Here is a 138,871-nt window from a genome sequence, read left to right as displayed (position 1 = left end):
CCATTTCCAAAGTCTATGATCTTAACTGCTATATTACACTTTTTCATGAATCCCTGAACTTCCCCCACAGGGCTGATTTCCAGCCACAGCTTTTATTCAAAGGGTTTCAAAATAACAGGTTTTCTGCCAAGACAACAGACACTCCCGCTCTCCTCCTCCACCCCATCGCTTTCCATTACATCACTATTCATTAGAAGCAAGTCACTGGGTCCAGCCCACACTCCAGGAGGGAAGTATATAGGGGCATTCATACCAAGAGGTGGGGATCGTTTGGGGCCAGGTTGGAAGTCTGTCTGCCACAGGGAGTAACTTGGCCTGAATCACACAGCAGTGACTGCTGGAAGTTTCAGTTCTTGGGTCTTTCCCTTCCCCATTCTTCTTCCCTGATATTTGTTCACTGATGGAAAGCTCAAGGCTCATACTGCCTGGTCCTTGTGAGTACAAATACCCAAGTGGTCCTACATCATCAAATCTAGGTTCTGAGAGATGTCATGTTATAAAAGTTGCTTAGATGGAAAAATAAACAAAAATTGCCAGGAAGAAGAAAGTAGTCCACTTGGTGCCAAATAAGCTGCATGGATCTTGGGAATAGCCCTCTTGACGTGGTATTGAGGGTCTCATTAAATTTCTTAATTCAGAGGCGCTTGGCTGGCTCAGTCAGGGGAGCATGGGACTCTTGATCTCAGGGTCATGAGTTTGAGCCTCACATTGGGTGTAGGAATTACTTAAATAAATAAATAAACCTTTAAAAATTTCTCAATTCACATATGATAGAGGAAGATCTTCCAAGTGCCCCTGAGGGCAGTAGCAAGCTTCTCAAGACCTTTAAAAAAACTTTCTGGGAAGAATGATAGAGAATCATTTAGGAGCATATATTAATGCAGATTTATAACCTATTTTTATCAGTTAACAGTATTGGGTGAAGATTTTCCTATACCATCAAACGTGCTGCAATATGATTGCTAAAGAGCTTTCCTTGTATGGCTAGATCATATTTTTTAAAGCAAGCTGCTATGATTAAGCGTTAAGATTGTTTATGGTTTTTCAATATAATAAGTAATGATGCAAGGATAATAAATCACTGTGGACATTTCTGATTGTTTAGTTAGGAGAAATTCTAAGAAGTGGAATTTCTGGATCAAAGAGGACATGCATTTTAAAAGCATTCAATACATAATATCTTTCATTAAAATTTTAATAACTACCACTTATGAAACACTTATGATATGCCAGGAAGCAAGCTTAGTGCTTTGCATACATTATCTCATTTAATATCCTCAACAGCCTGAAGAGGAGGATTCTATAACTGTATTTTGCAAATGAGAAAGTTGAAGGTCAGGAAGATAAATGACTTGCCCCAAATAGCAAACTGGCAAGGAATGAAGCCAGTGTTTGAATCAAAGTCTGACTCCAGGGCCCATGTTCTTAATTAGTTTGCTCTCATTAAAGCACAGTTTTGCCATGACTAGCCCAGTCACTCCTCACTTCTCCATCCCATAAAAATCCCTGGACTTCTCCAGATAGACTCCACAGGGATATTGAGGGACTGCTGTCTTCTACCTTTTCGTGTTCACATTTTGTGGGTTGAAAGCAGGGACCTTGCCTTACACATTTCTCCTCTACACTGAGCCAAGCAAAATGACATGCACAGAGTAAGTGCTCAGCAAGTACTTGTTGGTTAGTTTCATAGGAATTATACCATAATTTACTCTGAGAAACAAACTGAGGGTTCTAGAGGAGAGGGGGGTGGGGGGACGGGTTAGCCTGGTGATGGGTATTAAAGAGGGCACGTACTGAATGAAGCACTGGGTGTTATATGTAAACAATGAATCATGGAACATTACATCAAAAACTAATGATGTAATGTATGGTGATTAACATAACATAATAAAATTAAATTAAAAACAACAACAACAAAAAGAAATTATACCATAATTTTATTTTATGTTAGTCACCATAGAGTACATCATTAGTTTTTAATGTAGTGTCCATGATTCATTGTTTGCGTAAATAAAATAAAATTAAAAAAAAAAGAAATTATACAATAGAGGAAAGGAAAGACCTGGGATTTATTTTTCAGAGTTAAGGTTTTTTTTTTAAGATTTTATTTATTTATTTGACAGAGAGAGAGATAGCTAGAGCAGGAACACAAGCAGGGGGAGTGGGAGAGGGAGAAGCAGGCTTCCTGAGGAGCAGGGAGCCCGATGCAGGGCTCGATCCCAGGACCCTGGGATCATGACCTGAGCCGAAGGCAGACGCTCAATGACTGAGCCACTCAGGCAGCCCCAGGGTTAAGGTTTTATGCTATGAGTCAATGCTGATTCTCATCATCTCTGAATTATGGAGGGAAGGCAGGAAGGCAGGAATGGAGGGAGGGAGGGAGGGAGGAAAAATGCAGGAAGCAGGGACTGAGGGAGGGAAGCTCTGATCTCCTCCAGGAGAACTGGCTTTAGGAAGCACAAGTGACTGACAGCCCACCTGCCACGCCTCTGGGTCCCCCATCTTGTTTGCATCAAGGTTGTGTTCCCCCAGGCTGCTTCCAGCAACAACTGAGATCAGCGGGGATCCTAGAGCAGACCCGTCCCTGTGAGATAGAGGACTCTCCTAATAAGCAACCAAGATTTCCCACTGGTCCGGGCCAGCCTTCTTAGAACTGAGCTACAGTCAGAGACTTTCTGCCCAAACCCCCTCCCCTCCCACCTCCTTTCACTAGTGTGAGACCCCCCATCTCCATCTGAAGATCTCCTGCCCCCATTTATCCTTCATGGTGCTTCCCCAGTAAATCTCTTGTACATCTAATTCCCTCTTGGGAAGGTCTAGACTGACAGGGGAGGAAACACTGCACTTTTAGAAGTAAAGATAAGAGTTGGGTGAATTGTGATACAAAATGTGGAGAAACAATGCTGAAAAAGATGAGACCTCTCACACCTGGGAATTCTCACAACAGTTCCCAAACCGGAGACGATAAAAGCAAGAGCTGAGAGTAGACAGCCTAGGAATAAGTTATGAAAGAACCCTCAAGAGTAAAAGCCCCCACTTGCTCCTGTAGGACCCCAATAGAAATGGCAGACACCACCAAAACAAATGATGTAATATATGGTGATTAACATAACAATAAAAAATTAAAAAAAAAAAAAGAAATGGCAGACACCAGCAAGGATGACCACTTATCCTGCTGAGCTGGGAGAAAGGCAGAGCAGGATGCAGAATGCGACAGCTGGGAGTGCATCACCCCAAGCAATAAGCTAAAACTAGAGACAAAGCATTAAATACATCTAAGATTGGGAGATCAGGTTGGAGGGAAGAGATTTAATGGAAGCCCTAGAGAAATCTTCCCTACTTGAGCTATTCATAAAGGCACACTAAAAGGCACCTTGTGCTTTTCTCTTTTGATGTGCAGGTGAGCACATAGTTACAGTGGAGAGATCTTGAGCAGGATGGGATGATATAGAGCAAGCAGAATCCCAAACTCTGTCCCAGCAGGTGGGTAAATCCCTCTTGAGAGTAGGATACTCCAATAACTACAAGGAGTAAACCCTGGCATAGAACCAAAACTCAGAGGAGAGGGGCGCCTGGGTGGCTCAGATGGTTAAGCGTCTGCCTTCGGCTCAGGTCATGATCCCAGGGTCCTGGGATCGAGCCCCACATCAGGCTCCCGGCTCAGTGGGGAGTCTGCTTCTCCTTCTCCCTCTGCCTCTCTCCCTGCTCATGCTCTCTCTCTCTCTCTGTATCTCTGTGTCTCAAATGAATAAATAAAATCTTTAAAAAAAAAACTCAGACGAGCGAACCCAAAAACGCCAAGAAAGTTTACTCCCCATCCCCAGCCTGTCCCTGGACTCAGGACAGTAGCTAGAACACAATACCGAAGCCTCACACTGGAGAGATGGGAAGCCAGAAGGAGCTCAGTAAAGGATAGAATGAGAAAAACCATTGTTTAGCAACCATTCAATAATCACTGAATCTGGCAAGAATCGTCAATGGATGTTAAAACTAGTGACTAAATTTTGAGAAGCAAAGGGATATCTACAGAGCTACAAAGCATCTTCCCATGGATAACTTATTTCTTACAAGGGGGAGAATAGGAACTTGATAGTGGAGAATCCTGGCAGATACCACCTTACTCAAGTAATCAAAGTTAACATCATCACTCAACAAAACAAATCAACATCACATGCCTCCTGATGATACACCACAAAGAACACTCTATCTCTTCAGTAGTATTACTGCCAAAAATGCATAGCATGAATCTAATCGTGAGAAAATATCAGATAAGTTTGATTGAGGGACATTCTGTAATAATATAACTGGCCTGTGATGTTCCAAAATGTCAGCGTCACAAAAGATTAAAAAAAAAAAAAGATCAAGGAATTTTTCTGGATTAAAGAAGATTCAAGACAATTGAATTCAAAGCAGGATCCAGAATTTTCTTTTCCTATAAAAACATTATTGAAACAATTGGTGAAATCTGGGTAAGTTCTAGAGATAGACTTCATGGGTGTGCAACTAAGCCACATCAGACCCTGTCCTCAGGAGGACCCTGCACCTGAGGTTAATGATCTTTGGTCACTGACTTGATATTCTCAGTATTTTACCTTTGGAATTTGTGCTTTGTAGGTGAAGACTGTTAGGAGAGTATAGCATGCTGCTGGGACATGGGGCCTTGGCTCAAAAGCTGTCCCACCTCTTGCTACCTTCCCAGGATGGATTCTTAGCAGCCAACTCTGCCACCTGGCACTCTGGCTCTGCCCAGTGTCCCCCTTTCCACCTTCACCCCCTTGACCCTGCCACCTTATGGCTGGGGTGGCAATTCAGTCACATTAGTGGAGAAGCCCACGATCTGTCATTGCCTTCACCTCCCCTGTGGGGGTCTGGGCATGGGTACAAGGGGGTGAGAGTTAGGTGTGCACACCCCGTGGCACTTCGGGGAAGGCTATGGCAGCCACTGTCTCTGTTTGGGGATGGCAGCACCATGGTGCATCCAGGAGGCCACTCGGTGGGGGCTAACCTCTCACTCACTCCAATCCAGGTACCAAGCACATCCAGCACAGAGACTGCAATCCCTTGGAGACCACCTGTCCATGGGTTAGAGTGGGGGAACTGTAGAAAGAGGAAGCTGATTTCCCCACCCACGGCTAGGGCACAGGGCTGGTCGAACAGCAGGTGGAATGCTCGAGGATACGCTGCCAAGTATCAGGACAGGAACCTTGGGCACCTCTGAGAGTCTTCACTGACCCCACAAGTATCCTCCTGCCTGAGGGAGAGTGAAATTGAATAATAAATAAACAGCTCTATGACAAATCTAGAAAGAGACTCTACAAGAAAGGAAAAAGTGTTATATGTAAGGACTTTTAGTGGCACATTTTCCCCAACTTTTAGAACAGGGGCCCCCACATTGTCATTCAGCACCAGGCTCCATAAATTATGTAGCCGGTCCTAACTGTAGATTAGATAATAATATCATATCAATGTTAATTTCCTGAATTTGATTATTATGGTCCTGTGGTTTTCTAAGAGAATGCCTTTATTTTAGGAAATTGACATATTTAAGATATCTGCAACTTACTCTCACATGCTACAGAAAAACCTACTATGTTTTGGGGGATGTGGAGGGAGAGAAAGAAATGAAAGAAAATGTGGTAGAATGTAACATGTGATGAATATACATAGAGTATGCAGGAAATCTTGGCACTAATCCTGCAACTGTAAGTCTGAAATTACATCAAAAGTAAAAGTTGAGGGGCGCCTGGGTGGCTCAGTCACTGGGCATCTGCCTTCGGCTGGGGTTATTTAAAAAAAAAAAGTAAAAGTTGAAAGAAAAAATAAAATAAAGCCTAAAAAAGGAAAAAAAAAAAAGTCAAGGAGAAATAACCCAACCACATCAGAGCTACCGGGAGCGGGGGATATAGATAATGTCCCATGAAACCACAGGCCAAAGTGACAGAAACAACAAGGCGACTGTGCATGTGAACTACAGGGAATGGGAATTCCCCAAGACAGCTGGAGAACTGTCCTGTGATCATGGATATGCACCTCATTGGCATATTAATATGTCGAGGGATTTGTGCTATTTCAAAGCAGTTTTTAAAAAAGATTTTTATTTATTTATTTGACAGAGAGAGAGAGACAGCGAGAGAGGGAACACAAGCAGGGGGAGTGGGAGAGGGAGAAGCAGGCTTCCCGCGGAGCAGGGAGCCCGATGTGGGGCTCGATCCCAGGACCCTGGGATCACGACCTGAGCCGAAGGCAGACGCTTAACGACTGAGATATCCAGGACCCCCATCAAAGCAGTTTTTTTTAAAAGATTTTATTTATTTGAGAGAGACAGCACAAGCAGGAGGGAGGGGCAGACGGACAGGGAGAAGCAGACTCCCTTCTGAGCGGGGAGCCCGAAGTAGAGCTCCATCCCAGGACCCAGAGATCATGACCTGAGCCGAAGGCAGATGCTTAACCCACTGAGCCGCCCAGGCGCCCCTCAAAGCAGTTCTGAGTTCTACACCAGAGATCATGACTAAGCCAATGGAGAGGCTTCTGTGCTCCAAATCACTCAGCCAACCCAGGCACCTACCCATGAGTCTATGTAGATTGCTACCTGGAGTTTGGCTGACATGGGTCCTGTGGGCACCCAGGCCAGGGGGAGCCCTGCCTACTGACTGGAACACCAGCCTCCCATTCGTGAGCTATTGTTTTCAGACTGACTGCAGCTGCCTTCCATCACCTCTACCCCTAGTGCCAAGATCCGGCCCATAATCCTAAAACTAACCCTATCTAACCCAGAAGAAACCACAGGCTTTAGATTGTTCATCCCATGAAAAATTTCCAGAGGGGTGTTCACAGTGTGAAGGGCACAAGCTCTGGGGACAGAGCAGCCCTGGGGGGGGGTCCCATCTTTGTGTGTAATGAGCTCACCCCAACAGGTCTGGTCTGGCTGGGTTCTGGGGTTGATGTCCCAGCAGTGGGGAGACTTCTGAGTCTAGGACCTCTTGGCTCTGCAGGCAGGACCTACAACTGCTATGCTGCTCACGGCTGAGGGGGTCGCTGCAGCTCCCCCCAAGTACGTTGCACAGCTGAGCAAACCAGATCCTCACCAACAGGCTGCAGCACTGAGTGGAAGGTTAGCGTTCAGTCAGCCGTCATTCTGTTCCTAAGCTTTTCTCACCCTCTTACTTTATTATCAACAGGGGCAGGAGGTGGAGTATTTGTTGTGTTTGCAATATGATTATTTCACGAGTTAGTTTCCCAAAGATGCATCCATGGGCAGGGCAGAAGGGCAGGTAACAGCCACAGGAGCATCGGGGCATCAGTTCGGGATTGGGGGGTAGGGGGAGCTTATGTCAAGAAAGGGGCGCCTGGGTGGCTCAGTCGTTAAGCATCTGCCTTCGGCTCAGGTCATGATCCCAGGGTCCTGGGATCGAGCCTCACATCGCGGGGAGCCCGCTTTTCCCTCTCCCACTCCCCCTGCCTGTGTTCCCTCTCTCGCTGTCTCTCTCTCTGTCAAATAATTAAATAAAATCTTTAAAAAAAAAAGAAGAAGAAGAAGAAGACGCAAGAACAAAAAGACATTTTTTTCCCTGCCCAGTGGCGGTAATGTAACTGCTCTCTCTGTTCCCACATCGTCCCCTAGAGTCTATTCTTAACATAACAACCAGAAGTATCTTTCAAACACAAGTCAGATCACATCTCTGCTCAAACCCCTCTCCTAGCTCCTAAATTCCCTAGAATAAAAGGTAAAGTCCTTGCAGGGACCACAATGTCCTCTATAATCGGTGCCCGCACTACCTCTCTGAGCTCATCTCCCCTCGGGCCCCTGAACGCTCCTTTTTTCCAACCACGTTAGCACCCTGGACAATCCTCAGATACCCAGGGCACACTCTGACCTCAGGTCCTTAGCCCTGGAAGTTTCCTGGGCCTGGACAGCTCTTCCCATAGATTGTCACATGGCTCATGTCCTCCTTCACTCAACTCAGTACTTGAATGATGCCTAATGAATACCCTCTGTGAAGTAACCAACCCTCACCCCTACCCCATCCCTTGGACCCCCTGGTCCTCTTAGCCATCTTTATGTTACCACCTGCCATGGTATACATGTGTGAGCTCATTCATTTATTGACTGTCCCCCCCACTACACACACACACACCCTTGGTACCAAATCCCTACCACCTACAACAGAGGTGCTCAATAAATATTTACTGAATGAGTGAACGCCTCTGCTTATGCTATTCCTCAGGCAGGGTTACCCTCTACTGGTCTGTCTTTAGAACTTCATTTTTTATGTAACTTCCTATTATCCCTCCAAATGCAAACCTGAACTTCCCTGTAAAACAGAGGCTTGTTTCCACGTGGGTGTTACCACACACAGCCCTCTGGACTGGAGACGGGCGTAGAGGCATCAGCAAAGTCGTCTGCTGTTGGAGATGGGAGAGTAAGTGCGGGAAGAAACCATGCCCTGAATTCTGGAGCTGTGGCCGGAGTGAGGGGCTCTCGGAGGTGCCACGAGGATGACACTCCCATCTGGAGCCAGCAATCTACCAGGATTCCTGGCCATGGGAGCCATCCTCGTACAGCCAAAACTAAGCATTGCTGTGGTCTGGCTACACAACATGTAGCCCGTCAAGACCTGGAAATGGGGAGAAGGGACCAATTCAGAGCAGCCCCTTTCTTCCTTCCTCTTCCCACTCCTCCACCAAAGACCCACAGAGTCCCCAACATGCAGCAGCCACTCGGCGATCAAAGTTGATCAAAGAAATGTCCTCAGCCGGGGTCTCCTCCAAACCCACGCATTTTCTCACCTGACCCACTCCATCCCTCAACCTTCCTTTTCCAGCAGATTCTTCCCGTTCATCATGGGGACCCTTGGTAACCTCCACCCCGGGTTCTCCCCACTTCATCTTCCCCAGGACGCCGCTGGGCCAGGGCCCCCTTGAAAAAGTCCCGCCCCTTCTCAGGGTTCTGGTGGAAGACCTGAGGGTCCATCTCCCTCAGACCCCTGCTCAGGGTGGTCCTGGGCCGCCTTCTCATGCAGTAAAACCTCCCCCACCCTGTCTGCTATTCCACTGCTGGCACTTTGTTTCTCGAGTTAAACTGGGAGTAGCAAATTCACCTGCTAGTCCTGATCAGTGGGTAGCCCTGGAGTGTTAGGGAGAGGAACAGCATGAGTGCTAAAGGTTTGCAGAGTGGGTGATGGTGGGGGAATAATGATGTGCATACAAAAGGCATGCCCTGCCTGAGTTAGACGGAGCTCTGCCCAGGGTTGTCGCCGAGGGCAAACCTGGGGAAGATTAGGCGAGAGTGGAGGGGATGGCAGCCACACATTTGGTCCCTAACAGCGCTACCGAGCCCATAGCCAGATGCTTTCACTGCTGCCTGCAACGGCTGGTGGGGGGGGACCCCAAGTGTGGGCAGGGAGAGAAATCAGAAAAGGGAAAACTACACTGCCATCTATCGCCAAGAGGCAGCTTATGCACTGAGCCCCGTCACTTGCATCAGGAAGACTCATTGACCTTGCATCCCCGGGGGGGGGGGGGGGAGGAGCCTTGGGGTCTTGCCTGGCTCATGGCCTGGAGAAGGGACCCACAAGAGGATGAGAAAGATAAGCCAGCCAAACACCAAGCCACCAAGGTTTTCTCTCTCCAGACCATCACCCTCAAGCTGCCCTGATCTCTCACATCCCACGGTGGTTGGAGCAGAGGAGGAGGGAAAAGCTGTTCTGGGGTGCGCGGAGGAACATTGAGAGAAGGGGATAAAGAGAGAGGAACATGTAGGAGGGCCAGAAAAGGAGGCGATGGGGGAACAGAGAGGGATAGAGGGTTAGAGAGAGAACAAGGGGAAGAGAGAGAATGGAGAAAGGGATAATGGGGAAACAGAAGAGGAAGAGAGAGAGCAAGAGAGGAGATGTGAGGACTGAGACCCAGCTAGGTCTCTGAAAGAACACACAAGAAACTGGTAGATTTGGTGTCACCCATAGAAGACAGCTAGGGGCTGGCGGGGGGTGGGGGTGCGGGGCAAGCTTGAAGGACCCTTTCCATTGTTTTGTTTCTTAACCTTTTGAATTTTGGTCCATGTGACTGTATTATTTCTACAAAATAACAGTTTGATTTAAAAACCAACAACTAGGGGCCCCTGACTCTTGGTTTCAGCTCAGGTCATGATCTCGGGGCCATGAGATTGAGGCCGTTGTCGGGATCTGCACTCAGCAGGGAGTCTGCTTGGAAATCTCTCTCTTCCTCTCCCTCTGCCCCTCCCCCACTCACTCTAAATAAATAAAATCTTAAAAAAAAAAAAAACTCAACAACCAGGGGCGCCTGGGTGGCTCAGTTGATTAAGCATCTGCCTCTAGCTCAGGTCATGATCTCGGGGTCCTGGGATGGAGCCCCGTGTCTCCCTCTCCCTCTGCCCCTACCCCCCCAACTCGTGCTCTCCCTCGAATAAATAAATAGAATCTTTAAAAAAACAGAACCAACAACCAATCAAAGGACCCCAGCTTTGCCACTTTCTACCCACGTGGCTGCAAGCAAGTCACCTGGTGGACTCCTGGTCTAGAACTCGGACTGTCGTCAGCCACAGGAAGGGTTGTGGCTCGGGGAGATCTCACAAATCTCCCAGCCCTGGGTCCCGCACCCGGACACACTGCTGGTTTCAAGCCCCCGGCAATGAATGGGATTGACTTTGGAAGCATTCCACCTGTCTCTGAGCCTGTTCTCTCTTCCATCTCCTTCCCAGGGAAAGGGTAACCCCCAACCTCCCGGGAAAAGAACTACTCCTCAAGCCGAGCCCTGAATGTATGTTCATTGTTTCAGAGTTGATCCCGCCCTGGACTTCATGCCCGGATGACTTGGGCGCCCCATCTCAACCCAGAGTCAGGGGAGGCAGGGACGGAACGATTAAGAATGGAGGCCATGCCCCGCACCCAGTGCTGGAAGTGGTCACTTTATTGGCTGGAAAAGGAAGAAGCGAGGCTCAGCTCTGGAGGGAATACAGCAGCCAGAAAGAGGGGAGGGTAGCTGGGCTGGAGCCAGGCAAGGCCGGGCAGAAACTTCCACTCCCCCACTCCTCGGGCTGTGGTGGCTGGAGCTGGAGGAAGAAAATCATATTAATACATGAACGGCAATATCCAAAATACTAGCCAAGAGGACATGGAGCTTAAATTCTGGACCAAAGCTCCCCTGCTCTCCCTTTCCACTACACACCAGCAAAGCCCCACCTTCCTGAGGTCCGGGGGCTCTGCCTGCACATCTCTGCAGGTCCTAGACTCAGCTCCTCTGCTTCAGACCGTCCTGGGACCTACCTGGGTAACCACAGCCCAACCGACCGCTGTGGCCTTCCTGAGGGACCATTGTCACTCGCCTCCCTACGAGTCCCTCTACCACCAGGAGGTTCTGCTGTGCCTCCGTTCCTTAAGGTAAACTGGGATTAGCTGGTCAAGGAGATCTTATTGATCCCATTTTATAAGCATAATGATTGCAGCTCAGGGAGGTTAAAAGCTAGGTAAGTGTCAGAGCTGAAGTCTGAACCTGGGTCTTCCTGGCCACGAAGTCCAGCCATGCTGCTGGCTCTCAGGGAGGCAAGGGATGGCTGGCATCGCTGGAGAGCCCTGGGCCCTCGGGAGACCGTGGTTCCCACTCAGGAACTGAAAGGACCCCTTGAAATGGCAACCACGGGGCCTTGGGCACATCCTCCCCTCTTGGTGGTCTCGGTCTTCCCATCTGTGCAATACTCGGTCCCACCAGTGACCTGTCAGTCCCTGGACTGAGGGCTTATCACGCTAGCCCACGATCAACAGTGAGATTTCAACCAGAGGGCGCTTCCGGGTTCCTGCTCCTCCTGTGTGTCACCCCACTACCGACCTTCGGGCCATCCTCGAGGACGGGCCCGGGGTCATCCCTCTGCCAAGCCTGCTCTCTCCCACCACCGCCCCACCCCTCCCACCCCATGAGGTTTTCCTCCTCTGCTCCCACAGCACTCAGCCCTTCCCTCCCTGGGAGTGTCCCTACTTCAGCCACGGGGCTGCTCTGTGAGGAAGGGCCGTGGTCCCCTTCTGTCCCAGCATCTGACACAGAGACCTTGGCACAGCGCTGGATCTCCCAATGGGTCAACCAAACATGTGCTTTGGGTCTTGTATTTCTTGACTTACTCACACTTACTCTAGGACTTAGTATTGTTTTATTTCTAGTTGCAGGCAGAGGAAGAGAGGCTCCACAATCCTTCCCTTGCAGGGACAGAACCAGCAGAGGAGGCCAAACACAGCCCCAGCCCGCCACGGAGCACGGGCTCAGTACACTTCGAATACACATTTGCTGCCTGCCACGCGTGTCCTGAAAAGCCAGTCTTTGGCCTCCCACTGGCCACGTGCAAAGAGCTTCCCACCTCCCCTCCCCCTCTAGCCTCTGGCCATGGTCCCCTCTCGGGACACAGCTGCTCCTCCAACTGCTGACTTTCTGGGTGCCCGCTAAGGAAACAGAGTGAATCTTCTCTTTCCCTCACAGCCCAATTCACCAGCAAATACGGTCCCATCTACCTTCACGTACGTCCGAAACCCAGCCACTTGGCTCCCTGGTCTGTCGTCTCTCCCGGGCCTCCCACAGGAGCCTCGAAGCTGGTCTCCTGCCTCTGCCACTGCCCCCCAACAGTCTACTCTCCACCCAGCAGCCAGAGCAATCCTTTTCAAATCTAAGCCCGAGCATGTCCATTTCCATGGAGGCAACATCTCCAGGTCAAGACCAAAGTCCTATAATGACCTCTCAGGCCCCTCAGGAGCGGCTCCACTTACCCCCGACCTTCCTCTGTGTTCTCCTTGCTCCCTTCCAGCTTCCTGGCTTTTCCTGAAACACCAGGGACGCTCCTGCTTTTGTACCTGCAGGCCCTCACCTGTAACGCCCCCTCCACCCACCCCCCCCAGATATCCTCACAGCCCCCTCCTTCAAGTTCTGGCAAGTCTGTGCTCAAATGCTGCCTTCTGGGTAGGGCCTTCCCAGAGGGTCCCTGTAACAAACAAAAAAATGGCAACCCTGCTTCCTGCCCACCCTGCCCCACCCCCACCCCAGCACTCCCATCCCCCTTCTGTTTCCTTTTCCACCAGGGCACTTTTCTCCCTTGAACATTCTACAGAATATACTCGCTTATGTCGTTTTCTTTATCGTCCATTAGCACATAAACCCCGTCCGAGAGAAATCTGTGTGTGATTTGCTCACTCATGGATCATCCTCAGTACCCAGAGCAGTGCACCGCACATGACAGATGCTCAACAGAGACTTGTTGAGGGCATGAAAGCAAAGAAACGGACAGATAGTGAGCAGAGGTCTGTTCGCCCAGGCCCTCCTTTTCAACCACCTTCACAGCGAGACATCAGTGCACTTCCCCTCTGCTCTCACCCCCCACCTACCTCAGAGGACAGGAGTGACACAAGACACCTTCCCGCAACCATTGTAGCAGCATTTCAACAGGCCGGGACACTGGCTGTCCACCTGGCACTGGTCCTGGCAGAGGCCGAGCTGGGGGAAGTCAGTGTTCACCTTGGGGCAAGAACCCTGCTTTTCTGGAGAGAAAAAGGAGCAAGGGGAAGCGGGCAGAGAGGATGCCAGGTGAACACTTGTCCACAACATGACCTCCCACCACCCTCCCCCTGTGTCACAAAGTGGACAGCTGCCTGCTGGCCTTGATCTTGGGGCACCTAGGGAAACCGCCCGCAAGCCCCTCCTCCTCCAGCTCCCTCCATCCTTGACTTTGGAATGACTCAACACCACACTGCTGGTAGAAGTAAAACCAAGACTTGAGCCCAGTCTGTGACCGTCCATTTACACACACACACTTCCTGGGTCAAGGATAAGGGAGCTGGGCTCAATTCCCAGGAGCCCCAAGAGCAAGCCCAGCCAAAGGTCAAACACAGGCACAGAACTGGCTGATCAGCTGCACAGGACAGGAGTGGCTGACTTCCTAGCACAGAGAAACACATTCCCTTGAAAAGGGCAGGAGGTCTGGACACTGGGCTTCCCCAGGACAAAAGGGAATCAGGAAGGTCTTACTGACAAAACACTCCACTGTGGATAGAGGATCTACTCTCTACAGAGGTACTTTCTGTGTGTTATTTCATTTAGCCCCCATGGCAGTCCCACAAAGTTTGGGATTATCATTCCCATTTTGATGACGAGAGAGCAGAGGCCCAGAGACGCAAAGCAACTTGCTGAGGATCACACAGCTAGCAGATGGGCAGAACTAAGATTCTAGTTCAGGAAGCCATCTGGCCCCATCCCTCTTCCTGCCTCAGTCTGTACATCTGAGACGACAAAAAAAAAAAAAAAAGCAAAGACTGCACCTAACAGTAGGCATGCCTTCTGTCCCCCGCCACCTTACTCATCTGTCTGTCTGTCTGCCTGCCTGTCTTTCTTAATCCTCACCTCTCCTTCTGATCCTCCTCTCTGTGTTCAATTAGAAGCCTCCAGACCCAGCAGCTGCCCCTGATGGGCCAGTCCTCCCTCTACCTCCCAGCTCCCGGCTCCTAAGTCTGAGGTCTCTATTACAAACCATCCCAGCACCTACTGGCATCTTGGGAGAAATAACGGAGAGGGAAAATCCCTGGGGCTGTATTCTGGCTAAAGACCAGTAATCACAACAGCTTGGTGCCCCAGGTCATATCCCTGCTTCTAGTCCTCAGTTTTTCCCTGTGAAAAATGAGAAGCTTGAATTTCATGTTGTCTAAGGCCACCCCCTGCTCTGATGAGCGTCCCCATAGCCTGGGGGAGAGAGTGAGCTCTACCAAGGACATTTTGTGGACCACCAGCGCTTTCGCATAGTTCTTGCTCTCAATATTTAGAGTGGAAGAGATTGTTTTAAATACAGGAAGAGAGGAGGGGTGTTCAGGGAGGAGTTCTGATTTCCTTCAAACCAGCCTTCCAGAAGGGGCAAAAGTTGAAGCCCTTCACTTTGACTCCCGCGGAACCATGGAATGACGGTGTGACGTTGGGCAAGAGCCTTTCTGTTCTGACACTCACAACCACATCTTTAAGATAGGCTGGGTGCTCTCCTTAATGTGTAAAGTCTCATTTTTTCCCTCTGGACAGAGGAATCTGGGGAGTCTTGCTAGGCCAGGCGCTCCAAGTCCTTCCCCCAGAGCTGGGGGAGGCCCCAGGGGAGGGACTCCGAGAGGGCTGGGCGCCCCAGGTCTTGGGAGCCAGCCGGCTCACCAGCCCCGGGCTTTCCCGGGGCTCCAACCCGCCGGGGAGGAAACTGTGAACCGGGTGCCTTGACCTCCGGGAACACCGTCCCAGCTGGTGCTTGCCCGGAAGCCCGTCACACACCAGGGAATGGAATCCAGCCAGGGGTGGGGGACCTCCTCCCCCCCCCACACACACCCACACCCCTGGCTGAGCTTCAGCGACGCCTTTTGTCTCCCTGGGGCCCCGCGAGGAAGCACGCGGCGAATCTGGTTCCATCCGCCTCGACTCTGCAGGGGTCCCTGGGGTTGGGGGGGTACCCTGTGCCCCGATCCCGGCGCTCTGCCTCCTCCAGCCCACCGCGCCCTTCCCCGCCCCGCCCCGGGCGCCTACCGTTGGGCAGGTGGCAGATGGTGGCGCAGCCGGCCTGGCAGCACTTGAGGTTGTCCGCACATTGGGCGTCGGAGAGGCACTCCTGCGTGCAGTTCAGGTCTGCCTGTAGCTGGGGGCACACGCCTTTCTTCTCCGCTTCTCCGCCTGGGAGGCGCACGGTCAGTGGGGCGCGGAGCCCTAGTCCCGGAGGACGCCCACCTCCTGCTCCCAGGGCCGCAGATCTCAAGCTCCAAGGAAATCTCAGTCTCTGGCCCTGGGCGCCCCCCTTACAGCCTTCAGAGGGCCCCACCTCCAGGCCTGGGGGCCCCGACACCTGGAAGTACGGGGGGGGGTTACCTAACCCTCATCCTCAGAGCCCTCAATCTTTAGGGGACCCCCACAGAGCTGAACATCCAGGAGCTCCCGACGTCTAGGCAGAGGGTACCCCCACCGGCCACTAGGTCTCCACCTTTAGCACAGAGCCTCTGCTCCAAATTTCAGCCTTCAGTGGTCTCCCCCTCCTCCAGCACATTGGACCCCACACCCTAAGCTCCAAGGGTCACCACCTTCAGGAACCAGGGAATCCTCAAATTTTAGTCTTCATGGGTCTCCCCACTTCTGCCCCAAGAATCCCCATTTCTCCAGCTCCCAGAGAGACTACGTGCGCCTTGGCCGGGCCCTGTCCTGGCCCTCCTGGAGCGGCCGGCTGTCCCCGCCCCGCTCACCTGGGACTCGGGGGAGGCCGAACAGCAGCAGGCCGAGGAGGAGGGCGACAGCGAGAGGACCTGGGTGGCAGGCGGGCATGGTGCTGTGCCGGGGCGGGGTGCAGGTGTGAGCCGCCGCCCGGATGCGGGGATTTAACCACGCGCGCGGGGGCGTGGGGTAGGGGTGGGGCCGCGCGGGCGTGGGGGGAGGGGGCTCAGTGGCCACCGCGGACGGGCTGCCACCTCAGGCCATTTCACAATCCCCTGGGATCAGGTGTCACTCTTGGCCCCGGTGGGAACCAGGAACCTGAGCAGTTTCCAGGCCTGGCGCAGCTCGACCAGCTGCAGCCGGACCCTTGTCCACTCCTCCCCTCTCTCCTCCCCCTGGGGCCTGAGCGCAGGGCTGCGGTGGCCAGGGCCGGGCCCAGGACTCCTGGGTCTCCGGGTAATGCCCGGGGAGGGAAGGACGCAGCCCACAGGGAGGCAAATAGAGCCTGCGGATTAAGTGGTTGGCTCTGGGGCAGCCAGATCAGAGCGCAGATCTCCGTTTAAGGATTCATGATGGAGGTCTAGTGTAGTCATACAGAGCACATAGTGGAGGGCTACAGAAAAAACAGTTATTATTGATAAATGAACCCATTTGACGCAAGAAACCGAGGCCCATGAAAGTGAAACACCTAACAATCTCAAGCCGTTTTGGATGTGTGTTTCTCTCTTCCTTTCTTTTTTCTTTTCTTTTTTCTTTCTTTTCTTTTCTTTTCTTTTCTTTTTTCTTTTCTTTTTTTCTTTTCTTTTTTCTTTTCTTTTCTTTTCTTCTTCTTCTTCTTCTTCTTCTTCTTCTTCTTCTTCTTCTTCTTCTTCTTCTTCTCTTCTTCTTCTCTCCTCCTCCTCCTCCTCCTCCTCCTCCTCCTTCTTCTTCTTCTTCTCTTCTTCTTCTCTCCTCCTCCTCCTCCTCCTCCTCCTCCTCCTCCTCCTCCTCCTTCTTCTTCTTCTTCTTTTATTTTCTTCCTCTTTTCCACACCAACACTCTACCAGGGCCGACTGTGTGCCAAGCTCTGCGCTCACTGCCTCATGGAGTCTCACGGATCTTTCCAGCAAACTAGGAATAGAGATACCATCAGTTGTATATGCCAGATGAACCAGACATTCAGAGGTTTAGACCCTTCCCCCAAGGTCCCATGCCAAGCTCTAGAGACAAGGTTTTGAACCCACACCTCCTTCCCCCAAGCCCTTATTTTGTTGGTTTTTTTCCCCCATTCTCTCATAAATATTCACTAGGTGCCTAATGCGTGACACCTATAGAGCAAGACAATTGGGGTAGAGAAAGTAATTAAAGTAATTAAAGCACTGACCGGGGCGCCTGGGTGGCTCAGTCGTTAAGCATCTGCCTTCGGCTCAGGTCATGATCCCAGGGTCCTGGGATTGAGCCCCGCATCGGGCTCCCTGCTCCGCGGGAAGCCTGCTTCTCCCTCTCCCACTCCCCCTGCTTCTGTTCCCTCTCTCGCTGTGTCTCTCTGTCAAATAAATAAATAAAATCTTTAAAAAAATAAAAATAAAAAAACATAAAGCACTGACCACGGGGTAGTGGGGTCTGGTGTGACTCCCATCTTCATTATTTCCTAGCTGAGGAACATTAAATGAATCACTTCTCCTTTCTGAGCTTCTATTCTGCCATCCACAAAGATGATAATAACATACGAATTCGGGGAGAACATGAATGTAATGTTCCTGCCATGGAATAGCTGTGTATTCATTGAGGGCTAGGTCCACATGATTGACATAGGAACTCCAGCCAGACACATAGCAGGTAGTAGATAAACGGCTCTGAGTGCGCTCCACAACTAAGGAGGCTGATAAGGATACACCCAAGCCTTAGAATCCAGGCTGGCAAACGCCAGAATAGAGTTACCCAGGGCATTAGACAAGACCCTTCCCACTCCAACAATCTGAGATTCTGTAAGCCCCAGGAGGTCTTTGCTGCTGGAGGCTAGAGGGCTTCCGAGGCACTGCCCATTGGGATGACTGGTGAGTAGGGCTTTGGTGACATGTGTGTATCAAGCCACTGTCCCCACAGACGACTCCTGGTAAAAGAGGCTAAGAGTACCTCCCCCAGGGGCACCTGGGCGGCTCAGTCGGTTAAGCGGCTGCCTTTGGCTCAGGTCATGATCTTGGGGTCCTGGGATCGAGTTCAGCATTGGGCTCCCTGCTCAGTGGAGAGCCTGCTTCTTCCTCTCCCTCTGCCCCTCCCCCTTGCTCATGCTCTCTCCATCTCTCTCTTTCAAATAAATAAACAAAATCTTTTTTAAATTAAGATTTTACTTATTTATTTGACAGAGAGACACAGCGAGAGAGGGAACACAAGCAGGGGGAGTGGGAGAGGGAGAAGCAGGCTTCCCGCCGAGCAGGGACCCTGATGTGGGGCTCAATCCCAGGACCCTGGGATCATGACCTGAGCCGAAGGCAGACGCTTAACGACTGAGCCACCAGGTGCCCCAAATAAATAAAATCTTAAAAAAAAAAGAATGCCTCCCCCAACTTCCCATGCCCGTCCTGGGGAATAAAGGGGTACTGTGGTTGGGAGGGGCGAGGGCTGTTTACTCTGAGCTCAGAGAACAGTTGACAGCAATGAGGCAGAAGCCAGGTGGGGAACAGCACTGGGCACACTCCTGAAACTCAGTCCAGGGTATGCAGAGGACACTTTGACGAGCAGCCAGTTTTAGCCTTTGGACCCAGTTGGCTACTGGACATTCACAGCCTTGGGCACAGCTTCTGGGACCTACCCAGCTCCCCAGGCAGGGAAACTGCCCAACCACAACCCTCCCCAGGCTTCCTGGGTTCCCCACTGGTTGGCCCTCTCTTCCTGCAGGAATGTGGATTAGTCTGCGGCTAAGGGGATGAGGTGCGGCCCAAGATGGAGAAGTTTCCTCTACCAATGGCCGATGGCATGAAAAGATGTTTCACTTTTGTGATATTAGGCTCTGGGCTAGGAACATTCATATATTTTCCCTTCTCCATAAAAAGTAAAAAGGGCAAAGTCTTTAGAACCAAACACATTCAGGTCTAAGTCAGCGATTGGCTACTTCCTGGTGTTAAATAACAAACGTTAAACCAAGTACATTTTAAAGATCTAACTGGCTTTATTAATTGATTCATGAATCAGGCAGCTTCCTATCTAGCGGGTAGAGGGGAGCTCCAAAGGGCTACAGAAAAGCAAAGGTTTTTAAAGGTAGAGAAGGAGCAGAAGAAAGGAAATTATTAACAAAGACCCTATTGTTTTAAGCAAGGTCACCCTCCCAAGAGGAACAGAAGGGGTCTATCAGTAAATTTCCTAGCACTGATCAGGAAATCCCCATGTTGACTGGTAAAACCTTATGTTTCTAAGGGGTTGAGACTATAGTCAGGTTAGGTATTAAGTCTTGCTTTACTGACTTGGGGCCTGAACCTAAGAGAAGCCATTTTGGGGCCTGTGGTTCTCTTTCTCTCAAGTACTCCCTTTTGACCAGAGTCTCAGCTTAAATGAGAGCTGTGCTCAAAACGTAAGGCATTAGCATCACTCTCAGCTCTGATCTGTAGTGCTCACAAATCCCGTTGACCCCTCCTTGAGTGATGTACACAGGTCATGATGTTTTTGCTTAATTCCTATGATATTCACAGATTATGACTTCAGGTTCACATGCTTTAAATCGGTCATTTTCTTTGTTCCTTTTTTGACGTTTCAGTCTTAGGGAGATCATTTGCATGGTGGTTAGTGGCTATGAACACACATTTAAAGCTTGTGAGAGACTAGAACACAGCAGGAAGATTATTATGATTATTATAAACAGCAAAATTCCCAATATTTGGAGGGCGCTTTGAAGCCGTGGTCCCCAAGACCCCAACCAATCAAAATTAAGTAAGTCAGGGCACCTGGGTGGCTCAGTCGGTTAAGCATCTGCCTTCGGCTCAGGTCATGATCTCAGGGTCCTGGGATGGAGCCCCACATCGGGCTCCCTGCTCAGCAGGGAGCCTGTTTCTCCCTTTCCCTGCTTGTTCTCTCTCTCTCAAATAAATAAATAAAATCTTTTTTTAAAAAATTAAATGAGTCAAAGAAAGACCCCACCGAAGAAATCACTCTTTTAGGCCAAGTGGCTTGCTCAGTGATCTTATGTAATTCAGTTCTGACTTCCCCAGAAGTGTTAATCCAGGGATCACAGGTGGTGTTGGCCACAGCAGACACTTCCTAGTTCAGCTAAAAGATAATCAAGGGCTATTTTATTATCAAGAACAACTTTGGCCAGAGAGTCTAAGGATCTCTGTTGGGCATCTATTGCTTTAACAGCAGATGTTGCAACAATTTCAAGAATTAAGAAGTTCGTGATCACTTACATTTATAAGCCTCACTTAACATTTATCCTTAATTAGGGAGGTAGGAATCTGCCAAAAGGAGTGAGTCCTGAATCATGAAAGCCTCCGGGTAGATCCTTTTTAACTCACGATGTAAATTTCGGGAATGTCTTATTTTGCTTGAGAAAAGTTAAGGGCGCAGTTAGATTGTCCCCTAGCCTGAAATAAAAAGTTATTTTAAATTCTAGACGTTAGCCCCCTTAGGAGTGGCCAGGGAGATACAGATGAGGGTGTTGTCTTCCAGGCCAACGTCAGGGTAAAGGAAAGGAAAGGAAGGAGAGTGTTGTGTTTAAAGTACGAAGTCAAAAGATTTATATGATCTGAAGAGAAACCAGAATAAAGTATGAAGTCGATCAGTCATCTTGGGTGGAAGCAGTCTACCTAGAAGTCAGCTACTGCTCTTCCTCGTCAACTTGACTTGGAGGTCTCCAGCATCTGTACAGGATCAGGTAGTGAGCCTCCTTTAGCTGTGGGTTGCGTACCCAAGGCTCAATACCTTCTAGTTTTGCAGCAGTGTTAGTGATCAGGAACACTCGGTAGGGTCCTTTCCAACGGGGCTCGAGGGCTGTCTTCCTCTGATGATGTTTCTAGAATACCCAGTCACCGGGCTTTAGACTGTGACCAACAGGTTCCTTTGAATTGGGATCTGAGAAGGCTTCTTTTTTTCTTTTTTAAAGATGTTGCACGTTCTTTTTTTTTTAAGATTTTATTTATTTATTTGAGAGAGAGAGAATGAGAGATAGAGAGCACGAGAGGGAAGAGGGTCAGAGGGAGAAGCAGACTCCCCGCTGAGCAGGGAGCCTGATGTGGGACTCGATCCCAGGACTCCAGGATCATGACCTGAGCCGAAGGCAGTTGCTCAACCAACTGAGCCACCCACGCGCCCCTGAGAAGGCTTCTTTAACCTGTTGATGACAGGCTTGAGCATAAGACTTTAGAAGCTTAACAGTAGCTGGGCGTACTAGAACAAGACAAGGGATCAGCGGAAGGTTGTATACTGATGGAATTCCAAGAAGTCTGGAAGATTTTCATGAGGCATTATATGATCTGTCCAGTGAAGTGGGAGCTTCATTCACTGGAGATTATAGAAGATATATCCCAAGTGGGAAACACATTTTTAACATTTTTCTCCCCACATGGTGAGGGCATCAGACTTGGAGCAGGGAAAAGTTTCAACCCATCCAGAAACCATACAAGCAAGAACAAAAACATATTGGTAACCCATACTTGGTGGCTGTTAAAAAATCCAGCGGCAGGTGTTCAAAGTGTCCAGAGGAAGGAGGTCGGAGGCCCCTGGAGAAAAAAACAGTTTTTCCAGGATTATGGACCTGACAAGTCAGACATTGCTGGTAGACTATTTTTTGCTATATTCTAGAAGTCTTTCCACCAATGTCCATTTATAATTTGAGTCATCTTAAATGCCCTATGGTGGGCAAAGGAATGCAAACACCAAAAAATGGGGTTTGTCAGGGTAGCCAGGAAGAACCAAGCAGTTGTCTTGGTTTTCCCATAGCCCTGTTTGTTTAATTTACAGCCATTCTTTATCCACCTTAATTTCTCTGCTTGAGGAGCTGACTGTTGCCATGTTACCAGGACATCAGGATGGCAAGGGTCTGGCAATGAGGGGTCATTACTGTAGAAATAGAATGGACTTTACCCCCATGTGCCATGATCTTACAAATACAACATTGAGAAAGTTTAGTATTACTTCTTATTTGACAATGCTTCCCATGCAATTGGACAGGTCAAATCCGCCTAGTTAGTTTAGCCAATCTTTTGGAATGTTCGAGGTCAAAAAGAGTTAAGCAGACCAAAAGTCTTAAAAAAAAAAAAAGTCCTTTAAACAGAGAGAAAACCAAATTCTAATGTTGCGCCAGCTTACTCTTGATCTTAAAACTTACTCATTCCAAAAGAAATTGTGCAAAAGATACAAATAAACAATTCACTAGTAAGTAAAGTAAAAGAATAAATTTTAAAAACCAAACAAAAAAACCCAGGAAAAACTGCACCTTATTCATTCCGATCTTAGTCAGTCCTGACCACACATAAAATTCCTTCCCAAAGGGGGCGCCTGGGTGGCTCAGTAGTTTAAGTGGCCAGCTCGATTTCTGCTCAGGTCGTGATCTCAGGGTCCTGGGATAGAGCCCTACGTCGGGCTCCGTGCTCAGTGGGGAGTCCGCTTGAGGATTCTCTTTGCATCTCCCCCTGCTTGTGCGAGTTTTCTCTCTAAAATAAATCTTTAAAAAAAATTCCTTCTCCAAGATTTTTTTTTTCATGAAACTTCTACAACTTTCTTTTTCACATTCAAATGTTGTCCTCAGTTTTCCCTCTTTAAATAACCACCCCTGGGGCGCCTGGGTGGCTCAGGTAGTTGCGAGTCTGCCTCTAGATCTCTGCTCAGGTCATGATCAAACGGTCATGAGATAGAGCTCTGCACTGGGTGTGGAGCCTGCTTAAGATTCTCTCTCTCGGGGCGCCTGGGTGGTTCAGTCGTTAAGCGTCTGCCTTCGGCTCAGGTCATGATCCCAGGGTCCTGGGATCGAGCCCCACATCGGGGTCCTTGCTCGGCGGGAAGCCTGCTTCTCCCTTTGCCACTCTCCCTGCTTGTGTTCCTTCTCTCACTGTGTCTCTCTCTGTCAAATAAATAAATAAAATCTTAAAAAAAAAAAAAGATTCTCTCTCTCCCTCTCTGCTCCTCCCTCTCTGCTCCTCCCTCTCTCTCACTCTCTCTCTCTCTCACTTTCTAAATAAATAAGTAACCAACCCCTCACTTTAGGACAAAATTACTTTCTTTTCCCTCAATAAAAATGTATTTCTGTTCCTCATATTTTTTTCTTTTTACCAAAACCACACATCTTACTTTCTTGCATTGTTGTTTCCTTTATTAGAATTTTTAACTCTTAGGAACCTTAATTTCTACTGAAAGCTAATAAGTAAGCAATTGTGACCTGTTACACCATCATTCAAGAGTAGCAAATTGATAAATGTATTTTACAATTTTTAGAAACGTACATTTCACCACAGTATAGTATAGTCTTTTAATAAAACAGGTTTACTAACAGACCCAAATTTATCTCTAGTTTCTCTGTAATAAGGAAGCCAAAATTCAGTACGTTCGGTAATTAATGTTACAGTATTTTATTTTATTTGGAAATGATCTAGATCTTTAATGAATTTAACTTATCACTTAACCTAACTCAGTAATTACTGTTGTAGTATTTTATCTTATTTGCAAATGATCATTAAAGAATGAATTTAACTTATCACTTAACCTAACTCAGCAAAACTTTAAGGTGTTAGGTTACCAAAAAGATTTGGGAGACAATTTAAAGTTTAGCTAAAAATCATTTTATCTTATTTACACCTGTTTAATTTACTTGTTATTAACAATTATGCTTAGATTACCCATAAAAACTTTGTAAGACATCAAAGTCAGTGATTCTCCCAAGCTATTTTTTAAAAAATTTTCTTTTGTAACAGAGATCATATCAACTTATTTAACTGAAGTAAAGCCAGGCAGAATAAAAGTCTTAATTTTAATACTGATAACTCTGAAGACATGTCTATTTTTTTAAGTTTATCTATTTTTAAGATTTTATTTATTCATTTGAGATAGAGAGATACAGAGAGAGAGCGTGAGCAGGGGGAGAGGCAGAGGGAGAGGGAGAAGCAGGCTCCCCGCTGAGCCAGGAGCCTGAGACATGGTGGGGCTCCATCCCAGGATGAAGGCAGACGCTTAACCATCTGAGCCACCCAGGCGCCCTGTAAGTTTATTTATTTTTTTAATAATCTCTACACCCAGTGTGGGGCTCCAACTCAGGACCCGGAGATCAAGCGTCGCAGGCTCCACGGACTGAGTCACCCAGGTGCCCTAACATGTCTATTTTCAGTAAACAATCGAATGTTTTCCCAGATTAGGTGAACTTGAAAAAAACTGGGGGTTAGTTTCTGTCTTTCTGAGAGTTTTAGAAGGCCCAATCCTTGTAAGTGGTTACTTTCAAACCTACTAAATAGGGCTCTTCTACAAATTAATATTAGCAGTACCACCCAGAAGTAGAACAGTATCTCACATTTACGACACACACATAAACACACAGATGTAAAGACCTTAGAGTTACTAAGATTTCGTGAAGAAGATTTTTGAAATTTGTATTTGTCCCTGGAGTTAATCTTAAAGAAGCTATAGAAGATTTTGGGCACAGGAGCCCTTTTAGAAGTTTGTGTTTTAAAAAGGCCTCCCCTGCCCTTTCTTCTCAGTCTCAGCTGATTGTGGGCTGTGTTCACATTTCAGAGGCATGATAAGATGTGTAACTTTAAGGGATGGAGAAAGAATGCAAGTGTTTCTAAGAAGGACGTCGGTTTTCTAAAGCCATTAATTTACACGCCGTTTAACATAAATAGGGAAAGCTTAGGGATTGGTAAAGGAAGAGGAAAACTTTAAACTTGCCTCCAGCGCTGCATTTCCGGTTTTGTTAAGATTTGTAAAATGTGGGAAAATGGCTTTCAATTCCTTAAAGAATTGCTTTGTAACTGCAATGTCCTCACAAGGTTGCTCCACCTCTCCAACTCCCTTATCCTCAACTTGCTTCTTTCCATTGGAGTACGTAGTTGTCATTTTAAGTCTCTCTGGCAGTGTTGAATAACTCCCCTTGGTCCCCAAAGAGGGGGCAAAGAATATTACCTTTCCAAAATCCAAAGTCACTCCCAGTGGGAGCCAAAAGAAAGAACCAACCACCTGCCTGCCCAGGCAGGCAGAAAGCCCAGCCCAGTGATGAGGTTACAATGCAAGAAGAGAGTAGCTATCTCTGGGAGAAAAAGGCTCAATAACCAGTGGGTGGGGATTTGGAAAGGAAAGGACAACGTGAAATTTTGTTTTCCTCTCTCAACCGGGCCCTACAAACAGAGATTCAGAAGAGATGATTCGGGTAAGAATTTTCACCCTTTGCTGGCTCCTGCCGGTTCTCCCAGGATCTACCCCCCCCACCCCCAACAGGCTCCGGTGTTTAGAGCTTCCTCTTGGCTGTTTAAGAGAATAATGTAGCGATTTACCAGAGAATCGCTCAGTTCTGACAACTCTACAGGTAGATATGGGGTGTGGTGTTCGTAAGTCCATTAACTTGGTGGACTTTTGTTTAGGGGGAGTAGTCGTTTCAGAATGGAAAAACCCATTCAGAGAGAGGATTGGTAGAAGGAGCATTCAAAGGAGGACAGAGGGGAGCAGGGAGTTACATCAGTCCTACAGGCTTTTGTCTTAGGTACCTCTTCCATCTTTAATTATTAGCCTTTTGCAATTATCTCTTCATGAAGCTACTTTGGAATTTTGAAAGCTTTTGGAGGCTTCTGCTTGCCAGTTAAAATAGGGTTCCCATTTTAACTTGGGCACCCTTGCTTTCAAGGGCACTTCTTAAATGATCTTACCTAATTGGGACATTCTCCATATTGGCCATTGTATTTCTGGGTTGTAATTCCCCAGAGGGCAGGCAGCAGTTTGGTAGGATCCTGGTCCCAAATGGAGCAAACCCACATTTCTGCCCAGCCGTATCTAGCTGCAAATGTGCTGCAACTCACATATTTGCCAGCTCTATTTGGGGGCCCCAACCGGATGGCTGTCAAGCCAAGTTCCTTAGGACACAAACAAGCTTTGTAAGATTTTGCTGTTTTTGCTGGATGTCTGTACCTTCCAGGGTATGGTTCTTAGACATGAAATAAGCAGGTGTGCTGGAAGGTGGCATGCTTGACTCTAGAATTTAAGGGTCCCATTAGCTAAGCCTTTGGGAGCTGAACTAATACCTAAAAGGGATATGCCGAGGGGTTGGGGTTTGTGTGTGTCTTACAATGTACCTCGTTGCCCAGAAATTTTCTTGAGGTTAGCTGGTAACCTAGTCAATCGAACCCGTTCTGTGATCAACTTATTCTACCACAAACTCTTCTCGAGGTGGTAAGCACTCTAACAACCTTTAAAGGCTCGACCAGTACCCACCAATTTCTTTTTTCCCCTTTTTCCTTTTTCTTTGCTTTTCTTTTCTTTTAGGGCTCTTTGGCTTCTGAGATACCCTTTAACAATAGCCTTTATCTACACAAAACAAGACAAACAAATGTGCACCTTAATGTACCAGCAGTAACCAAGAGGTGTTACTGCGTCTTGGCCTACAAGAAGGCCACTTGCCATTTCTACCAATTTCGCCTGGTCCAGACATTAGCATGTTGGCCCCCCTTTCATATGTTCTACACATCCTCCACTTGCAACTACATATGGGGGCCCCAGTGGACACCCCCCGCCAAGCTTTCAGCCAACAGCCAGCCTCAGATGCCAGGGAGCCACTGTGGACGTCTGTCCCAGTCAAGCCTTCCCAGATGGCAGCCTCGGTCACCATCCTACCTCATAAAGAGCCCAAGCAAGAACCACTCAGCTGATCCAAGTCAACCTACAGGACCATGAAAAATAATAATAAATTGTTTTAAGCTGCTGAGTTTTGGGGTGGTTCATGACACACCAATAGATGACCAGAACAGTGGTAAGCCAGATGAATATGATATCTGTTCTCATGGAGCCTACTCTCTAGTGAAAAAAAAAAACAAGCAAATAAGTTAGTAAATAGAAAATATCGTTGCCGATGTGGATAAATGCTCTAGAGAAAATAAAGCAAGGTTGTGTAATTGTAAGTTGGGGTTGGGGGAACCAAGGATAGGCTTCTCTGAGCAGGTGACATTTGAAGTGATACCTGAGTGATGCGTGAGATCGATCCATACGATCATTTGGGGGCTGAGTGTTGAGGAAGAGAAAGAAAAAACAAAAGGTTAAACTCCTGACATAGTCATCTTTGTGTGGAAGACAGTCCTTTTTCAAAGATCTCGATCTTTTCAGAAGTGGTAGAAGTAAGCAGCTGGGGTACTTTTGGTCTAGACTGATATTCAACAGAGATAAAATGCAGAATATCATATAGTTGTACTTTATAAATGATGGTTAAATGGAACGATTCAGGCCATTTTTATAGTTGTGATGCACAGTATAACTTAAATAAGGACTTTATCAAAGTAGTCCTTTGGTAAAATATGTACAGTTGACTGTCCGTGATGAACAAAAACTGAGTTATTTGTCACTGGGCGGATTTGAACGCTTAGGGATGAAATTCAATGCTCATATCATACCAGCTCACTGTCACCAGTGCTGTTTTCATCCTTGTGGAGTGAGTCACACGCCGGGAACGTGAACATCAGAACCCCTCCCCAGTTTGCCTTACCCTTCACCTGTGCACGGATATTTGTTTACCAATGATTTTTTAAAGTTATGGAATAGGAAAATGAAGCTTTTGTTCATCATTTACTCAGGGATTGTAAAGTCAGGTTTTTCAACAAAATAAAATGCCATTGTTTTAAAAAAAAAAAAAAAAAGCTAAAGCAAGTCCAAAGGCCCTAAGGCGGGAACAAGCCTGATGAATGCCAAGAACAGTAAAAAACCAGCATGGCTGGAGCAGAGTGAAAGTCAAAGTCATAAGAGGCGAAATCCAGAGCTTTGCAGGAACGAGATCGTGCAGGGCCCTGCAATGTGGGATGCCTTCTCAGCACGATGGAAGTCATGGGCTAGTTTCAGCTGGGATGTAGGAGCATGAAATCATCTGAATTATTTTGGAAAATCACTCCACCTGTTCTAAAAGAATGGATTGTAATTGGGCAGCTGTGGAAACAGTGAGGAGACTTTTCTTTGCAGTTGACCGAGCAAAGGATCGATGGTAACAGTCCCTTATATTAGGCAAAAGATCATGAATCACTTGGTGCTGGTTAGTCCATCACATCCAGAAGACAGGGCTAATTTATTAGACTTGTCACCCAAAGGAAGATAAAGTCACAGAGAGGGGCTGCGTCGTTACTAATTCATCATGCAGTTTCTACCTTTTGTACTGGAAGTTTCTACTGGAATACTAACTCTTGGAGCTCTGAGCTGCCATGGATGAGGTCTGACTAGCCTGCGGCTGCCATGTTGTAAGGAACCCCAAGGCACATGGAGAGGCCACAGTGTAGGCACTGTGGGCTACAATCCCAGGTAAACCAGCCTTTTGGTAATCCCAGCCCAGACACATGAGCGAAGAAGCCACTGGATGATTCCAGCCTCAGATGGATCACCTTCAGCTGTTTGAGTTTTCCCCGCTGAGGACTGAGGCTTTATGGAACAGATTCAAACCATTCTCACTGTACCCTGTCCAAAATCCTGACTCATGGAATCCATGGTATCCAAGCATAGTAAAGCGATTGCCATTTTACATTAGTTTTAGGCTGTTTACTCTGCCAATAGGTTACTGGAGCAGGTGAAAAAAAGTTGGCAGGGTTTTTTATAATCCTATTGGCCTTGTGAGTGAACTCTGTAGAATTAGAATAGGCTCTCTGTCAGTTACTGAGGTCAGCCCATGGAAACCATTCTGCAGCAGAAGTTTCATTATTTGCATTATTGAGCCAGCCGTTTCATTATTTGCGAATGGCCCCTTCTCCCCATCCTACAGGTAAGAGCCGGCCATTTGGAGTCCAGAAGATCTGGTTTGAAGCCCAAATCTACCACTTTCTAGCTCTGTGATCTTGGGCAAGTTATTTAACCTCTCTGAGCCTTAGTTCCTTCATTTATAGGGTAAAAATAGTACTTCTAACCTCGTAAGGTCAACATGGATTAAGAGAGAGTTTTTCACAAAGCTGTCAAGACAGTGCCAAAGCATGAGCAATAGCTGTTGTCAAAATGCCTTGTAGAGGCCCTATGGCTCCATGTACCTGGCCCTGCTTTGTCCCAGTGGGCTCCAATGATGTCACCTCCCTTCAGGCTCAGGTAGCTTCAGGTTCTGGACCGAAGATGCTTTGTGCATGCACTCTGTACCAGGTCAAGACGCCTAAAAATTGTTTGCCTTTGCAACGTCCATGATGTGAAGTAGAAAGAGAAGAAGAAGGAAACCCTTCCTCCCTCCCCTCAACATCCTTTCCTGCGGTTTATCTAATCTTATCCTCCATGCATTCCTGGGAGGTGGGCAGGGCAGATTTTATCATTCTCATGGCATAGAGGAAAGAACTAAAGACGAACTGCTGAATCCCAGGTTCAGGCAGCCTGACATGGGTCTTGAGGGGCAGCCTGCATACACAGCCAGTACCCCAGGAATTGGTGTGGAAGGCTCCACACAGTCGTCTCTCCCCCACGAGAAATCTATCAGTAAAGCCCTGTTGATTGTACCTCCTCACTATCTCCTCCCCAGGCCATTCTCAACTCTGCCATCTAGACAATTGTCAGGTCCCCATGTGACAGGCCTTGCCCCTCCTCCCCATCCAGCCACCAGGTTCTAAGATGCCCAGGTCCTTCCTCTGGCCTCCAGATAAAGCCCCAAACTCTTAGCTTGTCTCACAGGCTCTTGGGGTCTGGTCCCTACTTTTACACCCCCGACCGCCTCATCCCATCCTCCCACTCGTTTTGAGTGTCTTCTCTTCCTTAAGCCGTCTCTTGCTTTCCCATCTACTTAGAGCACTCTTCCCCTCCTTCCTCTGAGTAACTCTTGTTCACCCCTTGGGTCTCAGCTGCAAATTCACCTCCCCAGGGCATCCCTCCCATCTACCACCATCCCGCCGCCTCCACCCTTGGCCAGGTCCCTTGCTAAATTTCCCATCACACCTTGCACTTCCTCTTCATGAATGGTCACCACATGCATTGTTAAGCCCTTGTTCAATGTCTCATGGCATTTCCTGCTAGAAGGTGAAGTCTATAAGAGCAGAGATTGTGTCTGTCCTGCGTACAGATACACAATAATATTTTATATTAGGGCGCCTGGGTGGCTCAGATGGTTAAGCCTCTGCCTTCGGCTCAGGTCATGATCCCAGGGTCCTGGGATTGAGTCCCACATCCGGCTCCCTGCTCAGCGGAAAGCCTGCTTCTCCCTCTCCCTCTGCAACTCCCCCTGCTCATGCTCTCTCTCTCTCTCTCTCTCTGTCTCAAATAAATAAATAAATAAATCTAAAATATTTCAAAAAATAATATTTTATATTAATTACGTATATTATTTTATGATTTGTGAGCTTACTTCCTATACAAAAAAAAAAAAAAGTGTTTGAAAAAGCAAACACCAAAAGAGGTGAGTCTTCCTTGTCATAGGGAAGGGGTGTGTGCCGATTCAAGGGGAGGTGACACTTCCCCCTGCTGCCACCAGGGGGCAGGCAGAGTTTTCCTGAAAGGGTGGTTAGATTCCTACTGGGGGAGGAAGCCCTGTCCTTGATCTCAAAGAAAACCGGCCGTATCACCCACATGCTGCGCACACTTTTGAGACACCTGAAAGTCAAATAAAGGGCAAGGAGAGGTGGGCATGGGAATGGACCAGGGTGAGGCCTATCACGAAAGCAAGAAGACTTTAAGTTACTCCTGGGGAAGACTGGGACCCATTTGGAAGAGAAATTGTGACACTCCTTGGGCAGTGGAGGGACTTTCCAGGGACAGACTTCCGGGAGGTGACAGCCACACAAAAAAATGCTCTTTGTTCCTTTCTTTAATGCAGTCGACAGCACATTTTAAAAAAGCAGGCAAGAGCCAGGGAAACTAAAAATCTATGTGCTTTTAGAAAAGTTGCTTTGGTCTTATGGTGTTCAGAGCATTTCAGCAGCATAATCACTGTAGTCCTCAAAACTACTCACACTCAGGAATTTCTTGAGGCATATATCACCTCCCTATTTTACACAGAAAGAAACTGTGGCTCAGAGAGGTAAAGCGACTTGCCCAAGATCACAGAGAAACATCCAGAACTACTTCTCATTACTACCAAATCTGTTTTTTATTACACTGTTCTGAATTAATAATTAAATAATATATTTATTAAGAGTATTACTATTGCTGTTAGCAGAGCTGTCATTCGCTGAGGGGGTCACTCTGCCAGCCACTTGTACATTTTCCAAATGGCATGTCATTTTCATCCTCACCGTAATTCTATGAGATTGCTATGAGAGAAAAGCGGCCCCGGACTTCTGGGAGCCGACCTGGCACTCACAGTGGGCCTTTGGTGTTCTCCTGCTGAACATAAACAATTTCACAGAACATCAGCATCAGACAAGGCCATCCTGTGCTTGTGGTGGATCAAGACAAAAACATGACCCTCGGTGATATTGTCTGAACACAGATAAAACGTGAGTATTGCGCAAGCCGCACAAACAAGCCAGCATCCCCTATCCTGGCCAATCTCAGAGAGTGCTGCCTCTTTACCCATTACAGCTTTAACCCCTACCTGGGGTTCCTTTCTTATTGTTGAAATTAAGATACCCAATCAGAGAATTGCCCCACTTCCTGACAGCTTCCGATCCAGAGCAAAGCCCGCTTCCTTAAACCCGTCCCCAAATCACCCCACTCAAGCCCAAATCCTCTAACATCTTAATGAGATGCACATGGTTCCCCAAGGTGTAGGTTCTCCCTTGCTGCCATGAGTAATAAACCCAACTCGTTCAAGTAGAAATAGGAGTGTTTGGTATTTGGCTGGAGATATTAACAGGTATTTATTGCCTTCATTTGATAAGGGTATAGGTTGGAAAGGCTGAGAAATTTGCCCAAGACTACAAGGCCATGCGTGATAGAACCAGCTGTGTTTATGTTCTCTTCTATTCAACGCTCCCTGCTATTTGAGTACTCTGTGCCCTGTTTCCTCATCTGTAGTGAGGCCATTAGCCTGCTCTCCAAAGGTCCCTCCAGCTCACATCTTCTGGGAGGCAAGAGTGTGAAGGCTTTGTCAAGGTCATCTGCTAGGGCGAGCTGGGAATTCTGGCTGGGAGATCTCCCTCTGGCTGGGGACCCCCTGGATTCTCAACAAGTCATTCCCACAATGCCTTGTAGCTGGGACGATATGATGATGAACTGAAGAGGGGTACATCCTGGGAAATATCTCCATGAACTTGGACTCCTGCCCCTCACCTACCTCTTACCCCTCCTCCCTCCAGCGATCCTCTTTCAGTTGTTCATATTTTCACATTATCTGATTGCCGCTCTCCCGCCCAAGTCAGGAGGGTGGTTCGGGAGCTCTTACCTTATGGACCATCCTCTTGTTCTTGCACTAACCTCTCTCTCCCAACAAATAAGGGAGCATCCTAGCAGCCCCTGCAACAATTGTAGGGAGCTGAAAAAGAGGGATTCTTCCCACTTTGAGTCCCGAGATTCTGAAAGCTGATGGAGGGGACTTAGCAAAATGTTGCACAAGAACCTAAAAGACACTTTATGGGAAACGGGAGTACTTCTTTGATGGCCATCTCCCAGTCTCTGTATAATTGTCTTAGGACGAAGACAGCAGACTTGGTCAGTGAGTTTCTTGGGAGTAGACTCAGGACCAGTGTGGAAGGGCAGGCAGGGCAGGGATGTGTGAGACACTTTTGGGTTCAAAGAGAAACAGAGAGTGTTGTAAAGATGAGTGTCTGAGTCGCTCATTCTTCAGCAAAGGACGGTATAATTTAGTCAATACTAATCCTAGTAAGGGTTTCGATTGCACGAATTACATGCCAGGCTCCCTGGTCTAAGGGCTCAGCAAGTATTAAGTCATTTAGCCTCACAACGACCCCATGTAGGGAGAAAACAGGTACAGAGGGTTAAATAACTTGTTCAAAGCCACATACACAGTGTAGCAGAAGATATGTGCCGTACCCTTACCTCTGGGAGCTGCCACGTTCAGTGTTGCTGGCTAACTTCCAAGGGCCAGTAGCTACACAAAGAAAGCCTGTGCACAGAGCAAGCCAGAAGTCCTCAACCAATGACTAACAGGGGCTTTGTGGGTAAACACCTTTCCCTTTCTTCTTGGGGGAGGTTACTGCAGGAAAGTATTCTCCCCACCTCCCTGAATCCCCATGGAATTAAGCTCCAGTCACAAGCCAAGCTGGTAGTGGCCTTGATAACTCAGTGTTTATTGGCTGCCTTTCCTTCCCTTTCTCATGTACCTCCACCTTACCCAATAAGCCACTTGCCCTCTGCTTCTTAGGAGCCCTGAATTAAGACAGACCCAGATGTTTGACCCCTTGTAGCCTGGCTGAAGAGGCTGGGCTCTTAACTTCTACAATCTTTCTCCTTCCAAAGGACAAAGGCTTTGGGTCAAGCAGATAGGTCCGCATTCTGCCATTTCTCTGCTATTATGGGTTGAATTGTGTCCCCCTCCCCAAAAAGATATGTTGAAGTCCTAACCTCAAGTACCTCAGAATGGGGCCTTATTTGGAAATAGGGTCTTTACAGAGGTCAGCAAGTTCGGATGAGGTCATGAGGGTGGGCCCTAATCCACTATGACTGGTGTCCTTATAAAAAGGGGAAATCAGGACGCAGAGAGAATGCTATGTGAAGACTGGATTTATGCTGCCACAAGCCAAGGAACTTCCAGGAACTAGGAGACAGGCCTGGAACACATCCTTCTCCAGTGCCTTCAGAGGGATCATGACCCTGCAGACATCCTGCTCTCAGGCTTCTGGGTCTCCAGAATGGGTGATAGAATAAGTAGCTGTTGTTTAAGCCACCTGGTTTGTAGTACTTCATTATAGCAGCCTCAGGAAATGAATTTGCCAGCTATGAGACATCCCCAAGCCCCCAGTTCCTCCCCCACAGGATTCTTAGGATGATTGCCTGAAATAATGCATGTTCCATGCTAAGTACTGAGCCACTACATGGAAAGTGCTCACTAGATGGTTGGTTGCTCTTGTTGTAACTGAAATAGCAAGCCCCCTCCCCCTGCCACACAAACAACGGCAGGTAAGGGGTCCTTGGATAAGTGGACAATTGAGCCTCATGCTCCTTCCGTTCTTCAGAGTCCAGGACGGCCTGCCCCCACATCTGACCTGACCCAAAAAAGTAAAGAACAAAAGTTTTCATGTTGAAGTGGCATGAAAGTCACCCAGGTTTTTGTGTAGCTTGGGGTAGCCATTAAGAGGTAGATGACCCGTCATGGGTTTGCTTCCCTTACTGGTTCGGCCTGGTCTGGAGACGGGAGAAGGGGAGATGCCACTGCTCTGCAGAAGAACATAAAGTACCACGACTTGATGGACTGTAGCAGTTAAGGTTCTCAGTCGCCAACAACAGAATCCACTCAGGTTAGTTTAATTGGACAATGAGTTTATTTAAACACAAAGCCAAAGAATTTGAAGTTAGACAGGAAAATGTACAGTATCACTTGAGGGGAGAAACAGCCTTCTTCAGCAAAAGTACTCCTGCCACCATAATGCTTGGAACTGGGTGAAATTCCACCACTGTCGACCCCCAAAGTCCAGTGATAGTGGGGGATGCAGATGAGGACAAATGAGGATGAATTTGGGGAAGAGTCCTGGCTTTGAACCTCTCACGCTATGGTCACTCCACTAGAGAGAAGACATGCTCATGCACTCATTCATTCATTCCACATATACGTACGGACTGTCTCCTATGTGCCAGGAACTGCGCCAAGCACTAGAGATAAAGTGATGGGGAAAAAATTAGGTAGGGGGCACCTGGGTGGTGCAGTCAGTTGAGCAACCAACTCAGTTTTGGCTCGGGTCATGATCTCAAGGTCGTGAGATCCAGCCCCAAGTCGGGCTCTTGCTCTGCTTGGAATCCACTTAAGACTCTCTTTCCCTCTTCCCTTGCATCCCCCCACCCTTTCTCTCTCTTGAATAAATAAACAAATTTTTACAAACAAACAAAGGTGCAAATTCTTGCTCTTGTCATACTTCAAGTCTACTGGGTGAGGTGGAGCTAAACCAAGCAGGCCCATGGGGAGAAAGAAAGAGGCAGGGTTCTGCTGAGGAGGAATAGGGACGAGGAGGCCCTGCATGGGGCGTCCTTGGACTTCAGCAGCTCAGGGCAGCTCAGTTGCTAGGCTCTCTGCAAGGAGAAAGAAATAGGCTGGCTGTCATCACTGAAGCCCCTGACCCGCATAGCTTAGGCATTGATGGGTCCTGGATCATCTCAGAAATGAGCAACCTCGACCTCCCCACGATTGGGATGACTGTCGAGAAGGAAATGAGTTTGCCAAGCCCGGGTGGTGGCTGCTCATGAGCACTGCAGATCGCTCTGTAGGGCGGCTGCCCCAATGTTCCCATCTGAAAAGGGGGGACAGGAGGGCTGGCTCAGATGATCTCGGGGCACCACTAGCAGGGACAGTCTGCCAAGTCCCTGGAGGCTGTGCTCAGTCTGTGGTTTCACAGGACACCGCGGCCACCTCCTCCTCAGGAAGGAGTGAGGGGCATGGGGCCCCTGAGCGCCACCTCTTCTCTAGCCCTGTGCCCCACCCTCCCTGCCCTGCGCCCCACCCCACCTGTCTGTTTCTGGCTCCTTCTCACCACCACAGGTGCAGATGCTGTCCAGCCCATCCAGGAGGCTGTTTGCCTTCCCTCAGCAGCCACCACATGCAAAGGCCTGGAGTGGCTGGCATGGTGCTGAAGAACCACTGGATCTTCAGGGCCCTGCGGCAACCCAGGTAGGGAGGCCCCAGGAAGAAGGTGGGCCACAGGCCTGCCGGGGTGCTGCTCTGGGTCAATGAGGAGGTGTCAGCACAGCTCGGGCAGCACAGTGCACCGCTGAAACAGCCTGCGTGTCTCCAGATAGGGAGTGGTAGGGGGTGGGGAGGATGAAGTGTGCAACCTCCATTCGGTAGCCTGCTTTCTAGGGCGTTATTATTGATTTTGGTAGATGTCGCAATGACATGGTGATCATGTAAAAAGTATATATCCTTAATGAGGTATTTCTGAATTCATTGGCGTGATGCCTGAGATTAGCTTCAAAAAACTCCGTTCAAATTCAAGTAAGCAATATTCTCCATATGTTGATCATTGCTGAAGCTGGAGGATGGGTATGTGGGGATTTATTATACTATTCTCTGTATTTCTATGTGTGTTTGAAAGCTTTCACTATTAAAAAAGAAAAAGTCTTAAAAGAATCATGCTGTAATGAAGAAAAGCATGGAAGAAAGCATGCCAGCATGTTAACTGGCTCCCCCAAGGGGATGGGAGTAATGGGGTACGGGGGGGCGGTGACGTTGTGATTTATAATAAGAAATATATATTTGATCTTCCTCCCTTTCCTGGCGCAAAGCTCCTAAAACACTTGGAATTCCATAAATGATGGAGCCATAAAAGCCTCTTCCGCAACCTTTGTGAGGTGACTTTTGGAAAGCCCCTAGCTAACCAAGAGAGAAGGATTCCCCTGGCAACAATGTGAGGGGAGCCAACAGGGTTCCCCTGATTTAGGGTTGGAAATTTCAGCCCCTTCCCCTGCCTGAGAGGAGGGGAAAGGGGCTAGATATTGATTTAATCACCAATGGCCAATGATTTCATCAATCATGCCATTGTGCTGAGATTTCTATTAAAAAAAAACCCAACAACCAAAAGTACAGGGTTCTGAGAGCTTCAGGTTTGGTGAACACATGAAGGTTTGGGAGAGTGGCATCCTTGGAGAAAGCATGGGAGCTTTGCACCCTTTCCCATTACCTTGCCCAATACATCTCTTCTATCTGGCTGTTCCTGAGTTACATCCTTTTATGATAAACCTGTAAGCTAGTAAGTAAAATGTTTCTCTGAGCCTCTAGCAAATTAATCAAACCCAAAGAGGGGGTCAAGGGAACCTCCAATCTGTAACCAGTTGGTAAGAAGCACAGGTAATAATCTGGACTTGCAATTGGCATCTGAAGTGAGAGGGAAATGTGTGCAGTTTTATAGGACTAAGGCTTTACCTGTGGGATCTGTCACTATTTCCAGGCAGATAGTGTCAAAGTTGAGTTAAATGGTAGGGCACCCCGTCGGTATCCACTGAGAAATGGAGAACTATTTGGTGGTGTTGGAAAAAACAAACACCTACCAGTGAAGGGGTTCAGAACAAGTCTTCCCAAAATGTGCCACTTTGGCATGTGTTCTATTTTAAGCTAAAGGCATCTGAGACCCTGTGGGCTCAAGAGAAATTTTTACACCTCCCTTAACTACCTAGAAGAATCTAAATTGGGGATCTTTTACAGAGTAAGAGTTAGTACCAGAGATAAATGTTATCTGACTGACTCATCTGTATGGCAGGGAAAACATCTAATTACCAAGCATCTGCCATTCTTCATATCGCCCTGTGACTTGCCCTCATCTCCCTTGAAGCCCCAGGTCCCTATCCCATTCCTTAGCCCAGGAGGGCCTACAGACCTCTTGTACCTTTCTGTTTTGAACTGTTCATGCATGTGGGGTTCCTGGAAATACAAAATTAAATTTGATTTTCTCCTGTTAATCTGTCTCATGTCAATTTAATTCTTAGGCCAGCCAGAAGAATCTTGGAAGGACAGAGGAAAATTTTTCCTCCCCAACACTGGAGAGGGAGTCTTAAAATTTTATTTACACATCTTTATGGCCTTCTACTAGGTATAATAAGCACATATGACTTTTGTAATTCAAAAATAAAGAAATATTTAAAATAAATATGCCACAATATTTGCAACAATTAAGTAATATTGTAGAAGAACACTGACATCAGGAAATGGCTGCAGGATCTTGTGGAGTAAGAAAGCACTGCATCCAGTGACATCCTGGCATTGTGAAGAATAGAACATGTGCTTTTTTTTTGCAGCAGATCCCTTCTTTCAAATGAAATCTTACCAAAAGAAATCTGTCTGGTAAGTACCTGGGTGTGGGACCTGGAGTCCCATCCTCAGCCCTCTCACCATCCCTCACCTTCCTACCCCTTCCTACCCCTTCCTACCCCTCCTTACCCCTGTACCCCCAAGGCTCAAGGAGCATCTTATGCAAACTGGACTTCATTTTCTTTAAGCTCTTAGTGATTCCACTTACTGGCTGTGTGATTTTAGGTAAGAAAATTAACCACTATGAGGCCAACAGCAGCCTGGTCAGTGAAGTGAGCACAAACAATAGTCCCAACCTCATAGATTTGTTGAGAGGATCAGAGATGATACCTGTTAAGTAAATGGCAATTAAGTAATATTCAATAAGTGTTAGTTATTTGAGTAGATATCAGATGCACTTGATGAATTCTAATTTAATGCTCCTGGTTGATAGTCAAGCTATAAATAACCTGGGACAAAATTGCCTATGAAAAGCCCTTGAACCTCACTCCAACCCATCGAAGCACAATAGACTCATCCCCAGTGACCCTCCACCCTGGAGACCAACACAGCCAAATTTTCCAATGGTGGGATAATGGTAGGATGCTTCTTTTTTTCAGCATCAGATTAAGAAAATGGCTTCCTTTTAAGGATTGCAGTATATATATATATTTAAAATCCCACACACATATTTTATGCCAGCTAAATTTTAAAATGTATTATCTATCCCGGAATCAGAAAAATAACTATTATGTATTTTAGGTCTGAGTGGTCAAAATGTAAAATATCTTGATGAATATTAAGTCTTAAGTCTCTGAATTATTCAGTGTGTTTATTCAGCCACAGACTTCTAACCCCTTCAATAAACTATCAAGTAAATAGGGGGAAATACCTGTGAAACACAGCCTGAAACCATCACATAGGTGTCCAGAGGCAGAGGAAAAGCTCTCACTTATGAGAAAACATGTGCATCGATCTGGAAGTTGCTTTCTTGCACATAAGGAACCACAATCTTCTATTTAAAAGAAATATTTTTCTTTTTGAGGCTGGAAATCAAATTCTGATAAATGTCTGAACTTGAAATCAAGAATGACTCCTATTTAGGTCTGAATGTAAACTCTTGGGTTTCAGCTGAGCAGGGCCAGAACTGGGGTGAGGCTGGATCAAGCAAGCGCAGGGGCAGATCCTGTGTTTTTTGAAAATGTTAATACTTTCTTCGTAACAGGCTTTTGGCATTAATTTTGATTTTTTAAACTATTGTATTCAAATACAACTTATCAGGATTCTTAAGCTTTTTGGCTCCTCTTAGATTCTGTGTGAGAGGAAAGTGCCTCCCTCATCTCACCTCTGGGATAGCCCTGCTGCTGAAGTGAAGAGTGTCTTCTCTCATGGTGCGTTTCATGAGTTGTATATTCTTCTGAGAGTGACTTGATAGGGACCTAGAGGGAAGGTGGCACCAGGGCCCCCTGGGGGGTGGGGGGATGGTGCCTAACAGGGAAGAAATGAAAGGGAAGGTTGTGGTTCTAGAGGACAGCCTTACCTGCTTGGTGGCTCTGCCTGGCACTGCTACTGTCCCCTCTTCACCTTTTGATGAGTGAATCATTCAATCATGTACATTAAGAGCTCAAAGTAGAATGGTTTTCTGTGATCTTTAGGTTGTAGGATTTGGAAATCTTTCTTTTTCTCAGGCTTTTCTTTATCTTCTACGTTTTCTGTAATGAACACATTACTGCATTTATTATCAGAAAACAGAAAAAGGAAAGACGTTTAATTACTCACTTGAGGACCAGAATCATTCCCAATGAAGCACAATGTTTTATTCAAGAGAACTGGATAGGGGCACCTGGGTGGCTCAGTCATTAAGCGACTGCCTTCGGCTCAGGTCACGATCCCAGGTTCTGGGATAGAGCCCTGCATCAGGCTCCCTGCTCTACCGGAAGCCTGCTTCTCCCTCACCCACTCCCTCTTATTGTGTTCCTTCTCGCGCTGTGTCTCTCTCTGTCAAATAAATAAGATCTTAAAAGAGAGAGAGAGAGAGAGAGAGAGAACTGGATAGACCAAGGGAGCCATGTATGTCCACATTCCATCATTGTTCGCCTGGACTGTTGCAGTACCCTGCCATTGGTCCCTCTGTCTCTGCCCTTGGCCCCCTAAAGGCCACTCTCCACTGCAGTCAGGGGGATCTTGTTATCACTTGAGAACTATTGCATTGCTCCTACATCCAAATGCTTAGCGACTCCCTGTCTCTCTCTCAGAGCCAAAGTCTGAGTTCTTATAAGGTCCTACAAGGCTCTGCAAGACCTGCCCACAGGGCCTCTCTGGCCTCATCACCTTCCACTCTCCCACGCCACCCACTCAGCTCCAGCCACTATGGCCTCCTCCCTGCTCCTGAAACACACCAGGCAAGTTCTTCCTGCCTAGTCTTCTTCCTGCACTGCTCTTCCACCAGCTGGTCACCTGGCACACTCTCATTTTCTCCAAGCTCTGCTCAAACGTCTTTTCACAGAGGGTTTCCTTGACCAGTCTATAGAAATGGCATAGCCTTCTTTATCCCCATCACTCCCTATCAGCAAAACACTAGTCATGACCTGGCATATGACTGTCTTTCTCTATTGTCTGTCTCCCTCCTGCAGGGCAGGGTCTTTGTTGTGTTTGGTTTACAGCTGTGTCCCCACACCAAGAATAATGCCTCGTAGGTACTTGACAAATATTTGTCAAATGAATTCATCTTCCATCTCACGTTCACACGGGTACACAGTCATTGAACAGAATGAATACAATGAGATTCCTGTTAATAAAATGTCTGTTTGATCATGGGGCACCTCTGTATAATTAGGAAGCTAGCTCTAACATTCTGTATCCTGAGAGGTTAACAAAATAATATTGGACATGGGGGCAAGGGGAAGGGCCTTGAGTTATTACTAATATTCTAACAGGCTGGGAGAAGCTCGGCCTTGGCCCTGTGGGCAAACTCAGTGAAGCACTACATTTCTTTTCTCTCTGTCTACTCTTGCCTCAGGCATAGCAGAAGCTGTGTTCAGTTGTTCCAGGCCCTTCTGATGAATTTTAACAATGGAGAAATAAAATCATTATTTGACACCCGACTATTTTTTCCTTGGGGAAAGGAGATAGGTAGTCTTTCAGACAGAGACACCTTAGTGGATAATGGACATCATGGGCCATGAACCGTTACTAAATCTTTATATTCATGAACCTGTGTGACAGGTACCCCCTACATAGGTGAAAAAACTGAACATGAGTGACTTGCCCAAAGTCACACAGCTATTAAATGGTAAGGTCAGGATAAGATACTATTCTACCCCAACCCCTATAACAAAACACCTGACTTCTGTGGGAAATTGTTAAAATGCAGATAACTAGTAGAAATTCAGGTAACAGGACTTCGGGGGGCATTGCCCACACCCAATAATCCCCTGTCCCTGAGCCTCACCACATCCACAAAGCACAGGGATTAGTGAGTCTGGGTTTTTTCCCCTGGCACCAATATGAGCTGTCTCTACCAACATCAACCAATTCTCCAACACCAACTGGGTGTCGTACCAAGTCCATTCACTTCTGACACAAAATCTTCAGAGATAGTACAGACCCCACAGGTTAAGGGCTCAGTCCCACAAGACTGCCCCCTCTTTGGGTGCCAGTCACAAGTCCCTGGGGCCACTCATACTTCTGACCAGTCGGCTGTAAATTCAGGGATTCCTTGAGCACCACTGCCCCCGGTTCAGTAATTCACTAGAATGATTCAAAGAACTCAGGAAAGCACTTTACTTACATTACCAGTTGATTATAAAGGATAAAACTCGGGAAGAGTCAAATGGAGCAGATGTATACAGCAAGGTGGGGGGTGGGAGAACTCAGAGGATTACCCTCACAGCACCTCCATGTATCACCAACCCAGAAGCTCTCTGCACCCTGATGTGTAGGAGTTTTTGTTGAGGTTTCATTACACAGGCATAGTTGATTAAATCTTTGGCCATTGGTGATTGAATTCTCTCAGTACCCTCCTCCTCCTCCCCAGAGGTTGAGTGGGGGTAGAGGCTGAAAGTGCCAACCGTCTTAATAACCTGAGCAGTTTTTCTGGCCACTAGCCCCTCCGGAAACCATCCAGGGGCTCCTGCCTGTGGTCATTCATTAGCATCCAAAAGACAGTACATCCCAAGGGGTTCTAGAGTCTTGGCTGGGAGTGAGACAAAGATCTAATAGTTTTCTTTTTCATTACACTACAGTGAGGTTCAGGGAAGAGGCAGAAACCAGGAATAGGGAGTCTCAGAGACGGGACCCAGGTTCTGATAGAGTTGTCAATGAGCATTAGGCAGGATAATGTTTTAAACGCTGAAAACGTACTGACTTACTTTTTAGAGTCATGAAAAGTCCCTGCAATTAAAACTTCCTACCTTCCCTGAAGAAATGCAGAGTGGTTTGGCTCCCCTTTCACGGAATTGCCGTCCTTTCCAGGCCCCAGCCTACAGAGGACAGGTGAGCAGGACTTACTTGAGGAAGAGGTACTGGTTTCATCCCCTGGGGTGCTGGCTACCACGGTGCTCAGGAGGAGGAGAAGTACTGCAGAGAGGCAGAAGGGGCTCATCTTCAAAGCCTTCAGAAGGGCTCCTATGGAAACCTAGGGTCTAACTGAGCTTTTCACATTCCAGCAGAGGAGTGGGGACAGCAGATGGGGAGGGAGAGGAATAAGGAAGGGGAGGAGCTGGGGTCTGTCCTGTTCACTGCATAACTTCCCCACCTCCCCAGGCTTCTGCTTGCAGGGGCCAAAATGCTCAGTAATAGCCTTCTCAAACTTTATCACACCCGTGAATCACCTGGGGATCTTGTTGAAATGCAGATTCCTTTCAGCAGGTCTGGGGCGAGGCTGAGAAGGAGAAGCTGCGTTTCCTACAGGCTCCCTGCTACAGGGTGTCCCCAGCTCCAGTTTCTCCCCTCTGAAATGGTCCTCAGAACCATACTGTGAGTAGCAAGCCTGGAGGAGACCTCATCAGGGTGAGAGTAAGGGGAGCAGGCAGAGAGAAAAGCTGTCTCTCCCACACATCTTGGAAAAGTGACAGAGGAGACAAGATCATGAAGAGGTGTGTCTCACAGAACCCCAAATTCCCTCCCATTAATCTACCTCCCTGCCTCAACCTCCACCTCCACCTAGCTTCTTTGGAACAGTCACAGTGTTTACCATGTGACCAGTACAAATCACTTGACTTCTTTGCAAAAACAAATGAGTCCACTTGACCCCATCTCCCACAGAGGGTTAAGCAATTGATCAGATTTCAATGCCCTGGCACCATACCATGCTATGTGCATGAGGTAATGAGGCTCCATGTTACAAAGTTGCCCCCACCCAGATACTACAGAGAGACCCTCTAATCTGATTGTGGTTGGATCATCAGGACCCGCTAACAAGTTGCAAATACCCTTGGGAAAGGAAACACCTTATTTCCTATCTCATGCTGGAAGCAAACGGAACTGGAAGTACAGAGCACTAGCAAGGTGGTGTTGGGGAGAAATTTTTATTTAACCTTTAAACACTCTTCTGGCTAGTCTAAGAAATTGACATGAGACAGTTTAAACTGAGGGCATGAATAGCATGGAGCACTGGGTGTTACACATAAACAATGAATCATGGAACACTACATCAAAAACTAATGATGTATTGTATGGTGACTAACATAACATAATTTAAAAAAAGAATAAAGTAAATATAATTTTAAATAGCAAAAAAAAAAGAGGAGAAAATCAAATTATTTCTGTACATATGGGAGTACCACAGACATGACAGTTTCAAAGACAGAAAGGTAACATGAGGTCTGTAGGCGCTCCTGGGCTAAGGAATGGTGGGTGTCATGCCAAAGTGGCACATTTTGGAGAATCTTGTCCTGAATCACTTCAACTACATGTTTCACGGGCAGGAGGACCTGAGTTTGGCAAATTACTTAAAGTTTCTGGGCCTTGGTGCCCTCATCTGTAAAATGGTGTTGTTTATAAAATCAACCCCCATTTCTAAGGGTTGTTCTGAGGGTATTTGAGATTAATGAAAGTAGATGCTCAGCTCTGTGCCCTTGGGTAGTAAATGCTCAAAAATTCAAGGTTCTGATTATGATCATCATTATCACACCCCACTCCCAGTTGGAAAGTTTGGATCTGATCTCAGGCCTGAGTTGAAATAAATTTCTTGGCCCAGGATGGAGCCACTCCTGCCCAAGGCCCCATTTCAGCAAAACAAAACTTAAACTTTCATGTTTTCTGCAAATGCTCTGCTTGACCAGAAACACAGTATAGCCAGTCAGCAATCCCCAGAGGCCAACCCAGCTATGGGGCTCTATACTTATTTCCTTGCTCCTCACTCATTTTCTTTCTTTTCCTTGTTCCTCATTCTTTATCCTGTAAAAGCTTCCTGCCTTCTGCCCCACTTTGCAGTTCTCTGGATCCTTAGGGATGGAGACTGCCTAGTTCATGAAGTGTTAAATAAAATGATTTTGTATCACCAAATTGTCTTTAATCATTTTTATTAGTTTTGGGTATGAGGAAGTGATCCAAAGCTGGCTGCGAACAGCCTGTGGTACAACAAGACACCCACTGAACACTCTGGGCTCACTGTTCCTCTCATGGTTGCTGAGGACCATGGGTATGTCACTCTCAGATTTGAGCTCTGCTCCCTTGTATGCAGCCCTCTGGTCCAAACAGTATACACATATGCACATGTGGATATTGTTCCCAGAAAGGTGCGGGATCCTGGAAAGGTTACAGGACAGTTATATTGACAGTCCACAATGGGTAGCAGCCATTAGGGAATTCACAAAGCCTTGAGGTAAGTCCACAGCATAAACTACTGGAGGACTTGGGTTAATATATTAAGATAAGAAATTCTGACTGCTTTGACCAATGGCACATCAAATTCTAAGTAGGCACAAGTCATTAAAAGCCATTAGGGCATCTTCCACTTTAAAGAAACCTTCTTGTGCAAGGAATAACGGATCAGTTGCAGATGGGAATCTCTGAAGCCAAAGCTGCAAAATTGGTAGGCATGGGTCAAGCACCTTAAAGCTGTCAGAGCGCTCAGCACCTAAATCCAAGATTCCTGTGCTCGGCTAAGTTGGTCATATGCCCATGTGACTGACCACAATAAAAACCCTAGGCACTTGGTCTTCGGCGAGCTTCCCTGGTGGGCAACACTTCAAAAATGTTGCACTGGGGGAATGAACACATCCTGTATAACTGGACTGGGGGAGGGAAGCTTGTGCCTGGTTTCCTCCATTCTTCACACCCTATGCTTTTCTCCTTTGTTGATTTTAATCTGTATCCATTTGCTGTAAACTTAAGTATAACAACTTCTGAGTGCCATGAGTCCTTTTCATGAGTTGAACCTGAGCATGGTCTTGGGGACTCCAAACACAAGGAGTTTGCATTGTTATCTCCAAATAGAAACTATAGTCTAGAGAAGTTAAAGGGATTGGCAGAAGTAGCACAGAATGTGAGTGGAAAAGCTGATGTTTAAATTTGTCTGTCTCCAGTGGCTGTACTTTTAACAAGTACTAGAGGACAAGTGAAGATAATCTGACATAATTTATGCCTCTTAAGTAGAAAACTCACCAATTGGGACAGAAAATTTGTTCAAAGCATAATATAAGAAAATTCCCCCCCCCCAAAAAAATCTGTGTGGGTCAGTCTGTTGAGCGGCCAACTTAATTTTGGCACAGGTCCTGATCTCAGGGTTGTGTGATCGAGCCTCGCATCAGGTTCCATGCTCAGCATGGAGTCTACTTGTCTCTCTCCCTCTGCTCCTCCCCCCAACCTCATGCACTTCCTCTCTCTTTCTCTCTCTCTCTCAAATAAATAAAATCTTTTTAAAAATCTGTAGATTTTTAGCACTCCATATCCCATTAAAAATATATATATATGCAGGGACGCCTGGGTGGCTCAGTGGGTTAAGTGGCTGTCTTCGGCTCAGGTCATGATCCCGGAGTCCTGGGATCAAGTCCCGCATCAGGCTCCTTGCTCGGTGGGGAGTCTGCTTCTCCCTCTGCCTGCCTCTCCCCCTGCTTATGCTTGCCTTCTCTCTCTTTCTCTCTGACAAATAAATAAATAAAATCTTAAAAAAAAAAAAGATGTAGAATGATACCAAAATAACCTTGTTAAGTTACTGGATCTCCAAGAGAAGCAAAGAAGTCTTTAGGCATTCAGGTAGGAAAAAAGTAACCCCTAAGGGAGAAAAACTTTCAGGCTACTTCTTAGCAATACTCCATGGCAGAATTCAGTGGAGCCAGGTCTGCCCAGGTCCCAAGTTCTGGGAAAAGAAAATATGACCCAGGATCTTTTACCCTATCAAATTGTCTTTCAAGTATTAAGGCAATATGCAAAAATTCTCAGAAAATAATACCTGCAAACTCTAATAGTTACTAATAATTACTTTATGTGGTGGAAGTTCACTGTCCAATATGGTAGTCACTAGCCACGTATGGCTGCTGAGCATGTAACATATGGCTAGTATGAATCATGATGTGCCACAAATGTGAAATACACACCAGATTTCAAAAGCTTAGTACAAAGAAAAGTAAAATATTGCATTAACATTTTTATTACATGTTCATCATATGTTGAAATGGCAATATTTTGGATATATTGAGTTAAATTAACTATTATTAAAACTAGTCTTGGGGTGCCTGGGTGGTTCAGTTGGTTGAGTGTCTGACTTTTGATTTCGGCTCAGGTTGTGACCTCAGGGTCGTGAGATCAAGCCCCACGTTGGGTTCTGTGCTCAGCAGGGAGTCTGCTTGAAATTCTCTCTCTCTCTCTCCTTCTACCCCTCCCCCAACACACACACTCTCTCTCTCTCTCTTTTTTTTAAAAGATTTTATTTATTTGACAGAGAGAGCACAAGCAGAGGGAGAGAGAGGGAGAAGCAGGCTCCCTGCTGAGCAAGGAGCCCGATGTGGGACTCGATCCCAGGACCCTGGGATCATGACCCGGGCCGAAGGCAGCCGCTTAACAGACTGAGCCACCCAGGTGTCCCTCTCTCTCTCTCTCTCTCTCTCTCTTTAAAATAAATAAATCTTTTTAAAAAAACTAGTCTTACCTTTTTTACTTTTTTAAATGCAGATACTAGAAAATTACACTGTAACATATTTCATTATATCTCTGTTGCACAGAACTATAGACTTTGGGGAGGGATTTCCTTCTTTTTACTATTCAATATAGCTTGATCTTTTAAAAATAAGTATGATAATTTATATAAAACAATAAACTCATTGTTCCTAAATTAAATAAATAAAGCAATGAACAAAGAGCTATGTTTTCTCTCCTGCAATGTTGAGACAACTAGCTGGGAGGATCTGGATGGGTACCAGTAATAACAGAATGGAAAACAGCTAAGCTGGTTTCTTAGGGACCGTGTTGTCCAGCCCACTTATTATACAGATAGGGAAACTGAGGCCCCAAAAAGTCACTTAACAGTCCAAGGTCACAAGAACTCAAGTCTACAGTAGATAAGGCTGGGGACTGGCATTCCAGATGCTGCGGAAACACTGACTTAGGGCACTTGCCCAGGAGCCTCCAAGAAGCCCTCTAACGCAAGCGGCCGTGCCTCCAGGTAGACATCCACTTCCTCTGGGCCCACACTCCTTGCCCAGGGTGCTTCCTTTTCCAGGTAATGAAAAGCCAGATACTTCCCTCAACTCAGAGGAATAGGGCCCTTCTGCTTCAGCTGCAGGTATCACTTTAGCCTCCAGCCCCAGCCTAGAACACGCGGCTACTGGCACCATGAAGTTCAGCCCGTTCCTTGTCCTCTGTGTCCTCCTCTGCCTGGTGGGCATCGCCAGCTCAGGTGAGCAGAGAGTTTAAAAAAGAGAATCCCTGACACCCACAGCCTGTGTTTGGGGAAGGGGGAGGTATAGGGTCGGGGGCTGGCTCCACAGGGCCACCTGGTCACTTCCACCTCAGGAAGACACCAGGGCTTAGGCTCGGAAAGAGACTCATCTCTCTGGGGCCAGACCTCACAGATGTCTATTTGATTGAATTCAATCCGCACCAAATTTAATTTTTATTACAAAGCAATACACGTGTTGGTCTTAAAAAGACAAACGATATGGAAATGTGTGAATTTAAAAAGTGGGTCCCCTATTTTACAGAGCCCAAATCATCTTTCTTCTTTTTTTTTCCCCCCTAAATAATCCTTCTTTCCAGACTCCTACTCCCAGGATTCTTATGAGAGAAAATAAATTTTCACAGTGCTTTGAAAAGATCAGGTTCTGAAACTTGGCTGCACTCTGGAGTCACCTGGGGGCTACCTGGGTCCCACACTCCCAGATTCTGATTTAATTAGCCTTGGGTAAAGCCTGGTCATTGGGATTTCTTTCCAAGTTCCCCGAGAGGATTCTAATGTTCCACCAAGATTGAGAATTGCTGCCCTAATGAAAGACCTTGAGTTCCCTTCCCAGAATGGTTTTTTCCTCATTCTAGTTTAGGGTTCTCCCAGGATATGCAGCATGTCATATCAATTGAGGATTCCCAAAATGGTAGCATGGAGCAGAGATGACCCATGAACTCATTGTCTGAGGGCTGCTATCTTTTGTCAGGGAGTGTACATATCAAAGCAGGGTGTATTGTATCCCATGAAAAGATACATTGGGATCCACAGCCGATTAGTGGGTGAGGGTGTGTGTGTGTGTGTGTGTGTGTGTGTGTGTGTACACATGTTGGATAAATCACTGATGTGATAACCAGAGCCAAATGTGAAAGGATTTAAAATAATAGGTGATTCAGTAAAATACATCCATTTCTTTATTTTTCATTACTCATGGATACTGAAGATTATTTAGTGTAAATCTTTTTCCTAGTTATAAAAAATGATACTTGTTCATTGCCATTTAAATGACACTAAAAATAATTAGAATATAAAAGTCACTTGAAATTCCACCACTCAGGAAAATTACTACAAATACAGTGGTGAACAACCTTCTAGTCATCACTACATGGGTTTATAGGTATATTTTACATCAACGGGACCATTCTAGATCTTGTCTTTTGAAATTTGATTTTGTTCCACAAAATTATGAACCCCTCTCCATGTTGATGCATATAGATCAGCACTATGCTTATCAATGACTGCATATAACCTATCAATCCCCACTGTTGGTGAGCATTGATATTTTTTCCAAATTATGTGTTTTTTTGCGATTATAAACAAAGCTACCTCAAATACCTTGAGTCAAGTTATGAGAAGCTGTAGCATGTAGAGCCTGGGATTTGAAATTGTAAGTGGGTTTAAACCCCAGGCTTCAACTGACAGGTTTTATGATTCTGGGAAGATGACCAAACCTCTCTGAACCTGTTTCTTCATTTGTGGGGGAGGGACAGTAATATCTACTCCATAAGGTCATTTAAATCATGCAAAAAATGGCAAGCACCTAAGTAGGGTGCTTGGTGTAGAAGATGTGCTTCTAATAAAAAAAAAAATTATCAGTTCTTTAAAAGGACCCCTAAGTGACAATACCTGTCCTTCCTCACACCTACAGCCCATCTCAAGCAAGAGGTTCCCTGGGAGCTGTCCCAAGCCCTGCCTGCCGTGTGTCAGCTCCCTCCAGCGAGGGGCCCCTGCAGAGGCGTCTTCTCCCGGTACTTCTACAACGACACGTCCAGTGAGTGTGAGCACTTTGCCTACGGTGGCTGTCAGGGCAATGCCAACAATTTCGAGACCACGGAGATCTGTTTGAGGATCTGCAAGCACCCTGGTGAGTCCTCTTATAGAAACAGGAGAAGCAACGCTGGCGATCGGGTGGTGGTGGTCGTGGGAAGGGAGACAGCATGGTGGAGGATGATGGTGGGGTCATGCCATGGTAATATTACTATGAGAGGCGATGGGGATGGGAATAATCAGATGCGCCACCAAGAGGTGCCAGTGTGTTTGGTAATGGGGGTGCTGGGGTGGAGGCAGCGAGGCTGTGGTTGACGGCAGTTTCGATGGTGAAGATGAAAGCAGTATTGGTGAGTAGTGAGGCTTTTCTGTAAGTGGTGGTGCTGGCCAAGGGGAAGTTACCAGTGTAACCTTCACGGGGGGCGATGGTGTTGACAGAAGTGAGGAAGGTGTTGGTGGCAGTGATCAAGGTGGGGGAGAGGTGAGGAGGCCTCCGGTATGGGGGCTGTTGAAGGGGGTGGGTAAGGAGTCTAGCTGATGGCTCTGGCCCGAGGCCACCTATATGCCAGCCAGGAAGGAAACTGTCATCTCTGTTACAGAGACAAGGTAAAGAGCAGCTGAAGACCATGCCTGCATCCTCCTGGCCTTGACTGAAACCTGGCTGGGCCTCCTTTCCTGCGCTCAGTCCCTGCTTGGAACCCATCCTGTAGCCCTGCAGGCCCGGGTCAATAAAACATTCAAAGTCGGGGTGGCCTGAAGCCTTCTTATGAGGGCCCTGGGCCCGTCCTCATGAATTGCTCACAGCCACCTCAGCTCTCAAAGGTGATCAAATCCGCCTCACCCCCACCCCTACCCCCTCAGGCCCTCATTGTTCTGTGCCCTCAGAAGAAGGGGGGGTGGGGGTTGCTGAGTGGTGCAGTTGGTTAAGTGTCCAACTCTTGGTTTTGGCTCAGGTCATGACCTCAGGGTCCTGGGATCGAGCCCCACATTGGGCTCTGCGCTCAGCGTGGAGTCAGCTGAGATGAACTCCCTCTCCCTCTCCCTCTGCTCGTTCCCTGCTCACGCGTGTCCTTTCTCACTGAAATAAATTTTAAAAAACGTGTTTAAAAAAAGAAGAAGAAAAAAGTTGAGAACAAAGGACACAAGTTTCCTATCACCTCCTCACGGAAGCCAGACTGAATGCAAATTTGGGGATCTTGCACATCCGTCCCCAAATCCCAGCCACCTGCTCTTTGCTGCCTGAGGCTCTGCTGCTAGCCCTACTTCTACCCTTCCTGTCCAGCAAGAGCCATGTCCTAGAGTGTGGAAAGAGCTAGAAACCCGGGGAACCTTGGTCAGCCAGGTGGGAATTTCCCTCCATGCAGACGGATCTTGGAAAAATGAGGATTTTATATATTCTTTCGATTGTGGTACAATATATACTACATAAAATGCACCCTTTTACCCATTTCTAAGTGTACGGTGGAGTGGCCTTAAGTATACTCACATTGTGGTACAAGAATCGTGACCATCCAGCCCCAGAACATTTTCATCTTCCTAAACTGAGACTTTGTGCCCGTTAGAACTAACTCCCTGTTCCCCTTCCCCAGTCCCGGGTCACCGCCATTCTACCTTCTGCATCTAGGAATTGACTGCTCCAGGTTCCTCATATGAGAGGAACCATACAGTATTTGTCCTTTTGTGCCTGGCTTATTCCATTTGGCCTAATATTTTCAAGGTTCATCCCTGTTGCAGCCTCTGTCAGGATTTCTTTCTTTTTTAAGACTAAATAATATTCTGTTGTTACATAATTTTTGGCATGCTGGATGGCATCTGCCCTGACCATCGCTGCCACCTCCCCCATAAGCCTCTCCTGCTGTCCTACGCGTATTCCGGCCACTCCCCCTTCCTTGAAAGAGAAACTGCTGCCCAGGACCAAACAGCAAGACTAGAACCCAGAACCTGGAATTCTCAGACTAGACCCCTGTCCTTGGTGGCATCATTCGTGTCCTTCGTGTACCTGTCCCAAATACATATCTATTTGAGAGAAAGGGCATGTTTTCCCCTTAGTTAAAAACATGAAAGAGAATAGGAAATTATCTGAGAATTTGAGCTTTGGAAGATTAATCGAGGACAGCCTTTGACTGGTATTTGAAGTAGTGCCTATGCTCCGAAACTTAGACATATTTAAAAATATGGTAAAAATAATTTTAAAGTAAAAAAAATGTAAATACACATGCAACTAAAAAACTTAATCAGTTGCTCAGATCAAGTCATGAGATGGGACAGTAACTGAGCACCGTTGTGCAAGTGATAATTAACCATCCTTTTCTCTCCCTTCCCTGGATTTTCTGGATCACAGCACTTATTCCAAAGTGTTTTAAGTGTGTTTATTTATCTCTGCCTCTGCGCTGTGAGCAGGGCAGGGACAATGTGGAATGTATGTTTTGTAAACGACTTATCATATAGTAAGGAGTTACCAGCAAGCATTGAATGAATCAATAATTTGTGACTTAATTCTTGAATGCGTGGATTAGTAGAATCCAACCCACACCCAATCCAATAGTCTGTCCCAGGGCTCTTCCAGCAGAACGTATCCCAAACTCAATCCATTTCTCCCCCTCTGCTGCGATCACCCCAGTCTGCCCTTCCTGATACTCTCTCACCTCCTCACTGGCCTCCCAGTGTCCATTCTTACCTCCTACAGTCTGTTCACACAGCAGCCAGAGTGTTCTCTTAAACATCAAATTCTCTACTATCATGTGCTAGTTTTCCTGTCGGACGGTAGGTTCAGGGGTCCTTACTGCACCAAAATACATGCATATGTATGTAAATAATACACAAAAAGGACCACGCATGGACCAATGGTGAGAGTATCATGAAGCAAGAACTATCAACTGAATGTGCATCAGAAGGCCAAAAAAAGTACATAAGCAGATAAACAAATGCAAATCCGATTCCATTACTCCTCAGCTTCCCATCACATGTGGAATAAAACCTCGCCTCCAGGGCCCTCTTCCTCCTGGCCCCTGCCAACCTGTCCAAACTCATCCCGTCACCCCCTATCCCCAGCTCTAGCTGCTGCAACTTTCTTGTTTTGCAAACACACTAAGTAAGCTCTTGCTACAGGATGTTTGCACTTGTTCTTCCATTGGATTTCGTGTTATTTTCTCCTTCATTTTGCTTGGGTTCCTGATCATTCATCACCTTGTTAGAGGTCTTGACCATCCATTTCATGTTCCCACTGCTTTCCTTTTCTCCAAGGACATAGTGCTACCTGGGCTTACACTATATACTTTGTCTCCCTGGCTAAACTGTTAAGCACCACAAGGCAAGCATTTGCTTTCTTATTCACTAGTGCCTAGAGCAGTACTGGGCACAGGGCAGATACCCGACACGCATTTGCTGAATGAGTAGACAGATGGATAATAGAAGTGCCAGACAGACAGATCAGAGGTTGGGTGAGTAAATGAATGAGTGAATGAGCATACAGCCTCAGTGTGGAAGTGAGAATGGTCAGAAAAGGCTTCACGGAAAGAGCTCTAGGTCCGGGACAGAGTCGGAGCATGAGCTGAGGCAGGGAAGCCGGAAAATGCAAGGCTGGTTGACTTTGCCTCCCTCTCCCGATTCCCAGCACCCCTAGCTCAGGGCAGGGGCGCCACTTCTCAATGTGAGAACAACACGCCTGTCCCACTGCGGGTCCAGAAAGCTGAGGCCCCCCAGCCACCTCTCCAGATCCTGGTCACTGGGGGTTGGGAGGTCGGGATCTGGGTGCCCCACTGCTCCTCCCTGAGCCCTCTAAATGCACCAGGACAGCCATTGCCAAGCCTGCCTGAACCCCAAGCCAGCTGTCTCTCAGCCTTCTTCAGAGAGGATTGGCCGTGCCGTGTCTCTGAGGTATCCTAATAGGCACGCAGAGTGATGGTGAATAACAGTAATAGTTGGTCATGAGGAACTGTGCCTGGTGTTGAAGGAAGACCTGGAAGGAGACTAGTTCTTCAGGGCAATTCTGCTTCTGCAAATCTCCTTCCATCTACTCACTCACTCACTCACTGCTTTTCCCAGGGGAGCCCTCAGAGAACAGAAGTTCCCCTCTCTCCCCCCAGTGCTATGCCCAGGGCAGCTCCACCAGACAGCCCGAGCCATTCGAGGGGAAAGCAGACCTCACAGTGCCCTGGGGCCCTGACTAACCTGGCCTTCAGCACCTCTGGCCCTTCCCCCCAGATGCCACTGCTCTGGGGCAACCCTCTTGGAGAAGGCCATCGCCAGGCTTACACTTGAGGACCCCCGACTGAGCATAACCGGAAATGCCCAGGCCCTGAGTGCACGGACAAGGTTAGATGGTCCTGGTGCTGGCATAGCAAGAATTTCAAGGCTCAGAATCCAGATGTTTGGGTGACCTGGCTTGCTTAGCAGTCAAATTACTGTGTGATATTCATACACTCATGAACTCATTTTCACTCAGCAATTACTGGAATGCAAACCACATGCCAGGCTCTGTTCCAGGCACTGAAGCCACAAAAGGCAAAAGTCCTCGTCCTTATGGAGCTTAATAATTAATAAACAAGATAAGTAAGACAGGTTGCACGTTGATGGTGGTGAGAGTCACAGAGGAAAAGACAAGGGCAAAGGAGGGAGCTCGTAGCTGGGGGCAGCAATTTAAACAGGTGTGACCAGGAAGACCTCATCCATAGATAGCACAATAGTGGGGGTGGAAAAAGGAGCTGGCTTCTGGATTTACTTTGAAGGTAGAGCAGAGTCATTAACAGAGCATGCATGACATGTGAGCAAAGCATCAAGGATGGCTCCAGGGTTTTTGGCCTGGGCGACCGGGAAGATGGGCCGACCACGGCTGCGTGTGTTGGGGGTAGTGGGAGAGAGTATGGGGATGCTTGGTTTTGGAGATATTAAATCTAAGGTGCCTTTAGATGTCCAAGTGCAGCCGGCAGGTAGGCAGTTGGGTGAATCAATCTGGAATTCTGGGACGAGCACGAGAGACATGGTGTTGTCAGTGCATGGATTACGTATGACGTGGCAGCGGAGATGGTTCCGAGTGCTGACTGGGCTGGGGGTATAAAGCACAGCCGGGCCACAACTCCATTCTCTCCCCTTCTTGGCAGGCATCCCGCTCCATGCAGGCCGCCAGAACCACGAGCTTTGGATATCCACCTACCTGCCCACATGCTCATCACATCTACACCCTGTTTATTCACTGCTTGGAAGAAAAACTCAAGTGAAGGCATCTTGACCATGTTGCTTTTGCCTGCAGTCTAGATGAGCTCATCACCTCCTTCCTACACACACCACACTCGTACGTTCTGGGAGCTCTTGGAAAACCCTCAGAGGTGACCTAACAACCCCATCTATGTTGGCTGTACAAATATCACCAGTACTATTGTGCTTAAGACTCTGCACGCATACTTGTAGGGTTTCTTGGTGCCCCTCGCCCTTCCCATCCCTACCCTTGAGCCCCAGATCCCAGGCCAGAATAGCCTACACCCAGTCATACATACATACTGATGGAGCACTTTCATGTCCTGAGCTGGATCAGGTCCAGATGGAAGACAGCCCCTGTGCCTCCAGGGAGCTTATAGTTTAATGGAAGTTAAAGAAAAAGAACAACCAGGGTGAAAGGAACCTGTAAAGGTTAAGTCCAGGGAGCTCTGGGAACAGCGGGAAGGGGCACCTACAGCAGCCTGGTGTATCAGGGAAGACTTCCTGGAGGAAGTAACTCTCTGGCTTGTTTGGTTTTTTTTTAAGAGTGAACCAGGCAGTAGATAGAGGACAGTGTGTGGTTGGGGGAACAGGGCATTCTAAGCCACACTGCTATGATGGGAGAGCTGGGGAAGGGATGAGCAGACTGCAAATACTTACACAGTTAATGCCAAGTGTGCCAGAGGCAGGGACAGAAGATGGGGGTGGGGAGGGGCATCTGCCTAAGGACCTGGTACAGAAATCCAGGGTCATATAAGCAGAAAGGGAGGTGGACAGGGGCAGGCCTCGATCCAATGGACCTGGCTTCAAAGCCTGTGTAAGAGGTCTAAGGACCACCCTTAACAAAAGCTCATGAAGAGCCTGACAGAAATTCCAAGGCTGGGCTACACTCAGACGGACTGAATTCACAGGGTCTGGACTCCAGGAATCTGCATTATTTTCACAAGCATCTCAGGTGATTCCAATGCACCACACAGTTAGAAAACCAACACATGGAGCTCTTCCCCCTCTCCAGCTCTACCCCTGGTGATAGGGGACTGGTTCTCAGGGCTCCTGAAAGGTAGAGGATGGTTCATAGTCATGGTCACGGATACACTTCTATAAATACTCCTGGCCAAACCCAGGGAGTTCTGGGAATCACCAATGAGGGGGAAGCAAGAGAGAAGAGGGAATTCTTAGCAGGAGACAGAGGAGCTTTGTTTGTCGGGGTTTTGGGAGGCAGTGTAGGAAGTCTTATGCAGGTGCCCAGGAAACAGGCCCCAGCCCCCTCTTCCTGGGCCTCACGAACAGGAGGCAAAGAACCAAGGAAGCCACTTTTTATGCCACAACCAGAAAGTTCCAGCTACCATGCGGTGATGCAAGCTCCTCAGCATATCTAGGTCAGCCCTGTCCTAGAACTTTCTGCAGTGATGGAAACGTTTGTCTGCACTGTCCAGGACAGCAGCCACGAACCACTTTTGGTTACTGAGCACTCGAAACATGGCCAGGACAGCAGAGGAAATGAATTTTTAATTTAAATGAATTGAAATTCAAATGCCACATCTGGCTCATGGCTCCTGAACTGGAGAGCGCATCTAAGCCCTGGCCTTGTCCAGGGGCAATTTGGTTTAAAAGCCAACTCTGAAGAGAGCGAGTGGCAGAAAGAGCCCTTGGAGTCACCACCAGCCCTCCCCAGAGAGAAATAGCAGCCCCGCTGTGGAGGCAAATCTCAGAGCGGGGGGACACCACGGGCACGCCGGATAAGGTTGGCCAGCCGCTTGGCCAGGCCGCCCGTGCTGGGCTCCTCAATGTGGAAGGTTCGGGTGAGGAGATTGTAGAAGGAGCCATAGCACACGGCGACCACTGTGCACGTGAGGCAGATGACATTGTAGGGCATGCTGAAGTCCGGCGTGGGCAGGTTCACCAGCAGCGGCTCCGTGTAGAGGCGCACGAAATAGCTAGAGCTGTCCGACACTGGGTACCTGGGGGTCAGGAAGGAGAGGTGAGCGAGGCAGGCCTGGGATGCTCCTCCCCATCCCACCGCGTCCCGCTCCTGGCTGCACCGGGCCAAGAGGCGGCGGCAAGGGTGTGCAAAGCCTTCTTAGCCTCAAAACCTTTTTGACAGAAGACATCGCAGGTCAACACAGAAACATGAGAGATGACACGTAAACCTGATCAAAGGAGGGCCGCTTTGTGCTGACGGTGAGGGACGGGGCCCTGCCTTCGCTCAGCAGTATCTTCCTTAGCCTCTGGTCTCTGCCTTGACGCTGTCTCCTCAGAGAAGCCCTCCTGGATAACCCCGATTACTCCCCAGCACCCCCGACCCTATTACTCTAGACCAGAATTTCCCCTCCTGCCTCTTAACATGAGCAGGACAGGGGCAAGGCTGTTGTATGTCCTCTTGTACACCCAGTGCTCTCTGAAGGACCTGGAACTTGGTAAGCACTCAATGAAATATTCGTGAAGAGAAACACGGACTACATGCAGGCTCTAAGTACAGCTCTTCTCGCCATTTCTTCTTCTAGAAGCACTTCAGAATCATTTCATAGTCAGGACAAACATTACAGACCACTAGGATTTTTACTGGGATTGAGTTAATTCAGCACATTGCTTTGGAAGGGGCGACACCCCACCCTGACCTGGCCCGCATGAACCTGATCACCCGTGTGGCTGCCCACCCCGAAGCCGGCGGCTGAGGTCACACTTACAGGGACTTGAAGAGGGGGCTCTCCTCCCAGTCCACGGGCTTGGCTGCCACCACGCTAGGCACGAGGGCACTGAGGACAGATGGGCTGTGGAGAGGCAGACAGGCATTTGGTGTGTGTGGCTCCCCCACCGGGGTGAGTGGCACGGCGGGTGGGCAGGAGGCTAGGGGCAGAATGTGAGGGGAGCCCACCTGACGTAGAAGCCGTGGTTGGGGTCTGGGGTGTACTCGGTCCACTTGAGCAGTGCCCGCTCAAACTGAATGGAGACCTTGGTGGCCGAGTTGGCTGGCAGCTGGATCAGCATCTCCAGGAGGTGCGGCTGCAGCCGGTCCTGCGCAGGCTGGTAGTGGACGTAACCTGGGGACAGGCAAGGGTCACCCACCCCTCTCTGCTGCAGTTGGACTACCTGCACCCTCGCCCCCACCTCTCAAGGCCTTAGGCTCTGGAGTGCAGGAGCCAGGCAGGCTCAGGGAGGGGAGCAGCGTCTTGGAAAAGGGAAAAGGTGTTTCCAGGGCAGCTGTCCCAGGGCAAGTTCAATCTAGTTAATCCTCACATCACTGAAACTGGGGTGCCCAGCATCAGGCGCCTCATGTGATTCAACAGGAAGTTCACAGAACCACCTGGAGGTTTCCTGGCCAAAATGTGGAACCTGAATCTAATCAAGTTTCTCTATCTAACCACCAACACACAAGAACTGCAGGGGAGGGAGGGGCACGTTAACCACAGGCCCAAGGACAGATTCAGGGTGTAGAACATTCCATACAACAAATGACTGAGTTTCTCCAGCAAATAGATTAAAAAAAAAAAAAAAGAGTGGGAACTGTTATAGATTAAGAGACTTAAGAGCAAACACCCCAATGCAAGATGTTAATAATGGGGAACCTGGGTGGCAGGAGAGGTAGTAGTACATGGAACTTTGTGCTTTCTGCTCAGTTTTTCTCTAAACCTAAAACCACCGTAAGGAAATGAGGTTTATTAACTAACGAGAGAGAGAGAAACTTGAGAGCTTATCAAGCAAATGCGATGTGAGCACCCTGTTTAGATTCTAACTCAAATAAACCAACTATCCAGTGTTTTTTTCAGACCACTGGGGCAAACAGGCATGATAAGGACAGCTGGTATTTTTGGGACGCCCTCTCCCTGGTAGACATGTAGGCTGAAGCACTGGAAGGTGGACCCGACGTCTAGGATCAGTTTTAAGAAACTCCAGCAGAAAACTAAAATCGAGAAATGACATAAGGGCAGAGATGAAACACGAGTTTCATCTCCCGGGGGGAGCCGGGCCCGTGGGAGTGTGTCATGCTCGCTCACGTAGGTGTGTGCTTGACACTTTCCAGAGCAAAAGGTTAAAAAACAAAACAGAAAAGCCTACAAAATACAGGGGTAGTGTGTTTGAAGAAGAGATTCTGAAGGGGACGCAAACAGTGGTGCTGAAGGTAAGTAGAACAGCCCAGGTCTGAAAGTGCAGGTAACGACAGGGGTGGTCACAGACGACAAGTCTGGGTGTCTGGAATGTGCCAGAACCTCCTCCTGAGAAGTCTTCTGTGTTAGGTTTCCCTCCACTCCAAACCACACGGGCTTTAGTGCTATGCCTGCCACCTGACAGGAAGCATGCAGAAAATATTAACTCTTCTTCAGAAAAAGCGTGGCAAGTAAAAGTAAATTAAAACAACGCCTCTTTACCCCTCCCAAGGAGGCAAAAACCATCTCCTCCAGCTTTATCTTTTTTGTTTCCAATACCGTTTTCCCTGCTGCTAACCCATTCTCCACTGCAAGCCTAGGACTCTGCACAAAAGGCCATGCCTGGGGCACCAAGGAAGAAGGAGCAAAGAAGTAAAAAAGATCAGAAAATCGCTGCCCTTGTAAAGTCCTCTTAAGAATCCCCAGTCTTGTGTGTTTGAATTATCTCTGCTTTATGAATTACTTCCAGGTCTGGCACGGTGAGGCTACCCTTGCCACGTTTCAAAGTCTTCCAAACTCTTTGTGCCTGGGTAGTTTCTCCGAGGTACTTGAGGAATTACTCCCCCGAGAAAGGAGGGTCTGGAGGACCTGGAGGGAGAGCAAAGACGGGGTGGGGGTGGGGGAGGGGCAGGGCTCAGCTCTCACTCGGTTTGTTCTCCTTGCCCTTGGAGGTGATGGTGAGGGTGTGCACGTAGAGCCTCAGGTACCAGGGCACAGTGTCCAGCAGCAGCACAGGGAAGGCCCGGTACGGGTGGGTGTTGTACAGCAGCGTGCTCAGCTCTCCGTTCTGCAGCCCGTAGCCACTCACATATCGCTGGGCGTGCAGGAAGGGTGCCGGAGGGGCCTCTGCGAAGATGGGTCCATGGTTAAGAGCTCCCAAAGGAAAGGGTCACTCCTCACCCCCACTTCCCTGGGCACGTCCAGAGTCTCACAGCCAGGGAGCGACGGGGAAGACCTTGGCCTTCAAAACTGGGAAGCTTGCATCCCAGAATCATCCCTGTCTTCCCGGGCCCACAGCATGATAGAATTATCCTTACTTCTAAGTACTCACATGTGCCGAGCCCTGTGTCCCTCCAACCCAAACCAGGCGCCCTCATGGTAGTTGGCACTTGGCCTCGGTAACACTGAATACAATCACAATTAATTAACTGTTTCAGGTCTGCCTCAATCGAGAGACATTACATCTCTCGAATGCAAGGTATCTTCAGTCTTCAAAAAATATTTGCTAATAATTAAATGAATGCATGAACAAACTCTGTGTCTTCCATCAATTATCTCATCCAATCTGCTGGGTAATTATGTCCCCATTTTCTAGATGAGGTAGTAAGGTTAGGAACCTGCCCAAGGTCACAGAGCTTAGAAGACGTGGAGTTAGAATCAAGACATTGACTCAGGACCTAGGTCTAACCGCACACCTCATATCCCATAGTATGAGTCTTCCCCGAGAGAGAAAGCTCTGTAGCCCAGTGCCCTGGTGGCCCATCCGCACCCACCATTCTCAGGAGGGCTCTTCCACTTGAGCTGGAGGTTGAGGTTACGGGAGTTGTTGATCACGGCCGTGTCAAGCAAGTCATAGACGGCATAGGTCTTCCGGGTACCGAGGGTGACGTCCTGGTATGTGGTGGTTGGGGGCGGGTTCACCTCCAACGTCTCATTGTCCTAGGGGCACAAAGGCAGGGCTGAGAAGTGAACAGAGGCGCAGGCTGGCCTTGGGTGGAGGGTGACGATTGCGACTGGAGATCCGGGTACCTGGTTGTAGCTGGTGATGTCCACATAGACTCGGCTCTCTGAAGCCAGGGGACAGGGCTCTGTAAGAGTTCGGGAGAACATCCGGAAGAGGGACCAGTCTGAGGAGCAGAGAGGAGGTTGAGCGGGGGTGAGGACTAGGCCTGGTCTTCAGAGACAGGGCGGGACCAGTGATGGTAGGTAGCCAGCGAGTTGCCAAGGCAGCCTACCTTTCTTCCCCTGTGCTGTGACGAAGGCATCGTATACCACGGAAAGGGTCTGCCTCAGCTCCCAAGAGATGCTGGTACAGCGCGCGTTCTACCGCGAGGGCCAGACAGCAGCAGTCAGGAAGCATCAGTCCCCACCCCCACACACCGCCGCAGGGACGCCTACCTGGGCTCGATCCCTCGTCTGCCATGGACCTTCCCACCCACCCATTTGCTCCCGTTCACTACTGAGCACGCGATCCTGTGCCTGCGGCCCGTCACCGACACCCGCAGGAACTAAGACTACTGTGACTCTCACTTGACAGAGGAGGAAATCAGGCTCGGGGAAATGAAACGACTTGCTCAAGGTCATGCCAGCTGAGTGACTGAGCTGGCAGTCACACGCATAGCTAGTGTTCTTCACAATGCTCCATGACACAGATTTACTGAACACCTGCCAGGCAACCACTCCATTCCCTTGGTGTGTGGCCAATGCCCCAAATAATCAGCATCCCAGCTAACACTTACTATCAGCACAGACCGCAAAACACACCAGGCTACGTGCTTTATCTGCATGTTCCCTCAGAGGCCCCGGATGGCACCTGCCCCCGCTCTCCATGACTTACTCTGCACACAGGACGGATATGCACTGCCTGGGAGTGGTAGCTGGTGTGGAATAAGCGATCGGCCTTCAGCAGCACAGACAGGCCTGCCTGGAGGAAGCAGGAAGAGATGAAAGGTCAGTGCCCTTCACTGTGGGACACCTGCACAGGGGGCCTGGCGGTCAGGCAGGGAAAGGGCAGGCGCCGACGCCATTCTCTGGGGCTCCTGCGCACATTCGGAGCACTCTGGCCTCACCTTGGAGCTACAGGGCAAGAGCTTCTTCCATGGGGTGAGGTTCTCCGTGCAGACGACCTCTCGTGGCAACACAGCGTAGCGCAGGAAAGAATGATCGGTGCCTGAGGGAGACATGAGTCTGTCCGGGGTGGGCCCTGGGGCCCCACTCTTCAAAGATGGGGTGACCCCCTCCTGCTCGCCATGCAACTCTCCAGGACCACCACCCTAGAGGTCCCGGCGGGGGGTGGGACCCTCCTCTCCTTGGGAGAAGGCAATGCAGAGACAGCATGGTCTCAGGAAGCCTTCCTCGGGGCCCTGCACACCCAGGGGATTTAGGATCCAGCCCAGCTGAAGGAGCAGGAAGCTGAAGAGAAAGGAGGCAAAAAAGTTTGGGCAAGAGGAAGAAGGACAGGGCCACAGGGCTATCTCACCATTGGCCAGCCCCAGGGGTTTGAAGGAGGCAGTGGGAGTGACCGTGTTGGTAGAGTCGATGAAGTTCAGAGAGGCGCAGAAGATCCCCGAGAGGACATTACTGAGCTCCTTCCAAGATTTATCCACGCTGGATGGAGACACAAACCCACTCACTGGCGCGGGGCTCCCTCCCTCCAAGCCTGCACTTGGCTGCCAAACCGACAGACTGGCTAGCTGATGGAGCTGCCGTGGTACCACTGCCCTGCTTAGCTGCCTCCTGGGTCTCGCCCTACCCACCCCTTCCTCCTCACTCTCTTCTGGACATCCCGGCATCCCCACAGGTCTCTGCTCAGGCAATTCCTCCTCCTCCTGGCAATGCCCTACTCACCCCTCTCCGCCCACCTTCAAAGAGGCTCCCTCCTCCAGAAAGCCTTTCCTGCCCTCAACCACAGCCTCCTCCAATGCTGCCATGGTTCTGACTCTCTGAGCCTCTCATGAAGTCCCTCCTGGGACAAGGATGTGGAGCGGCAGCCTCTTGTTCTAAGCCTCTCTTCTCCTCAACTAGGCTGTGGGCAACGAACCTGGAGACAGGGAACACGCCTGGGTCACCTATGTACACCCACAACACCGTGTAAAGTGCCCCACAATTTCAGAGGCTGAGATCAGCCCGCTGATCCACTGAGGTGTGCCCAGCTGGGCAAAAGGACATACTTCCCTGAGAACACCCTGGGCATGAAAGTAAGTCCTGCCTCCACCCTCAGAGTAGGAAGTCCTACATCCATAACGGCTCACTGAACAAGGAAAAACAACCATTCTAGGACCCTACAAAAACATCGAATTAAATTAGAAAAATATCACAACAGATTTGCTCTCTATATTAAGAAGAAAAAGCATAAAACCAAAATTCTAAACACCAGCTCCACGTTACAGGCAATTACAAGCTGAGGGGAGACAGTGACAGCAAGGTGTGTGGGGGGAGAAGCAAGGGAGTTAGAGTTCAGGCAAAAAAGAAAGGCTTGGCAAATCTGGAAGTCACTGCTTGAACCTCATCTGATATCATCTTAGTGTTGTCCTGGGGTTCTTCGATAATCCTCTGTTCAGAGCTTTTCAATTGCTACAATCGTTGAGCCTCATGTAAAGATTGCAAAGTTAAAGCCTGAAAGCTCTACCCAAGCCATAATCATGTTTCATGTAGTGTGCACAACACTGACCCACACAGCATTTCTTACACTTTGAAATTACTTACTGGTATTTAAATTTGCCAATTTTCACACTAAAATCCAGATTTCTGGCATCTCTTGAAAATGAGAGTATCTGATGACAGTAGGCCTCTATTCCCACAGGGCCACAGTCCCCTGAGGGTGAGTGGCAGCTCTCCTCTAAAGCTCTCTAGCCTGCCATAGTCCCCACCACTCCCTTATTAATCCCCCCTTTTAAAATCATAGTGGGATTAAGAGGAAATTGTGGTACAACAGCAGTACCTAAACTGGTCCATCTCCCAAACAAAAGCTATTCCTCTAATGCTGAGATCTGGGATCCTGTAGGTCAATTCTAGCCCACGGATGTCTTGTTTGGCCTTCATGGTATCATCACTATCACTATCATTATTATTATTATGTGAGTGAACGTCTTTTAAAAGGTCATCCAGTTTGCCACAGACTTACTCTACATCCAAGTAAGCTTCAAATTCTTTACCTGTCTCTGTGGATACGTGTGTGTGCTACCTCAGGTCTGGAAGTATCAGGGGAAGTGAAAAACACCAAAGTAAGGAATGCCACTCAGTGGCAATATCATTTATTACTTCCGATGCCACCTTTAACCCCCACGGAATTGCTGTCTGCTGGAACTGCTGCCCCCTAAGAGCAGTGGCACGATGACAACACCGGCCACTGCCACATTCCCTCCATGGCCTGCAACAGGACTCAGGGTGGGCACTCACTCAGTGACGGAGTCTTGGAACCAGACCCAGAGCTCTGCACCTGATGGGGCCTGCAGGAAAGGTGGCCCCCAGTATCGAGTCCTCCAGAAGCCTTGCGTGAATGACAAGTGCAGCTCTCGTAGAGAATACTTGGAGATCAACTGCCCCAGGGCTTTGGGAAATAGCCTATAATGAGACACTGGAAAAGGGGAGCAGGTAAGTGAAGATCCTGGAGGACGGGTTCCCAGCCACCCCAAAGCAGCAACAGACCCCAAGCTCTGGGGCCGGAGAGATCTGAATGCAGGACCAAACTGCCATTCACTAGCGATGTGATCTTGACCAAGTGCCTTTATCTCTCTACATCTCCAACTTCTTCCTCACTATCTCTTACAGAACTTAGCTCTGTGCCTAGCACCCAGGATAAATGGCAACGGCCAACAGCATCATCACCGGTGGTGTCGACAGAGGGCTCTAACTAAAGGATTAGAGTGGCAGCCTGGACCTGCGGAAAGAGCCCCTGGTCTAGGCGTCAGTAGGAGTCACTGCCCCTCCCCGGGCCTTAGTTTCACCACCAGTACAATGGGCTTCTTCCAGTAACTATCCCATCCTTCCCCAAAGAGCTAGTTTGTCGAGCCCCAAGCCCATTGGCCAGAAGCCCTCCAAGGGACCAGGCTCCGCCCCCAGGGCTTGCCTCCACTCCCCCTCCCAGCGGGTGCCACAGCTGTCTTTCTCCACTCTCATCCTCTCACCTTCTTCCCGCTGCAGGTCCGAATCCCAGCGCGTGCGGAACTGGAATGTGGCGGCTACGTCCCCAGAAGGCAACGGGGTGATAACGAGCTCCTCCCGCAGAGTGTCGCGTGGGGGCTCTGCATGGCCCCTGCCCACCGGCCCCAGGAGAAGCAGCACGAGCACAGCAAGCGGCAAGGCCGCCGCCATGCCAGCGGCTGCTTCCGCCTCCCAGCTGTGCCCGCCCCCACGAAAGCTGGCCTCCAATAGGAAGAGCGTATGAGAAATGATTTCCCGTGCCATCCCGGAACCCGGGGAGAGGTTACCAGAGAGACGGCGGGGCTGGGTCCTTCAAGGCGGGTTGGTTGGAGGGAGCGCGGGAGGGTACGAAGGGCGGTGGACGTCTGGCACAACGGGGGGCTGGATTAAGGACCTCCGCCTCCCCACCTTGGGGTATTCGTGTCCATTAGAATGTGCTTAATAATACCGAGCGCTGCCACTGCGGCTGTGCCTATGTAATTGCTGAGGACTGAAAAAGGCTTTTGCGAGGTCACATGACAGGGCTCGTGCGTGCGTCTTCCTCAGCTTCTGGTGTCTCCATTTGCTCAGTCCTAAGCCTGGTGCGGAGCTTTCCTGTAAAACCCCCAAATAACTGGCCCCTTTATTATGAAAAATGTCAAACATCAGCAAAGTTGAAAGTTGAATGAACACCTGTTACCTCATCACTTAGACTCCTCCATTAACATTTTACTATACTTGCTTTACCACATTTTGGTCTGTAAGTCCCTCAGTTCCTCTTATGTTTTGATACATGTCAAGGTACGTTGCAGACACTTCTCCCCTAAATATTTCAGCATGCATGTCATTAAATGAAGCTTAATTTTGTTTACATTTTGGTGTAAAAGAAACGCACAACTCTGAAGTGCACATTCACTGAGTCTGACAAAAGCATATACCTGTGTAACCCAAACTTCTATGAAGATCAAGAACATTCCAAAAACCCCAGGAAGTTGGTTAATGCCCCTTGCCAGCCAATCCCTGCCCCCTCCTACTTTTTTTTTTTTTTTTAGATTTTATTTATTTTTTAACAGAGACAGCGAGAGAGGGAACCCAAGCAAGGAGAGTGGGAGAGGGAGAAGCAGGCTTCCCGCCGAGCAGGGAGCCCGATTGTGGGACTCGATCCCAGGACCCTGAGATCATGACCTGAGCCGAAGGCAGACGTATAACGACTGAGCCACCCAGGCGCCCCTGCCCCCTCCTACTTTCCAGAGGCAACCACTATTATGATTTTTCTCCACAATATAATCTGTTCTAGAGATTCATGTAAGTGAAACCATCGTATAGTATGTATATTTTCTTGTGTAAGAGTTCTTTCACAGGAGGAATGTTTCTGAGAATCATCCATGTTCTCGCATGTATTAGCAGTTTCTTTTTATTGCTGTGTGGTTTCACATTGTATGAATATACCTTAGTTTATCCATTCTCCTGGTGATGAACACCTGAACTCTTTCAGGTCTTTAGCTGTTATGAAGTAGGTTACTGTATAAGTTATTTTGTAGACATATGTTTATTTCCTTTGGGTAAATATTTAGGAGTGGTCAAAGGTCATAGGTAATGTTTAACTTTTTAAGTAACTGCCAGATCTTTTTCCAAAATGTATCATTTTATACTTGCACCAACAATATATGAGAGTTCTGGTTGATCCACATCCTGCTCAACATTTGTTTTTAATTTGGGAGGACTTTTTAGCTTTAGCCATATGGTTTATGTAGTGGTATCTTATTGTGGTTTTATTTTGCATTTCCCTGGTACCTGATGATATTGAGCATCTTTTCATATGCTTATTGGCCATACAAATATTTTCTCTTGTGAGGAGTCTGTTAAAATCATTTTGTACCCCCTCCCAATTTTTATATTGGCTTGTTTGCCTTTTTATTATTGAGTTGTAGGAGTTCTGATGTTAAATTCCTGCTTGGGTTTTTCCAGCTACCCTATGAGGAGCACATTCATGAAGGATTTTGCTCCTAGTCTCGGTAAAACTCACAACCATACTTCTACGAAGAGCCAAATTTGGGGTCTGCCAAGATATACCCCAACCAACCAAAGAGGAAGTGTCAAAAAGATGTCTTTCTGTCATTATGCCCTCATTCTACTTCCATCTAGTGTTCTTCTCCCACTAGACATGGAATAAAGGCCACGAGTTTAGATGTCAGACAAATCCCCACACCAGCTTTTAATCCACAGGAGCATGAGCAACCTGAGGGTCACTTTTCTTCCTCTGTAAAATGGATAAACCTACTTTCAGGGTTGTTGTTAAGGATTAGAAATTATTTTTATGTAGGATCTAGAATGTATTAACTGCTTAATAATATTGACCATCGACTCAATTCTTGATGTGGGGTCTATGATCTCCATTTTACAGATGAGAAAACAGGTACAGAAACTGAAATAGTGCCTAAGATCGCAGTGAGTCATGAAGCCAGGCCTAGAGTTCACACCATCAACCTCAAAAAAAAAAAAAAAAAAAAAAAGAGCTACCATCATTATGATTATTTTATATTTCTATGTTTTGTCTCCTTTTGAAATTGCCTGTCCCCATCATTGAAGACCCAGCCACCTCCAGGAGACTTACCTTCTCCCTCTCTAGTGTGCTACGGTCTTCTGTTTGCTCCTGCTCCAGCCTGTGTTCTCTTTCCATTATCTGTGGCCACATCTGCTCCTGGAAGAGCTCCTGGTCACCTTAGTATTCCTGTTGCCTCAGCAAGGAGGCTAGCACATACTAGGTGCTCAGCAATGGCTGAACAAGTAAGTCACAGCACAGTTGATACTGTCCCCACACTGCCATGCTCTTCAGTGTCAGGTTCTGTGCATTCTTTAGGGACTGCTACAGTGTGCACCTTCCAGGGAATCGTCCCCTGAGTTGTGGTCCCTCCTATTTCCTCCACAGCATAGGATTCTACAGGATGAGTCTGTCTTCTTCCCTCCTCCCCAGAGTCTGTAACAAGTCTGCAAGAGACAGAAGCAGCCACGCCGTGGCTTGGAGACTGAAAGCTGGGCTGCTTGCCTCGGAGCTGGCTCCAAATCATCCTCTCCTCTCCAGGGGCACTGCGTGGCCTCAAGAAACAGTCAGCTGGAGATGCTGGCTCTGAAGGCCCGCCAAGCCCCTGTGGTTTGGCAGAAGAAGAGATCACTGTCCAAGCAGGAAGTAGTCCTGGGGTCTCAGCTGACCCTAGACTTTTCTAGGCAAGGCTGGGGCTCATAGCAGCTTAACTGGGGGCTCCCCAGAGGCTCACACACAACTCTGCCTCTCCAGAAGACTGGCAGGCAAAATGCCCCAAGTCCCACAGATCTTAGCATCACGTGCCTGGAGTACTAAGAGATTTGTTGACATACTGACAGCAACCAAGCTGGTCTAGCTTCCCAACGTTTGCCTCGGAGGGGAGTAGGGTGATCCTGGGAGCTGAGAAGCCCTGTATAGCAGAGCCACGGGCTCATAGGCTGCAGCCCAGGTGAAGGTTCAGCCACAGTCAGACAGGTAGTTGAGATTCGCTACTCCAAAGGCAAGGAGAGGGCACAAGGACAGAGCCATGTCCTTTGTGTGCAGCAAAGTCATAAGCAACCCAGAAAAACTGCAAAATTTCACATGAGACTGAGCCCCGGCCCAGTTTAGTAGATGATCTCAACTTGGACACAGAGGCTTTTAGACAAAAGGAGCACAAAACTCCCACAAGTTTCTCACCAGCGCTAGGAAAAGCACTTAAGAGCTGTCACTTACAATGGCCTCCTGCAGGGGTGGAAGCAGGCTGGGACTATGGGAAGACAGCAGGCCTGTCACTCACTCAGCCCGGGTGGCACAAAGAACTTTGGGATTTAGGCTGAAGGCCATTGATCCCATGGTGGTGTTTGATGTACAAAGGGAGGTGGAATGGTTTCTTTTTTCTGATGTGAGAAATGACTTGATGCCCCTTAAGGTTGGGTCCTAGAACCCTCCTTTCTCCTTCCACTCCCCCTCCCTCCCCGGGAAGGCACACTCACTCACTTACCACCTACACACTGGTAGCTCCATCAATTTATTTTCCCAGCCTAATCCTCTCTAAATCCAACACACGTGGGTCCGAGTGCCTACCCAACATGTCCTCCTGCAGGTCTCGAAAGCACCTCGAGCTCACCATGGCCAAAACCAAATTTGTGACCTTCTTCCCAAACCTGGTTCTCCCCCGCATTCCACATCATCCTGTTGTGCAAGGGAGAAACAATGGTGGCACCCTTGACCCCTTCCTCTCACTTACCTGTCAAATCTTTTGGAAACTGTCTCCTAAATCTCTCCTCACTCCTTCCACCTTTCTACATCCTGCCCACCACCTCCACGCTAGTCCACTACCCCGCTATGTAGCATGGCTCCTGGTTCCCAGGCAGCCATACTGGTGCTCTCCAGTGGGCAGTCCACAAGGAGCCTCTCCCCTCACGCCCCCGCCCCCCTCACTCCTTACTCCCCTCCTTGACTCCTTCTTATCCTTCAGGGCTCAGGTCAGATGCCACTTCCTCAAGGGAAATGCCCCTGTGACTGCTCTTAACAGGCTATGAACTCCTTCCTTGAACTGGTCATAGTCGCAATTTTGCATTTGGGCCCCCACTAGACTAGACTCCCATAAAAGCAGCACTGTGTCTTTTTCTTCCCCCCACTCTACATTCCTTGTTCAGTGTCTTACACATGTTAAACACTGACATTTAATAAATATTTATTGAATGAATGTCATTTATTTTTTATACCCTGCCTCAACCCAGTCAAGCTGATCACTACCATTATCTCTTGCATATGGAGTATTGTGTTAGGGGTCTGTCCTGAGCCTTTCCCCTCCAGTATATTCCCCACACTGTGGCCAGAATTACCTTTTTAACAAGCAAATGCAACCACTTGTAATCCTCCCTTACTCCCCATAAAATTCAGATTCATTAACATGGCCCCTAACACGTCAACTGCTAGTTACCGATCCAAAGACTATTTCTTCTTGTTCCTTAGAAACAGCCTGGTTTTTATCAAGACAGCAGTGTGCTCTACTAAAGGACCACCCCAGCCTCTCTAGGAGCCACGGTGCTTCTGAGAGGTTTGAAAGGTAGCACGGAAATCAGAGGCACGGGTAATTCAGTGACTTGAAAAGGTCACTGTCTTTCCAGAGGCCAGAATTTTCTTTCTTCCAGATAATGTTGTGTCCCTATGTCTATAAAATACATTAAGTGAAACCTTTCTTGGGTTAGCCCTCTCTGGTCAGTGAGATGCAAGTGGACACGACTGGTTAGAACTTCCAAGGATGCTTCCTGAAGTAGAAACGGAGAGCAGGCTGTGCTTTGCCCGTCCCCAGTTTCTTCTCCCACTTTCTGCCAGTTTCAAGGGCATGATGGGCGGGGCTTCAGCGGCAATCTCAGACAGGAGCTATCAATGGGAATTCGAGCCACGTGGCTGGGATGGCTGAGCAAAAAGAGCCAAAAAGGACCCAGGCGCCCAGTAACTTTGGAGCAGCCACATGGTCCTGCACTTCGGATGTCTTTTATATGAGGAAATAAATTTGTATCTTAAGTCTCTGACCTTTTACTAGCAGCCAAATTGAAACTTGATACAGGCTTCCAAGTATTTCATGACTAACCTTTGTCAGTCTTGCCTCTCTCACCTTCCTCTCGTCCCCAAATCCAACAGTTTAGCCCAGCTGAATGTTCCTCAGTTCCTCAGAGCTATTTCTCTCCATTTACAGTCTTCCCAAGCTGCTCTTGCTGCTTGAATTACAGCCCCCACTTGGCAAACTCCTACTCAGCCTCTGGATCTCAGCTTAAAAAAATCAGCTCTTTGGTGGCCACACGAGCTATTTTCTGATACCAGAGTTGTTCCTCATCAAGCTACTGATTACACTGTGAACCGTGGTGTTTATTTGGTTTTCTCCTCCAGAGACAGTCAAGTACCAAAGGCAGGGATGCAGCCTGTCTTGTTCAGAACTATACTCCAAATGCCCGGCACACGTATTCAAGAACTATTTCTGAAGAGATGGAGCACATGAGAGATGGGGGGATGGTGTTGGTTAGATATAGTGGGTCTGAGATCTCTGCAACGTGACACACGAAGGGGAGTGGTTGGTAGATTATTATTTATTATTTATACCGTGCCCTGTTCCCGAACAGGATGTAGGGGAGCAGGGTGGCTGGAGTACCACTGCACGGGGAGTGCTACGGAGTTCACGTCCACTTAGAGACACTGGTCCAGGAGACTCTATCAGAAGACTGCAGGAGAGTCTGGGGGAGGGAGGGGTGGCTAAGAAAAGCAGTAGCATCTTGTCCTGCCTCATCTTCCATCTCCTTGCCTATAAGCCCTACCTTGGGAGGAAGCCAAAAACTGGTGGGAGGGTTGTAGCAGGAAAGGTTAGCAGTAAAGCAGGAGGGTTATTTCCCAGAGAGGTACGCCATCCCACTGTCCTTGCCTCCCCCTGGTGCCTACTGCAAGTAAAGAGTCTGGTCTTCTCTGAAGGGCTCTGGCTGGGCCTAGGGTCTCCTGTGGAGAAGAGCCAGCTCAGTCAGTCTGTAGATGGAGGCCCACTGCTAGCTGCAAGCTCCAGGCTCTGCCCCTCCATCAGCCCCATCCTCTTCCGCATCAGACTGTGCCAAGGGCGTGTCTGCCCCGCCGTCACTGGGATTTGGGCTGTGCAGGTTGGTGGAGTCGTCAGAAGATGAGGAGGACGTGCGGGACGCAGTCCTGTCTGGCGTGGGCATTGGCAGGCTCAACTCCTCCGGGTGGTCATCCAGCCCTGCCCAGAAAAGAAGAGTTGGTCAGGGCCACAAACAGGGCTTCTGGGGACTCTTGGAGATGGTCCAGCCAGGAGAGGCTGAAGCCCAGAGAAGGGCAGGGGCGTGACCAGTCACTGAGCCAGTCTACAAAGAGCCAGGTCTCCTGACTGCCAGTTCCTTCCACTTCACTACACCATGTCTGGGCCCTAGACTCAGGTCAATCAATTCAAGAGTTCAAGCTCTACCTACGTCACTTACTGGCTCCCGAGCGGCTCTGGGCAAGTCATTTTCCCCCTCAAGGACTGAATCTTCTCTAAAAATGGGATAGGCACCTACATTCCAGAAGGGTTTTGAGGATAAAATCAATCGAGGAATGATTATAAAATGTCTGGCATGCAGTAGACCATCAATAAACAGCGGCAGCTTTAAATAAGAGACTATTTTATAAGCTAAACATACGGGCTTTGGAACGAGACAGCCATGGTTTGAACCCAGCTTTCCACTTTCTGGCTGTGTGACAACTTCTGAGTCTAATTTCCTCCTTTATAAAATCAGGATACTACTGCCTGCCCTAATAGGACATTGTAAGGATTGAGTTAATTGAGCACAGTTATTAGCAACCTTAAAAAAAAAAAAAAGTGCTCAGTAAATATTCGTATGAAAAGGACTAAAATGGCTTATCTAATATAAAAATTTATATTTTATATGATTTTAATTACATGAATTAATCACGTTAATTTCACAAACACAAAATTAACAAAGGGTAAGGGGGGCTGGGGCATTCCCAGAATTTTAGGTTGGAGATCTGTCACCCAGTTCCCCTCGGGGTCAACTTCCCTAAAACCAGAACAGACAGCTGTTTCACTCGTAGAAACACCCATTTCCAGCCCCTACATGTATACTTCTCCAGCCCTGCCTTGCAGCCTCACTTCAGAGCCTGCCACCCGGTTCTGGCTAACTGGTGCCCAAGTCCCCCAAGCCAAGGGCCATACCAGATGTCTGGGAGGCTGGTGGAGAGTCCTCACAAGGCAAGAACACATCTGCTCCATCCTGGTCTCCAAGGTCAATAAGTTCTACCTGCTCCAGTGCATCCACATTCACTTCCATGGATGAAATACTCCCTATGGGGGCTGCAGATCAAGAAGAGGGCAAGTCAGGAGGACGCAGGCCAGAGCCCCCAGAGCCCCTAGGATGGTCAAAGATATGTGTCAGTTCTAGAGACAGAAGTTTTGAGGGCCAAAAAAACAAGGGGAAGAGGCTCCCATGATTCAGGACCTACGAGACCTAACCCCCCCCACCCCATTCCAGTCCCTCGCCCCAGGACTCAGAGCTTACGTCTCTGCGACTCGAGATGCAGGTGGGACAGGGGGAAGACAAACTCCGTCTCAGGCTGCAAAATTTCCTCAAAGAATTTCTGCCGCTCCCGAAGGCGGAGCTGCTGGCGCTCCAGGGCTGCCCGAGGATTTGGGTCCATGTCGGCTCCTGGGAGGTGGAAGGGCAAGTAGAGCTATGAAGTTGAGAGGGAACACAACGGGGGCCTGGGCTTGGGGAGCCCCTCTGCAGCCAGCATCCTGGCGTTGCAGCCTGGACACCACCGGACTTGGCCACCTCCTTCCCTTCCTTGAAACAAAGTCCGTTACTACAAACTTCAAGTCTCAGAGAGAGGCAGGGCTGAGCCTGGCTCCACAAAGGGGACGCTGGTTCCAGGCACGGCAAAAGAAGCGCCTCTGTATTCAGGGAACAGGGCCAATAGCCAAGTCTCAGTATCATGCCCTGGTGAGAGGAGTTGGAGGGATTGGTCCAGCCCAAAAGAAGGAGGCACTTCTAACGGACCCAGGCACCCCTCGGAAGGCCATGGAAGACGGTGGGATGGGGATCTCAGGGTGCTCAAGTGCTGCAACTCTGGTTCATGCCCAGCCTTCAAAACCCAAAGACTAAAGCACCCCCTCTCCCCCACACACCCCATCACCACCATCCCCTCCAAACTCTGCTCTGAAGTCACAGACCTGACTTCCAGACTTGGCTCTGCCCCTCAGGAAATCATCTTTCCAGCCTCAGTCTTCCCATCCGAAAATGACTTAATAGTCCTACCTGCCTCAAACACAACGCAGGGGCTGCTGGTGCAGGTGCTCTGTAAAATGTAAAGCCCAGATACTGTGCTATTTAGAGGCCTCCCCATCTCTTTCTTCTCCGTGCTCCCCAGGTCTTTATTTAAGCACCTCTCCTCTGACACATCTCAGTCTTATATCCCCACCAGTCAGTGAGTAGCAACTGGAAGGGCGGGTCCTGGGTCCAACGCAGACCAGGCCCCCGCGGTCCCCAGTGCTGAGAGCTTTCCAGAACACGAGAGCTCTGGGCCAGCCCAGGCCCTATACTTCCACTCGCATTCACTCCATCTCCTTCAGGCAGAGCGCTCAGAGCCCATCACCGGAGGCAAGGGAGTATCTGGCTTGAGGACCAGCTCGTCATCCTCTGTAGCCTGCCTCCCTCGCTTCATCTGGACGCTGTGTCGGAGACCCCGGCCACCTCCACAGGCGCTGCTGCGGGCCGCGAGGGGCTCAAACCCAAGTGGGCCAGCCAGGGCCAAAGACAGTGTGCGGAGACCCGGTGGCCGCCGGCTGGCAGCCGGGGAGGGAGGCGCTGACGCCGATTCCTGGGAAAGGCTCTCCGAGCTGCCGCCCAGGTCACAGCGCTAAAAATACCCGGGGCCCCTGGGGCCATCTGCTCCAGCGGCCGGGCGGGGGAGGGAGAGAACGAGGGTGGGGGCGCCCACGGGCCGGGGGTGCCAGGACGCCCCTCTCGCCCTCCCCCTAACCATCTCCCGAGACCTGAGGGGCTTTCCCCAGGGGGCAGCGGAGCCGGGGCCGGGGAGAGGAAGGGAGTTGTTTACGCGACGAAAGGTGCTGGGGAAAAGACGAGGTCTGGAGAGCCTGGAGAGCCCGGGGAGCCCCAGAAATGCAGAGCGCCCTGCCGGTCTCCGCCCCACCCGCCCTGGAGTCCGCCGGAGCGAGAAAATTCCCTAAAAAGGGCCGGGGCGCGCCCGCGGGTGGGGGGAGGAGGCGGCCGAGGGCCCCAGGGCGTCCGGCTAGTGCAGCGGGCCCCCAGCCCTGGCCCGCCCGCCGCCTCTGCGCCCCCGCCGCTGAGCCCCTACCTGCAGCGCCCCGCGCCCCCGCTGCCTCGGTCGCTCGGCTCCGGCGAGACGGCGGCGGGGGCGTGGGAGCGAGCCGCGCCGGCCGGGGTGGGGCTGCGCCGCCGAGGCTCCCGCGGGACGGCCGGGCCCTGGGAGCCGGGAACGAGGAAGCGGCGGGCGGCGGAAGTGGGGGAGGGGCGGCGGCGGGCACCCGCGCTCGCCTCTCTCCCGGCGGCCTTGGGGAGCCCCCTCGGGCGCGGCCGCTCGCACTTCCAGGCCAGGGGAAAAGTTCCCGGCGCGCATCCCTGCCCCGCAGCTGGCCGCGCTCGTCCGCACTCCGCCCGCTGCCGGGGCGCTCGGCTCCGCACGCTCAGATCCACTTGCTGCGCCGCCCTCGGCAGCGCATCCCCGCCGCGGGGACACGCGCGGGTTGTCGACCCACGCGCACTTGCTGCTGGCGACTCCCGGGCAGCCCCGCCGCAACGCACCCGCACCCTGGGCGAGAAGGCGCAGCGGGGAAGGGGTCCTGGTGGAGCGGGGAGGGCACTGACCCGGTGCCGCGCATCAGGGCAGGTGCGCCGCGGCGGAGGGCCCCCCTGACCCTAGGACTCACCCGGCAGCCCCGGGGTTCTGTCTCCGGGATCGCACCGAGCCGCCGCCCAGGCTTCCAGCGCACTGGGCGGGGTGGGCGCCGGGACGGGGCGGGTCAGGGCTGCAGGGGTGGGCCGCTCCGCCGCGCCCCGAGACGCCGGCGTGGAGCCAAGTCCTCCAGGGCGCGAACAGGGGCGCTGCGAATTCAGCCTTGCGGGGGTGGAGGGGCAAGGCACAAACTGTGGGGCCGACGGAGGAAACGCTTGCCCCCTCTCCGTGCCTCCTGCTCAAACCAGTGCGGTAAGTGTCCAAGCTGGCAGCGCCTGGACTGAGATTCTGTGCCCATTCTTTTCCTCCGCCCTCCCACCCATCCCCTTGTGCTCACAGCTCCAGAAGCCGCGGGAACAGGACCGGGTCGGGGGTGTCTGTCGGGAATACTTCTTCCGTGGGGTCATTCGTTCATTCACTCAACATCCGCGAGCAAGCCAGGAACTGGGAGTCATCCTTGGCACCTCCCTGTCCTGTGCTAAATACACCTCCATTCCCTGTCGATTCTCTTCCCTAAATAACTTTTCAATCCACCATTCCTCTCCGTTTCCACCACTCTCTCCCCCTTGGCTCCTCCAGTAGCCTTCTATCTGGTTTTCCTGTACTCACTCTGGCCCTGCTACACTGCATCCCCCCCCCCCATAATACACAGCAGTCAGCCACCATTTCAAAACCCAAGTCTGCGTTCAAAAACGCCACCCCCTGCTTAAATCCCTCCATTGTTAGAATAAAATCTAGGTGCTGATATCTCAGCCGAGTCTTGAAGAAATAAGTTCAACAAGCAGAGAAGAGGGGGGATGGGCATGTGCAAAGGGATGGAGTCATGACATATTCAGGTTTCCCTGTCAGGGGACCAGCCCTCTACAGATACCCAAACCGCTGCTTCATCTATTGTTAGTGGGATCTTAAAACAACCCTGTGAGAGAAATACAGCAAGTAGCATTCCCACTATTTTACAAGCAAGGAAACTAGTTTGTGGGAGGCAAGTGGTAGGCAAGTGGTTAAGAGCACAGGCGTGGTAGTCCAACCCTCCTGGGTTGCAAACCTAGCTCTGCATCTAGCCAGCTGTGTAAACACTTAATTTCTCTGTTCCTTGATTTCCTTGCTTATTAGGTAGGAATAATTAATCCCTACCACTTATGAGATAATCCATATAAAATGCTTAGTACAGGATGTGGGCACTTCGGAGATGCTCAATAAACATTAGGTGTTTTGATTGTAATGGGTTCTGAGAAAGGGAGGAAAGTGCTTTCTTCTGTGAATTTCTGAAATTATAGGAAGTACACCCTAATAGTTAATACTTCTACAGAGCTTATTATATATCCGTTGCTGTTATAAGTGCTTTGCATATATTAACTCTTTTAATCCTTTTAACAATCTTGTGAGGTAAATGCTATTATTATTTCCATTTTACAGATCCAGAAACTGAGAGACAGAGAGGTGAAGGGACTTGTCCAAGGCCATACAGCAAATAAGTGATGAAATTCAAATCCACAGAGGCTGCTTCCAGGGACTGTGCTTGTAACCTCTGCTCCCAGCCTATTCCCCTTCTGTCCTGTTGCATTTTCTATCTTCCAAGAAATGTTTTAGTCAGTTTGATTCTTAGTCCTCAATACTGGATGAAGGAGATACTTGGTCCCACTTCCTAGCACATAGGAATGAGACCCACTCGGGAGTACAGCGGGTGAGAGCTCAGCTCCCAAAACCATTTCTCCCCGTTCCAGGCTTATCCCCAGGAACAGAACTCCATGGGTTCTTTCGACCTGTCCCCAAGATGGTGAGAGATCTGGAACCTCCATCCCTTCTCTTTGCCAGACAGTTGCCACATGAAGAGGTAGAGAGGGAAAAGCATCCAAGCTAGAGATAATTCAGGGGGCTAAGCTGGAAGGGTGTCAGGCAAGAGAAAGACCCAGGCAGCGGCCCCAGGAGCAGATGGCAAAAGGAGGTGGAAGGAGCCCTGGAAAAGTAGATGGCTGAGACTTCTGGCTTCCATCCAGGATGCAGAAAGCTGGGAAGAGCATCGTTACCACACTAATCACAATTTTTAAAAATTGTTAGTCTATAGAATTACAACTTTTGTCAAACTCAGAGAGCTGAGGTTGCAGAGCAACCAATTAACCTGAATTCCAAAGAAGGACAGGAGCCTCCAAGAAGAAATGGGATGGAGGCACTGGCACACTTGTGAGGAGGGAGGAAGACAGGCCTCCGGCGGGCATGTCAGAACAGTTCATTTCCGTATGTAGATCCGGGTTTCTCTCTCGTATCACATTCTCTCTGCCTCCAGAAAGAGTTACATAAAGAAGTAAAGATCTCTGGAATGGACAGAATAAAGGTAAATGGAAGAGACATTTTTCTGTTTTTAATCACCTTACAAGACAACTGACTCTCTAAAGCAAGAGAGTGGCAATACACTACTCTTTCGCTTTCGAAGTCATGGGGATGTAAAGTGCAGCATAGGGAATGTAGTCAGTAACTTTGTGTGTGACAGTTGGTAAGTACATTTATCATGGTGAGCATTTTGTAATGTATATAATTGTCAAATAACTATGTTGTACACCTGAAACTAATATAAAATCGTATGTCACTACATTTCAATTTTAAAAAGTAGCAATACGTTGTGGATAGATAGCATATATTAAAGTAAAACGTGTAACAATAACAATAGTCAGACTGATGGGATAAGTAATTGGAAATATACTCTTGAAGGATCCTCTGCTATATAAGAAGTGGTATAACATTATTTAAAGATTGACTTTGATTAATTGAAGATATATATTGTAAATGCAAGGGCAACCACTAAAAAATTTTTTGAAAGAAGTTTAACAAGCCAATATGAAGATAAAGTGGGATTATAAAAATATTGGGAGGCATTCTCCCTGGGCTTTTTTGTGTTCAACGTGTCTTGTTGACTATGTCAAGATTGCAAGGATCTGACTTCTCTGTCACCTGGGCCCTCGCCCAAGATTGTCGATTGTTAATAGAGCTGGAGAGATCAGATCATGTCTTTCTCAAATCAAGGCAGGTTTGCTTACTGCTTGTTATAAAAGTTCTGGGCCTGGCTCCTTAGCCACAGTGTATATGCTGTGCATCTGGGACCACCATATCGGTTCTTGGCCTTGGGGCAAAGGGAACCAACAAACACACAACTATGCTGCTGTTCATGTTGTTTGGTGTGCTGTGAGTAACCAACTGTTTTGATCAAATGCAGTAAGTCTTATTGTCTATTTTTGGTACCCAATAGATTGATGTTTTTCCCTGAAAAAAATGTAATTAATCCAAAGTAAGGAAAAAAAAGAGAAAAAATGAGAAAAAAAGATGTAAAATATAAAACAAATAGCAAGATACAAGATTATACTCCAACTGTCAATGAAAGACAACAAATTAAAAAACAGACTAGTAGAGTAGGAAGTAAAGCAAAAGGCAATAATGTACTGTCTACAAGAAACCCAATTTAACCATAAAAAATATATGCGTTAAAAGTAAATGAATGGAGGGCACCTGGCTGGCTCAGTAAGCGTCTGACTTCGGCTCAGGTCATGGTCCCACGGCCCTGGGATCAAGTCCCGCATTGGGCTCCCTGTTCAGGGGGAAGCCTGCTTCTCCCTCTCCCACTCCCCTTTTTTGTGTTCCCTCTCTCGCTGTGTCTCTCTGTCTCTGTCAAATAAATAAATAAAAATCTTAGAAAAAAAAAGTAAATGAATGGAATGAGATAACACCATATAAACAGTAATCAAAGCAAATTAGAGTGGCAATATTAATACCAGACAAATGTAAACTTCAAAAAGACTATTACCAGTGATAAAGAGAGATATTCATAATAATAAAAGGTTCAATTCACCAAGAAGACTCCACTATTATAAATGTGAATACATCTAATAACAGAGTTTCAAAAATAGATGAAGTAAAAACCAATAGACCTAAAATAGAAAGAGAAAAGTCTATATTTCAGTTAGAGAATTCAATACTGCTCTCTTAGTAATCAATAAAACAAGTAGAAAGGACAAAGCAGGGAGGATATAGAAAACCTGAACACTAGCAACTGACTTGTTCTGACTGATATTTTTGTAACACTTTACCCACCAACAGCAGAGTAAACATTCTTTTCAACTGCACATAAAACTGCACCAAGATACACCATAGTCTGGGCCACAGAACAAACCTCAACAAATTTAAAAGAATTTAAATCATACAAAATGTTGATATGACTATACGAGAATTGAAATATAACTAATAAAGATATCTGGGAAACACCCCCAATACTTGGAAATAAAACACAACACTTCACGATAACCCATAAGTCAAAAACGAAGTCCACAAGGAAATTAGAAAAATATCCCGAATTGAATTTGAAATGCAGCAGCCAGCCACCAAAATACCCTCCGGTGCTCAGGGCCATTCGTTAGTCATACCTTTCTATAGACCTCTGCTACACTGGATCAAGGTTACTCTATGTAAGAAATGATGATGGATCCTGCCCCAAATTAGAATTAAAAAAACAAAAGACCACAGCTTCCATCTTGGGTGTAGGTCCTCTATTGCTTGGATCACTCAGGGGGAAGCCAGCTACTATGTTGTCAACAGCCATGCAGAGAGGCTCACGTGGCAAGCAACAGAAGATTCCAGCCAACAGCCAGGAAGAGCAGAGGCCTGCCAGCAACCACATCAGTGAGCAGGGAAACAGATCCACCAGCCCTGGGAGCGCCTTGGAAGGACCGCAGTCGTGGCCAGCAGCTTGCCTGTGACCTCCTGAGACACAGAGGCAGGACCATTTGAGCTAGAGCATTCCTGGATTCCTGCTACCCAAAGCCTTTGAGATACTGAATACTTATATCAAACTGTTAAGTTTGTATTGCCATGCGGCAATAGATAACCGTGTAGAGACTCTGGTACTGGGGCAGAATGCTGCCATGTCAGCTCCCAAGCATGGCAGTGGCATTAGAACTGGCAACAAACAGAGAAGAGTGTAGTCAAAGTGCCTTGGAAAAGCTGCTGATAGAAGCCTCAGGCCTTTGATAAGACAACAGCCAGGGCAGACTGGTAAGTGCTACTGGAAACTGGGGGAGGGGGAAGCTCGTTAAGTCAGGACACAGAGGTTAGCAGCCCCATCGCCTGCAGTAAAGAGAACAGGGATACGCCTAATGAACTGGGTGATCTAGCTAATTTCCAAGCAAGGTGGTGAAGGTGCCACCTGGTCTCTTCTCACTGCCGACAGTAAAAGGCCAGCAGGGAGAGAGGAACTAAAGCAGCAGTTCCCAAGTGACAGCGAGGCTGCCTCCGGGGGGGGGGGGGGGGAGCATATGGCAATGTCTGGAGACGTTTTTGGTTGTCAAAACTGGAGAGGTTGCTATTGGCATCTAGTTCACAGAGGCCAGGGATGCTGTTAAATATCCTCTAGTGCACAAGACAGACCCCTCTCACCACTGCCCCCCAGAAAAAGAATCATTCTGCCCAGAGTGTCAGTAGTGCTGAGGTGGAGAAACCCTGAGCTAAAAGGAAGTGCTGTTAAATTTGAAGGAGCCAGGACTTCACGGTAGGAAATTCTCAGCCTCTCCAAATGGCAAATGAAAGTAACATTAAGAAGTGGTTTCCTAGCAAACCTCAAAGCCAGGGCATTGAAAACATCCAAAACTACATGGTCTAAAAATGAAACAGAAGGGCACCTGGGTGGCTCAGTCGTTAAGTGTCTGCCTTCGGCTCAGGTCATGATCCCGGGGTCCTAGGATTGGGCCCCACATCGGGCTCCCTGCTCAGCGGGGGAGTCTGTTTCTCCCTCTCCCTCTGCCCCTCCCTCCACTTGTGTTTTCTCTCTCACTCTCCCTCTCAAATAAATAAATACAATCTTAAAAAAAAAAAAAACTGAGAATATGGCTACAAAATCTTGAGTTTATATCTCAGGAAGAGGCAATGCCTCAGAGTACTATTCAGTCAGATAAAAGATCTCTAAAGAAATTATAGTTGTGCCTCACAGATCCTCTGAATCAAACAATAGGGATTCTAGAAAGCTTAGGGGTGTTGTGTTGTCCCTTAGCCATTTCAGCAGAAGCCTAATGCAGAGAAGGGCTTATCTCAAAGAAATTGTGGGCATGGCTTTTGTCTAATAGAGTGCCCTAAATAAGATTCAGAGTGACCTTCAAGTTCTTAAAAGCATAATATATCCAGAAACATCTCCAGCTTGGATGTATAGGGATAAAGAGAGTATAAAATAAAAACAGGATTTTTGGTTCTGAACAAAATGGAGTAGATGCATTCCTCTCTATCCCTCCCACTAAGTACAGCTTAAAATGCTAGACATTATACCTCAAACAAACATAAGGCAGACCAACCAGGAACCCTAGTAGGTTTTCTTTTTGCTAGGGTCTGGAGAAACCTGCAACCTGGAAATAGGCACAAATAAAAATTGTTCCCATGAAAAGCCTGTTTTCTCTTGTTAAAGGACTGAGAAAGGGGCACCCTAGCAAGACAGAAATCTGCTGACATTAAATGTCCCACTCCAGCAATACTAGAGGAAAAACCACTCCCAGCCTCCACTAGCAAAGACAGAGGGGAAAGCCAGACTTCAATGTTTGTCTTTTAACAAAGGTAACAGGACACCTCCCCCACTTCACCTCCAGCTGGTGTCAGAGGAGACCCAGTGGGAGCCTGGGCTTCATCACTGCCCAGCAATAACAAATACCCCTCCCCAAGAATCCCTCCCCATTTCCATGGTGTCAGAGGAGGCCATGTGGGGATCCACACTGTCAGCCCCATCCAGCAATAATGAGGCACCACTCCCTTCCCCCAGTGTAAAGGAGGCCAAGTGTAGAGCCTAGATGTCTACCTCTGCCAGCAGTCATGAGATAACCCTCCCCTTGCCCTACTGGTTGGTATGAGTGGGGTCATGTACCTAGCCTCAATTTTCACTCTCACCTGGTGGTAAAGAGTTGGTGCCCCCTGTCTCACTGGCCCAGGTCATCTGAGGCCTACTAAAACAGAAGATTTAAATGAGATCCAGAGTCTCAACATAATTTCCAAAATGTCCACGTTATAACTGAAAATAATTCATCATACCTAGAACCAGGAAAATCTCCAGAAGGAATTAACACCTTGATTTTTGGACTCTTGGCCTCCAGTACTGTGTGAAGATAAACTTCTATAGTTTTAAGCCATCAAGCCAGTTGTTACAGCAGGCAGGTCTAGGAAATTAATACAGAAACCAAAATTCAAACAACAACAATAACAATAACAACAACAAAAACAAAAACCTTACTGGAGAGGCTCAATAGAACAATGGAGATAACGTATGAAAGGATCGGTGAATTTGAAGAGAGAACAGTAGAAATAATCCAATCTGAAAAAGAGAAAATTATAGTAATAAAGAAACAAAGAAAGTACAGAGCCTCAGGAACCTGTGAGACAATAACAAAAGATTTTAACATTTGTGTCACTGGAGTCCCAGATGGAGAGGAAAAGGAAGTGAAGCTGAAAAAACATTCAAGAAAATAATGGCTGAAATTTTCCCAAATTCGACAAAGACCTGAACCTACAGGTTCAAGAAGCTGACTGAATCTCCAACATAAATCCAAATAAATCCATGATAACACTTTTGAAAAATTAAGTCAAAGAAAGAATCTTGAAGGCATTTAGAGAAATGATATCTTACCAATAGGAGAACAACAGTTCAGTTGCAGCAGGTTCTCAATGATCCATGGAGGCCAGAACAAAAGTGGCACAACATTTTTAAGTAGTGAAGGAAAACACACAACATTTTTAAGTAGTGAAGGAAAACAAAGTCAATCCAGAGTGCTTGACAAAGACTCTCTCCTTGACCAAACTCTACCCGGGCTCCTCTGAGCCGACCAGGCCTTAACCTTGGTCTATAAAGACTTGAACAAACACTAACATAGTTTCTAACAGCTCAAGGCTGAATCCCTAGGATGACCCCAGACCCCTTAAAGTGTCTGCCTAAGAAAACTCAAGGCTGCCAAATGAATTCACTGTTCCAGCCAACCCCTGAAGACAGGGTCCCTGTCTCCCAACAGCAAGATACACATCTGCTATGGGAGGGTAGGAGCTAGCAAACCTAGATGGGTTTCACATGGACCAATATCCCCTTTCTGCTTTCTGTAAATTTTTACTTCCTTAACTCTACACAGTACCCCCCTCACTCCCTCCTTGTTCTCAAATTCCTTTAAGATGCTGAGTCATCTCTGTACAAATCAAAGTTGAGTTCAGTTCACACTGGATTCTTTTTCCTATTACAACAGTATACTACTGATCAAAATCTGTCCTTTCTACTTTAAATAATTTGTTTATCTCTGACATGCTGTACCCAGCAAGAAGACTTTTTAGGAATGAGAAATCAAGACGTTCTCAAATGAAAGAAATACTGAAAGAATTTGTTGTCTGAAGACCTACCCTAAAAGAATGACCAAAGAGGGCACCTGGCTGGCTCAATCTGTGGAATGTGTAACTCTTGATCTCAGGGTTGTGAATTTGAGCCCCACATTGGGTGTAGAGATTACTTTAAAAAAATAAAATCTTAAAAAAAGAAAGAAAACACCATAGATTAAATAAAAAACAGAATCCTAAAGAATGTTCAATTCATACAGGAAGGGTGGAAAAATGGAACAGAGGAATGAAAAACAGAGGAAACAAACAATAAAATGGCAAACAGAAACACTAAGATACAAATAATTACATGAACAGGAAATGGCCTAAATATATCATTAAAAAGTGAGATACCTGCAAAATAGAATATGAAAAAATGACCCAAATATAAGCTGTCAACAAGAAATTCACTTCAGGTATAATGACATAGGTAAGTTGAAAGTAAAAGGATTGAAAAAGATATGCCATACAAACATTAATCAAAAGACAGCAGGATCTGCCATCTTAATATCAGATAAAAGAAAATCAGGGAAAAGAGGTTACATTACATAATGACAGCAGGGGCAAACCATGAGGAAGACAAAGCAATCCTAAATGTATAGGAGTCAAACTGATAGAACCGAAAGGAGAAACAGACAAATCCACTGTCAGAGCTGGAGACTTCAATACATCTCTAAAATACGGATAGAGGGGCACCTGGGTGGCTCAGTCAGTTAAGAGTCTGCCTTCGGTTCAGGTCATGATCCCAGGGTCCTAGGATAGAGCCCCGCATCGGGCTCCCTGCTCAGCAGAGAGCCTGCTTCTCCCTCTCCCTCTGCTGCTCCCCCTGCTTGTGCTCTCTCTCTGTCAAATAAACAAATAAAACCTTAAAAAAATAAAATAAAATACTGGTAGAAATACTAAGCAGAAAAGCAGCAGAATATGTACTTAACAAAAGAACTTAACAAAACCATCATCCAGAAGGATGTAATTGACATTTAGAGAACACCCAACAACAAGAGCAAGACACACATTCTTTTCAAGTGCCCATGAAGCATTCACCCCAACAGACAATATCCTAAGTCCAAAGACAACCTCAAGAGACTTAAAGCAATCAAAATTATACAGTGTGTGTTCCCTTGACCACAATGGAATCAAACAGATCCAAATCAGTAACAGAGAGGTGACAGGAAATACTCCAAACACATGGAAATTAAACAACATACTCCTAAAAAAATCTGTGGGTCAAAGTGAAGATCTCAACAACATTTTTTAAAATTTAGCTGAATGCAAAGTAGCAAAATATGTGGGGCACAGTTAAGGCCATGCTGAAAGGGAAATTTACAGTACTAAATGTTTACTTTCAAAGGAAGAAAGACCTCCAACTAATAATCTAAGTTCCTGCCTTAAACTAGAATCAGAAGAGCAAAAATCCCAAAGAACTGAAAATAGAAAAACAATAGAGAAAATCAAAGAAACAAAAAGCTGGTTCTTTGGAAAGATCTATAAAATGGACAAACATCTAACAAGATTGACAAAAGAAAAAAAAGAAAGAGAAGTCCTAAACTGTCAATTTCATGAGTGCAACAGAGGATATCCTTATGGGCTCCCAGACATTAAAGAGACAATAAGGGTCTACAAAGAACAACTCTACACACATAAGTTTGCAATTTAGATGAAAAGAACTAAATCCTCAAAAAGTACAAACTGCCAAAACTCACCCAATATGAAATAGATCATAAAAACAGCTCTATAACTATTAAAGAAATTGAATTTGTAGTCAATGCAACACACAGACACACACACCTCCCTCTTGAAAAAGAAATATCCAGCACCAGATAGTTTCACTGGAGAAATCTACCCAACACTTATTAGAAGGATTAATTAGAAGAATTAATACCAATTCTATACGATCTCTTTTAGAAAATGGAATAGGAAGGAACACTTCTCAATGTAATTTTAAGAGGTTAGTATTACCAAACCAAAGACAGTACCAAAACAAAACAAAACACCGCACAATAGACACATTTCATCTAAGTTATCAAATTTGAGGGCATGGAGTTGTTCATGATATTCCTTTATTATCCTTTTGATGTCCCTAGGATCAGTAGTTGTGGCCTCTCTTAAATTTCTGATATTGGTAATTTGTGTCTTCTTTCTTTTTTTCTTGGTTAGGTTGGCTAGAGGTCTGTTGATTTTATTTACTTTTTCAAAGAACAACTTGTGGGGTTCATTGATTTTCTCTGTTGTGTTCCTGTTTTCAATTTCACTGATTTCTGCTCTAATTTTTATTATTTTTCTTTTCCTTGCTTTAGGCTTAAACTGCCCTTCTTTCTCTAGTTTTATAAGGTGAAAGTTTAGATTGATTTCTGATATTTCCTCTTTTCCAATATATGCACTAGTGCTATAAATTTCCCTCTAAGCACTGTTTTTACTGCACCCTACACTTTGGGTAAGTTGTCTTTTCACTTTCATTTAGTTAAAAAAATTTTTTTTAAGATTTTATTTACTTGTTTTTGGAGAGAGAGAGAGAGAGCATGTGAGGATGGGGTGGGGGGTGGGAGAGGCAGAGGGAGAGAGAGAATCTCAAGCAGACTCCCTGCTGACAGTAGAGCCCTACATGGGGCTCAGTCTCATGACCCCAAGATCATGACCTGAGCCAAAATCAAGAGCTTAGCCGACTGAACCACCCAGACACCCCTAGTTCAAAATATATTTAAGTTTCTCTTGAGATTTCTTCTGTGATCCATTGTTATTTAGTAATGTATTGTTTAATCCCCAAATATCTCAGACTTTTCCAGCTATGTGTTATTGGTCTCTAATTTAATTCCATTGTGGTTTGAGAACATACTTTGTATGATTTCTATTCTTTTAACTCTGTTCAGGTGTGTTTTATGGCTCAGAATGTGGTCTATCATGAATGTTCCATTCTTAATTAGAATATATTTAGGCCATTCACATTTAAAGTGATTACTGATATAATTGCCATAACAGCGATCATGTTTATAACTGTTTTCTATTTGTTGTACTTGTTCTTTATTTCTTTTTCTTTCTTCCCCTCTTTTTCTGCTTTCTTTTATTTTGAGCATTTTATGTGATTCTATTTTTCTCTCCTTTCTTAGCCTATCAATTACACTTCTTTTAAAAAAAATTTAGTCATTTCCCTAGAGTCTATAATATATATTTACAACTATTTTAAGTCTACTCTCAAATAACACTATACCAGTTCAAGGGTAGTGCAGGTACTATATAAGGGACCCAGGGCCCTCACAAAAATAGACACAAAAATCTTCAACAAAATATTAGCAAAAATTCAATCCAAAAATATATAAAAAGAATTACACACCAAAATCAAGTGAGATTTGGGGCACCTGAGTGGCTCAGACAGTTAAGCCTCTGCCTTTAGCTCAGGTCATAATCCCAGGGTCCTGGGATCGAGCCCCACGTCCTGGGATCGAGCCCCATGTTGGGTTCCCTGCTCGGCAGGGAGCCTACTTCTCCCTCTCCCTCTGCCTCTCCCCCTGCTCATGCTCTCTCTCTCTCTCATAAAAAAAAAAAAAAAACCCAAGTGGGATTTATTCAGGTATGCAGGCCTAGTTCAACATTCAAATATCAATTAATATAATCTACCATAGTAAATAACTAAAGAAGAAAAAAATCACGTGACCATATCAACTGATGCAGAAAACCATTAGGCAAAATCCAATGTCCATTATTATAAAAACTCTCAACAAACTAGGACTAGAGGGTAACTTTGAACTGGATAAAGAGCATCTACAGAAAACCTACAGCTAACATCATATTTACTGGTGAAAGATAAGATCAAGAACAAGCCAAGGATGACTGTTCTCATCACCTTTATGCAACATGGTAATGGAATTTCTACTCAGCAAAATAAAACCAAAAAAGGAAATTAAAGGCATATAGGTGAGAAAAAATATTTCAAATCACATATATTACAAAGGCCTCAAATCTTAAAATACATAAAGAACTCTCAAAACTCAACAGCAAACAAATAATCCAATTAGAAAATGGGCAAAAGACAGATATTTCACCAAAGAGGATACAGTGGTGGCAAATAACACATTAAAATATGTTAAGCATGAATAGCCATTAGGGAAATGCAAATTAAAACCATGATGAGATAGCACTACATACTTACTAGAATAGTTTTAAAAAAGTAGTGACCATACCAAAAGCAGGTCAGGATACAGAGAAAACAGATCATTAATATGTTGCTGGTGGGAATGTAAAATAATATAGCCACTATGGAAAATAGTTTGTGTCTTCTTAAAAAACTAAGCAGACACCATATGATCTAGCGATTGCACTCTTTGGCATTTATTACTGAGAAATCAAAACTATGTTCATACAAAAACCTATACATGAATGTTCACGGCAGCTTTACTTGTAATAGCTCTAAATTAGCAACAATTCAAATGTTCTTCAGTGAATGAATAGTTAAACAAATTGTGGTACATTCCATACTATGGAATAAAACTCAGCAAAAAAAAGGGGGGGGAACAAATTATTGATACATGCAACAACTGGGTAGATATTGAGGGTATTTTCTGAGTGAAAAAAAGCCAAACTTGTAATGTTACATACTGTAAAATTCCATTTATATAACATTCTTGAAATAACAAAATTGTAGAAATGAAGAGGGGTTGCCAGAGGGTAGGGTGGGAGGAAAGAGGGGTGGGTATGGCTACAAAGAGCAGGAAGAAGCCTTGGGATGATACAACGCTTCTGTATCTAGATTGTGGTGGTGATTACATGAATCAACTAGTGGTTTTGGTGTTATAATGTAGTTGTGTAAGATGTTACCCTTGGGGGAAAATGAGTGAAAGTTCATAGAACCTCCATGCATATATCTTTTTGGGATTTTCTGTTAATCTACAGTGATTTTTTAAGTTTATAAAAGGAACTATTGATACAGCAACAACCTGGATGGATCTCAAGAGCATTATGCTGAGTGAAAAAAGCCCATCTCGAAAGGTCACATACTGTATGATTCTATTCACATAACATTCTTGAAATGACAAAATTATAGAGATGGAAAACAAATTACTGGTTTCTAAAGATTAGGGATGGTATGACAGGGAGGGGGACAGATAGCACAAGGGAGATCTTAGTGGTGATGGAACACATACACACAAGTGAATGCATGTAAAACTGCTAAAATCTGAATTAGGTCTGTGGATTGTACAATATCAATTTCCTGGTTTTCATATTGTATATATTGTAAGGTGCCACCCCTAGAGGAAACTGTACTACTTTTGCAACTCCCTACAGATCTATAATCATTTCAAAATTTACAAAAATAATTGAGAAAAATTAAAAGAGGCCTTTGAACCTCAAAATTTTACTGGCAGGAAGCATGTTGAGAAAATGACTCAACTGCAAATGTGCCCAAAAAAGAAAGGATAACTCAGAACAAAAGTCCAAGGAACAGAGTCAAAATCTTAGTAGGATTTTGTGTAGAAATCAACAAGCTGATTTGAAAATTCATAAGGAAAGACAAATTTTGAAAAGAACAGAAGTGGTGCCTGGCTGGCTCAGTCAGAAGAGCATGCCACTCTTGATCTCGGGGTTATGAGTTTGAGCCCCATGTTGGGTGTAGAGATTACTTAAATAAATAAACTTAAAAAAAAAAAAAGAACAGGAAAGTTAGAGAACCCACTATTTAATTTTGAGTGTTATTATAAAGTGCTATGGTAATCAAGACAGATTATAAGACATACTGTAAAGGAATCCAGATAGTATGATCCTGGCAAAGGATAGATATATAAATCAAAGAAACAGAACAGAATCTAGAAATATATCCATACATATATGGTCAAGTGACTGTTGAGAAAAGTACGAAGGAATTCAAAGGAAAGAGGACAGTCTTTTCAACAAATTGCATAGGAATAACTAGATATCCATACAGAAGAATCTTGATCCTATATACAAAAATTATTGAAAAATAAATATCCAAGGACGCGTAGGTGGCTCAGTCGGTTAAGCATCTGCCTTCAGCTCAGGTCATGATCCCAGGGTCCTGGAATCGAGTTCTGCATTGGGCTCCTTGCTCAGCGGAGAGCCTGCTTCTCCCTCTGCTTGCCGCCCCCCTGCTTGTGCACTCTCTCTCTATCAAATAAATAAAGAAAATATTTTAAAGATTTATTGATTTATTGATTTATTTGACAGAGAGAGACAGTGAGAGAGGGAACACAGGCAGGGGGAGCAGGAGATGGAGAAATAAATAAAATCTTATAAAAAAAATTAATGCAAAATGAGTCATTGACCTAACTTTAAAAACCTGAAAATATAAAATGTTGAGGAGAAAACATAGGAGTAAGCCTTAGTGATTTGGGGCTAAACAAATATTTCTCAGATACGACACCAAAAGCATAATCCGTTAAAAAAAAACCTGATAAATTGGACTTCATCAAAATTAACAATCTGCTCTTCAAAAGGCAGTTAAGAAAACGAAAAGATAAACCAGAGACTGCAGAAAATACTTGTAAAATCATATGTCTGACAAAGGGATCCAGAATTTACAAAGAACTCTCAAATTTAATAGTATGAAAAACAACCCAAGTTTTATTATTTTTTTAAGTAGGCTCCACACCCAGTGTGGAGCCCAACGTGGGGCTCCAACCCACAACTCCAAGATCAACACCCCAGCCGAGATCAAGAGTCAGATGCCCAACTGACTGAACCAGCCAGGCACCTCAAAAACAACTCAATTTTTAAAAATGGGCAAAAGACCTGAACAGACACTTCCCCAGAAGATATAAATAGATGGCAAATTAGCACATGAAAAGATGCTCAAGATTATTAGTCATTAGGGAAATACCAATTAACACTACCCTGAGATACCACTACATACCTACTAGAATGGCTTTTTAAAAAACACAACCTGGGATGCCTGGGTGGCTCAGTGAGTTGAGCAGCTGACTCTTGGTTTCTGCTCAGGTCACGATCTCGCAGTTGAGAGATCAAGCCCTGCATCAGGCTCTGCACTCAGTGCAGAGTCTGCTTCAGATTCTCTCTCTCTTTCCCACTCATGCGTCTCTCTCAAAGTTAATTAATTAATTAATTTAAAAAACACAACCTAACAGTACCAAGTGCTGCCCAGGATGTGTAGCAAATAGACCTGCCCCACACTGCTGGCAGGAATATAAAACAGAATGACTACTTTGGAAAACTGTTTGGCAGTTTCTTACTAAGTTAAACATACCATTGCCATGGTATCCAGGAGTCCCACTCCTAGTATTCACTCAAGTGAAATAAAAACTTATTCCCACAAAAACCTGCACACAAATGCTTTTGGTAATCTTATTCAGAACTGCCAAAACCCAGCCCAGATGTCCTTCAATGATTAGGTAACACACAGTAGCATAGTCATCAGTGAAATACTACTCAGCAACAAAAAGAAACAAACTACCGCTACCCTCTGAGATGTGCTCATCCAGATTCTTTCTGGAATCTGAAAGAACTCCAGATTCAAAAGGCTCTGCACTGCGGGATTCCATTCATATGATGGTCTGGAAAAGGCAAAGCTGTAGGGCCTGAAAAACAAATCAGCTATTGCCAGGGCCGGGAGGGGGAGGGGGTTAACGGCAAAGAGATCGCATGGGGGAACTTGAGGGGATTACAAAACATTCTATATGTTGATTGTGGTGGTTTGCACTTGTCAAAACTCATGGAACTGTTCACTAAAATGGATGAATTTTACTGTATTAAAAGATATCCCAATAAACGTGACTTTAAAGAATCTAAAGCGCAAACTATGAAAGGAAACAAATAAAACAAGAGTGGAACCTCACACCCTATGGATGGCTGCTATGGAGGAAGAAGAAGGAGGAGGGGGAGGAGGAGAAGGAGAAGGAGGAGAAGGGGAAGAGGAAGTAGAAGAAGAAAATATGTGTTGGTGAAGATGTGGAGAAACCGGAACCCTTGTGCCCTGTCGGTAGAAATGCACAATGGTGCAGCCACTATAGAAAACAGCATGACAGTTCGTCAAAAAATTAAAAATAGAATTACCATATCATCCAGCTATTTGTGGGTATATACCCCAAAATAATTTAAAGCAGGGTCTCAAAGAGATCTTTATACACCCGTGTTCCTAGCAGCATTATTCACAATAGCCAAAAAAGGTGGAAGCAATCCAAGTGTCCATGGATAGATGAATAAACAAAATATGGTATAAAATAGAATATTATTCCGCCTTAAAAAAGGAAGAAAATTCTGACACAGGCTATGACATGGATGGCCCTTGAGGACACTATGCTAAGTGAAATAAGTCAGACACAAAAAGACAACTATTGTATGATTCCACTTACACGAGGTACTTAGAGCAGTCACATTTCTAGAGGCAGAGAGCAGAAGGGTGATTGCCAGGGCCTCAGAGGAGGGGGAAATGGGGAGATGATGTTTCATGGGTATTGAGCTTCAGTTTTGCAAGATGAAAAAGAGTTCTGGAGATGGATGGTGGTGATGGTTGCACAACAGTGGGAATGTGTTTAACTCTACTAAGCTGTATACTTAAAAATGGTTAAGTTGGTAAATTTTATGTGTATTTTGCCACAACTAAGGAGAAAAAGACTGGTGGTTTTCCACTCAAGAGACTTGGAGTTGGTCCACAAGGCTATGTGTCATTGAATAAGTCTCTCTCCCCACCAATGGGTTTCCTGTGATGGAAGGACCAAACAAGATGGAACATGGAAAATTGCTGTGGGAGTCTCTGCTGGGGTAGAGTCTGGACATGGAGAACTCCCTGCCCTGTGGGGGTGAAATGCTCAGACAGACACCACTTCCGAGGGAGGGGACCACATGAGGGGGAAAGCGTGGACTAGAGCAGAGTGGCAGGGCCGGCCGGGCCAGGCCCCCGGCACCAAATCTGGCCACCTTGCCTTGGCTGCCAGAGCCCTTTCAGGGGGTCCCCGGACCTTCAGGACAAACTCCAAGCATCCTGGTGGTAAAGCCCTGAACAGTCAGCCACTGGCACTCTTGGCCCCTCTTTTCTACTCTAGCAACATATAACTGTTCATAATTCTTTTCCACACCTATGTTTTCAAAATTCCCTGTTTTGAGAATGCCCTGCCTACCTCACACCCCTTTGCCTGGCCAACTTCTACTCCTTCATTCCTCATTACCGTGTCTACGAAGACTTATCTGACCTCCTCAGGCTGGTCTTCTGTAGTCCAACGGCCCCTGGGATTACCTTTGTCATTGATAATGCTGTTTACTTCACTTTTTCAAAAAATACTTATTGTGACCTACCAGGCTCTAGGGGTTTATCAATGAATAGAACAGACAAAACTCTCTGCCCTTGAAGAGCCCATATTCTAGTGGTACTTCCCCCCCCAGGCCCGTGAACTTCTTGAGAGGAGTCATGCTCTGCCTATAATGTGGCTATCCTGAGTGTGTAGCACACGGTGGGTTCCCAGGCCCTTGGCACCCGGGGGCTGAGTGGCAGTTGTAGATGATCCTGATACAGCCCACCAGAGTCCAGGTGGTAAGGGCTGAAATCATGCCGGCATGAAGAGTGGTGCCTGAGCAGGAAGAGGAGCCAGAAGTAGTGGGTTGGACAGAAGGGAGAGGGAGCGTCCCCCACAGCTTCCCTCTTGAGTCACCTCCAGGTTTCTTCCCTGGGTCAAGCACGTTAACCTCCCCCCTTCACCCTAATAATAAAGGACATTGACATGGATGAAGCTGTTCTGTAGCCTCGGCTTGGTGTGTCACCCCTAAAAGGCAGAGCTAAGCACCCCCTGCACACATACACCTCTTTGCCCTAGAGGTAGTACAGTGGAGAGTTCGGTTCCCACGCTCGGTTGGGTATCAGTCTGGCAGGCTGACTGGGGTGGTGCCAGGAAGCTGTTCTTCACAGGCTCTTCCACTCATTGCTGCGGCCGGCTGGGCAGATCCTTCCAAGCAGCCCTCGTCTGTCCCAACCCTTCACCACCACCCCCTCCCTGCCCCCATCTCCTGCCATGGCCAGTCTGCCCTTCCCTCACCTCCTTCAGGTTCCTGCTCAAATCTCATCTGGTTGGCGAAAGCTGCCCATTCCAGCCTTTTTAATACTATCAAACCTTCTACCTTTGCTCTCCCTTGGCCCTTGGCCCTGTTTACTTTTCTCCCCACACTTATTTCCCTCTGACATGACAGTGGTGTCCTGGAACTGACTCGTAAGGGCTTGCAAAAGCCTATTATGCTTCTACGAACTCTGCTGACTGGTCGTTAAGCATAGCGATCATTAAAAATCAAATTATACAAACTTAAGTTAATGATGTTATAAACAAAGGTGAAAAATGCTCAAACTCATCACTTTCCAATTGTTTGCTACCTTTTGCTACTATCTATGTTCTTGAGAGTCTTCACATCTGGGGAACTGCAGTAGCTGTTAACGGCATGCTACCATGCCTTTCCATTCAACTCTGCCTTCAGTGACATCACACTGGTAGCTTGAAATCAGCCTGGTAGGAGTTTTTGCCCCAGAGGCACAGGTACTTGTAATAAATCAGGTTTTGATTTATTATTTTGTTGACTGTCTACACCAGGGTTTGATCATGGGCCCAATCTAATCCAACTATCTTTGTAAATAAAGTTTTATTGCAACACAGCCATGCCTACTCATTTGCATAGCAACTGTGGCTGCTTTCACACCACAACAGCAGAGCTGAGCACATACAGCCTGCAAAGCCTGACGTATTTACTATCTTGCCCTTTACAGGAGAAATTTGCTGACCCCTGGTCTAGCCTTAAGAGACTAATGGAGATGTTAATAATACAATTAAATGTAAACACATATGTCCCGTCTATAGCTAGTACATCGTAAATAGCACACCACAAAAAAAATTTGAGAAAATATACTTCTGGTATTTGAAAACTCTGATCCAATACAGCAGATAATTTGATATGTCACTGATGAGTGAGTGAAATTCAAGCATTTTTATTCTTTCACTTTTGTACTTTCTTCTTCCTCTTTAGTGTTAAGTGAAAATGTCAACATTTATGTTGGTGCTACATTTGTTCATCCATTGCAACCACAGGTTGGTTATGGATATGAGTTAGGCAAAATCCAAGAAAAACATACTTTAAGAATGAACTGGCTCTTTGGAATTTACAACAAAGAGTACTGTAGAATTTTATTATTTTAGGTTTCTATCAGTACAATTTATAATACACACACACATAGATGAACGTTTTGTTTCAGAGAGCCAAATGTTAAACATTTACAAGCACACACAATGTTTTGTTTTCCCTCCACTAGAATGTAATTCCTTGAAGGTAAGAATTGTCTTTTATTTCAGTGCTTAGAATAACAAACGTAGCAGGTGCACGGTCAACATATGACACGGATGAACAGATGAACATAGTTGGGAATGCCTGGTTTCATGCGTTCACTGTCAGACCTTAAATTTCCAGCTCCACCATTACCCAGCTGTGTGGCCTTGAGTAAATTACTTAACCTCTTTGAACCTTGGCTTCTTTATTTAAAAAGAGGAGATAATTCTCTTACCTCACAGGGAGGTGTTGACAATATATGCCTCTGTCTGGTACCTACTAGGTTTTTCCACAGATGGGGAGTTTCCTCCTCCCCCTCCACCCCTGCCACACACATACTCCTTGGAGACCCAGCCCTGCTGCTGTCACAAATTTCAGTGATGTCACAGCTCCCCTCCCTGGGAGCTCCAGCACAGCCATCCTGATGGCCAGCCTGAGTGCTGGCCGAATTGAGAGGGGCAGGGAGCAGGGGGTGCCTGGTACCAGTCTTGCTCCACCTGTCCTTGAGGTCTCACAGCCCCAGTATGAGTCCATCAGCAAAGAAGAGGCCCAAGAATAGAATGGTTTCCAAGGTTGGACTTGGGAGTGGACACAGAGGGGGCTGGACCACACCCAGAGCAGGGTGGGGGCGGGAGGGAGAGGTGAAGGGTGAAGGGAGGTCAGGAGAGTTGGAATGGTTTCCCCATTTCTGCCCCCAAACCAAGGTAACAAAACTCCCAAAGGGTGGTCAAACCCATGCTCAGCCAAATGGAGAAGCATAGTGGAGGCATCTGGGGGGATTCCTCCTGTGTTAGTGCACTCTCTCCCTCTGTCTCTCAGATACAAGATGAAGAACCACAGGGTAAGATACCACAACCTGTCAAAGTAATCGGGCGGAACCGACTTAAGATGGTGAGATGCCCCATTTTGGTCCTTCCTAGTTGCCAGTCTTGTAGTGACCCAGGAGTCCCCAGGCCCAGCTCTGAATGGAGTTGAGCCAAAGTTGAGGTGGGGTGTGGGAGGCTACCCCAAGAAAGCTGAAGCTTCTGTTTTCCTGGTTTCTCAACCCTGGCAGGTATTAAAAAACTTGTCGCTCTTGAAGCTGCTCAAGAGCTCAAACCCCCGGATCCAAGAACTGCATAGCCTGGCCAAAACGTGTTGGAATTCACTGCTCAGAGTTCCGAAGATCCTTGGGATCTCCACTGGGTGAGCTCGGCACACCCCTGGCCCCCACCACGGACCCAATGACTACCTTTACTAGGAACAGGCACTGTCTATCTATGCTGACAAATTTAGAAAACCTAATTTTCACAAAGGCTCTGTGACAAAGGTATTGATTAGCCCTATTTTACTGGTGGGAAGCCGAGGCTCAAGAGACGCAGTGACTTGTCCCAGCTAACAAAAGTGGTAAGTGGCAGAGCTAGGATTTGAAGCCATTCCTGCGTGATATCAGAGTTGTCGTCCTAACCATGGTCACAGTCATCCAATTATGGGACTAACCACCAACTGGGGCACCACCCAGGCAAGAGGGGCCACTCCTCCTCAAATCCACACAACCCAGAGATTCACCTGCAGACCCGTCATCTTGCTGAGGCTCGGCTTCCTCATAAATCACATCAGAATATTAAGAAAGTTGACATTTATTAGGCATCTGCTAAGTATTTCACAAGCTTTTCCCGTTTAGTTAATTCTTCACAGCATTCCTATTAGGTAGACAGAGTTACCCCAGTTTTACATACGATGAAGCTAAAGCTTTGAGTGGTAAAATGTCTTGCCCCAAATCAGGCAGATGGTAAGAGGCACAAGCAAATTTGAACCCCGGTTTGTCGGCCTTGAAAGCCTGTGCTCGCCAAGCCACTCTGCCACTTCACTGCCTCCTACTTTGTGGGGCTGGTGTGAGGGTCCGGGGCCTGATGCACAGCAGACACTCAGTGGTGGTAATTATCAGCGGTACTGGCATTATGTGGAGCCTGAGTCCTCATGCCGCTCCACACACACTCAGCTAGGACAATGCTGTGCTTTACAGAAGACTCAGTCTATTACACACACCCTTGGGGCAAGTCTCCTTCTAGCACTAGAAGGCTAACGCCCCCTCTCGGAGCTCCTTTCTCTGAGCTGGCCGCCTCGGACGCGCGGGCAATCAGTTAACACTGGGCTGGAAGGGTCAGGCCTCTCTCGTCCCATAGTTTTCCAACCTGTTTAAAGCAGCAGAACCTCTCTTCGAGTATCCTTCCTCAGGCCCCAATTGTGTTGGGCAGAAAGGTATCCTGCCCTCACCCTGCCCCTCCCCAGGGTGGGGAGGGCATTTGAGAGGTCTCCTCAGAAACTTAAGGTTTCTTGGAGCACAGTTTGAAAACACTGGACTAGTTCACCCCATCAACTGAAATCCAGAGAGGCGGAACCCTGGCCAGTGGCCCACACAGACAACATCTAGTCCTAGGTGTCCTAACCACTGGCCACTGCCTCTTGCCTCCCCAGCCAGGAGGACTCCTTCCCCAGGCCATTATCACCTCCCCTGCCTCCAGGCACAAGGCCTCTGGGGGTGAAGTTTCTTTTCCGGGCCTCTGCAGCTTTCCCCCCTGAGCTGGCTGCATAGCAGTGGTCTCAGGGTGGGGCTGGGGGACCAGGGCCCTCATCCCGCTCTGCTAACTGCCTTCCCTCCCTGTGCTAGGAGCAGCAGCGTCTGCGATAGAGTGGAACAAGATAACGAAGAGCTCCAAGAGGCTGGATGCCCCAGGAAGATACCGGAATTAGAGTGCCCAGGGGAGCCCCAGGTGGGGTTGGGGGGGAGGAACAGGGCGCACCAGCCACCGGCGGCAGTGCACCAGAGCGAGGAGCAGGTGGAGCCTGAGCTCCCAAGGACATCGAAGGGTCATGACCTGACCACGTACCCTGGAGCCCAGGGGAGGCAATCACCCACTGGGGATGCCCGCATTGTCTTCCTGAAGACCTACCAGCACAGAACTCCCATGGGGGACAAGAAGCAGATGGAAGCAGCTGACCAGTGGATCTGGTTTGAGGGGTTGCCCACACGAATCCACCTCCCAGGGCCTCGGGTGATGTGCAGATCATCCGCCCTGCGCTGGGTCAAGCGCTGCTGTACCCGCTTCTGCTCTGCATCGCTTGAGCTACCTATGTGCCATCCATACAGAGTATGACAACACCACTGCCCGGCTGGGGTGAGACACAGGCCGAAGCCAGGCTTGGAACTGGGCCTGAGTCAGAGGCTCAGGATCCAGACTCTTGGGGGCTGTGGCTAGCTAGCAGTGCTAGGGGGAGACCCCTCCCTCAGGCCCAGAGAGGGGGAAACCATTGATGGAGTCCACACAGCAGGGTGGTGGGTAGGCTGGGGCCTCTCGAGATCCCAACAGGGGCTCTGGGGAGGGGCACTGGAAGTGGGGGTTCTGAGGTGGGTCATCTCACTGCCTGGAGGCCTCAGGAGGGTCCACAATTGCTATGGCTCAGAATCTCAGTCAGGAGTCTGAGTAAGGGAGTTCAGGGATTTCCAAATGTTGGGGGAAGGGGGAGCAGTCAAGTAGAGCTCTGCCATATCCCATCCCCTCTTAGACCAAATCACCACCCCACGTTTCATTTATTTATGCTTCAAATAAGATTTACTCTGAACAAAAAGTTGCTTAGCAAAAAAGAAAGAAAACAAAATACTCCACCCTTCCATGAGAGAACTGAGGTCCCAAGAGAAGAAGGATGAAGGGCTTGGGGGTCCCGCTGAAAGGGAGGCTTCCCCTTCACAAAACCCGGATGCCCAACCTGCAGGACTTCAGCGGGCCCTGGTCCCTGAGCCCTCTCCCCATGCGGCAGCGCCCCCTGGCGGCCTTCTTAGCTCCTAACACCGAGGTCTCTGCTCTCAGGTGGCGTGACCTTGGACGGGAGCCAGAGGTGTGAGGTGAGGGTGGAGATGGCGCAATCATCTAAGCGGGAGGGATGGGCGGGCAAATTCACGAGTCTACAAATAAAATCTCCCATTGGGAACTGAAGAATAGTACTGCCGGCTCTGCCTGTTTGGGGCTGGAAAGGATGGAGGGAGGAAAGAGGCCCTCGACCGAGGTGGGGAGGGAAAGTGTGCATCACCATTTTAGCTTTCTTCCACCCCATTCCCAGGCCCCTAAGGTCAGTCTAGAACGTGGCACACAGAAACCAGCAAGCTGCACCCCTCCCCACCCCTGCGAGCTGGCCTCCGGAAGAGGACACTTTATGAAGTCATAGAAGGTACTTTCTGGGTGCCAGATGCTTCACAATGGCCCTGCAAGCCAACAAGGTGAGAGACTGTGGCCCCGAGACAGAAGGTGACTTGGCCAGGCTCACGCGTCTAGGAGGTGGCGGGGCCAGAACTCTAATCTAAAACTGCTGGCTGCTTCCCATTCCATTTTCCGAAGAAAGGAAAAAGGCACAAGGGAGCATCCATCCAGCCCGTCATTCACGTGCATTGCGCCCCGTTATTGCAACGTTGGGTGTCAACAAATGGGTGTCACCTTGGCCTCGAAATGTGTCCCGCCTGGGTCGAGGAAAGCACCCAGTCAGGCCCAGTGTCCGCACTTCGACTCGATAGCTCCCGTGCGACACGACACGCCCAACCCCCAATCCCAAATCCCGGTCGACACCATCGAGTTGGGGTCGCCCTCTGTCGGCAGGAGCCATAGCCCTGAACGTGCAGCTGGGGAGAGGAAAACCCAGGGAACCCGGGCCTTCTGGGGATCTTCTCCTGGAGGCAGGCTGCACGGAGTGGCACCCTCAAGAAAGCAGCGCAGCCATCAAGGGGTGCAGAGCCTTCCCGGGAGGAACCCAGGCCGTGGTGGAGATGGCCGGTGCGGGAGGAAGATGGGAGGGGTTCCCCCGAAACGCACCGCATTAGCCCTGGGCAGCGCCGCCAGCCTGAGCCTGCCGGCGCGGGGCTTCTCGGGACTGCCCAGCTCGGCTTGGCTCCTGCGAGCCTACGCGCGTCTCCCCCGCGTCCGCCCACCGCGCCGCTTCCCGCGCCGCCTCCACCTGGCAAGCTCCACTCCAAGCTGTCTTCCCGCTGGGCTTGCACTCCGGCCCAACTCCTGGGTAGTCGCCATTTCGGTTTCCTTGCTGGACATCATCAGTCCCATCAGTCTTCGAAAATCACCCCTACTCGCTCTTTCACCCTCGGCACCCTCCATTCCGTCAACCTTTGCGCGAACATCTGTCTGTGCGCGCTATGCAGGCTATCAGGGCAGCGCGCTCCCAACCAAAACACACCGGCTTGGCGACCCCCTGCACTAGTCTTCCTGGGAGCCCCAAGTGGGGACCTGGAAGGCGTGGGCCTGGGTAAGATTGGCAGCTTCCACTTTGCCACAAAGGGAGACAAGAGTTGGGCCCAAGAACAGCAGTTGGATGGGCCGTGCCTGTGTGCTGAGGCTAGGATCCCTCGTGTCCAGAGCGCCACTGGGGGTAGGGGCAAGGATGCGGGCTACAGTGTGAATGACTCCCAGCAGCGCACTCTTTCCAGCCTTACCACCCCCACCCCCGGACCTGAGCCGGCACTTGGGCCTCAGACAACCTGCCTCCCACGGTCCCACAGCTGGGGCCCTCCCATTACCACCTTCCCTGTGCTTGACTACTACAATCTGAGGCTCCTCTTCTGGGCTCAGTTAGATCCTGCTTTGGGCAGGAGGCTGCAACAGATCTCAGTGATCAGAGGACACCACCCCCAGAAACGGCTCCCTACAAGCTAACTCGGGGGAAAATTAAAATGTTTGATTCAGAGTGACTTTTAAGAAGTCACATGACCTCTCTGAGCCTATTTCATCCGTTTATAAAATAGGGATGCTAGTATCAATTCCACAGGGCTTCAAGCAAATCAGGCTTGGTGTAGGTGAAGCCAGTTTGTGGGGTGTTGGACAAATGTCTGTCCTTTTCCTGCCTCCTCCCTGGCCCTGTGCCACAATAAAGCTCCTTGTGTCTCTCATGAGCACCCACCTAACTGCTCACCTTTAAGGGAATTAGCTACTTGTTAAAAAGCCAATCTTATGTTCACATTCACAACCTTTTGCTATAATGACATCTGGATTCCAGAGACTGTCCCTCTCCTATTCTGGATCACTTACCACAAAACATGACTGGAACGTGAAGAGGATGAGGCTGTTGAGGCAGAGAGGCCTAGCTTCTCATCAGCTCTGTAATGTTAGGAAAAGTTTATTCCTAATCTTCAGTTTCTCTGTCTGCAAAATGGGAAAATAATGGTACCTATCTCATTGGATTAATTAAGAATACACAGAAGTCACTCTGCAATGGATGACACATAGGAGCACAGTACTTGGTAGCTGCACCCTGATCACAGGCAAACCTGTTCCCCAACTAACAGGTGCAAACACTGAGGCTGGGAAGAAAGGTGTCTCCTCTGTAAAAAGAGGAGAGATGCGTCAGTGGCCCAGTAACTTTAACTGCTTAGATTTCTGGATCACTTCCTACACACCAGGAACTGTGCTAAGCTTTACACTAGGTATCTCATTGAATCCTCACAACACAGGGAAGTACTAGCTTATCCTCATTTTACAAACAAGGAAACCAAGGTAAGGGGAAGTCAAGCAGCTTATCTAAGTCCTCACAGCTAGTAACAGCGCCCAGGATTTAACCTTGCACTCCGCTCTCTTAAGTCCTATAGCCTTATGGCCCTGCCCTTTTTTTTTTTTTTTAAGTAGGCACCACACCCAGCATGGAGCCCAGCACAGGGCTTGATCTCATGACCCTGAGATCAAGACCCGGGCTGAGATCCAGAGTCGGATGCTTAACCGACCAAGTCACCCAAGTGCCCCAGGCCCCTACAATTCTGTCTTGCCCATAGCATAGCAGGACAGGGATCCAAACTCTTAGCAAACTCTACCCATTCCTGTCTCAATGCTGTTTTCACCACCACTTGCTACTCTCCTACAGAAAACCTCAAGCAAGGCTTTAATTCCCTCTCCACAGAGGGCCTCTCTTGTGCCCTGAATCTGCCCATACTCTACCTGCCCCTGAAGCTCTGTGTTCCTTGTGCTACAGATACAGGGAGGAGATCCATGTCTGTGCACGGACTGCCCCCTGGGACTGCCAGAGGAAGCTACTCTTATCAGGGAAGTCACTGAGCAGCTGAAAGTGCTTCCAGAAAAGACTGTTTGAATTGTGCACCCCATAGAATTCATGGGGGCCTGGAGCTTCCCACCCCACCCCCTGGTATCTGCTGGCTGCCATCCCGGCCTCCATTTGGCTCTGATCTGGACAGGGCTGCCTAGAACCGGCAGCTAGGGGCACCCTCTGAGCTAGATATCCCTTTCTCCTTTCCCAATTTCTCTTCGGGTCATAACTTTTCTGTGTACCAGTTATGCACTAGTCTCCACTTCTCTCTCCAAATGGAAGTTGAGGTAGTGGAGGGGTAGGGGTGTGGGGGATGAAAGGAGGTGCAGGCTTCAGACCCCCTAGGAAGTCAAGAGATACACCAACTCAGTGTCGGGGTGGAGGTAACTTTCCCTTATCCTTCGGAAATAAAAACATTTCCTACACTCATCCGTTCACTTGGGAATCTGTGGCCATATTTAATAGTCTACCAGTTCTTCTAAGAAAGCTCACAATGTTTACAAAGCACTATATATCCTTTGTATTTAAAGCAATACAGTGGAAGGCAGAGGTGACAGTTTGTAAAATTAAAGAACTTGCACGTCCTTTAACTATTAATGTCTTCAGAATGAGTTTATTGTCAAAGCCAGAGCCCAAATCCTGGGTCTGCTAGTTCCTAACACGTAACCTTGGGCAAATGCCTTAGTTTCCTCATCTGTAAGATATAGATGATATTTCCTACTTCTGAGGGTTGTTGTGAAGATTAAGAAAATAACATGTGAAGCACTTAGCCCACTGCTGGACATCTATTAAGCACAGCTATTTATTACCAAAATGATAAACAGGGGTGCCTGGGTGGCGCAGCCGGCTGGGCATTGGACTCTTGGTTTCAGCTTGGGTTGTGATCTCAGGGTCGTGAGATCGAGCCCCACATCGGGCTCCGCACTCAGTACAGAGTCTGCTTGGGATTTTCTCTCCCTCCCTCCCTCTCTCTCTCTCTCTCCCTCCCTAAAATAAATAAATAAATCTTTAAAAAATACATATTAAAAACAAAATAAATAAAATGACAAACATGTCCCTGCCACTGCCCAGTTCTCTCTGGAACTTGCCTCTAGATAGCGCTTTTATTGTTATTTTAGAAAATCATAATTTTGGGGCAGCTGGGTGGCTCAGCCGGTTAAGCGTCTGCCTTCAGCTCAGGTCAGGATCCTGGGGTCCTGGGATCGAGCCCCACGTCAGGCTCCCTGCTCAGTGGGGAATCTGCTTCTTCCTCTGACTCTCCCCCCGGCTTGTGCTCTCTCTCTCTCAAATAAATAAAAAATTTTTAAAAATCATAATTTCATTAAGGTCACACATTTTTTCACCCCCAACTGTCATCCGGTTCCATCACTGTATATTGTTGGAGAAAAAAAAACATTGGCTTCCCTGACTTCTGGCAATTTCCAAAAACCAAATTACCACTCAAGGGGCAAAGATTTATCATTACAGAAGATATGCAGAACAGGCACAGGTCTCTGAAGGAAACTCCCAAAGATGTGTGCCAACACAGCTGGAGCAACCAGCCCCCAGCTGACCAAGGGAGACAGCAGCCACATGATGTGTGCTCTGGTGATCTTCCCCAAATAACATTAGCCACATGCCTTTGTGGTTTGTGGTGTCGGGGGAAACCCACTAACCCAGGGGAAGTCACCTCAGTTGGTCTTATCTCCTGGACCCTGCAGCCAGGATTCAAGTCCCATTAACAAGCTGCTTCCTTCCAGCTTGGCCACAGCACACCTCTCCCCCATGCCCCCCTCAGCCAGGCACATTCTCTCTCAAACCTTCATCCTGTCAGCTTCACCTCCCTACTCTGCAGGGCTATGAAAAAAAGTTTCGTGGGCAGAGAGCAAAACTCATCTGCGACACCCTAACACTACAAGCTGAAAGCTGCCCACACTCTTGGGCAGATTCCCAAGGACCCAAAGAGGAACACTGATGGTTTCAATACAGAAGTGGGTCTACACCAAGTGCGTTCCACTGAACACATTCAGAAATCACTGGCCAGAAAAAGGAAACTCAATCATGGCAGTTCACCCAAGGCAGAGCAGAGGTGGCTGCAGATGGAGGGGGTAGGACACAGGAATTCCCTGCACTTAGTATTTTAACCAAATGGAAGAACAACCTGCGGTCTAGAAGAGAAGGTGGCCTACTCATTCTCTATAGCTTCCCTGTCTGGCTGTGCAGGGCTCTCACTGGCCCAACCACGGCAGGACAAAGTAAGCACAGGCAGAACCGTGGAAAATACTGTATTTATGTACGTAGGAGGGACAGCTGCAAGCCCCTCACAGAGGACATGCCACCCCAAAGAGAAATCTTAGCAGCAAATTCCTATCTCCCTCAGCACTATCAGCGCAACCCAAGTTGGAAGGCGGGGCTTCCTGTCTCTGGGTACCCATCATACCCTTCCCACCGCAGAATTCCCAGGAAGGCAGGAAAAAGGAACTATTGCCAGAAGTGAGGTCTGGAGGGAGGTGGGGTGCCTAGTCATTCCTAGAGAAGAGACAGTGACTCTGTCACGAGGGGTGGACCAGGAGCGATGCTGGGACTCTTCTCTGGGTCCTAGGGCCTGCTCTGTTGAACGCTGGCAGCAGGTGGGGACCCAGCAGAGAGAACTGGAAAAAAGTCAGTCATGGGTTCATGGGTGTGCACACACAGGCGTGTGGCAGGACACAGGTTGTGCGTTTTCCTCGTGCTTGATGCCTCCATCTGCTTGTCCTCTCCCTGACAGCAGCCTAATACTTTGCACCTCTGTCTCTTTCTGTGGCTACAGATCCAGAAACTGCACGTTTCTCCAAACAGAATAGCTGCAGTTCAGCAACATGGCAAAGGTAACAGCTGTCCCTGGAAGGTAAGACAGATGACTAGAAGAGTGGTTTGCGCCAATCAGATATCCTTGATTTGGTTCTTTTTTAAAATAACAGGCTGGTGACAGGTATGGTGGCTCAAGAATGACATGGTTCCAATTCTGTTATTACCCTGACAGAGGTCCCCTTGCTGACCTCCCAGACAGCAAGGCTTCAGCCGACAGAGGCCATTCTTGCAGTTGTGGTCCTGACTGCTACCTGCCTTCTTGATGGGGCCTCACTATCTCTCCCACACCAACAGAGACTTCACATTTCCAGGGTTCCTCTCAGACCTGGGCTGGACCTCGACTGGAGGGTCTGAGCAGCCCAAGGTGTTGGGGGGTGGGGCCAAGTGCCCAGCCGGGTGTCCAAAGGACCCGATTCTAGACATTGGATTTAGGGGCTGAGTTGAGGGGGATCTCCTTGAGCTCCGTCCGCATGCACAGGTACTCCCCGATGACAGCCATGAGTGCAATGCACACGGCTTGGACCAGCCACCAGGTCAGCGCCGAGGGGAAACGGGAGCTGTAGAACCAGCAGCCCAGGAGGTGAAAGAAATGGACAGTGACAGTGAAATCCAGACACTGCTTCCCTCGCCGGATGAAGTACAGCAAGCCCAGGGCACTGTGGGGAGAGGACAGCAGTGAGTTGTCACTGGGTCGTCCTGGCCTTAGATCATTTGCGGAGTAGAGACAATTAGGATAACAGCATAGTGGTCAGAAGCAAATAAGAGAAGTGTGAAGCAAGGGTTACATTATCAGATGCCTAGAGAGAGCTAGCAGGTAACGCTGGGAGGGAATCAGGCTGGGTAGAAGAAAAACAAAAGTACAAGCTTGATGAGAAATAGTAACTGTCACTCAGGGGAATCCCAGGGACTGGTGGGGATTGCAGCACCCTGAAGCATACATGGGCCATTGAAAGTGGGGACAACAAGCTACTTGTAGCTGGGCAAATCCTCACGCTGGAAGGCTGGCCTGGAATCAAATGATCTTTCCATTTTTCAAGAGAAGCCAGAAATCTGGATTTTTTTTTTAATATATAAAATATCCTGACTTTCAACTAAGTGGAAAAATGTTTTAAACACCACTTGTGGGATGCCAAACAGAACATATCTAGGAGCCAAATTCAGGTCATAGCCCACCCATTTTTAATCCCAGTGTAAGGTCAAGAACAGTAATGTGCAAGGTGTTGTTCTAAGTACTTCCCATGAATGAATTCATTTAACGCTTACAACTATGAGATAGGTAATATTATTTGCCTCATTTTACTGATGAGGAAACCAGGGCCTAGATAGATCAACTTGTCGAAAGTCACTAGACTAGTGGGAAAGCTGAGATTCAAAGCCAAGATCTTAATCACTATGCTAAACTGCCTCTGAAGAGGCAGGCAATGGTCACAAATGGCCTTAAATGTTACCCAGTCAAACCCCTCAGGTGTACCGACCAAGAGCCCAAGGCCTAGAGAGGAGGGAAGTAATTTGGCCAATGGCACAGGTATCAAGAACAGAACCGACTTCTCCTGACGACCGGTCCAATCCCTTCCTCGCCTCGTTCCACAACAGGGAAGTGATCTGAGATGGAAGCTATCCCACAGGCAGCATGCAGAGTGATGTTAAGAGCTTTTCAGCTAAGGCAAAATCGTGATGGAAGGAGCCCTATAATGCAGTCAGTCCCAGAACTGGCCTTTGCCACCCACTTTCATCCACCACTCCCCAGGAACAAGTGCCAGCCTGTCTCATGTCTGGATTTAGGAAGTTAGTTCCAGTGTTGGGACCCCAAAAGCTGGAGAGCAAAACTGGTGATACTCACCAGGTGAGGGCGTTGAGGATGAAGGACATCATGGAGAGCCGGCCTGGTGGGGTGGAAAAGCCCAGGATCTGAGGGGGAATCACAAATGGAAATATGCTGGAAAAGTGACTTGGCTTGGCAGAGCTCCAGGCTCCAGGACCTCCTAAGGAAAAAGCATTCTTCCCAGAGCACAGAAGACCACAGGGCCCTGCGTATGTATGGCAGCCTATTTCCAACAAGGCGCTTTCACAGACATCCACTAGGGTATCTCGTTTGACCCCAAACAGCAGCCGGGAAAAGATTTACAAAGGAGAAACAAAAGTTCAGAGACATTAAGTAACTTGCCCAAAGTGATACAGTAAGTAAACAGCAAGACTACGGACTATTACAGGGTTTGGCAAACTGAGGCCCCACCAATCAGACACCTAGTTTTGTAAATAAGGTCTTATGGAAACCCTACCATACCTATTTGCTTAGGACTATCTCTGGCTACTTTTGTACCACAATGGCGGAGTCGAGTAGTTGTGACCTAAAACCTTTACTATCTTTCCCTTTAAGGAAAGGTCCGCCAACCCCTGGTCTAGAACCCAGGTCTCCAGGTCGTGTGCATGAGATGGCTCTTCAACAAAGCCCAGGATTCCCACAGGCCCTTCCCAGGAGGACAGAAGCTCCTAGGAGACTGGGCACCCAGTGTGTGTGCAACTTCCACCACTCTCGAGACACTACTACTGAATACCAAACATCTGCCCAGCACTGTCAGTTTACAAAGGCCTCTGACTTTCATAATCTCCTGTAACCCTCACAACAACCTCGCAAAGCTATTGTTATTACTGTTACCTCTTTTCAGATAATACCTTGCCCAAGGGCTACACAGAGAATAAGCAGCAGGCGCAAAGATTCCATTCCCAATCTCCTGGCTCGGAGAGCTGGGCTCATTACCATACAACACAGCTGCTTCTCAGATGCAACCATCTCATAGCCCTCCATTACTTGATAAAGCACTTTCATCTTCCTAGGTACCTCTGGGGTCTCTGGGCCTCATAACATTTTTCTAATTATTCTGTCCAGGTTCCAGAAGAGAAAATAGGCTCAGAGAGGTGAAGCAACTTGCCCAAAGTCCCATGGCTAGTATATTTGGACCTAGATTGGACGCTAAACCTTCCTGAATCCAAAGTACAGACTCTTTGTATTGCAGTCCATGAGCTCTGCTACTGGTCTCACGATTTTGCAGACAGGAAAACTGAGGTTTAGAGGGGACAACAGTTGCCCCACATCACACAGGTAGTAAGCGTAATTTTAACTGAGGTCCAATTCCAAACTCTAGGCAGTTTCCATAATACCTCCATGAATGCTCGTTTATCCACCCCCCCTCTCCAATTTGGCACCTGAGAATCTGGGGCCAGGAAAATGAAGTCACTTTTTCAGAGTGTCAGAGAGGAGATGCATCAGGTTGCCTGGAACACAGGCTTATTCTTTATGATATCCAGGTCCTTTCCTTTGTACTAATAATCTGCCTCTGTTGTCAGTGGTTTCATTCTATGGATGGGGCACCTGAGGCTCAGAAAGAAGAGGTACCTTTCCCAGGGTCACAAAGTGAGAAGGTGGTCCAGGCACGTCTAGATCCCGGGCGGGGGGGTCGGACCCACAAAAACACCCCGCGAGGCCGAGGCTCCGCCCGCACCGGCCAGGGTACCCTACCTCGGCGTCGAACATCTGGTCCAGCGAGGGGGTGCTGCGCACCAGCCCGTCCACCAGCGCCAGCCACAGGCCCAGCGAGCCGTAATAGACGGTCTGCATGAGGACGATCTGCGACAGGATCAACAACGGGTCCCACACGTAGCTGCGGAACTGGCCCGCCATGCCGGCCCTTGGGGCCCGGCCGCCACCCGGGGCCTGGGTCAGCGCCGCCGCGCCATGGGTCCGGGGCCGCCCTGGCACCTGCGAGGACACACGCCGGGCCTCAGCCAGCCGGCCGTCACCATGGCAACGCCGCCCTGCCCGGGAGGAGGGACTGAGACAGAGGCGGCGAGCCCATTCCGGGAGTGGGGGTGAGGGCGGGGCGGACAGACCCATTGCCAGAGTGAGGAGAAATCCTGCCCATTCCGGCTGCTCAGGCCCGCCCATCCGCAGGCTCCTTTGGGGTTCACTCACCAGTGACGGACTCGAGGGTCGAAGCGTCCGAGCGCGGCCCAGTCTCACCGGCTGGCCCCCCAAACAGCGATGACAGACAGGACCATGGAGGAGAAGCCCTACCGGCCTAGAGAGGCAAAGGTCCAGCGACGGCGGCGGCCGCGGCAGCGACGGCGTAGGAAGGAAGTGTTTCCGGGGACGGCGGTGGAGGGGGCGGGGCCGAGAGTGCGCAGGCGTAGTGGGTGCACTCTTTGGCCAAGCCACCTAGACCCGCGTACCGGCCGCCGGGAAGCGAAGTGTGCACATGCGCAAGATGAAGAGTGAAGGCGAACGGGAAGTGAGGCACGGAGCGGTAGAGCTTGCGTGCCCTCTACAGGGGAATCTTGAAGAAAAGGGGGGCAACCTGGAGAGTAGGGAGAGGGGTGGGCAAGAACCAGAGAAAGATGTTTAGGAATTACGGAGTCTCTAAATGTAGATTTTGTTGTCTCCTAGTTAAAGTCTGGGATAACTTTTAAGTGAACCAGCCAGCCCTTCCACACAGGGCTTTGCCACTGTTCCCGTTTTTACAGATGATTAAGGGTCGGAGAAGGAAAGCAACGTACTGCCTCAAATACATAGAGTTAGTGACAGTCAGGAGTAGAATTCACGAGCCAACATCGCAGCGCTGATTTCGTGTTACTGGGTGCCAGGAGGGTTTGGACACGTACGAATCCCTGCCCTCTGACCCAACCTAATTATTAGGAGGCAAAGTAGTGGGTGCTTTATAACATGGGTTTCCGTTTATATTTATATATACATATATATTTAAAATAGAAAAAGGACAGGTTCTGAAGTCATACCTGGAAGCCGATTCTGACCCTGCCTGCCACCGTAACTGTTTTGTCTCCGCCTTCTCCTCTGAGTCCACATAGTGTACACAGTCGGTAAATATTTGCTGAATGAGTCAAAACAGAGAAAGAGTAACAGCAAATTGATGAATCACTTTATTCCTGGCCTAGCCGACCCAAACCCCTCAACTTCATTGAGCCTAGATCCCCCTTCTCCAGAATGGAAAGAAGGGAAGTAACTGATTCCAGGGAAAGAACGTGGATTTTAGAGCCAGCTCTACTAGCTGCTCAACTAGCAAGCCACTTCCCTCTTTAAACCCCAGCTTCCCTGATTATGAAATGAGGACTTAGACAAGATTAATGTTTGCCAACATTCAATATACCCTCCACTAATTAGTTCCCCATTAAAAACACCTATCGAAGACACATGTAACTGCCAATCAGAACTTCTGAACAGCATGTGATAATCATATTACCACCTTGAGTTGATAACAATTCCAGACAAAAGTAAGGAAACGTGAGACTTTATCAAGAGTAAGTATGTGGTTTCCCTTATCATTTAGAAATACTGTAAACAGTTCCCTTGGACTCCAGTTTGGAAGTCATTAAGGCCCAAAGATTTCTGAGGTGCTTTCCAGCTTAACCATTCTTTTAGGCGCCTCAATTCGGATCAACAAAAATATATTCAAATCCCTCTGGTCCACTGATTACCCATATGATCTACTGTTTCTGAGAAAACATCTTCTGCTTATCAAATACATATGTGATCTTGTTTCATCCTCACAATCTGAGAAAGTGGATATTATCCATCTTTTTAAAAGAGGAAACCAGGGCACCTGGGTGGCTCAGTCGTTAAGCGTCTGCCTTCGGCTCAGGTCATGATCCCAGGGTCCTGGGATCGAGTCCCACGTCAGGCTCCCTGCTTGGCAGGAAGCCTGCTTCTCCCTCTTCCACTCCCCCTGCTTGTATTCCTGCTCTTGCTATCTCTCTCTCTGTCAAATAAATAAATAAAATCTTTAAAAATAAAGTGAAGAAACGGAGGCTTAGAAACGGAGTGTGACTCTACATAGGTAAGGCAGCTCATAAGAAACTGAGCAGGAATTTGAACCCAAGACACCACACTCCAAAACCCAAATAACCATTCCCGAAGGGGAAAAAAAAGAGAGCGAAATAAGTGGTGGAGTAGGGAGAAGCCCAGGAAAAGTGCTTGAGAGGTTTGACTCAGTTTCCCAAAGCAGCTTGGTCTTCCTTCCAGGTGCCAGAACATTTGGCTCCTCCTGAGTCAGGACCCCACTTGAGTCACAGCTGGGTCTTTTCCACCTGTCATCTCCCACAGACAGAAGGCCCTCCCTACCCATTCTCCCGCAACAGAAAATACAGGTAGCCTGAGGCGTTAGGGCACTGAATAGCTGGGGTCTGATGTCATTCCTGGAGCCTGGAGCTTGCCTCTGGGAAAGCCCCTCAGGCCTGCAGGACAGCCTGTTGCAGTTTCCTTTTACCTGTAGGATTTCAGCTCTTGAATTCCCATCTTTCCAAGCTTGGGAAATGGGGCACCATCCTCTGTCTTAATTTGGGTAAAACAAGGAAACCAAGAGCTGGGGAAAACCACAGTAACTCCCTTAGCCAAACTCCTTGACCCATTTTGAGAATCTGACCACAGGAAGCCTGGAGAAGAAGAATGATCACAAAGCCTGAACTAGGGCCCCAGTGACCTGCCATGTGACCTTGGGGCAAGTCCCTTGCTGGGTCTTAGTATGCCAAAGTATAAAATGAAGGAGGAGAATTGGACTCCAACTTCCAAATGCAGTCCCTGGCCTTGTGCCATCTGAATCAGCTGAGGAACATATTATATTATCAGATTCCCAGGCCTTGTTGCAAACCAAAGTCTGAATCTCCAGAAGCAGAATGCAGAAATCTGGATATTTAAAGAGCTCCCCAAGTGAATCAGAGGTACAGTCAACATTTGGTAATTACAGAACAAGATGATCTGTAATTGACCTCAAACCAAATCCTCCTTCTAACAGAAAATTGCTCTGTGACCTTGCCATGTCCATGGCTCTTTCTAGGCCTCAGGGTTTTTTTTCCATCTGTAATCTGAGGGGGTTGGACTAGAATAGCTGATCTCCAAGGGCCCTTCCCATGCTGTTGGGTTTGTGGTTCCAAACTTATGAATGAAATTTTAAACTTTAGGTCAGAGACTAAATGACAAACAGCCACAGCTGGGACAAACTGTCCTCCGGGTGCAGAGAAGAGGAGTGCCTCTGGTTACTTGGTCACTTACGTCACTTCCACACTGAACTCCCACTGTGGGTTTATAAGGTCAACTCTTGTTTGAATCACTTTCCAGATCTATGCACCCCCATATAAGTCCCTTGGGGGATGTCCTCATACAGGTCTGTGGGCTTTGAGCCCCGCTTATATTTGAATCCTAGCCCTACTACTATCTTGCTGGGTGATCTTGGGGAAGCTACTTCATTTCTGAGTCTCAGTGTCCTTCTCTATAAAAATGGCGATGAGACTAGTACCCATGACATGGGCTGTCCTGAGGATCAAATATGTGCTCACCCTACTACCACCTGATAGGCAGTCAGCATTATGTAAACGTTAGCAATATTAATTATTGTTATTTCTTCCCTTGGAATGCGTGAGCAGTAACACCTGATCTCTCAGATTTATGGGAAAGATCTAAGTGGATGTCAGATAGAGTGAGCCCAGTGCCTGGCACACAGTAGGAGCTCAGTAAATGCAGTACCTTCTTTTCTTAATCCCACCCCACCTGCTGGGTTCTCCAACTCCCTCTCTTTCTCCCTTCCTCCTTTGCTAGGCTGCCCGCTCACGTGAAACCTTTCAGGGAATGTTTGATGAAACACTTCAGGAGAGACACGTGTCTCAGGGACAGGTTATGCAACTCTGCGCTCACACTTTTCGGAAACTCCACGTGGGAGGTTGCATTTGGCTGCCAGTCCTCTGCATGGGTTCTGGCCAGTGATTTCCTCGCTCAGAAGAGAAACTGGAGAGAAAGAACTCATCATTGTCTGTTTTCTCCTTCAGATGAAGAACACCTCGTTACCCAGAGTATTTTTTTTAGAGAGAGAGAGAGAGAGAGAGCAGGAGCAGGGGGTGGGGGAGGGGCAGAGGGAGAGAGAGAATCTTAAGCAGGCTTCATGCCCAGTGCAGAGCCCGATGCGGGGCTCAGTCTCACGACCCTGAGATCATGACCTGAGCCGATATCAAGAGTAAGACACTGAACTGACTGAGCCATCCAGAGTATTTAAGGGCTGTGTGTGCCTTTGAGGAACATTTGCTGAGTTACCCACTGTGTGCCAGACACTTACATGATCTCACTTGATGCGTATTTAATTTCTAAAACAAGCTTGTAAATTGTAGATACAAGTAATAGTCCCACTTAACAGATAAGGAACCCAAGGCTCAGAGAAAGGACACCATTTACCCAAGGCCACACTGCCAGTGAGCAGTAGAGCAGGAACTCCACCCCAGGCCAACCTGACTCCACATGCTACCTCTTCCCAATGCATAGTGGGAAGTGCACTGGACATTACAGTTTACACAGGGCTTTCACCTACATGATCTTCCTATCATCCCAACAGCCCTAGGGAGGTAGATATGTACCTTTCCCCATTTTACAGATGAGGAAACTGCAGCTCAGAGGAAGAAGCTCAATGGTCAGTGCTTTTCTGCAAATTGTCTCTCTGTGGAGAGTAGATGCTGCCAGGGACTCCGCAGGTGTCTGGGCCTCCGGGAATATTGTTTCTCTCTCTCTCTCTTTTTTAAAGATTTTATTTATTCATTTGACAGAGAGAGAGAAACAGCCCACGCAGGGGAAGCTGGAGAGGAAGAAGCAGGCTCCTGAGTGGGGAGCCTGATGCTGGGGCTCCATCCCAGGACCCCAGGATCATGACCTGAGCCACAGGGAGATGCCTAACCGACTGAGCCACCCAGGCGCCCTGGTATTGTTTCTCTTGAATAAAGAACTGTTTTCCAGAGGTTGGTTACCAGATCTAAGACAACCCTGGAGGGAAAAAAGGTGAGATCTCCTGAAAACAGTTGCTCCACTCCCCAGGCTTCCTTCCAGAGAAACTATATTCTCTGCTCCTCCCTAGAAATCATTCCTTGCTCCGACGTGAAGAATTCAGGGCTTTATTTAAAAAAAAGAAAAGATATTTTCTTCACCTCCCTTTTCATGAATCAATAAATCAATCATTTGATACATACTCACTGAGCATTTACTATGTGCCAGGAACTGAATAAAGTAAATAAAAAGACAAACTCCAACTTCATAGATTGTATATTTTCCCAGAGGAGATGGACAATAAATATAAAACCTACCATCCAGTCGTGAGAAGAGCTGTGAACATGGGGATAAGAGGGTGAGAAAAATGGAAGAAGGAGGCTGAGAGGCATTACTTCAGAAATGGCAGTCAACAGAGACCTCCCTGGAGAGGGGGCAGGGGAGCAGAGATGTGACGGAAGTGAAGGATGAAGCCAACTGGTATCTGGAAAGACCATTCCAGAGAGAGGGCACGCAAACGCAAAGCCCCGAGGCAGGAATGGGATTGGCATGTTCTTGGAATAGCAAGGCCAGTGTGGCACGGACAGGGAGAAGCAGAGGCCATGGCCATCTGCCCTTGCCCAAGAATTTCCAGCCTACAGTTCATCATCACCTTACCACCCCCTGGGAGCTGTGTGGGGTGGGCAGGTGGGGGGAAGGCAGGAGGGATGAGAGGAAGAAAGTAGATTCATCCATTGGCTCATCCAACAAGTATATATTGAGTACTTACTATGTAGCAGGCCCCATGCTCAAAAACAGACTTAGTCCCTCCCCTTGGGGAGCCTCTACACAACAAAGCCAGAAAACAGAATCGGAATGGTAGAAATATAAGTTGTAGTGAATGCTGGGAAGGAAGCGATGTCAAAGAAGTTGGGCAGGAAGACAATTAGGCCTCAGGGGAAGGTCTCTCTGTGGAAGTGGTAAAAGTACTAGACCGTAAAGATGAGTAGAGTTAGCCTGGGCAGGGATGTGCCAGGGGAAGGAGACAGTGTTTGTCACAGCCCCATCATCACAGGAGGATTCTCATTTGTTGGAGGAGGAAACAGACCCATGGTGTGGGTGGATTGCCCATGTCCTAAGTCAAATGGCTGAGGAGGCTTCAACTGACATTCTTTACCTCACTGCCCCATTTCTGCTGCACCAACAGGTTTTGCTGTTTGCAAAGAGCAGATTCTGATTTCTGAGGCATCTAGAAAAATAGTTGCACTATCTCCACCTTGACCAGATGTCGGATGGAGGCTGGGGGAAAGGACCTCAGGGGGGCAGGGAAAGTTGGGAGGAACGGGAAACTCAGCTGGATGTTGGTAAAGTGGGCTTCAAAGGGTCCTGCTCTATTCCCTGCACTCCAGCCCCAGGGCTGTGGCATGTGTGTCCCATGGTGCTATGCCTCCCACAGGCAAGCGCTCAGATGATGGTCTCTGCCAAGGACGCAGAGGAAAGGGTGTGTGGAAGTAGCTCAGGGCTAGAAACCACCCAGGTTTACATGAAGCTTTGTAACCTGGACAACTCACTTCACCTCTCTGAGCTTTATTTCCTCAACTATAAACTGGTTGTAGTAACACCAGCCCTGGCTACCCTCTGGGACAGTTTGAGGTATGTAAATCCCTTTGAAGAACTGTCTAGTACTCTGTGAATGGTTGGGATTTTTATTATCTCTGCTTTTCTCTAGCCGTCAGAGTAGGGGACTGCAGGGGAAGCTCAAGTTAAGTATGCAGGAGGTTCTCAGGGACAAATCTCTCAATCTCTTTTCCAGCATCTTCCTCTCTGCTCCTGGGGATGGAACACTTCAAAATGTTTTTGTGGGGACAATGAGATACCACCTCACACCAGTCAGAATGGCTAAAATTAACAAGTCAGGAAACGACAGATGTTGGCAAGGATCCCGAGAAAGGGGAACCCTCCTACACTCTTGGTGGGAATGCAAGCAGGTGCAGCCACTCTGGAAAACAGTATGGAGGTTCCTCAGAAAGTTGAAAATAGAGCTACCCTATGACCCAGCAACTGCAACTACTGGGTATTTACCCCAAAGATACAAAGGTAGTGATCCAAAGGGGCACATGCACCCCAATGTTTATTTATTTTTTTAAATAATTTGGCAGTTTCTTTTTTTTTTTTTAAGATTTTATTTATTTATTTGAGAAGGAGAGAATGAGAGACAGAGAGCACAAGAGGGAAGAGGGTCAGAGGGAGAAGCAGACTCCCTGCCGAGCAGGGAGCCCGATGCGGGACTCAATCCCGGGACTCCAGGATCATGACCTGAGCCGACCTGAGCCGAAGGCAGTCGCTTAACCAACTGAGCCACCCAGGCGCCCACACCCCAATGTTTATAGCAGCAATGTCCACATAGCCAAACTATGGAAAGAGCCCAGACGTCCATCAATAGATGAATGGATAAAGAAGATGTGGTATATATATACAGTGGAATATTACACAGCCATCAGAAAACAAAATCTTGCCATTTGCAACAACATGGATGGAACTGGAGGGTATTATGCTAAGCGAAATAAGTCAGTCAGAGAAAGACAATTATCATATGATCTCACTGATATGTGGAATTTAAGAAACAAGGCATAGGATCATAGGGGAAGGGAGAAAAGAATGAAACAAGACAAAACCAGAGAGGGATACAAACCATAAGAGACTCTTAATCTTAGGAAACAAACTGGGGGTTGCTGGAGGGGAAGGGGGGTCTGGGGAATGGGACAAGTGCATGACAAGCATTGGGGAGGGTGTGTTGTAATGAGCACTGTGTATTATATAAGACTGATGAATCACAGACTTGTACCCCTGACACATATAATACATTATATGTTAATTAATTGAATTTAAATTTAAAAAATAAATTTAAAAAATGTTTTTGTGGGGAGAACAGGAATCAGAGCTATCAACTCAGTGGGACAACATAGTGAGACTGAATCAGAGAAACCTGATTTAAATCCTGTATTAGTCAGCTGTTGCTGCATAACAAAAGCCCCCCCCATAGATGGCAGTGGCAAACAGCAATGGCATGTATTTCTCAATCATGGGTTTGCAGGTCAGCTGGGGCAGCTTTGTTACAGCTTTGTTGTCATTTCTCCTCTCTGAGCCTGTTCTCCCATCTGTAAAACAGAGGTAACACTACCAACTTCATGGGGTCAGAGTGAGGATGATGTTCAACACTCCCTTCTAACTAAAGATACCCTCTGTTCAGGAGGTGATGTTCACCCTCTAGGCCGACTAGTAATCCAAGAAGCAGTTTGACCTAAAAATCCTCACTCTGGGAGACAATGAAGGCCACTGGCTGTGCCAATCTGACTGACTGCCCCCCCAAACTCAAACTAGAAAGACAGCGAGTAAGTCCGTCAAAGAGAGAGGGGCACACATCCAGGAAGAAGAGATACCCTCAAATAAAGACCATGCAGGCTTTACAAGCTAGAGGTAAGGTGGCCAGTCCCTGGAATCATCTCAGTTCTTGATGTCTTCCTTTCTGTTTTAGTCTTTAGCCCTCCTGTATCCTTCTACTAATCCCCAAGCCCTTTTGTCTTAAGGAGTCTGGAGTGAGACATGGTTCTTTGCAATTGCAGTAGCTGCACATACAGAGAAGATGCACATAAAGTTGCCAGCACAGAACTTGGCATATAACAGGTCCTTAAGCCACTGGCGGCTACTGTTCCCTAATCAGGGAGCTGCTGGAGAGCAAGGGCAGTGTCTCATTCACCAGGATTTTTCAAAAGATCTCTCATAGAGAAGATGTTCATCAAATGTTTGTTGGATAGATGAGCAAATGGGTGAATACCTGTGTCTGAATCTCTGAGGACAAACATCCAAATGGCATTCATTCATTTATCTATACGACAAACATTTACTGGACACTGACCTGTGCCAGATCTTGGGCAAGATGCTAGGGATCCATCCACACACAAAACAATGTCCCTGCTCTCATGGAGCTTACACCTGGTGGGGAAAGAGATGATAAACAAGGAAAATGATAAAGACACGATGTCAGGTGAGGGAAGTGTTATGATAAAAAAATAAAAAATAAATAATGCAAAGGAAGGAGAAAGTGAATGGAGAGGGTGGGGCTATTTTTAGAATTCTTTACCATCCCTCCGGTGGGTGCTGACTCACCATGCGGGCCTTTGTTTGCCTGTCTTACAATGAGGGTGCTGTTGGGGTGAATGGTCTGGGAGAGCCCTTCCTTGTCCAGTGTTCCCAGGTTCTGTGGTTATGCAAGGCAGTGGCTGGACATTCCATGGCCTCTGGAAACTCCAGGCTGTCATTATCTGGAGCTTGAGAGAGATTTGCATGGAGTGAGGAAGACCAAAGAGGGTTGGCACCATTCTGGGAGAGAGAGCCCCACGTCCACTCTCTCAGCTGTTCTGAAAATAGTGACATGATTACCTGTTATTTACTTTGTGTGAGGAGCTTTTGGCAAGAAAGCTCCCCAACTCAAGACTCTTAGAGGAAGACCTCTGTGATCATAAAAACGGGTATCATTTTTTTGGTGGTGGGTGTTGTGCTAAGCACCACACTCTCAACATGCATGGCTCCCAAGTTACTAAAGAGAAACCGAGGCATGGAGAGGTAAAGTGTCTTGTCTCGGGTCACACAGCGAGGATTATAGCCCAGATCTCTCTGACCCTGAAGCCTGTGCCCTTAATATCCAACAAAAGAAAGAAAGGGATGTTTGCCCAAGGAGAGGGGCAGATGGAGTGACAGGGGTCTCAGGGGAAGGGGAGAGGAGCCCTAGAAGGAAAAGGTGAGAAGGTTTTGAGAAGCCTTCCAGGAGAGGAAGCCCTTGAGCTGAGCCATTGAGAACAGAATTAGTTGCAGTTTCTTGGGTTGGACATCTCTGGATGCTCCAGGTGTATACCCAGCCTTGGTTACCTCTGGCCTAGGATGCCTGAGAAAAGGGAGAGGGGCAGTTTTACCCCAGTTATAGGCCAGATTTCAGCCATCTGCTGCCTGTTGACTCCCCAAATCATTTCTCTTTGCTTGTAAGGAAGCTGTGAGGAGGATCTGTGTGTGGCCCATGCTATCCCCCAGGCTTCCTCCACCTCAGAGGTAGAAAATAAGGAAGCGCCATAATGTAGGGGGCATGGACTTGGTACCCAGCACTTCACCTTATTTTACCCTCCTAATTATCCCAAGAGATAGGTCTTGGCTTTTTGTTTTGTTGTGTTGTGTTTTACTTCAGTCCCATGTAGGGAATTGGGGACTTCAATCCAGTTCACTAAACCTTTGATTACTGCATTTTGTTTTGTGGGAGCCAAAGAAGAACCCATTAAGACGTCTTAAAAGGCCTCAGGGTCTGTTCAAATTGTTTTTAACCTCTTGGGGGTCAGGAAGAGAGAATCTGAAGTTTCCTGCCCCAGGAATTTGCATAGAGACACATACCCTATGGAATTAGTGACCATCCATGTTCCCCCTTGTCTGCAATCCACGAAGCACAGGTTAAAACCCCACAAATCTACAAATAACCACATTCAAACATGTTTCATGCCTTCAGAGAGATTCTCAGAACTCGAAGGGGAAATGAATTCCCCTTGGGATGGTTTTATAGAAGAGCTTCTTCTGTCTAATCTGGCAGTATTCAATCTTTTTTGTTAGTGTGCTTCCCAAATGATTATTGAACAATTATGTACTTCCTGGCACATTTTTAGTTGACAGCTAACCTTTTATCATCAAGAGTTTAAATAGCTGCAAAGGCTATAATTTCTGACATATTATAAATTCATACACTCAAAAATAAACGTTCATGTCATTCTTTTAAACGTATCCAGTTGAATTAAATATCCTAGCAATTTGATACCCACAACCATCCTTTTAAAAAATACATGAACAGAGGGGCCTGGATGGCTTAGTGGGTAGATAGAGCATGTGACTTTTGATTTCTGGGTCATGAGTTTGAGCCCCATGTTGGGTGTAGAGATTACTAAAATCAATCAATCAATCAATCAATATGAAAGGGCTCTTCTCTAATGGAAATTTCACATCATTCTTTTTTCTATTCAAACTCAAATTTCCACCCCATGTTTCACCACATTAAAATTTTACCATATGTATTTTTTTTTCTAATTTTAAGTAGGTTCCATGCCCAACATGGAGGGCTTGAACTCATGACCCTGAGATTAAAAGTCCCATGTTCTACTGACTGAGCCAGCCAGGCTCCCCACCAATAATGTATTTTTTAATGCTTAAATAGCTTATTGATAACGCTATCATATTTCTCTGCCTAAAAATACATATATGTAAATGGAATCATTATTTTACCTTCTATGACCATAAAACTAGCTTTAAAATTTTGAATCATTACAATTATCATAAAAATGCATTTGATCAAAACAGTGTAAATACATTACAATTTTTTGAAGTCCTAAAAGTGTTTTTAACAGTTTTTTGGAGATATAACTGAAATAAAATAAACTCTACATATTTAAAGTGTGCAATCTGACATACGTCTACACTGGTAAAACCAGTTCTACAGATTTTGATAAATAATTATTAAATAAAAAAAAGTAAAACTGGTTAATGTTTCCTCCCCCATTAGTCCACGTGTCTCTGGAGGGCTATTGTTTGTACAAGAATGAGGACAGGCTTTAGCAATAATATTATTCCTACTTTTAATTATTTATAGCTATCAAGCAGGGGTGTACCAGAGTCAGATTGTACTGGTTCAATTTTTAGGAAATTTGTGGGTGGTATAGGCATCCACAGAGGCTAGGCACCTTAGGGAACATGACCATTACTAAAAACTAAATTATGTCAACTTATAATTAAGTATATTAAAAACAAAGGAAATACTTTGTACTCAAGACTCATTACTTCCTAATTATTTCACTATATCTTATTGTTATCTATGCTTATGATATTATTTGTGCCTATTATTTTGCACTCTATGTGGTAGAAATACTGCTGGTCTCTAACCAACTCCATGTTCAATGACATCACACTGGGAACTTGAAATCAGCTAAGGTGGGAGTATTTATACCACAGAAATTGGCAAATGGTACGAATTAGCACTTCCTACTTCCCCCAACCTATTGTTAAACATTTACCAGCACACCACTGGCTGTAAGAAGTTGGTGGGAATAAAAGGAGTTTTGTTATAGCGATGTGTTGACAGGTAACCAAAATCGCATAGTGATCTATCATCAAAAATTATTTTAACGATCTATGTACTGACAACTAGATTAGGCCCTCCTTCAATTGTGTGGAAAGCAAAGATTGCAAAAACCATCCGACTTGCGAAAGGATTTTTTACTCTGACGTGAAATTCACTCATTTTCTCAGTTTATTTCTCAATCCTAGGGGAGTAGCTGGAAAAAATTGCTTACCTTTAAATCCGTGGGGAAAAATATGGTCGGCATTTGAAATTTGCTTTACTGTCAAGGATCTCTGCAGCATGATATTTTCAACCTTTGATAATAATTAAGGGAGGGAAGAGGAGAGATCGCTCCCAACTCTCTACTCCACGAAGTGTATGAATTCACAGTTTGCCAACAGAGGTCAAAATACTCTGGTTATGAAGCCATGCCCCTGCCTTAGAAAAATACATATGGAAATCAATCAAGGCGAGAGAGAAGTCTAGGCGCCTTGGTACTTGACTGATTATCATAGGATGCTTCCATAGGATGCTATCCATAGGATAATTCCAACAGGATCTGTACCTGGGAGCCCCAGAGGATTCCCACCTCCACTCCTTCCCTATTGCTTGGGAGAATGCCGGGGTAAGGCAGACACACAACTTTCTTTTACAAAGGGTGTTAGCAGATCTGAGATAGACTTGCAGACTAGTTCTCAGAGAGATCAAACTTTTTCTGAAGTTCCAAATCCGGACAAAGAGTCCCTTGAAGCAGAAGTCAGCCATCCCAAGACCAAAAAGTCTGCCCATTGGTTGTTTTTGTTCAGTCCGCTGCTAAGAATGGCTTTTACATTTTTAAACGATTGGGGGGAAATTCAAAACAACAAGGATGCTTTCCTTTCGAGCTACGATGCCGGAGTTTGGAGTTTGAGTTAAGTATTGCAAGAGACCGAACGGCCCGCAAAGACGAAAACATTTAGCTCTTTAAAGAAAAAGTTTGCTGACCCCTTAAGGCTATGCATGTTCACGTCCCGTTTGGAATGTGTTCCGTACCCTCCGAGGGGAGCGTTACCGGGTTTGAGGAGCGCGGGTCTAAACTGAAGCCCCTGGGCAAGTCCCTGTCCTCAACTTCCCCGGGTATAAAACGGGGTTAGACGCAGTGATCTCTGGGGGCCTGCCTGGCAGGGCATTAAAGAAATAAAGGGGACAGAGACTCGGGGTAGACCGGGAGCGGGCGGGCAGGCGCGCGCCGGGCGGGTCCCTCGGGGTTTCCAGCCGCGTGGGCGGGCGCAGCTCCCCGAGGCCCAGATTTCGCTGGGGAATTCCGGGCGGGGTGCGGCGGCGGGGCGGGGCGGGGCCGGGGCGGGGCCGGCTACCGCCTATAAGAGGGGGCCGCACACCCGCCCGGGCCATTCGCCTGCGCGCGCTGTGCGGACCGCAGTACCATGGCCTCCGCCCGCATGCTCGCGCTGCTGCTGCTCCTCGTGGGCGCCCCCGCCGCCGCTGCCGAATCGGTAGGAACTGGGGGATCCCAGGAGGCGGCCCGGTGCCTCCTTTGTTCCTGGGGGCCTGGGATAGGGGGGCTCAGGGGGCCGCGTTTCCCCCAACTAGACGCCAAGGCCGGGGAAACTTTGCTGGAAACTTGGCTCTGGAGTCACGGGGAGGCTCCCGGCCGGAGTGGCTCCCCCGCGCGAACGTGCGCTCCAGCCTCTTGCTCTTCCCGCCTACCCTGGCCTCGGCCCCGCCGCGCGCTCCAGGCTCGGACGTGACTAAGCCGGTGTCATCTCTTCTACCCCTACACTCGCGCCCTTCCCTGGTGATCCTGGGGCAGGCTCCGAGTCCTGGATCCCCCTGCTCGCCCTCCGTAAGCACCCACAGCTGCGGCTCTAGAATCCTACAGGGCCTGGGGACGAGGGGGCTGCGTGTACTCGGAAGGGGGAGGGGTTCGGGTGTGCGGGGGGGCCTTGTTTCACACACCGGGGAGCGAAGAACTGAGCCCTGACCTCAGGTCTGGCCCCAGCCCTGTCACTGGCTTGTGACAAAGCAAGGCTCTGCCCCTTCTGAGTGTCAGTTTCCCCATCTGCACAACGGGCTTGGGGGAGCGCCGCAGGAGATGGCCAGTGCTTCTTTAGGGTCCCTACAAAGTTGGGACTCTGATACCTCAAGGGCGGACGGGAGGGATGGTTTGGGCTCAGCACTTCACCAAAGAGTTGAACCTCTGCTTTCTGCGAGAATACTGTTTATTTCTGATGAACTGTGCACGGGAAATCGGAGTACCCACCTTGAATGGGGTAAGGGGGTTTGGGGGAGAGAAGGTCTCAGCCCCGAGAAGCTCTCCTCGCTGCCCGCTGGTCCCTGTCCTAGTTTACAAAGCCCTAGGCCACTAGAAGCTCCATTCATCCCAGCGGCCAGTGGGGGGAGGAGGGTGTCAATTTCATCTGGGAAGTTGGGCGAACGGGAATTGATGGGAGAGGCTATCGGCCCCCCCAAGAACCCCAGCTCTGTGCCCCCTTCATGCCCTTAAGCCCCCCTTTTTAGGGGGAGCAAGTCTGTGGAGTTTAGTCATTGTCGGTTCCTTTATGGGACTTCTTTTTCTCTGGGCTTAGGGAAAAGTCTTGTCTGCCTGGCAGCTTCTGTTGAGGAATGAGACCCTGAGAATAACCTGCCAGCACAATTGCAGGCAAGCAGTGATGATAGCAAACATTTAGCGCTTATGGTGTGCCTTCTGGTGTTCTACTAGCTTTCTACTGGCTGTTCTAATGGCCTATCAGCTAGCTTAATTCTGACAACCCGGCAGTTTACTGTTCATAAATTGGTCCTGAGGCTGAGGAGGGAGGTTAGCTGACTTACCCAAGGTCACACAGCTAATAAGGGTGTGAGTCATTCAAATTTAGGCAGCCAGTCTTCCAAGTTCCTGCTCCTATGATAAGCTGCAGTCTGATGCTTTCTGAGTGGCTGCCCTTGTCCCATCCTCAGGTAACTCAAGAGTTTAGAATCTGTTGAGATTGGGGGCTGGCCAGCCTCAAGAAATTCTGAGGTGGAAGGAAACGGGCCCAGAGTGAGATGATGACTTACCCAAAACCCAAAGTAAGGGCAACCTGACCGAAAGGTTAGTGTCTGAGCCAGGACTCCAACCTACACCTGCGGCTCCCTGGTACAATGCTCTAAACTAGGTGCTGAGAGATGTGTTGAAGTCAAGCAGCTAGGGAGACAGCTGAAGGAATGCCAGGTTGGGTCCTGTTGGCCTGGGCAGTGTGTGGGGGGGAAAAGAAAGGCCCAGGAGGTTGTGAGGTCATTGCGTGGACAGTCACATGGCAGTCCCGGTTCAGGGGCTGCTGAGTCTGCAGGTGCTTCAGGGTGAGCAGCAGACAGCTGTGTCCTGGGGGCCATCGGAAGGATATGGTTTGGGGAAGGGCAGCTGTGTCAGCCCTGCGCATGGTGACCCATCAGCTGGGGAGAAGTAGGCCCTGAGCAGCTGCTTCCGGAGAGAGGTGTCCTGGCGAATGTCACAGACCTTCCACCTCTAATTGGGTCACAGGGCTTCCCCTTTTGCCTCCCCTGTCCCCTTCCTGCCAAGGTTGTGGCCGGAAAAATCAGACCTAGTCATAGCGGAATAGATGTGATGGAGAGGTCTGCCTTCTTTTTGCAGGTGGAGAAAACAGGCCCAGGGAGAAGGGATTTTCTGATTGCAGTTATGATTTGTTGAGTGCTTGCCAAACGCCAGGTCTGGTGCATTTTATCCTCACAAAAATCCCAGCATGTGGGGATTATATTATGCCTACTTTACAGATGAGGGCACTGAGGTCTCCCTCCAGTAGGTGCTATTGAGGCCCTCCCCAAGTTTTAGGTTTAAGCCGAAGGCCTGTGCTCCCCTTGGGTGGTACCCTACCCCCACCCTGAGGGCTTGGTGCCACAAGTTTTGGGAAGGGAACCCAGTCTGAGCAGCCAGCCTCTTCCCTGGCAGGGCTTGCTATCCCAAACCAGTTCTTCCTGTCCAGCTGGGAGCATTCCCCTGAACTGCCTTCCTGCCACTCCTTCTCCAGCCAATTAAAGATAGCCTTGTTTGGGGAGCCGGACCCCCCCCCCAGAGGTGTTGCTCCCCAGGGGCACAGCCTGCTGATGTGGCACCAGGCCCAGTGGGTTCTGGGGAAGTGTATTTTAGCTTAGAGATGTTTCTGGTCTCCTTGAGAATTCTCTCCTTGATTGTACCAAGGTAGCAGTGGGGCAGAAGCCCAGGGGCTCTGGGACCCTTGAGTGGCCAGTGAGAGCTCTTTGGAATTCTTAGAAGCCCAGAGAACCACTAAGGATATTTGGGCCATGGTTTAGAGGGTTCTGTGAGGTTGACATTCCCCCATCTGTAAAATGGGGTTTGAAAGAAATGACCTTGAACGCCCTTTTCAGCCCAAGTAGTCTATTAATAATTAAATACCTACTCTTTGAAAGGGACTGTAGAAACCCTGGACATCTAAGGCATTCCCTCCCTTGAAGAAACTTAGTTTGTGAGATAATTAATACGTATATCCCACCAAATTCTGAGTGGTAAGCCCAGCCCTCCCCATCCCCACCACACATACCACTTCCACCCACACCCGGCCAGGGCGTGGGGATGGGGGCATTTCTGCTCTATTCATCTTCAGTGAAATACTTGTCCCTTAGTTAGTACTCAGGAAATGTTTGTATGAATGAGTGACTTCATGCATGTGACTTCCTTCTAAAAGGCGCATTGAGGTTATTTATCACTGATATGAAGGTCTTCCAGGGATATTGTGAGGTAAGTTTTATTTACATTTTTACAAGAAACTGATGCTCAGAGGAAGATAGTGGCTTGCCAAGGTCAGAACCAGGCCTCTCTGATAATACAAGGAGTCTGGTTTTGAGCATCTTCAGAGAACATTCCATATGAGGAAATTGGCTGGGTTTGAAAGCAGATACCTTGAGTTCTGCTTCTGAACTGCAAGGTGACCTTGAGCAAATGTGCCCTATCTCTGGGTCTCCGTGTCCCCAACTCTATAATAAGCCCACCTTGGACTAAAGCCCTCCAAGGGTCCTTCCTGCCCTGAAAACACACCCGTGGGGGGAGGGGAGCTTTCTTGGCCCCCCTTGGTAAAGATCCTAAACAAGAGGAGAAGCTGGGGGGTGGGGGGTGGAGACATTCAGCTCCCAACATCCCCAGCTCCTGGAAACAGAGGGCTTTTCCAAGGACTTGGAGTGCTAGGCTGTCCTGAATGAGGAGCTGTGGAGAGCCAGGCTGGGCTTCCCGCCCCAGTTCCCTCTTGGGAGGAATTGGCTCCTAGTTGTTCTCAGCCTCCTGGACTGCTGGGTGTGATTTCCAAATTACCATTTAAAATTGGGGGAAGGGGCTGGACAGGGCCTGTGAGTCACTGGAGGAGAGTGGTGGCTGGCCTGAGTCACCCATTTCCTTTCAACCTCTTGGCTAGTGGGATGACTCTAGTGGGGGTGTTGGAATGGGCTCCCGAGTTTACCTCGTCCTCTGAGAGCCTACTAAAGGTAGTGTCTCAGCGCCCCGGTCTTTGAGGGGATGTACAGGAAATGCTAGTCCTAGGCGTCAGACCTTCCCAGTGCCTTGCCTGTGGGTGGGCTTTTTTGACAGGGTGCAAATTCAGCCAGTCTTCAGAATTGGTCTTCAGACCTGTGCAGAGAAGGTAGTGCTTTGTTTCCCTGAAAGCTCTGAGCTCCTAGAGCAAGGCTGGGGCAGCCCAGTTACGATGGCACCCCAGGAGGCTCTGATTTTTCTGATGCCCTCTCCTTGCTTTCTGGAAGTGGATGGAGAGCACTGGAACAGTGGTTTGGGGCCCGGCAGACAACTTGAAGGGGTGTGAAGTCCACCCCTTACTAGCTACGTGACTGTAGCCATGTCACCCAGTCTCCCCGGCCTCTGCTTCTTGGGTGTTGTGGTGAGGCTGCTAGGAGGTGACAGGCTGCAGGTAAATCTCACTGGGAGGCTGCTTTCTTAGTGACAGGGATGCCAGGTGGTTCCTGTACCTTTGAGGATCCCACTCCCAGGGCCCCTGGAACACTCCTTCCCTCCCAACAGCTGCAAGGTGGGAAGGGAGGAGTCCAGGGTGGGGCTGATAGAGTTCAAATCTCCTGTTTGTTTGTTTTAGAAGTGGGCTGTTTGCTAATTATCAGATCGGTTTATATTTAAACAAGAACCAGTTCTCAGCAGCCCCACCCCTCCTGCTGGGATCTGTAGGAACCCCTCGCTGAGCTATTTGCGGCCTGGAGGGCGATGGGGGTTTGCTAAGGGTACGGGACCACCTGGACAAAGCCCAGAACAGGGTCACCCTCCTCAGTTGGAGGGGCAGAGTTTCTAGGCCTACGGAGGCTGAGTGAATTGCAAGGAGTGCTCTGGCCTTGGAGAGGGGGTTCGATGGTGGCCGGGAAGGTACAGTGTCTGAAAAGCGGGTAGATTTTCAGTACATGGGCCTCTAGAGAGGGAGGAGCAGGCCTGTGTCAACAGTTGGGGCCTGATTTAACCCTAGAAGTACTGGAAGCCTGACTCACTGGTGACCTTCAGGCACGTCCCTGCACCTGGCCAGGCCCTTTGGCCCTGTCTGCTAGGTGAGTGGAAGTGGGTACATTTAACAGCCAGAAAAACCTGAGTCACCATCCCAGCTCTGCTGCTCACCCAGGGACATGCAGTTAGTTAATAAGTCACTTCACCAGTATGTCCTCAGTAAAACACCTGTGTCACTCAAGGGTCATAGTCGGTATTTGGCAAAGTTGTAAAGGGCTGGCTTGATCTTGGTTTATTCTTAGTGGCTAGACGAGGGCTCTTCCCCGGGGCCAGATGTTGGCTTCAGGGAGGTGGTATCTGCGTGCACGCCGAAAATGTAAACCGATAGTTACAGTTCTTGGGGTTCAAAACTTTTTTCTCCTTTCCAGAGGGCTCCAGGAGTCCCCAGGAGATCACTCTGTGATTTGAACAGATTTTCCCAGCTTTGGCCTTCTGCAGTTCCCCCCTACCATCCCTCCTACTTTTTACCACCTTGTCTGTGCCCCCAGTTACCACCCCCACCCTCTGGCCAGTCCCTCCTACTCAGCCTGCCTCTCCCCTCCCCCGCCCTAGGCCGGGAGCTCCGCTTGCCCCAGTTTTCTCTGGCACAGAGGCTGGCTAGTCAGGTGACACCTGGGGTAATGGAAAGGGGAGGCAGGGAAAGGCTGGTGTGTGTGGAAACTGTGACTTGGTGGAGCCCGCTGGTCGCGGCCAGGCCTGTGGGACTGGCTATACCACTCGGACCTCAGGCCATGAGGGCAGAGATGACCCGTGGCCGATCACAGGGAGTGGGGACACTCCCAGGGAAAGACCAGCTGGGAGACGTCTGTGGGACAGACTGACCTGGTCTGGAGCAGTGGCTTCCTCACGTGGTGGTGGGGGTTATGGAAGGGGGAGGCTGGGAAGGGGCAGGAAGCCAGCACCCAGGGCTGATCTAATCAGCCGAGACGAGGCTATTGACTTTGCTCTTGAGAACACGGGAGGCTTGTTTACGTCCCGCCTGTAGATCCAGCAGGGACTTCGGATCTGCTGCCTAGATTACAAGCCCCAGCTTCAATGCACTTCTGTCTCTGCAGCCCTTGGGGAGCCAGCCCCGTCCCAGCTGTCTCCAGCGGTAATCGGAGCAGTGCCCAGCTTGGTTACCAGGCCCTGAGACAGACGGAGGCTTGTCTCTTTGAGAACCGTCTTTTACAGGTGGGCAAACTGAGGCCCAGTGGGGAAATCTCCATCACCTGCTGTCAGGGGGATGTCCAGAATGCAGGTCCCCACCCCCACCCCCATTCCTAGCTGGCACCCCAGCATCCTGGAGCCCTTGCTGTGGAATGGGTTGCCCTGGGACGGGGGGGGGGGGGGGGGGGTTGGTGAAAAGTTGGCCGCTGGCAGTGCCAGGCCTGGCTTCTCTCCTGAGTGATTGTGTTCAGAGTAACCCGACCTTGGAGTGGGCAGAGCTGACATTCGAACCCCCCCCAGCCCCACCCCCACCCCCAGACCTGGCTTAACCCTCCAGGTACCAGGGCACTAGCTGTATGTGGTTTCTTTTTGCCTCTTGGATATTTTTTTTTTTGTCCCTAAGGCAGGTCAGTAAATACCCCCCGGGGGTACAGGTCCCCCAGTAGAATGTCAGGCGTCTCTAGTCACTTCCATTTGCTCCTTTTGGAAAAATACAACCGCGTTTCCTCTGCCTCTGTTGTCTTAGAATGGGTGCTCCAAGTTGTGTGGTCTCTGCCCATCTCTGGGTCCTTTGCAATTGGGGGTGCAGGGGACCTGGTCGGTTGTCCCAGAAGCAAAATAAATACCCATTATAGGTATTTATTCACGATTTGTGAAGCACCTCCTCCCGCACCCCGATCCACTGACCACCTTCTTTTAGCAGTGGAGCTGCTTCCACAGCTTTTCCCAGGTCTCTCTGACCCTTTGAGCACTAATCCCTTTAGCCAGAAGGGAGGCAGGTGGGGATTGATAATAGCTGCTACTCATTGAGCACCTGCTGTGTACCAGGCCATATGCTGGATTCCTTGCACACACTAATGCACTGCACTTAATCCTCATCATCCTGCAGGGTGCTCCTAGCCCTGGGTACCAAAAGAGAAAGCTGAGGGTTCAAGATGTGACGTAGACCCCAAGACTCCTACAGTTACGAAGTGGCCAGCCTGTGCTTTGCTTGTGGGGAACCACTCTGCTGGCAGATCCTTCATTTCTGCTGAGGTGTAGGTCTCTGATTGTGGCTCCTGGGTGTGCTCATTCTGGGGGGTACCTGACCCTTCAGAAAGGGGGATGGGGGAATACAGTGATTGTACCAGAGGCTGCTTTTTGGGCTCTCTGGTCAGAATCACTCTGGTGGATTCAGTGGTTGGAACCCAGTGTCCTTGCTCCCCCCACCCCACCCCCCCTTTTGAATTTGGCTTGCACAGTTGTCCTTCTGGTCTCACCTCTTGAAAGAAGGGTCAAGTGTGTCCCTGACCCTACCTCTGCTGTGGAGGAGCCTGAGGGCGGAGGTGGGGGAGGGGGAGGAGGAGGCTGTCCTCCCTCTTTTCCTCCCACCAGCCAACCAGGCCTTGATCCTGAACTTCTCCCTGGTGCCCCAGCCAAGTTTTTGTTCTTTCGTTTAAGCAAAATCACTTTCACCTTTGTTTGCTCCCTGATGGAGCCTGGCCTGGCAGTGTGGGGTCGGGGTGGAGAGGTGACACGTGGGTGGCGGTGAGAAATCTGGTTGTGGCTGAGGTGTGGTCTTGGGAAAGATCTAGGTTCAAATCCCAGCTCTGTTGCTTTCTAGTTGTGTGACTTTGGATAAATGACTCTATTGCACCTGAGTTTCCTGCAAAATGGCCAGAGCACATTATAAGACTGTTGGGCCGGTACAAATGAGCTCATAAAGGGAAGACTCCAGCTTGGTGCCTGGCTTGTGGTGGATACTTGAGCTAGTCACCCCAGCCCCTGTGCTTTTCCCTGGTGACTGAAGCTGTAGGACTTCGGGATAGGGTCGGTGACCTTTTCCTAGCTTCGTGACTATAGTGTAAGGACTGGATGCGGAATATGTCTGGAGTGACAGCTGCAGCCTGTGGGTTTGCTGAGACCCTTCGTTTTGCAGCCAAATCCTTGAAGCAGGGCGGGGAGGACAGCTCCAGCCTCAAGTTAGGAGACCTAGGTTCGAAGTCCAGCTCTGCTTGCCAAGTGCTTGGGTGACCTTGGCAAAGTCCCTTGTCTTTTAATCTGTCTGCTGGGTTATAAAATGAGACCGTTGGGCTCAGTGACCTCGGATACCTTCTGTTGGCAGGTGTTAGTTCCTTTGGAACAAAACGGCACCTACCCCCTCTTCTGTGGGTAATCTGGGAAGGCATTCAGCATCTCAACCCCCAGGCACCAACCCCAGGTGCCCACCAGCCCTGGGGCAAGCAGGGTCTGTGGGACCCAGGCCCACTGACCTATTTCTGTTGTGGTCTGTGAGAAAGGAGACCTGAGGGCCCGAGAGGGTGCCTGTGTAAACACACGATCTGCAGGCAGGGATGGGGGTGAGTGGAGAATAGATGGGGGTAGCTCAGCTGGGAGCAGGATGGGGTCCTCTCTGGTCAAGGCAGGGTCTGGCTGCTAGTGGCCTCATTCTTCGGATGCACCCCAGACTGAATGGGCCCTGTCTGCAAAGCAGGTGAGGCAAGGGAGGGCTGTTGGCACGCCCATACACACAAAGGGATGCTTGCCCATGTTGCTTGCCCATTGCTGACCTAGTCTTAAAGGGTTCCCATGTGGGAATGGCCCTCTTGTCAGGAGTCATGGGCAGAGAGGAACAGAGAGGGTGCTTCTGGAGTGGAAGAAAGATCTGCTTTCCCGTGCCCTCCCATGGGTACGCCCCACAAAACTTCTTCCAGGCCCTGGGACTTGCTGGAGGAAGGCACGTGGGCCCCTCTAATGCAGCCTTGAGAGCCCCGGGATGGGTGTCTGACCGGGTCTACTCCTGGCCGTGCCGCTGACCCCTGGTGCGACCTTAGCCAAGCTGGTTATCCTCCCCAGGAACCTGGTATGGAAAGGAAGGGGGAGGGAGTCGCCAGGTGACCCCTAAGAGGGCTGAACTGCCAGTGAATCTGGGTTTCATCTTTGGTTTTGAGACCACCATACCTGCCTCCTCTCTTCGCCTCCATCTGGCTAATGAAAAACTGAGCTAGTAACTGTCAGCCAATCAGCATGCTGATCCCGCTGGTTATTTTGAAACACCCCTTAACACTTTCACATAGTAAAAGAAGGGCAGGATGTGTAAACAACATTCCAGGGCTTCGGGGAATAAGAATCCTGTGGGGAGGGTCTCCCACCTGAAACTGCCCAGGGTTGGGACCCCAGCCCTTGTCTTGAGGATTTGGAGCTGTGACTCCCACCGGAGTCTCCAGGCCAGGTCGACAAGGGGCCAAAGTACCTTTTTTCTCTGCTGGGCTGGATTTGACCTCCACTTGACAGGGCTCCCTCCTAGCTTGGGTGGCTGGGCACTCTGTGTACATGCGTGTTCATTCGCATGTGGCTAAAGGCTCGAGTGATCCATGCCTGGGTTCTGGTCCAGTGTGGCCACTTTCTGCCGATGTGACCTTGGGCAAGCCACTTAACCTTTCTGAGGCCCCGGTTCCAGTTCTGCCCACTTCTGCACAAGATCTATCAGGAGAACGTACTTCATTTGCTAAGGGCTCAAGAGGTCCTGCTCTTTCAGATTTGGGGCCTGGGGGAATTCGCAGCAGGAGATGGGGGTAGGAGCACAGGGACCTCGCCCTAGGGGACAGTTTCGCAACCACCACGGAGGAGCCTTCCTCCCAAGCTGCCAGACCGAAGCCACAGGCACGGGGCTGTGTGCGGGGGCTGGAATTCCAACACCAGCAGCTCAGCAGCTCCTGATTCCCAAGTCATGAAGTCATCCCCAGCCAGGGCTTAACCCCTTCTGGCTCCCCACCCCCATGTGTGCCCAGTGTTCAGCAAAGATTCTCCCATCCGGTGGAAGAGGGCTGTGTGCCCACAGCCTTCCCCCCTGGCCTGACCCTCCTCCCTTCCGGGAATCCAGCATCTGCCCTCTAGGGGGTGGAAGAGGGCATGACAGTCAGGTCCTGCCCACCTCTCCCGGGAAGCCAGTGGAGGAAGTACAGAGCCTGGGCCTCTCCTGCAATGCTTACCCGGTCTTAGGAACAGCTATTCCTCCTCAGGCTCCCCCCCCCTTCCCCCGGTGTCACTGGCAGTCTCAGCTGGGTGAAGGATAGCCTGGGGCAGTCAAAAAGACACCGGGCCTCTCCACTGTTGTCTGGCTGACTCAGTTATGTGACCTTAGGCAAGTCACTGCTTTGTCCAGAGCTCAAATTCTCTCAGATTCTGTGAAATGAGAGCATGGGACCTCCCTGGCCTCTGTAACTGGTATTCTGGTGGTTCTGAGCAGAGCCCCTATCTCCTACAGTTAGGGGCTCTGGGAAAGAAGAGGAGAATGTTTAGAGGAGGGGTGTATATTGAACTTCATTGAAACCCTAACTCTTTGGGCAAATAGTAGGCACTTTAGTATTTGAGTTAATCAGCGGGGGGAAGAAATGAACTTTGCTCAGGGCTGTTGTCCTTTGGGAAGCCTCAGCCCCAGAACTAAGAGGAAGGTGGTAACCATTCTGAATGTTTCCTACCCTTGTGAGCTCTGGGGGATGGGAACAGAGTAGCTGATGTACTTACAGGACCTTGGGGAAGCTTTTGCCTCCCTGGACCTTGATACTTTCCCTTTGAAAGCTTCTTGGTGGAAGTGGGGTTTAAGATTCTGCTGTGATGTGACGGGCTGGGTCCCCGTGTGGTAGGGGCCGAGGACATTTGTGGGTGCTGGAGTGGATGGTCCTTCCACAGGATGCCTCTCTGTGCCCTCCCCTGTGCTGGTACAGAACAGATCTATGGGAGATGCTGGAAAGCTGAGTACAAGAGTGTGCTTACGTACTTGTGAGTCACCAGGTCTGCACAGTGCCTGGCCTGAGGCTGCCCTGGGGCGTGGGTGAGCCAGCCCTGATTGCCCCAGCCCAGTCTGAGTCAGCTGGGAAAGGTGTCCTGGACTGGGCAAGACCGGTGCCAGCAGCCCTCTCCCTGCCTCGGGTGAATCAGCTGTGACTGCATTTGCATCCTAGAACCCTGGAGCGTCACACCCTCAAGCCTGTGTGGTTCTGCATTCAGGCAGCTCGATGCTGAATCCTCTCTCTTCGACCTACTTGTGCCAGAAGGAAATGCCCAGTTTCCTCTGTTGTAAAATGAGGTTAAAGACATGCCTTTGGTGTTAAGAACAGGGACTTACACATACTATTTGCTTAGTCAATGGTACCTAGTAATATTTAATGTTCTGATTATTACCAACTTTATGATTTTTATTAGCCCAGGATGGGAAAGAGATTTGCCTAAGGTCACACAGCAAGTTAGGGACCAGGAGGGGTGATCTCCAGGTTCTGGCCTGATTACCTTCCAGCACCCCAGGTTATCTTACTGAATGCCCACTTCACTGCCTTTTGGGGATCGGGGGCTGCTGTAGAGCACCCAGGGGACTACCAATGTGGCTGACGTGACTCCCTTTTTCACCCTAGATCCGAGAGACCGAAGTCATCGACCCCCAAGACCTCCTAGAAGGCCGATACTTTTCTGGAGCCCTACCAGACGACGAGGATGTTGGGGGGCCTGGGCAGGAACCCGATGATTTTGAGCTCTCTGGCTCTGGAGATCTGGGTATGGAGGGTCTGGTGGGCAGGCCTAGGGTCATGGGGTTGGAGGGAAGGTGGCCTCACCGAGCACAGGGGAGTGAGCTCGCCTTGAGACTTGGATTTGTGTGGGGGCTTTCCAACAGTGCTCTTCCCCTCTCGGAAGAGAGGAAACAAAAGTAACTATCAACCCTTTCCATCCCTGACAACCCTCCTTGGGTGAGTTATTTGTTGCTTGGAGTTCATTTGTAGCTCTAGGTTTTCTGAGCACCAGCCTGGACCTGTCTGCCTGTGGCTGGGGACCTAGTGGGGGTGGGGCTGGAAAGAACTGATAGTGTTTTCTTCTTATGAAAAGGAAAAGGAGCAGCTCAAAAGCCTGGGAGCATGTGTGGGCAGAGGTGTGGGTGGGGGCCCAGGAACAAGCTCCTGCTTCAGAGGGGGGCGTGGGTGAAGGGGCCCAGGCCTCGGGTGGCTGGACTGGGCAGGGGGAGGGCAGGGCTGTTCATGGTCTTCTGTGACTCCCTGGCTCAGGCTGCAGCACAGAAGCATCCCTCCTCCGTACGGAGTGCTGTGATGATCTCTGTGACCTCTGAGCCTTGGTTTCCAAATCTGTAAAATAGTAAATCAGTGTGTTGGGGATTGGACTGAGTTAAAGCTCTCTTGGCACATATACGGAGCACTCAGGATATATTTTAATGTTGCAATTTCTAATATTTAATATTACAATCTAGAGTCTTCTCAAAGGAATCCCCTGGGGATCTTACGAAACTGCAGACTGATTCAGTGGGCCCAGAAATTCTGCATTTCTAACCGGCACCCAGGGGATGCTTTTGGTCCCTGGATCCAAAATTATGGAGCAGGGGTTTGGAGCTGACAAAGCATCTGCTCAGCTACCTGCTGAGCATTCTTGTGAAAGAACCAGAGAGCCCAGTCTTTGGAGCCCCATTTTACAGATGAGGTGACTGAAGCTGGGGTGGGAATGGTCACTTCCTGTACGTTGAGCATTTGAGGGCTGGTTGTACGTTAGGACTCCCCCTAGCCATGGCTGAAGAAGGGGGAGGTCCTTTATCTAAGGGGAAGTGACCTCACACTCAGCCTTTCTGACCTTCCAGATGACTCAGAGGACCCCCAGATCTTCCCCGAAGTAATCCAACCCCTGGTGAGTAATTACATGCTTTTGCCTCTCCCCCCTTGCTCCTCTCTAACACCTGTTGAGAAGGGCCCATAAGTGAGGGTCTGACCTCTCTCTGCAAGAAAGCTTTTATTCAGGGCTCTGGCTCCCTGGAGGCAGGCACAGCTGTGGGTCATGGGTAGGCCGTCCTCCCTGCAGGGGATAATCACTGTCAGCACTTAGATGTGTTTCCAGCCCCTTTTCTGTGCATTTCTAGGTATTTCCCAACGTTAATATCAAGTTGTATATACAGTTTTGTGTATATAAAGTGGTCAGGAGTTTGAGTTTATTTCCTCCCATAATTAAATGTACTTCCTATTCATTTTTATAGGCTGCATCATCATAGCTCACTGCTTTTCCCTTTTTGATGGAAATGTTTCGGATTTTCTGATTTTCTAAAATTATAACACTACAGCAAGCTTCTTTCACTCAAATCTCTGATTAGCTCCTTGGGACAGGGTCCCAAGCAATTTCTGCAGCTCTGCCACACTGCCCTCCGGGGTGGTGATTCTCGAATACCCACTGACCAGCAGTGAGTGGGACCACGTGCTTCCCTGCGCCCTTGGTCACATTACTCATTCCCCATTTGGGGCAGACCTGGAAAGGTGGAGGGTGAGCCTTCGATGGCATCGTTGTTGAGAGTTTGGTGCTGCTTTCTGTCCCAGGACCCCCTGGTTCAGCCAGCAAGATGGCAAAAGCAGACTCCCTCCCTGGCTGAATGCTTCTGTCCCCTGCCCCAGGCTCGTCCCCAGACCACGCTGAGTGTTTGTCTCTGCTCCTCCCACCCCATGCAGGTGCCTCTCGATAACTTTATTCCTGAGAGGGCAGGGCCTGGGAGTTGGGTCCCCACCGAACCTAAGGAATTGGAGGAGAATGAGGTCATCCCAAAAAGGATCTCACCCTTTGAAGGGGACGAGGACCTGTCCAACAAGGTGTCCATGTCCAGCACTGCGCAGGGCAGCAGCATCTTTGAGAGGACAGAGGTTCTGGCAGGTAAGCTCCTCACCAGAGACTTAGAAGGGGGAGAGGACTCAGAGGGAGATAGTGCTGCAGACACGGATGCCTGGGGCCCCCGGGTACCCTGGAGACTCGAGGATATCAAAGGCTTCTAAAGAACAGCCGGAGAGTCAGTCACTTGCCTTAAGTCCTTCTGTCTTGTTTTAAAAACATTTGCACAGCCTAGGGTTGGTACCTGGGGAGTTAATTATTAAACGTTCACTTCCCATGAAAGCCCATTGGGCTGGCTCCCCATCCCCCTGCTCTGTCACTTGACAGCCTTGTGACCTTGGCTGAGAAGCTTTCCAGCCCCAGTGGGGAGGTGAGCCTCAGTTTCCTCCTCTGTAAATGGGTACAATGCTACCCCTTGGGTTGGTATCATAACTCCATGCAAATTAGAATCTGAAGTAATTTGGCCAACTGGAAAGCGCTTTTCTGATTGGTGGGTGTAATCTGTCATTGAGTCTTCACTGACTTTTCATACTCGGTGGCATACCGGGATCCTTCATACGACAGATTAAGACACTGAGGCCTTGGAGAGGAGAGGTTCAGGGTTTGGCCTGACGTGAGAGCCGCAGGGTTCTTGACTGTGGTGTGCTATTGTGGAAGCTCTGTCCCAGGGTGGGGCTTCGGGTGTGGCCTTCATCGGGGTGGGGACGGCTCCCTCTCTCCTTCCCTGGCAGCTTGGGGATCTCCAAAGCTCGCGGGGGCGGGTTGTCAGAGGGAACTCTCTCTCTGGCCAAGTTTTATAGGCCAAGGGCCTGTCTGCATGAACCAGCCCGGTGAGTGACTGCCCTGGGCCCAGGCTCAGTTACTCCTGTCTCCTGGCAGCCAGCCGGGCCAGCACCTCCTAGGAGGCCTGAGGTACAAGGAAAGAGCCCTGTTCCCTGCATTTTGCAGATAAGGCTCCCTGGGAATATAACCCCAGGTGACGTTGGGCCCAGCTCAGCCCTGACCCTGGCCTCCTGATACTGGAGCCAATGTTCTTTCTCCTTTACCTTCGCTACTTGCTGAGCAATGTAAAGAGGGGTAGGGGATGCTTTTGGAACCAGAGGGGCCCTTAGAGGCCTTTTAGTCTTCTAAGCTTCAAAATATTTGGTAAAAACCTCCCCCATCTTTTTCAACCACAGAGTTTCACTTTTAGCTGGCATATGTGGGATCAGCATAAGGTTTTGCTTTCACCAACTAAGGATTTTGTTGCTTTTAAAGAAAAATGCAAAACCACTGATCTAGTCCAACCAAGTGTGTCTTAGAAATGGGAAGACTGAGGCCCAGAGAAAGCAAACCACTTGTTTGGGTCACATAGCAAAAGACAGAACCAAAGCCAGGTCATCTCTTAAATCTTCCGGTTGAGAATTAGACAAACATAAGATCTTCATGTGAGAAGTTCTACTGTTGCATTCGTTGGGGTGGGAACCTCCATTCCAGTAGCATCTCTGCACCTGGAAATTTCTCAAGTGCTTGCTAGAAGCCATCTGATCCATGTGCCCCCCCTCACTGAGCCTCCACAACTGGACAGGTATGGTTGGCTATCTGTACTCTTAACAGATAAGGAAACTGAGGCTTAAGAGAAGCCAAATTACTTGTCCAAAGTCACAAAACTAGGCACTGGTAGCCCCGGCATGTGAACCTACGACCACAGTCACTTTTGAGACTGCCCTTGAACCTTAACCTAGTGCAGAGTCCCAGCGCTGACCAAGGTCCTGATAAGAGGCGCTCGGGGTTATCAGAGGGGAAAGGTGATAAAAACAGTCATGGAGCTGGGATACCTCATTCCATGTGCTTTTTCTGTATTTCCTGGGGTCATTTTGTTGCTGCTTTCTCAGAGTTTTAGCCAAGAAAGAACCTTACCGGGCTCCTCTGTTCCATTCTGCCCCCATTCTGTGCATAGATTGGGAGTGTGTGCAGGGATGGAAAATTAATCTCCTTAGCCCTAGAAGACCGAATTAGGGGACTCAATCTGCCACAGCAAGGATTCTGTGGGGTATCCCTGCCCCCTCAGCAAACAGGATAGAGCTCTTCAGGCGGCCTGGCAAACTGCAAAACAGCTGTTCACCTGAGGTTAGCAGCCTGCATCTGCCTGATGCCAGTAGGCAGCCTTGGCCGGTGCTCCTCTCTGAGCTGAATTGGGAGAGTCATTTCATAAGCACTTCACTGTTGTGCCAGGGTCCGATTCAGGGTGCTAGGGACACATACAAACCACCAAGGTTTACAAGTAGTGAGTACTGAGCCTCTGCCGTGCATTGTTCTAAGCACTTTCGGTGGGTTAATTTATTTAATCCTTAGGACTGATGTGTGAGAAAGGTCCTCCGATTTCCGTTTTGCAATGAGAGAGATGAAGGAACTTGCCCGATCACACAGCCAGCGATGAGTAATGGGAGTGGGTTGCAGGCCTTAGCACACACCGAGCTGCACACGTAGGAGGGGGGAAACCACAGTGTGTCATTGTCTGTGACACAGCAGCACGGCCATGTCCACGTGTCCGAGCTGTGTTTGGTAGCGTGCACCTGTGTGTATGGAGAACGTGTATACCCGTCTGTGTAGGTGTGTGCACTCACGAGAGTGCCAGGAGTCTGTCTGGGCAGATCGTCGCAGCTTGCGGGTCTGCTAGC

The 138,871-nt window shown here is 48.3% G+C and overlaps 7 protein-coding genes across 10 annotated transcripts in view; 3 read left to right on the top strand and 4 right to left on the bottom strand.

The window, feature by feature from the left end:
* Nucleotides 1-10,908: 10,908 nt before the first annotated feature.
* On the bottom strand, nt 10,909-16,334 carry WFDC2 (WAP four-disulfide core domain 2). 2 transcript variants are annotated; one of them, XM_028122017.2, is made up of 4 exons: nt 16,242-16,334; nt 15,538-15,681; nt 13,377-13,529; nt 10,909-11,068 (listed from the first exon to the last, which is right to left on the bottom strand). In XM_028122017.2, exons 1-3 carry the CDS (start codon nt 16,318-16,320, stop codon nt 13,378-13,380), a joined length of 375 nt encoding a protein of 124 aa, XP_027977818.1. In that variant the 5' UTR covers nt 16,321-16,334; the 3' UTR covers nt 10,909-11,068; nt 13,377. The 2 variants fall into 2 exon arrangements, with proteins under 2 accessions (XP_027977818.1, XP_027977819.1); XM_028122018.1 differs by lacking the exon at nt 10,909-11,068 and adding an exon at nt 13,068-13,245.
* A 31,568-nt stretch (nt 16,335-47,902) lies between these two features.
* Nucleotides 47,903-54,991, top strand: SPINT3 (serine peptidase inhibitor, Kunitz type 3). The gene is made up of 3 exons (XM_028122007.2): nt 47,903-47,966; nt 49,657-49,961; nt 54,875-54,991. Exons 1-3 carry the CDS (start codon nt 47,903-47,905, stop codon nt 54,989-54,991), a joined length of 486 nt encoding a protein of 161 aa, XP_027977808.2.
* A 1,468-nt stretch (nt 54,992-56,459) lies between these two features.
* PIGT (phosphatidylinositol glycan anchor biosynthesis class T) lies at nt 56,460-65,174 on the bottom strand. The gene is made up of 12 exons (XM_028121922.2): nt 64,960-65,174; nt 64,232-64,409; nt 62,313-62,440; nt 61,903-62,003; nt 61,671-61,757; nt 61,069-61,156; nt 60,863-60,960; nt 60,607-60,772; nt 59,759-59,959; nt 57,844-58,009; nt 57,656-57,739; nt 56,460-56,929 (listed from the first exon to the last, which is right to left on the bottom strand). The coding sequence occupies exons 1-12, from the start codon at nt 65,144-65,146 to the stop codon at nt 56,677-56,679; spliced, it is 1,737 nt and encodes a 578-aa protein (XP_027977723.1). The 5' UTR covers nt 65,147-65,174; the 3' UTR covers nt 56,460-56,676.
* Nucleotides 65,175-70,857: 5,683 nt separating this feature from the next.
* On the bottom strand, nt 70,858-104,316 carry DBNDD2 (dysbindin domain containing 2). 3 transcript variants are annotated; one of them, XM_028121914.2, is made up of 4 exons: nt 101,162-104,316; nt 73,040-73,186; nt 72,697-72,834; nt 70,858-71,724 (listed from the first exon to the last, which is right to left on the bottom strand). In XM_028121914.2, exons 1-4 carry the CDS (start codon nt 101,169-101,171, stop codon nt 71,519-71,521), a joined length of 501 nt encoding a protein of 166 aa, XP_027977715.1. In that variant the 5' UTR covers nt 101,172-104,316; the 3' UTR covers nt 70,858-71,518. The 3 variants fall into 3 exon arrangements, with proteins under 3 accessions (XP_027977715.1, XP_027977716.1, XP_087882904.1); XM_028121915.2 differs by lacking the exon at nt 101,162-104,316 and adding an exon at nt 74,856-74,967; XM_088026778.1 differs by lacking the exon at nt 101,162-104,316 and adding an exon at nt 73,711-74,713.
* Nucleotides 95,615-98,233, top strand: TP53TG5 (TP53 target 5). The gene is made up of 4 exons (XM_088026779.1): nt 95,615-95,668; nt 95,916-95,987; nt 96,151-96,281; nt 97,747-98,233. Exons 1-4 carry the CDS (start codon nt 95,621-95,623, stop codon nt 98,231-98,233), a joined length of 738 nt encoding a protein of 245 aa, XP_087882905.1. The 5' UTR covers nt 95,615-95,620.
* Nucleotides 104,317-104,416: 100 nt separating the features above from the next.
* Nucleotides 104,417-109,146, bottom strand: SYS1 (SYS1 golgi trafficking protein). The gene is made up of 4 exons (XM_028121916.2): nt 108,967-109,146; nt 108,514-108,753; nt 106,837-106,904; nt 104,417-105,652 (listed from the first exon to the last, which is right to left on the bottom strand). The coding sequence occupies exons 2-4, from the start codon at nt 108,673-108,675 to the stop codon at nt 105,412-105,414; spliced, it is 471 nt and encodes a 156-aa protein (XP_027977717.1). The 5' UTR covers nt 108,676-108,753; nt 108,967-109,146; the 3' UTR covers nt 104,417-105,411.
* Nucleotides 109,147-122,334: 13,188 nt separating this feature from the next.
* Nucleotides 122,335-138,871, top strand: part of SDC4 (syndecan 4) — a 17,861-nt gene continuing 1,324 nt past the window's right edge. Inside the window, exons 1-4 of the mRNA XM_028121977.2 lie at nt 122,335-122,418; nt 133,982-134,120; nt 135,205-135,251; nt 136,058-136,256. Of these exons, the coding sequence (XP_027977778.1) occupies nt 122,350-122,418; nt 133,982-134,120; nt 135,205-135,251; nt 136,058-136,256 (454 nt within the window). The 5' untranslated portion in view covers nt 122,335-122,349. The remainder of the gene's footprint in view (nt 122,419-133,981; nt 134,121-135,204; nt 135,252-136,057; nt 136,257-138,871) is intronic.

The sequence above is a fragment of the Eumetopias jubatus genome, unplaced genomic scaffold (genome assembly GCF_037043125.1).
Source record: "Eumetopias jubatus isolate StellerSeaLion01/CBP00866 unplaced genomic scaffold, mEumJub1_p1.0 scaffold_9, whole genome shotgun sequence".
Taxonomy (NCBI): Eukaryota; Metazoa; Chordata; class Mammalia; order Carnivora; family Otariidae; genus Eumetopias; species Eumetopias jubatus.
The sequence above is the reverse complement of the archived record's forward strand: the minus strand, read 5'-3'. Positions and strand labels throughout refer to the sequence as shown.

What these genes read in the sequence shown, in the direction of transcription:
- WFDC2 (XM_028122017.2), bottom strand. Translation starts at nt 16,320, where the DNA reads ATGCCCGCCTGCCACCCAGGTCCTCTCGCTGTCGCCCTCCTCCTCGGC. An exon ending in CGGCCTCCCCCGAGTCCCAG is followed by an intron (nt 15,682 to 16,241) that starts GTGAGCGGGGCG and finishes TGCGCCTCCCAG; the next exon opens with GCGGAGAAGCGGAGAAGAAA. An exon ending in CATCTGCCACCTGCCCAACG is followed by an intron (nt 13,530 to 15,537) that starts GTAGGCGCCCGG and finishes TTTTCTCTCCAG; the next exon opens with AAAAGCAGGGTTCTTGCCCC.
- TP53TG5 (XM_088026779.1), top strand. Translation starts at nt 95,621, where the DNA reads ATGAGTCCATCAGCAAAGAAGAGGCCCAAGAATAGAATGGTTTCCAAG. An exon ending in AGAATAGAATGGTTTCCAAG is followed by an intron (nt 95,669 to 95,915) that starts GTTGGACTTGGG and finishes TCTGTCTCTCAG; the next exon opens with ATACAAGATGAAGAACCACA. An exon ending in GGCGGAACCGACTTAAGATG is followed by an intron (nt 95,988 to 96,150) that starts GTGAGATGCCCC and finishes CAACCCTGGCAG; the next exon opens with GTATTAAAAAACTTGTCGCT.
- SPINT3 (XM_028122007.2), top strand. Translation starts at nt 47,903, where the DNA reads ATGAAGTTCAGCCCGTTCCTTGTCCTCTGTGTCCTCCTCTGCCTGGTG. An exon ending in GGTGGGCATCGCCAGCTCAG is followed by an intron (nt 47,967 to 49,656) that starts GTGAGCAGAGAG and finishes TCACACCTACAG; the next exon opens with CCCATCTCAAGCAAGAGGTT. An exon ending in CAGCATGGTGGAGGATGATG is followed by an intron (nt 49,962 to 54,874) that starts GTGGGGTCATGC and finishes CCTTCTTGGCAG; the next exon opens with GCATCCCGCTCCATGCAGGC.
- DBNDD2 (XM_028121914.2), bottom strand. An exon ending in GCATCTCGAGTCGCAGAGAC is followed by an intron (nt 72,835 to 73,039) that starts GTAAGCTCTGAG and finishes CTTGATCTGCAG; the next exon opens with CCCCCATAGGGAGTATTTCA. An exon ending in ACCAGCCTCCCAGACATCTG is followed by an intron (nt 71,725 to 72,696) that starts GTATGGCCCTTG and finishes TTTTCTGGGCAG; the next exon opens with GGCTGGATGACCACCCGGAG.
- SYS1 (XM_028121916.2), bottom strand. Translation starts at nt 108,675, where the DNA reads ATGGCGGGCCAGTTCCGCAGCTACGTGTGGGACCCGTTGTTGATCCTG. An exon ending in ACCAGATGTTCGACGCCGAG is followed by an intron (nt 106,905 to 108,513) that starts GTAGGGTACCCT and finishes ATTCCCCCTCAG; the next exon opens with ATCCTGGGCTTTTCCACCCC. An exon ending in ATCCTCAACGCCCTCACCTG is followed by an intron (nt 105,653 to 106,836) that starts GTGAGTATCACC and finishes CTCTCCCCACAG; the next exon opens with TGCCCTGGGCTTGCTGTACT.
- PIGT (XM_028121922.2), bottom strand. Translation starts at nt 65,146, where the DNA reads ATGGCGGCGGCCTTGCCGCTTGCTGTGCTCGTGCTGCTTCTCCTGGGG. An exon ending in CACAGCACAGGGGAAGAAAG is followed by an intron (nt 60,961 to 61,068) that starts GTAGGCTGCCTT and finishes TCTGCTCCTCAG; the next exon opens with ACTGGTCCCTCTTCCGGATG. An exon ending in ACATCACCAGCTACAACCAG is followed by an intron (nt 60,773 to 60,862) that starts GTACCCGGATCT and finishes TTGTGCCCCTAG; the next exon opens with GACAATGAGACGTTGGAGGT.